At 36.6% G+C, this 121152-nt stretch overlaps 16 protein-coding genes and 1 pseudogene across 22 annotated transcripts; 6 read left to right on the top strand and 11 right to left on the bottom strand.

Annotated features, from left to right (window-relative positions):
- Window positions 1-11243: 11243 nt before the first annotated feature.
- Window positions 11244-13502, top strand: LOC147296842 (Dof-type zinc finger DNA-binding family protein). The gene is made up of 2 exons (XM_086257198.1): window positions 11244-11398; window positions 11563-13502. The coding sequence occupies exons 1-2, from the start codon at window positions 11297-11299 to the stop codon at window positions 12631-12633; spliced, it is 1173 nt and encodes a 390-aa protein (XP_086113324.1). The 5' UTR covers window positions 11244-11296; the 3' UTR covers window positions 12634-13502.
- Window positions 13503-20215: 6713 nt separating this feature from the next.
- LOC147296841 (uncharacterized) lies at window positions 20216-21118 on the bottom strand. Its single transcript, XM_086229761.1, has one exon. The coding sequence runs from the start codon at window positions 21116-21118 to the stop codon at window positions 20216-20218; it is 903 nt and encodes a 300-aa protein (XP_086085887.1).
- Window positions 21119-23810: 2692 nt separating this feature from the next.
- LOC147296840 (uncharacterized) lies at window positions 23811-24722 on the bottom strand. The gene is made up of 2 exons (XM_086228907.1): window positions 24536-24722; window positions 23811-24446 (listed from the first exon to the last, which is right to left on the bottom strand). The coding sequence occupies exons 1-2, from the start codon at window positions 24674-24676 to the stop codon at window positions 23967-23969; spliced, it is 621 nt and encodes a 206-aa protein (XP_086085033.1). The 5' UTR covers window positions 24677-24722; the 3' UTR covers window positions 23811-23966.
- Window positions 24723-31178: 6456 nt separating this feature from the next.
- Window positions 31179-34151, top strand: LEC2 (AP2/B3-like transcriptional factor family protein). Its single transcript, XM_086229426.1, has 6 exons — window positions 31179-31869; window positions 31978-32052; window positions 32383-32483; window positions 32587-32633; window positions 32733-32806; window positions 33420-34151. The coding sequence occupies exons 1-6, from the start codon at window positions 31318-31320 to the stop codon at window positions 33993-33995; spliced, it is 1425 nt and encodes a 474-aa protein (XP_086085552.1). The 5' UTR covers window positions 31179-31317; the 3' UTR covers window positions 33996-34151.
- Window positions 34152-35534: 1383 nt separating this feature from the next.
- EMB3113 (Ribosomal protein S5 family protein) lies at window positions 35535-37396 on the top strand. Its single transcript, XM_086249180.1, has 2 exons — window positions 35535-36297; window positions 36944-37396. Exons 1-2 carry the CDS (start codon window positions 35606-35608, stop codon window positions 37191-37193), a joined length of 942 nt encoding a protein of 313 aa, XP_086105306.1. The 5' UTR covers window positions 35535-35605; the 3' UTR covers window positions 37194-37396.
- Window positions 37397-37774: 378 nt separating this feature from the next.
- On the bottom strand, window positions 37775-43796 carry LOC147296837 (transcriptional corepressor LEUNIG_HOMOLOG-like). Its single transcript, XM_086229619.1, has 17 exons — window positions 43671-43796; window positions 43455-43552; window positions 42921-43036; window positions 42640-42818; window positions 42323-42362; window positions 42113-42231; window positions 41632-41671; window positions 41447-41530; window positions 40990-41064; window positions 40785-40838; window positions 40444-40588; window positions 39745-39854; window positions 39491-39640; window positions 39226-39381; window positions 38719-38835; window positions 38419-38625; window positions 37775-38040 (listed from the first exon to the last, which is right to left on the bottom strand). The coding sequence occupies exons 1-17, from the start codon at window positions 43703-43705 to the stop codon at window positions 37894-37896; spliced, it is 1872 nt and encodes a 623-aa protein (XP_086085745.1). The 5' UTR covers window positions 43706-43796; the 3' UTR covers window positions 37775-37893.
- A 1971-nt stretch (window positions 43797-45767) lies between these two features.
- On the bottom strand, window positions 45768-48093 carry LOC147296836 (uncharacterized). Its single transcript, XM_086228875.1, is given in 4 exon segments — window positions 45768-46353; window positions 46356-46429; window positions 47542-47699; window positions 47791-48093. Coding segments are annotated over 4 exon segments (558 nt in total). The 5' UTR covers window positions 48073-48093; the 3' UTR covers window positions 45768-46309.
- Window positions 48094-48426: 333 nt separating this feature from the next.
- On the bottom strand, window positions 48427-53526 carry LOC147296835 (Telomerase activating protein Est1). 5 transcript variants are annotated; one of them, XM_086229918.1, is made up of 8 exons: window positions 53379-53526; window positions 52343-52482; window positions 51873-52248; window positions 51628-51830; window positions 51363-51485; window positions 51234-51264; window positions 51068-51119; window positions 48427-50668 (listed from the first exon to the last, which is right to left on the bottom strand). In XM_086229918.1, the coding sequence occupies exons 2-8, from the start codon at window positions 52403-52405 to the stop codon at window positions 48580-48582; spliced, it is 2937 nt and encodes a 978-aa protein (XP_086086044.1). In that variant the 5' UTR covers window positions 52406-52482; window positions 53379-53526; the 3' UTR covers window positions 48427-48579. The 5 variants fall into 5 exon arrangements, with proteins under 5 accessions (XP_086086044.1, XP_086086043.1, XP_086086040.1 ...); XM_086229917.1 differs by having other exon boundaries at window positions 51068-51264; XM_086229914.1 differs by having other exon boundaries at window positions 51068-51264; window positions 51628-52248.
- Window positions 53527-59420: 5894 nt separating this feature from the next.
- On the bottom strand, window positions 59421-60556 carry LOC147296834 (VQ motif-containing protein). The gene has a single exon (XM_086249731.1). The coding sequence runs from the start codon at window positions 60440-60442 to the stop codon at window positions 59669-59671; it is 774 nt and encodes a 257-aa protein (XP_086105857.1). The 5' UTR covers window positions 60443-60556; the 3' UTR covers window positions 59421-59668.
- Window positions 60557-70572: 10016 nt separating this feature from the next.
- On the top strand, window positions 70573-71699 carry LOC147296833 (non-classical arabinogalactan protein 30-like). Its single transcript, XM_086228810.1, has 2 exons — window positions 70573-71085; window positions 71191-71699. The coding sequence occupies exons 1-2, from the start codon at window positions 70617-70619 to the stop codon at window positions 71490-71492; spliced, it is 771 nt and encodes a 256-aa protein (XP_086084936.1). The 5' UTR covers window positions 70573-70616; the 3' UTR covers window positions 71493-71699.
- Window positions 71700-75344: 3645 nt separating this feature from the next.
- Window positions 75345-76904, top strand: LOC147296832 (aspartic proteinase NANA, chloroplast pseudogene; annotated as a pseudogene).
- A 284-nt stretch (window positions 76905-77188) lies between these two features.
- On the bottom strand, window positions 77189-80011 carry LOC147296831 (Eukaryotic translation initiation factor 3 subunit 7 (eIF-3)). Its single transcript, XM_086230091.1, has 2 exons — window positions 78229-80011; window positions 77189-77543 (listed from the first exon to the last, which is right to left on the bottom strand). The coding sequence occupies exon 1, from the start codon at window positions 79927-79929 to the stop codon at window positions 78232-78234; it is 1698 nt and encodes a 565-aa protein (XP_086086217.1). The 5' UTR covers window positions 79930-80011; the 3' UTR covers window positions 77189-77543; window positions 78229-78231.
- Window positions 80012-82708: 2697 nt separating this feature from the next.
- LOC147296830 (basic helix-loop-helix (bHLH) DNA-binding superfamily protein) lies at window positions 82709-83782 on the bottom strand. 2 transcript variants are annotated; one of them, XM_086229702.1, is made up of 3 exons: window positions 83617-83782; window positions 83079-83450; window positions 82709-82955 (listed from the first exon to the last, which is right to left on the bottom strand). In XM_086229702.1, the coding sequence occupies exons 1-3, from the start codon at window positions 83749-83751 to the stop codon at window positions 82866-82868; spliced, it is 597 nt and encodes a 198-aa protein (XP_086085828.1). In that variant the 5' UTR covers window positions 83752-83782; the 3' UTR covers window positions 82709-82865. The 2 variants fall into 2 exon arrangements, with proteins under 2 accessions (XP_086085828.1, XP_086085829.1); XM_086229703.1 differs by having other exon boundaries at window positions 82829-82958.
- A 7501-nt stretch (window positions 83783-91283) lies between these two features.
- LOC147296829 (Protein kinase superfamily protein) lies at window positions 91284-94647 on the bottom strand. Its single transcript, XM_086228956.1, has 4 exons — window positions 94385-94647; window positions 92875-94103; window positions 92174-92629; window positions 91284-91774 (listed from the first exon to the last, which is right to left on the bottom strand). Exons 2-4 carry the CDS (start codon window positions 93631-93633, stop codon window positions 91502-91504), a joined length of 1488 nt encoding a protein of 495 aa, XP_086085082.1. The 5' UTR covers window positions 93634-94103; window positions 94385-94647; the 3' UTR covers window positions 91284-91501.
- A 3511-nt stretch (window positions 94648-98158) lies between these two features.
- LOC147296828 (uncharacterized) lies at window positions 98159-102791 on the top strand. Its single transcript, XM_086229745.1, has 6 exons — window positions 98159-98266; window positions 100923-101026; window positions 101137-101221; window positions 101352-101427; window positions 101885-101943; window positions 102528-102791. Exons 2-6 carry the CDS (start codon window positions 100965-100967, stop codon window positions 102789-102791), a joined length of 546 nt encoding a protein of 181 aa, XP_086085871.1. The 5' UTR covers window positions 98159-98266; window positions 100923-100964.
- Window positions 102792-103712: 921 nt separating this feature from the next.
- Window positions 103713-105081, bottom strand: LOC147296827 (uncharacterized). The gene is made up of 3 exons (XM_086228996.1): window positions 104850-105081; window positions 104478-104703; window positions 103713-104350 (listed from the first exon to the last, which is right to left on the bottom strand). The coding sequence occupies exons 1-3, from the start codon at window positions 105066-105068 to the stop codon at window positions 103923-103925; spliced, it is 873 nt and encodes a 290-aa protein (XP_086085122.1). The 5' UTR covers window positions 105069-105081; the 3' UTR covers window positions 103713-103922.
- A 6903-nt stretch (window positions 105082-111984) lies between these two features.
- Window positions 111985-114350, bottom strand: LOC147296826 (Concanavalin A-like lectin protein kinase family protein). 2 transcript variants are annotated; one of them, XM_086244221.1, is made up of 2 exons: window positions 112241-114350; window positions 112002-112107 (listed from the first exon to the last, which is right to left on the bottom strand). In XM_086244221.1, exons 1-2 carry the CDS (start codon window positions 114238-114240, stop codon window positions 112050-112052), a joined length of 2058 nt encoding a protein of 685 aa, XP_086100347.1. In that variant the 5' UTR covers window positions 114241-114350; the 3' UTR covers window positions 112002-112049. The 2 variants fall into 2 exon arrangements, with proteins under 2 accessions (XP_086100339.1, XP_086100347.1); XM_086244213.1 differs by having other exon boundaries at window positions 111985-114350.
- Between the last annotated feature and the right edge of the window lie 6802 nt (window positions 114351-121152).

Here is a 121152-nt window from a genome sequence, read left to right as displayed (position 1 = left end):
GCTGAAAAGGAAAAAAAAAAAAGGCCTCATTGTGCGACGTGGCTGAGCGACTTGCTGTGAGACGCGACTGTGCGACGCGGCTGGGCGACCTGCTGTGAGACGCGACTGGGCGTGGCTGCGATCGTTGCGACTGTGCGACGACCGGCGCAGCTCCTCTTGCTGGGCGACGACCGGTGCGGCTGTGCGACAACACTGGGCTTCCTGCTGTGCGACGACCGGCGCAGCCCCTCTTGCTGTGCGCCGACCGGCGCGGCTGTGCGACGACGCAGATCTCTTGCTGGCTCTGTGCGACGCTGCCTGGCAGCAGCTCTGATCAGCTGGGTGTGTGCAATCGATGGTGCAGCTGATCAGTGACCGGAGCTGTGCGACGACCAGCGGTGTGCGGGTGCACCTCTTTGTGCTGAACAGAAAAAGGCCTCTCTGTGTTGAGAAAAAAAAAAAAGGCCTCATTGTGCTGAAAAGGAAAAAAAAAAGGGTGCTGCACACCATGTTTGAAACGCCTCCCTCTGGTTCCTCAGCTACGGATTTGAATGGAATCAATAATATGGTTGGTCTGCAGCCTCCTCCTCCTCTTCCTATGTTGCATTCCAGGGTGAACTCTGTTAGTTCCTCCAGCTTTGTTGTCAAGTCAGGTATCTCTAAATCTGCTTTGAGTACTTCTGCTTGTACTAGTAATGGTGCATGGATAATTGATACAGGTGCTACGGATCATATGACTTCTGATCGTTATGTTTTTAGTCATCTTTCATCTGTCTGTCCTAAACCATTTATTGTTAATGCCAATGGTGTGTCATCTCCTGTTCTCGGGGGCGGTACGGTATCCTTCTCATCTGATTTGTCTTTACATAATGTGTTGTTTGTTCCTTCCTTAAATTGTAACCTTATTTCTGTTAGTCAGCTAACCAAAACTCATAATTGTGTGGCTACATTTTTTCCTACCCATTGTGTTTTCCAGGACATTCATACCAAGGAGAGGATTGGCAGTGGTAGAAAGAGTGGTGGATTGTACTATCTGGATAGTGGAGTTTCCGCTTCAGATGGTCGTGGCATTGTGAGTCTAGTTAGTGATGGTTTCTCTGAAAATAAGAAGAAGATCTGGTTGTGGCATCGCCGACTTGGTCATCCTTCCTTTAGTTATCTTCGGCGTTTATTTCCCTCTTTATTTATTGGATTGAACATTTCCAATTTTACTTGTGAAGTTTGTGTGTTGGCCAAAAGTCATCGTTCAATGTTTTCTTCTAGTGCTGCACGTATGGATGTTCCTTTTGCTTTGGTACACTCGGATGTTTGGGGTCCGGCCCCGTGTGGTACACATAAAGGAATGAAATGGTTTGTGACATTTATTGATGATTGTACTAGAATGACTTGGGTTTATCTTCTGAAACATAAAAGTGATGTGTGTGCTGTTTTTCGCCTTTTTCATCACATGGTCCTCACCCAGTTTGCCTGTCCTATTAAAGTTTTGCGCTCTGATAATGGCGGTGAGTTCGTTAATACAGAGTTGACTCAGTACTTTGCTTCTGCGGGGATCCTTCATCCGACTTCTTGCGCTCATTCTCCACAATAGAATGGGGTTGCTGAACGCAAAAATCGACATTTGTTGGAAGTCACTCGATCCCTTCTTCTGGGGGGTCACGTGCCATCTTTGTTCTGGGGTGATGCCTTGAGTTCTGCCGTCTATCTGATTAATCGGACCCCATCTAGTGTCCTTGACTTTCGGCGACCTTTGGATGTTCTCTCGGATTTTGTCTCTTTACCAGGTATCTTGCATTTGGAACCCCGGGTTTTTGGGTGTGTTGTTTTTGTGCATTTACATTCTTATCAGCGATCCAAACTCGCATCTCGGGCATTAAAGTGTGTATTTGTTGGTTATGGTCCATCTCAGAAAGGGTATCGGTGCTATCATCCTTCTACTCAGCGCTTCTATGTTTCTATGGATGTCACTTTTCATGAATATCAACTTTTTTATTCTCCACGTCCACTGGATTCTACCCTTCAGGGGGAGGTTTCTATTGAAGTGCAGAATAGTGAAGTGCAGAATCGAGATGATATGTTGTTCTTTGATCAGTTTGGTTATGGGAGTAGTGAGGAAGGGTCAGAACAGACTACTGATCACCCAGTGTCTGAGTCTGCGAATGAGACTGAGACTGCAGAAATTACTGCGGATGATATTGAGGATGCGGAAGTTACTGAGGATATGGTAGGACAAGAACCCACGAATTATGAGCCTGAGGAATCACCACTCCATGATAGTACCGCCATCTCTCCTACTCCATTGAATCAATCTTCTTCGTCCATTGAGGTAACCAACAATACTCTTGATTCACATTCTGGTTCAAATCTTATTTCTAATGCTTCTAAATTTACACTTCCTCCTCAGTCTAACCGAGGACAACCACCAGCTAAATATGAGCCAGATCCAAATGCCAAAGTTAGGTACTCAATTAATAATCATGTGTCATCTGTTAGGCTTTCAAAGTCATATGAATCGTAGGTTCTGCAATTATCTTCTGTTTCTATTCCTAGTAGATTGCAGGATGCTCTTACAGATTCTAGATGGACCAAAGCTATGGCTGAAGAAATGGCGGCATTACAGAAGAATTCAACCTGGGAGTTGGTTTCTCTACCTAAGGGGAAGAAGAAAGTTGGATGCAGATGGGTGTTTGCAGTCAAACACAAAGCTGATGGATCAGTTGAAAGGTATAAGGCAAGGTTGGTAGCAAAGGGTTATACACAGTCCTATGGCATAGACTACTTGGAGACGTTTGCTCCAGTGGCCAAGTTAAACACAGTACGGGTTCTGTTATCTTTGGCTGCTAACAAAGATTGGCCACTCCTTCAGTTTGATGTAAAGAATGTCTTTCTGCATGGTGATTTGACTGAAGAAGTATACATGGATCCTCCTCCGGGTATACCAGAGTTTGAGAATACGAGATTAGTATGCAGACTAAGGAAGTCTTTGTAGGTCTTAAACAATCTCCGAGAGCCTGGTTTGGGAGATTCACCCGTGCAATGAAGAACTATGGTTATCGGCAGAGTAATTTTGATCATACTTTGTTCCTAAAGAAAAGGGGGAAGAAGATTACTGCTCTTATCATTTATGTTGATGATATGGTTTTGACCGGAGATGATTATGAGGAAATCTCTAATTTGCAGAGGTACTTGTCTAGAGAGTTTGAAATGAAACAGCTGGGGGACTTGAAGTTCTTTCTTGGGATAGAAGTTGCTCGGTCTAAACATGGCATATTCCTATCGCAAAGGAAATATGTTTTAGACTTGTTGTCTGAAACTGGTATGCTTGGGTGTAAGCCAGCTGTCACTCCTATGGAACAAAACCATAGACTTTTCGAGTGTTTGGGGGCCTTGCCTGCAGATAAGGGGCGATATTAGAGACTTGTTGGAAGATTGATATATTTGTCTCACACTAGACCTGACATTGCTTATGCGGTTAGTGTAGTAAGTCAGTTTATGCATGCCCCGTGTAAACCTCATATGGATGTTGTGGAGCGAATTTTGCAGTATTTAAAATCTGCACCTGGTAAAGGATTGTTGTTTGCTAATCATGGTCATGTGAATGTTGACGGTTTTTCTGATGCAGACTGGGGTGGTTCAGCAGATGATAGAAGGTCTACCTCAGGCTACTTTACCTTTGTAGGAGGAAATTTGGTGACCTGGAGGAGTAAGAAACAATCAGTTGTATCTAGATCAAGTGCAGAGGCTGAATACAGAGGTATGGCACTTGGAGTAGTCGAACTTTTATGGTTGAGACATTTATTGACTGATTTAGGGTGTCCACCTACCAAACCTATGGACTTGTTTTGTGATAACAAATCTGCTATTAATATAGCACATAATCCTGTTCAGCATGATAGAACAAAACACATTGAGATTGATCGACACTTCATTAAAGAGAAACTTGAAGCTAAGATTATTAACTTCTCATTTGTGAAGTCTGAAGATCAGCTTGCAGATGTGTTAACCAAGGCCGTAGCAAACAGGGTGTTTTTGGACTCACTAGACAAGTTGGGCATGTGCGATATATATGCACCAACTTGAGGGGAACTGTTGGTGTGAGTCAACCCATGTGATTATTGTGTAATTATTAGGATTGATTAGGTGATTTATTAATTCCTGTATTTTAGTTATAGGCCCATGTATATAAACCACATTTTGTGGTCTTAATCAATTAAGCAAGATTATATTTGAAAACCCTAAACCATTCTCTGTTCAAAATTAATATTATCGATGATACCCTACTATATACCCTAGTTTAGGCTATCTTATAATTAAGTTTTTACCAATTAATATATGGTTGGAGTCTAGTCCACCCATCTATTCATCTAATTTTAGAATAGGGTCTTCTAGCTCTGTCTAATCCAATCCTGCATTAATTTGCCTAGAAGCTAGCCTAAAACCCTATAATATGCAGGGTTAGGTTTAACTATGTAGTATATACGTACGTACATAGATATATATATTTTTCCAAGCGAAGAAGTAGATGTAGGTGAGGGTTTGTCTTTATAATAGTTGACAGTCCTTTTCTTGAGAGGTGGACGATTCCTTGATTCAAAATGTATTATTGAAAAGTGAAAGGTGAAAACCTATATGCATGGTCCAGTACTATACTGATCGATAATGTAACAAGATTGGCCTATCATGCTTTGACACATATGGTACTATTGTCTACTATTTAGTCTATTCCCATGTCCTTGAGTTTCATTGTTTGGCACTTTGGCCCCCCTTTATTCCTACTTTGTTTTCACACTACACATATGCATTATGGTGTTAGCCAACTGGTTTGCAGCAAATGGATCGAGTGGCCAACCATATATCTTTGCCAGTACATATGTTACCATTTCTTGTCAATCACTGCCTCAGCTTGGACCACAATATTCATGCATTATCACTTGTATATATTATAGTATGGTCCCCAGTTGTACGATCGAGACACAGAGAGAGCATGAACTGGGGTGGGTTTCAGCTGAAGATCCAATCCGTTGATTTAAGTCCACATTAGAATGGAAATATGGAATATTGTTGCTCATTTTTAGTGAATTGTACGTGAAACAAGTGATGCACTAATGTGTTGCTTGCAACTTAATGCTAGAACAGGCCGGGGCTAACTTGTATTTTAGTCTGCAATATATGCTTGTAGGATAAGGTGGAGGTTATCCTAAAAATGTGATGAAGATTACGGAAAAGTTTTGGGTGTGACCGTAACACCACGTGGTGTTATAATATGTTGATGTTATAACACCAACTTAATGACGGTATTGCGGTTTCACATGTTATAATATGGATGGACGACAAGTTTATAAATTTAGGATTTATCATTTTAAATATTAATAATTATACAGTACTTGTCATATTTTTAATGCATTGGCCGGTCACATGCACCGCCATGTATTACATGAAAAAATTTCTCCAAGATTACATTAGGCAGAGAAAATGTGAGGTATGTAGAACAAAAGTGGATAGGTTGAGAGAATTTTCCTAATTAACAGTCACTTGAACTTAATTGTAGACCTAAATAATTGAATGGAATTAAAGTTGGGAAAGAGCCCATTGAAGGACCGCATGGATGCATCATGAATCACGCATCCCATCAGGAGGGCACAGCTTTCCCCGAGTTTGAGCAATTCATCCATCCATGAAATTTGAGCACTCCTGCAATAGAAAAAACTTGAGGCCCTAATCTGGCCCACATAAGCCCAATAGATACATTGAGTAAATTAAGCCTTGTAATAATACTATCAAAAATTGCTTTTCTGATGTATACAGCTTGCATAGATTTATGATATGCTGCAAAAGCATTCAAAACATTTGTAATGCTTTATAGTCATGCAGTGAATCGCTTAGAATTAACCATGAAGATTTTAATTTCAATTGCCTATATACTTTGGAAGAGGAACGGCTCATGTTGGTCATCCACAAAGTCAAAGAACCTTAAAGCCTAAGTACAATCTTGGGTCTTGGCCCAATTTTATTATGGTTTGAATCTAGCACACTTTTAGCAGTCCAGATATAGCTCACTAATCTTACAGATTGGCCCAAGTCATCGAGTTATTAGGCAAAAGTTGAGTCGATGGTCCAGCCCAAATTACAAATTTTTTTTTTTTTTAAAGGAAACCTTATCATTAGGGGCCTTGTAGGAACACATCTACTGCACCGACTTAGTACTTTTTTTGGTTTTTTGAGAAGACACCGACTTAGTACTTAATTAGGGGTTGGGGGCCACCATATGGACCACTATCTATATAGTAGAGGTACAACTAATTGCAAGGCTTGATTAATGGCTTTTCTTAGACTTACTGGAGTTTAGTTATTAAGATAACATTATTTGACCTTATACAATCATGATTTTACAGCTGATAAATTAATCAATATACCAGACTAAAGGTGCAACCTTGCATGTCATCAAGAGAGAGTTAATCAGTAGATCAATCACACCTAATATGCCCAGCTGGGTTTGGCACCTCTCTTTGGTCATAATTACTTCTCACAACCATGCAATATATATATGTGTGTGTCCACTTACATTAATCACACCACATTAGTTAATTAAATATGATTATAATGATAATTAGATGCCCATCAATTTAGGGAAAGATGATTAGGGGTTTGGGGGTGAGACACCTTGAAGTGGAATAGTACCACCCTCACTATCACTATCACATGGTCACCAATTATTTGCCCATTTGGAGAGAAAATCAAGCACAATTCTACTTGTGCAGATGGTCATGAACATGGGACCCATGTGTGAGAGGAATTTACTTATTCTTTATTGTATACAACATGTGAGACACAAATATGGTCATGTGATAGTCACGTGACCATATATGTGTGTATCTCACATATTGTATACAACAAATGATAGGTAAGTTTTAGCCTCCATATGTTGCAATCACAATCACATACTAGAATCCGGCCATCATTTGGGCCGGATAAATTCTAAACAACACTATCCGTTATCATATTGGGCCTAACCCAATATGTATATGGACTTAAGTCCAGCTGTGACCAAAGTACATTAAAAAATAAAAATGAAGTAATTATGAAACCATGATATTTGTGATTTACAAATCCCCTGATGATCAATTATATGCATGCTCGTATAAATTAAATTAATTAAAATGAGATGAACCTACTAATTATGACCTGTTGACAACTTGTTATAGAATGAGTGAATGACCCAGCTCCTCACTACCATTATGCTCTTAATTAAATTAATATTTTTTTCTCCTTCCAAACAATACTATAATCAGTTAATCATCACCTAAATTATGTTTTCACAATTAAAGACTTAAAGTGGAGGGAAGAACCTCCATTAACATCACTCCCCTAATCTATGTCCATTACATGGATTTGAGTCCACCAACATGCAACTTGTGGTATTATGGTCTCTCTCTCTAATAAAATAGTAAATAAATTGCATGTGTTTAGGGCACACCCAATTAGATAATTGTCCTTATTAATCCCCAACATTCTCACGGCCCCACAGGACCAGGCGGCACTTGAAACTTCCATAACAAGCCCTCCCTGAGCTTAATTAATTCTATCAATATATTATATTATAATTAATAAGGTATTAGATTCTCTAATCTCTAATGAAAAGACCATTTACCTCACTCAAAATTTTCTTGTCATGCCTATCTGCATGCTTTTGTGGGTCCTGTTATATCGTTTGTTTAAAATAATTTTAGATATAAACACAATATACATAATATAAAAAAAATTATCAATAGATGATCGAAACTCAATACTCAAAATCAATGTCTTAATCTGAATATAGTTATATATCCCATAATGACGGACTTTTCTAGGGTGAGTAGTTTGACTGGACCTTTATTGTGGTATAGAATTAATATAGAATCACATGCTGCATGAGTAGCATGCCAGTTATTAATTTGGCAGTGATCGATTATCAGTTAGTGGAATGGAATTGTGATTAGGTCATGTCAATCAGAATTGAATATATATGCATGCTCGCCCACTTTAATTCTTATGATGATGAATTGATGATCGATCATATGCATATCAACTATGCCTACCCACCCACCCCATCATGTGATAATCTTAACTCCGAGTTTGATCGAGCACGTAAAAACAGTCTACACATATATTTTTCATTACACTAGACATTATTAGTACAGCAGGTACGTACACATATGATGGATAAGTCACCATATGACATATGTATGGAATATTATCTACTTCTAGAAAGACTCCATTCGCATTCTTTCTGCAGCCACATATCATAATCTATAATCATTCTATATATGAACGATATTTTTCAAGCTACAAAAATTATATTCCAAAAGTGGAATGCGGATTCCAGCACCCTTTTTAATATATTGTTTGGACAGAACAAAATCCGACCCAAAAGTCAAATTTGCCCATAAGATGTTATGAGTTTGGACCATACAGTTAATTAGTGATTCAAATTCATGGTATGAAAAATAAAACATTTGTACATGTAAGTCTAAAATGGCTTCAAGCCCAAATGGGTGGCTCATGTATATGTATAAGTGGGATAATTAAGAAATTAAAAGTTAAGAAAAAGTAAAATGAATATATAGAGGCGAAAATAGAGAAATCCAAGAAGAAATGGGGAGTGAGATCTTTGTCTGCACATTGTATGGGGTGTGATGATGCTCTGGTCCCCTCCCTAAACCCCAATCTCTCTCTCTCTCTCTCAAATTACTCAGAGGGAAGGCTTCCTTTAACGTGCGCGTTGGGTTTCTTTCATGTTTGCCAAATTGGAATCTCTTAATTGACCCTTGTCCAGTGGTGGGGTGGGGTGGGGTGGTCACGCGCGTACTGCATGCCTCATCTATATCACTGGTCTCTACTGGTCAGTGACTGGGAGTGGGTGAGTAGGACCCACCATTCCAACACCCTCCAAATCCACGTCTATCCCTAGCTAGCTACTTTGACTAGCACTACTTCTTCTACTACTCAAAGTCTCAAATCCAACCACCACTCTCTATTCTCTCCCTCCTTCACAGTTTGTAATTTTGTTTACTATATATATATATATGATCATTTTCCGTACATATACAACTGACCTATATGGGTCCCCACCAAGTCCATCATGTTACCACTATCAAAATTCAAACCCATAACAATCAACAAACACCAACATATTAACTAAGAAGATCCTCCATTAAGATATATAATGTCCTGTTTTGGATACACTTTGGGTTGGGTCAGAGGGGTTCAAATTTGGCTAATTAATTAGCTACTACTTACACATCTTTGATCTTAATTTCCCTCCCTTATTGGGAAGTTTAATTATTTGCCTTAATCAATTAATTAAGCCCTAGCTACTAGTACTTGGCCGGTAGTATTTGAATCAATTAACCCAGCTAGATAAGCTCCCTAACATGCCAATGTATGTATAACACTAAAACTATACTTTAACTTGTTTAATTCCAAGAAACTTTAATTCTGCAGTAGTGTTATTTTATATGTACACCAGCTAGCTAGCTGCTGATAGAATATTATCTCAATCTATATTGTAAAAGAGGAAGCAACATGCATATATATTATATGAAAGTAATATTTAAATTACCAAAGTGAATGTAACAGAGTAACAGAGAGAGAGAGAGAGAGAGAGAGAGAGAGAGAGAGAGAGAGAGAGAGAGAGAGAGAGAGGGAGGGAGGACTAGTAGTGACTACCAAAGTGTAGAAGAATAATGATGGGTTGTAGGGAAGGAGGAGAAGATCCCTTGGGAGACTACAAAATCCATTTGTTCCCCGGACCTTGCTTTTTACTACTTTAATTTATTTTAATATTTTAATTTAATTTCCCCTCCTTTCTTTTTCTCTTGAGCAGCTGATCCATGAGCTGCCCACCACATGCTTCTGTTCTATCCTCTATCTGCAGTACATATATATGCACCAATCACCATTAACGGTTTTAATTTCTTTTCCTTTTTTCTTAATTATTTTTGTGTGTGTAATTGATGCCAAACTGGCCAGGGTGAGAGTCTGGAGTTTAACAACAATAACAACTGCAAGAGAAGAGGAGCCCTCGAGAATAAAGCGTGGTCTTTATTACCAAAAAAAAAGCGTGGTCTTACTTTCTTCTGTGTTTGTGTTTGAGTCTGCAGGCTGCAGGAAGATGTAGACCGCCACATGGTGTCCTCTTGTCTCTTCCTCTTGGACTTTTCACCATTCCCTATTTCAAAATTATACTTACCTAGCTACTATCAATTAATTACCAATTATACATACCAATTATATATGCAAGACGTACCTAGCTAGCTAGCTAAAAATTGCAAAGCATTTATATGCTAGTACCACTTTTCTCTTACAAGATGTTAAAGCTCGATCGATCCTTTTCACATATGACATATTATGTCCCATCAATTCAAATAATTACGTGATTAGTTTTGGATTATTAGATTGTTTTGTTGAAATGGATATGTAACATGTTGATGATATGTGGGAGGAGTATCGAGGGCCATACATAGGAAATTATAAAAAAATAAAAATAATTTAATTTGGTGCCACACAACACAATCCAACATGACGAATAAATAAATAAATGAGCAAAAGAAAGAAAGAAAGAAAAAAAAAAAAAAAGGAAGTGGGATTTGGTGTTAGACTACTAGCATTAGTGCATCGAATATTGGGCAAGCAAGGATCTAGGGATTCCCTCTACTTATCTGTTCTCTCTATCTCTATGCAAACAAACTGCAAAGCAATGGAGAATGTTTATACGTAGTGATGCGCGCGCCAAGGAATTAATGTCAGCTCGTCAACACTCTCAAAGACTCATCAAATCGTGTAATTAATTGACTAACAAAATATTATGTTGTTAAATCTTGGCTTTGCTTCCTTCTCTCTCTCTCTTTCTTGAACCTCTCAAAGATTCATCTGTAATGCCACATTACCTCCCTGTCCGCTTCTTGGATTTCGAATGTCCTACTTATTCTTTTTCATTTTTTATTTCTATTAAAATAATCTCCCCCTCCAATTCTCATCAAAATCCATTTTGGAGCAGACCCCGTCACGTGAAATTAATTAGATTCAAAGTAAGTACTCCGTTACTATTATTAACCACAGTGTTAGTACGTTTTTGTTTTAATTTTAATTTAATTTCTACTGATGGAATCAGAGACACACACGGATCGAGTCATTCTCTCTCTCTCTCTCTCTCTCTCTCTCTCATAGTCATAATATTTCAACCCCATCAGGAAAAAAAGAAAGACTCACGTCGCCACCTGCTCTTTGTCTTCTTACTCTTTGTTTCCAACGATTCCTTTTGAGAATTCAGTTAAGAGAGAAAATGTTAGGCAACTCTGATCCTCATGAGATGATGGCAGGCTTGGCAGCAGCTGCTGCTGCTCCAGCAGTCATCTCTCCTTCAACTACTAACGAATGGCCACAGGTACTTCACCCCTCTCTCTCTCTCTCAAATTATTAGACAAAACATGACACCATTTTTGTTGCTTTGCTTTTGGAAGAGAATATTTCTCCTGTGCTGTTATTTCACCCTAGCTAATACATACAGCTTCCTTTTGTGGCCTCTTTCACTTTTATTTCAATCTGTAGATGCATCAAATTCATCATCATCAGCATCACATCGATGATGATGATCCGAAGGGCAGCATGATGCCATCATCATCAGCAGCAGCAGGAGGTGCAATAAGGACAATGGAGAAACCAGGGCAAGAACAGCTCCAACAGCAGCAGCAAGCCCTCAAGTGCCCTCGCTGCGATTCCTCCAACACCAAGTTCTGTTACTACAACAACTACAGCCTGACCCAGCCGCGCCACTTCTGCAAGGCCTGCAAGCGCTACTGGACCAGGGGTGGGACCCTCCGCAACGTTCCCGTTGGCGGTGGCTGCCGAAAGAACAAGCGCGTCAGGAGGCCCGGCTCTGCATCTGCCATGGACGGAGGAGGAGGAGGCGCGTCCTCGTCGACCTCTTCTTCAGCCAACAATTCAAACCCTCCTTCTTCACAACCCCAGATCGATTTGTCTTCTCCCTCCAATCATCACATCAATCCGCTGTTTTTCCCATCGGATCCCATGGGCTTTCCGTTCCCCAGGTTTAATTCCCATGTGGACAACACCGCAACTTCCGGGTTCGACCATCATCTTCATCAGCCTCAGTTGAGTGCTCTCGGATTAGGGTTTGGAGCTGATCATGCTGATTATCGATCAAACAGGTTTAATCTCGTCAACTCGAATTCGCTTCCTCCTAACTTCTCCATTTTCAGTACTTCCCCATCTTCCACTACGACTCCAACCATGGCTTCCGTGCTGGCTTCCAAATTCATCAATGGAGGGTTCAAAGATCACGGGAGAGGAGGGCCTAATAACAACCAATATTTCCAGACCTTGCTACCCTTTGAAGATCTTCACATAGCGGGCAGTAACGGCGAGGCATCTGGTGGTAACACGAAACAAGTGAAATCAGAAGACGGTGGGCAAAATAGGATGGACTGGGATAATAACACCAACAATAATGTTGCTAACAATTGTCAGAATCAGACCGACCAAATTGGGATATCATCATCAGATCCTACGACTCTTTACTGGAGCTCAACCACTTTGGGTGGTACTAACAATTGGCACGATCCAACAAACCTTGGCTCCTCAGTCTCTTCTATCATCTAGCCAAAACCAAGTTAAACATCGATCGTGCTTAATTTTCATCATTTTTCAATTTGTCATCTCTAGCTTCCTTTTTTGGTCAAAGTCATTTTCTTTAATTTGGTCCTTAGGTTTTTTTAGTTGGTTTTACTTATTACTTGGTAAAGTTGATCTTCAAACTTGGTGTGGGTTTCAAAAAGAAGGAAAAAAAAAAAAAAAATCACGGGTACACTTGCATTGTATTGAAGGGATTAAGAAGGCAGGAGCTGGGATCGGAGTGATCATGTCAGCAGCATTAATGGAAGATGAATCATCATCAGCCTCTTGTTTTATTAATGAAGGCTGAGAATCCCCAAATTGCGCTGAGAGGAACCTCGGATCTTCATCGTCTCATTGCCTCCAGTATCAACTACTATATATATCATCATCATCAACACAGAGAGCTGATCAAGTCTTTGATTTGGTGCATTGGAAATGCAGAAAGCTTCCTCGTTGATGAGTAAGTTGGTGTGTTTAATTATTTTGGATGTATATATATGCATGACATTGTTCTTCCTTCTCATATGTATTTGATATTATTAGCTAGCTATCTATAGGTTGGGGTTGGTGGGTTTACTGTCAATGATGGATATGAATATGTCATCATCAGAAGGAACTAATAATTTTTTTATTTATTTTTTTCTTCTTGGGGATGATATATGGGAGTGTTTAGAGAGGGGAATTCAAATGAGGTTAATTGGATACAATGGTATAGAAGAGAGGGAGACTTTGTTATGAATGCAATGTGGGTTATATATATGTTGGTTTTAATTTGTTCATCTGTTGTTTTAATTATTAACTTAATTTGTACTTTGTAGTTGATGAATGATGGAATGTTATTGTTAAGACCAGCAGTGGTTTTGAATTTGGGATATACAAAAATGCTGATATATAATTTTCAAACTATTCATATATAGACTTACCGAAATAATAGAACTGTCAAGTACTGTATTGCTATTGCATGATATGATGTAGACGTACAATAGATTGTGGCTAGCATTTTATACCCAACCATTGAGAGATTGAGGTGTGTGGGGAAACTAATGTGAACCTCAAGAAATAAAGTGATAGTGCTTAATGAAGATGGTTGGAGTTGCAACCATATAGAGTTTTTCATTTCTCGAGACAAATTAATATATATATATATATATGTGGATTTGAAGGTGCGTGGTACGTAATTTATGCTTGGACTATAGTGTGGTGGCTGTAGTGCAACTCTTTATTCTCCTTATATAGTACGTACTTCTAGACAGAGAGAATGGAGACGCTTGGATAATATATATATATATATATATATATAGTATGTGTTTGCTAGTTCATTCTTTAGCTACAAAATCTCTGTGTGTACGTCAGACAGAGAGAGAGAGAGGGAGAGAGAAAGAGAGAGAGATAGAGAGAGTTCATGTATGCAAACTATTGATAAGCTCGCTAGCTATTTGATTCAATGTTGTTATCACTGTAATATTTACTATATATGGGGGATATTACACTTAATTAAGTTGTAGGGCATTCCTTCAAAAGCTATCAATTCTGCTCCTAATCGCTCCATTTAATTCTCACTATGGGATATATAGCTGAGCTCGATCTACACCCTAATTAATTTTATGCTTTGTGTCCTTGTGTTAGATAGACTTGAATAAATATATAAATGGTGCTTAATTAGGATGAAATTTCTTAATTACCTTCTTATAGTTCAACTTTTCACCAAGTTGTGTGTGCTTGTGTTCCTAGCTTAATTGGTCCTTTTTTTATTGCAAGTATATATTCTTGACTTAGTCTTGAGAAGAAAACTTTGAATATTATGAATCTTTTTACCTTTTTGTATGTCTAACCTAGCTTATTGAGTGCAATTGTCAATTCTTAGATATATAGATAAGACATAGGAAGAATTAATATTGCTTTAATTTGCTCAACAATATATACTTAGTAGTTAGTTCATAGTTGTAAATGAAATATTCTACGCTTTATTAAGAAATAATGCTACCACAAGCTAGCTAGGTTAATTATTTCCTCCCCAATCACGCTTTAGGAACAAGTGGTTTTCTGTGGTGGTAGTGCTGGTGGTCCCAATTGCTGAGGAACTTAAGTACTGATCGATCACCATCGAGGCTTGCCTCCAAGGATGTACTATATATGAAGCCTCATCTGCTTAAAAAGTAGCAAGTGAAGGCAATATGGTACATGGTACGTACGTAGTATATAACGATATGTATATGAGGCAATATGGCAATATAGTGGAGCTGTTGTTTGGATTGATCGAAAATTTATATATATTTGGTTGCGGAGCGCGCATGGGTTTAATGGTACTAAGCTTAATGGTCAGTGTATATCATGTAGTAGGAAAAATTTGTAGCAGTGTGGCAGAGTACGTACCCATCCTTGATATGGACACAGCAGACCTATTGCCAAACAAGAGGATAGTAAGAGATCGATGAGTGAGAAGTGAGAACGTACTAGTTCATATATATTGGGTTGCCATGCATGACTTGCGAGGAACTTTATATTTTAGACTTAATACTAGCAATTGTGCCCGGGCGATGTCTCTCGGGTGTTAAAAGCCTATAAAATGTATAGAAGGTTAATAAAGTTATGATGGCAAGCTTAAAAAAAATTAATGAAAAGATAAGACTTTATACATATACATGGAAATCTAAATAAGTTTATAAATAGTGACATCAGTGTTTCTTTATCAAGTTGAAGTTATAAAATGTGGATTCATGGTATGTTTTATGTGTTGGTTGTTATGTTAAGATATGCATCACAATGCATGTGGACCTTTAACACAATTGTGATAACCTGAGGCTGCAACAACATAACAAAATAATAATGTATTGTGTAATAGTAATAAGAAATGAAGCTAATAGTGGTACATGTAATCTAGCAAACTATAAAAATAATGATTGTTATATACTTATAAACAATCAAAATAGGTCATAAAAATAATAAAAGTAATGTTTCAAATCACTACTTACTCTTTAAAAAAAAAAAAAAATTGTTCCTACAGGTCAAGCCCTCTTATTCATATTGTCAAAACCAACACTTACCTCATTGATCCTTTTTTTTTTTTTTTCACTTGCCGACTTTCTATTTGGCCTCTTATATGTGATTCAAATTTCAACTATATATCCATGTATTTTTTAAGTTTTTAAGAACTTTTGAAAATCAATTTTTTATGCAAGTTTACTTTAATTTGGTGAGGATTATTTCTTTGTGTTAAATTTTTGTAAAAGAATCTAATATCTATAAAGGATCACTACTAATATAGTCCTTATTAAAAATCAATGAAAAAAATAACACAGCACCCTTGTATAAATTTGTATATTTATTTGATTAAAATTTCTCATGTGGATAATCAAGAAAAATTGGGAAAGAGAGTTTTCTGGAGAGCGATATTGTGAGAATAGTGGGTGAAAGACCAAAAAGGGCACACTCAACCCCACTATTCTTGCAATGGCAGGCAGATAAAAAAAAAAAGCCCAAGGGGAAACAGAGGAGGACAAAAGCCCTAAAAAAAGGGAAAGGGCATGGGCAAAAAGAAAAAGGGAGTGAAATGACCAAAATGGGCCCAACTTACCCCACTAATTACACAGCCGAACAACTTAAAAAACACAAAGGTCGAAAGAGCACTATTCTTAAGCTACAATAATGAACAGTACTCCACCCTCCCGCCTTTTAGTATATATATAATTTAATTGGCAATCCTACATATATCTTTTGGAGAAGAAATAGACTATGGAGAGTTATTCTGGGTCTCTGTCCCCACTCATTATTTATGGGATTTTATTGCCCAAGTAGTCCAATGGGCTTGGGCCTCAGGTTCAGTCTCTTTTGTCCAGTACTGTCCACTGCCTATGGCCAACAAAAATCTGGGGGCCCAAATTCACGGAGGATTATTCAATGAATTAATGGCACTGAATATGAATTTTCATGTTCGTTAACTAATAATCAAGTCGAAGATCGATCATATCATTCAAATTACAAATTTAGAAAGGATGAATTAACAAATGATTTTATTTATAAAAATTGTTAAAATTATATGAAAGGAAGGAACAGAAGAAGCTGGAGTCGTGATGTTACAAATCCAAGTATTTTTAATTAATTAATTAATTAATTTCCTACCAAATACATTATGGATTGTTTAAACATTGTGTTAGAGGCCTTACTGAAGGAGCCAACTAGAAGAAGACAAGTAGGACCAATACGAGGAAATACAGGTCCAGACATGGGCAGTTGTGACTTGTTAGAAATTAGTAATTACATTGTTGATGAGTACTGATGACAAGTCCTTCACAAGCAAGCACAGTGCCCCTTCTCCACCGCAATCTTCTGTGCTTTGATTATGGCAAGCGTCGAAGCACTCAAACCTTTGCTCTAAAGCAACCCCAATTGCCCAAGAAAGAATTATTTGCAACTTCCTTTCTTGGCAGTCAACTCCATCTTTAGTTTTGGTCCTCTTCTCTCTTTCTGTCTTTCCCACTAAAGAGGAAAAATAAATTCCTATTTCAACTTTGTATCTACGTCTGTACACGTAAGACTAATTTTACTATAATGGACATACGTTTGTGTATCTTGAAACGGTGTTTAGATCATTAAAAATGTAAGGCCCGTTTGGTATCCAATTCAAATTTTTTTTTCAAAAATTAAGATTTTTTTTTTTAACATGTGAGTTTTCAAAATCAATTTTTAAAATTTGAAAACGTGTTTGGTATGAAATTTTAAAAATAATGACATCTAATAAAAAATGAAGTGTAAAAAAAAAAAAAAAAAAAAACGATGTTTTATCATTTTTAAAAAGAGGCATATTTTTGAATTTTTTTTCTAAAAATTATTTTTAAAAATGGTCAACCAAACACATTTTCTTGACTAAAACTTGTTTTTTTGTTTTTGAAAACAAAAAATAATTTTTGAATAGAATACCAAACAGGCCCTAAATAGTTTGCGCCAAATCTCAATGTTAATTAATACCAACCCTTATTATAACTCTTTACACGTAAGAGTTTAAATGTTTAAACTGTGAGTAGACTGTAGATATAACTAAATTCCGATGTTATTAATATCATTTGTTATTATAAAATAACACTTTATAAGTAAAAGTAATAAAATTGATAATTAAATAATGTCGGTGTTGTTTTGTGTTTTAGAATAATAAATGAACTGATGAGAAAACCGATTCAACTTTTTAAATTTAATTTAGTTTTAGATAGTAATTAGTATTGGGATATTGGCACCCTATAATTGTCTAAAGAGATCATATATCATGGTTTAGGCTAAGTGGCTAAGTCCACACAAAACCTTCCAAGGTAGACCCTGCATGCTGACCAAATGATGGTGCATAGGGGCCAAGAGTCCCACATCGATGGGATGTTAATTTGATGGAAAGTCCACTTCTTCTGGGTTATTTTTGGCCAAGTGGGTCCACCACTTCTGCATGCTTCAATATTATTAGAAATAATATAAAAATATAGGTCCCACACACATCAAAATCATGTAAATATACATATAGTCTGATATATATAGATGCATGTGGTGCTAAAGCTAGACACTGGATTGTTCCTCCATGCATTTGTCACCAACAGCTTTCAGCTTTGAAAGGACTGCAAGGAAAAGGCATTCAAAGGATGGGGAAGGTTCCCGCTAGACTCATTATACTTTTTCTTGAATTTCAAATTACCTCCATCTAGCTAGTAGCATTTACCTCCATATAGCCTCTTTCAAGGTTCAAGTGAATTATTGACCCAAAAAAGAAGTTTCAAGTGAATTTTGCCTCTCCAACTTGAGCTTGTAATAGTACCGTAGTACTCCGGTACTATTCCCATTATTTAAAAAAACTTTCTTGGGGCACAAGCAAGTGAAGATGGAGACCCCAAATATATTTGCTAGCTAGCTACCATTCAATTAAGAATAGGGAAGTGGGGACTTGACTTTTTTACTTAATTCAATGGAATGTGCGGTTGGGGAAGGATGATAGTGATGGATTTCAATGGAGAATTCATCCTTATATATATATACACATATACATTGCATTGATCCTACAGAGCATATATATTCTTCTCGTGATATTAATTCCCTTTCACATGCATATTTAATTAATTTCTCCTACAATATTGGGTACTTGAGTTTAGTTTTCTTGTTTGGTAAATGGGTACTTGCGTTTAGCTACATCCATTAAATTATTCATTCATTACTAAGTGGTACTGCAGTACCACACCATTATTCATAATTTACTGGTACCACTCTAACACCTAGCTATAAGCAACAAAAGATAGCAAGTACAAGCATAATAATGCATGCACCTAAGATTTTACTGGTTAATTAAACCCACTAATTCTTCAATTAAAAAGTCAAATTTTCAATGGCTAAATTAAACAAGAAATTAATTGAAAATCCACATCCAATTGAATGGTATGCAAGTAAATTTTCTTTTTTGTTTTCTTTTGGGGGTATATGTGTATCCCGAGAGGTGTCACACTGCTTTTGTTGTGTGCGACAGAGATCTCTCTATGACCGACCAAAGATTTGCTTTTACTCGGAAACCACAGTACCCACCTGGGCCACCTTCACGCCCTCCCACCTTTATATGCTAATCCATCTTAATTCCTCCAATCCTTATGTATAGTTATAGACTTATAGTCTATAGATTGTTGTTTAATTAGTACAATAATTAATTTAATTAATTAAATGTACTGCTAATTTACTGTACCACTAGTCCTTGCTGAGTAGGATTAATCTCTGCTGGACTGTCCTACGGAACGTTTAAGTGTTTTTTCAAATGGGATCACCCATCCTGTGGCCATGCAGGTTTATTTTCCCTTCTATCATTTATTAGATATTATTGTATACCAATCATTTAATTGATATCGTACGGTACTACGGTCACTTTTGTAGCTATAAATGCATACAATTCGAGCATTTAATTCAAAATTAATTAACAATAAACATAAAAACACAAGTTGATCGTCATATAATATATATTATATGTAAGACTTCAAATATCCGATACAAGGGATGCATTGAAGCGCAGTCACCCACACATGCACAAAACCTAACCATCATTCATCTTCTTTGTCCATGCACATTGCACATAGCTTACTGTCTTTTCTTTTAGACCTTGCTGATCAAAAAGCCCTAATCAACTATAGAAGCATCACTTTGAAGTATTTAAATAAGCTATATGAATCGGTAATGAAACAATTAAAGCAACGAAAATACAAAACAAAAGAACATAAGCATTTACCTCATAATTAAATTTTCATCAAATTTAAGTTCAAAACAACACAACCTAATACATATCACCCAACCCTTGGAACAAAAGGCTATATATGATTATGACCGCTATACTCTCCTTTTTCATTTACAATGATCAATATACCCACATCACCAAATTCTCTCTAATCTATGCCCCATGGAAAACAAGCTAGGTCATACCCTAACCACCAAGTAATTAACCCAATTTAAATAGTACAGAAGAAGAACTGAAAATGGTAATTGAGACCATCCAATATATGGTTCTTTTTGTATAGATCGAATAGCGAATAGCATTGTGCGGTCTCTATGGAGCTTGAGGGAGTCACAGTCCACCTAGATCAGGCCACTGGTTTGGGTTCAGAGAAGGGCCAGCGCTGGTGGTGTTGGTGTTGAAGTTACCAGGAGAGTTGGGGTTGGCCATGCTCCACATAGCGCTTTGATGATCAGAGGCTGAAGCATTAGATTTGTTGATCATGAAGCTCTGAGGCCAGTCATGGTCTGCAGAAGTATTAGCAGGCCTGTTTGATTGAATCAATAAGTTTTGCTCAGATGGGTATAGAGGTACTTCCATGCTCTTATGACTACTGGGGTCGCCCATGTGATAAAATTGACCACCAGCAGCTTGCATTTGACGGTGCTGAGAGACATTGAAACCCTGCAGAAGGTTCAAATTTGAAGAACCAGCTCCCAGTTCAGTAATCCCAACATTCAGAGGTTGAGTACTGAAGGGTTGTGGTTGGTTCAGAGAATGAATTGTTTGCAAAGATGAAAAAAACCCAGAATTACCAGAATAGTACTGAGAAGCCAAAGCACTGGTCTCTGTGGTCGTCCCTAAAGCTGGGCTTGTGGACATGATCACTGGAGTACTGGAAGAGATCGCACCTGTGCTTGCCAAATTTTTTTGTAACTGTTGGGCTTGTGGTGGCTGCAGCTGAGATCGAGAGTTGCCGTCCCCGCCGGAGGAGGTTTTGGCACGCTTCCCCTTTCGACAACCTCCGCCGACGGGGACGTTCCTGAGGGTGCCACCTTGGGTCCAATACCTTCTACAAGTCTTGCAGAAGTAGCGCGGCTGAGAGAGACTGTAATTGTTGTAATAACAAAACTTGGTGTTAAGGGACTCACAGCGAGGGCATTTCTGAGGTGGTTGCTGCTGTTGATTTTGCTGCTGCTGATTCATTTCTGCACTAGTATTACTACCTCCTCTATGATCTCCCTCTGGTTGCATATTTCTTGTATATGGTTTTTGGTTATTGGGTTTGTGTGTATGTGAAAGAGGTATCATGCAGGTTATAAGGAGGCATAATTGAAGGGTTTTCAGATTATAGGCTCAACGTGTCTATCATCAGGGTTTGATAATCTACTGACCCATTGCAAAACAAAGGGCGAAATTATTATCCTTTGTGCATGCTTCTTCTCGTTTTCCCTACCTACCCAGTGTCACAAAAACCAAAGCCCGTTTCATATTTCACCATTAATACTATTCAAAACCAAAACACAAATGAGATTGTGAATGTGAATGTGAAGGTAAGAGAGAGAGAGTAAACAATATCCACCAAGATTTTTCACCCCTCCTAATCCGCTACTAATTATCTGATCTTAAGAGAGATATCAGATTGACCTGCTTTTGAATTTCTGCAATTTGGACAGAAGGCGGAGTCCGAGTGTCGGATGTGCAGAAATCTCATTAAGGAGAGAGAGGTTTATGGATATAATCTGTGGGAGCTAGACTAATACCAGAGCTGGTAAATGAAAATTATTGTTAGATTCATTAGAATTACTCACTCCAACATGTCTCACCATGCCAGCTCAAAAACATCCTAGCCATCACTCCATGAATTAATTGCTTCTAATCATAATACTTGGAACCCTAGACATGAAACAGCCAGCTACCCAATGAGAATGAATATGAAACACAACATACAGAAACCAAGAAGATCTATGAAAAATATGAGATGATAGCTGGTAGATAATTAAGTGTATGGATTTAATCAAAGAGTAGTAGTAGGGGGTTGGACCACAAACAAGAGAATAATAGAGCAGCTCAGTAGAGGCGGCGGGTCAGAGCAGGCCCGAGAAGAAGGGTGGCTTGGTTGGCGGTCGTGAATGGGTTTTGGCTCTCTGTCAGAGTCAGATCCTCAACAACTCACTGTTTCTTTCTCTTTTCTCTTTCTCTCTCCATTCCACTTTCATCTCTGTATACAAATCATACATACTCCTGAGTCTTCTATTCACTTCTTTTTTTCTTTTCTTTTTTAAAATTTGTTTCTCTTGGGTGGGTTTCGTTCTCTCTGACATCATTGATGCCATTTGGCTGGCCGTTTTTGGTAATTTCGACACCCATTTTTACTTGAAAGACAATCGTGTCCCCGTTCCTCAGAACATTTCCATTCCATGGAGACTTTTTTTGACTTTTCCCGGTTATATCTCTATGTATGCATGTACGACCCAGTTGTTTAATTAATTCAAGTTCATTGTCATTCAGCAAAACTATATATGTTTGTCCAGCCAATCTCAAACTTGTGTTGACATTCCAAAAGGCAAGAGGAAAGTAAAGGGAAGTAATATTCTTTGTGAGGTTTAAACGTATAAAGTGTGAGCGGCACTCTCTTCTTTTTTTTTTTTTTGTGGTCGACGAGCGGCACTCTATTGAGAGTATATATCATATTGGAAATGTACATAAAACCCTATATATGTTACAAAATATTATATCTTTATCTTGAATCTCTTCTTCCATTGTTTAGTTGATTTTGAATTGCATACTACTTCCCATATGAAATCTCTAATTGAATGAAAAAGATATGTGTCACTAGTATATTGGGTGGTGCATATGGTTTATTAAGTTAGCTAGATTGGGATTTAAATAGCTATGAGGAAGTAAGCTATGCTATTAATTATCAATCTGAGCACTGTAAAAGCAGAATCCATGAGGTTTTTATATTGTTTTTAGCTTTATGTTTGGTAATTAAAAGTAAATAAATTATTCAATAGAATCATTTGGAGAATTGAAGCTATTGAAGTGGGTGCTGGCATGGAGTGCTGAGATTGATTCCCATTTGCTAAGATTTGAATTAATGTGAGTCACGTTGTGTGTGAAAACAGTGAAATGGCATGAGGGGCACGTGCCCCGACCCACGTAACCGAAGAAGATGAAGCGGAGTTAGCAGAGAAGAGATGGACAATGACGCTGGCGTCCGTTTAGGGGTTACAACTGCTCCTCACACCCGCCACCAATTCTACACAAATGCTAGCGTTTTTCTGTTCACCACTGGTGGGGACCACACTACTTGTATTTATGGCATGCAATCCGTAGTGTGTGTATATTGAGCAAGATATCCGAGGTCCTCACTCTTTAGATTCTGAATTCAAATTTCATTAAAAAATTAGATATCTCTCCCTCTTAATTAATAATTTAATACCATACATAAACTCCAACCAAAAAACAAAAGAAAGAAAAGAAAACAGCATCTCTACAAGTTGTTAAGGTCAAATTGAAAACGTGTAGTGGTGGTGGGAATTGGGTCATATGGGCCCAACAGCGTCGTCATATAGAGCTTCAAAACGTAATATGCGGGCCATGCCTAATTCCTATACGTCTTCAAGTGGTTGAAACAAGATGGGTCTCAAAGAGGCAGGCTTGTGGCTTTTGGTGCGTCGTTGACCTTGTCCCTCATTGGATCTAGACATGATGGGCTTATCAATCTGGGCCTAGCAGTCTTAGATCCAATTCTACAAGGCACTAAGACTTGGGCTACTTAATTTTCTTGGGCTTCAATAGTTATAAAAGACCGGTAAGAAGTGAAATCCTAACAAATGCAAAGTTTTGAAAGTCGGTCATCTTTCTCCAAGAACATGGATGGCAAAAGCTCATGCAAACCGAAAGCAAGATTAAAATGCCAATTACAAACACATGGAGCAACTAAATATAAAGAAAATTCCAATTGCAACTTCTTTTCCCTTTTTTGTCATATAACTTTCACATAAGAGTTGCAACATATAAACCAAAGAAAACCCAAAATGAAACTTGATGTTCTGAAGATTTATTAATTAATTACAACTATATATTAAGCAGAATATCAATACTTGTCATCAGTCTTTTTACCAGCACGCCTCCTCAACTCCACAACATCATCATCCACATCCTCATCCTCATGCCCCACCACCGTCTCTTTAATCTTCTGGCCGGTCTCCTTGGCCGCCCCCCACGCGCTCTTCACCGTCTGCTTGGCCTTCTCCGTCACAGTCTCCGCCGTATCCTCAGTCTTCTCTGACGCCTTGTAAGCTCCGTGTTTGGCCTTCTCCGCCACCGAACCCGCGGCGTCCTTGGTCTTCTCCTTGGCACTTTCGGCGTACTCCTTTGCCGTCCCCGCTGCTCTGTTGGTTCCTTCCTTGGCCTCCTCCTTTGCTTCGTATGCGGTTTCTTTGGACCTCTCGAGGCCTTCTTTCATGGACTCTTTTGTTCCTTGGTCCATGTCAACGGTGCCGTACTCGCGTTCCTTGTTCCTCCAGTCCCTGTCAGCCCTTGAATCCCTGTTCTCCTCCGCTGCATTTCGACCCTGCAATTGAATTCAAACAGTAATTAATGTGAATATATACAAATTCCATTCAAGAAAATACTAGTGGTACCACTGAGTTGATTAGTTACCTCGGAGTATTTCGAGGCCGAGGTGAAGCAGACTCTGGAGACTTTCACAGAACGGAGAGAGAGTGATGATGAGGTTTGATGAGGAAAAGACTTGGAGAAGCTGAAGATGGCATTTTTTGCTAAGGCAGATATTGCTGCCATGGTTGCTAAGTGTGTTCTGTTTTTGAGTTTCTGACTCTGTTTAGTGTTTTTTGGTTTGCTCACCGCTTTGCATGTTATAAGGAGTATGGGGAGAGTAAGGTGGCAGCCTTGTTGGTCGACACGCGTCATAGTCAATTGCTGGGTGGTTTACGTAGTTACACATGTTCTTCATCACGTACTAGTCACCAACTTACAAAAATAATTCAATTCTTCTTGTCTTTTTTATCACATCTAGATAAGCATAAGCTCAGTGATAAGCATAAGGCCAACACCTAGAGCACGTGGAGTTATCTGAAATATCTTTTATATAAGTCCTATTTGGACTCTTGTACTGAATATACTTATAAATACAATGAATCACCTCACTACTTTTAGAGGTCTTCAATTATAATCTATAAGTGCTTTATGGTATCAGAGCCACCATAAAGTCTTACGACTAAAAACTGATCTCTAACGTCTAGTCGCCTTTTTCTTTCCTTTCCTTTCCATCATGAGTACTTCCCCTCCCCATGACTTCTAACCCCAAAAATATAAAATCCTTACTTTTTTTTTTTTGGGTTAAAATCCCATTCTTTTAGGGTGAGAACCCCAAAGTTTTATTAAAGGAAAATACCCTACAATGCCAAATAATTCAAAGTTTGATTCAAGGTAAAAAAACTGGTTTAGTATACCGTATTTGATTATCTAAATTGCATTTTCCTATACTATTCGGACACACAAATCTAACTCGTATCATGCCTGAGAACCCCATAGAATCTGTCCCTTTCCGATAAAATTGGAACGATACATAGAAGAACCCATAGAATCAACGCATCGCGAATCATATTCAATTGGCTAGCTTGATCCCTGGATTTGGGCTGGGCCTTTATTGTATTTCTTATCACCCTCCCTCTATTGTCCCTTTGATTGGGGCCAAGGCTGTGTCCTTGTATTCTTTCTTATATGGGCTTAGACTCGGCCATCTATTTGTACTTTTAAAGCAAAGGAAAAAGCCCACCTTATGTCTTGAAGCTGTTTGGGCTTTTAGTCCATGTAGAATTAAAGCAAACTCATCAGATTCATACTACTCTAGCTTAGTACAATGGTCCAACATTACCCCAAACCCACCGAACCAGTCAAGGTACTTTTTTGGTCATTGCTCGACTCGAGTGATCCTCGTGTGAATGTGTGATGCTCCAATCCCTTTACGTAGTGCTCCAACAGTCCAACCATGTTAAATAATCGAGTGTTTTGTTCTTAAAACTTTAAAGAAAATGAACTAAATGCCATTAAACGTCACTATTGTTAACTTCGAATCAACATTGATTAAATTCATTTCAATAGTTAAATAAGAAGATAAACAAGCATATCAAAGAGTTGATGGAGTATTTTACCAAAAAAAAGAGTTGATGGAGTAAGTAAAAAAATAAAGAAAAATATTTTTTTTTGGGTAATTGAAGAAAAGATTTCATTAAACCAACCAACGGAACCACAAAAGAAAACAGCAAGAGCAAGCTTAGCCCAGAGTCCAGCCGCAATAAAGAGAGCTAGAAAAAGACAACGGCTAAGCATTAAGCTGACTGAGAAGAATCAACCAAATTTGTCAAAAGGCCAAAAGGGGGTCACGTTTTGAAGAGGGTGGGTTGTTGTCCGGTTGCACCCGCATCGACGGTTACAGTCAAGCCAAAAAGCCAATTTGGATGGGAATATTCCCTGTGCAGCTTTCTCGAGTTCATAGTGTCTGCTTGCGAGGTTAGTTTCAGTCTTACAGAAGTGGACATTGTTTTTTCTGAATCATCCCATTCATTGGTTTACGGGTCTTTATCTCATTAACAAACCTGCACTCAAAAGTGAAAACTTCATGGTTCAAATCTGTTTGCTTGAGGAAACTAGGAAAGTAGCAGAAACTTTAAAATTAAGCCTCAGTCAAAAAAATTGGGAAATCTTGTTGACATTGAGTTCAATAGGGCACTGCCCTTCTAAATTGACAAACAAGTATCCTTGTTAATCTTTCAATAGTTCCAATTGTATTGTCATTAAAAAATTGAAAATTTATGAAACAAGTGCTTCCTGCTGGAAATTGTGCATATATTTGCATATGCAAGGATTGCATCTAAGAAAAGTCAAAATTTATCTTCAGCCAATAAAATTGTTCATATTGTTTGCTACTTTGAACTTGGTGCTTACCCCTGACTTATTTATATATTCATTAATTTCAGCATTAGTTTTGCTTAGCATTCATGTAAAGTCCTGCCACGATTCTGTCTATCTATGTATCACTATGACTACCTTAGTTACTGTAAAGGGAACTTATATCTGTGAAGCATCCCTTGCCCTTGTGTTTGAATTAAATTTGATATTTAATAGTGCTAACCAGAATGCCCAATTGTCGACCAATGCTGTTTTATTTAGTTACCAGTTGCTTAAATTAAAGTGGATTGATTGCTAATGGCATTTTTAGGTTGTCATATAGTTGTGTCATAAAAGATTTATAGTTTTATGTATTGTTGGGACCCTTTCAAATTTCCAAGAAAATTGACCAACAAAAGCTTCATTGCTTCAGAATCCTACAAAATCCATCACTTTAGGGACATCTTGTTCTAAATATCTTTTCTATCTAGACACACTAGAGAATTAGTGATACGTTTATACCTTGTCCTGGTTGGGTTATCATAAGTTGTTCAGTGAATGTGATAGAACTACATTGTATCTAGTTGTAGGAGGAAGACTAATAGGTAGTCTTGTAATGAACTTTAATCTCTAAATATATGCCTCCTTTTGCCCTGCTGGGGTTTCCGATTCTCCTATGCCTGGAGATATTTTTAAATAGCCATGTTGGTCTAGATCTTTGTCTTTTGAAGATTTCATAGGCTTATAGTTGAACAGTGAGTAGTGCTTGAAATTCAATACCTAACACCAACAAATGTACCATTGTACCCAATTAGCATCACTCACCAAAGTCATTGCAAGTTCTGATGTGTGTAAATTTACTCGCTGTTCTGACTAAAAACAAGATGTTTGTATTTATTTGTGGTAATTTACGGTATTGGATTTCTTTGCATCAAAACAAGTGTGTTGCATGAGTAAGTTATTCAGGGTGTTGGACAGATACTAAAGATTGTTATTTGGGATGCAGAGTGGATTATTCATGTAACCTTTGTTTCGTCTGTCTTCTCTTAGTCTTAGTACAGTTCTAATTTATGTAGATTGGTCAGTTTTGGTATTCCAAACTGAGACAAGATTTTGATAGATTACACAGAATTATCTATGCTTAGATAACTTCATTTTGTATCTTTTATAAGTAAATAGAAATAGAATTCAGATTTGAAGATCAATACTTAGAGGGCATATTCTCATCTTTATTTTCTTATTCTTTAACTACCTTTTTAACAACATTGTTATTATCATCGTCTGGTTCATTTTAATGTTTGTGTAATCATTTTTTGTCTTAAAATTTTTTTTGTCTTACAACTATTTTACTACTCAAACACCCCTAACAAACTCAAATTAAAAGTTTTAAAACCCTCAAGCTGAGTTCTAGAACTAGTCTACATCAACCCTTTTTCTGCTATAATGCTGAACTTTTCATTTACTCTGCATCGACTATTTTGTTTGTAACTTAAAACGATATTATAAAAATAAATAAACCCTTATGAAAGAACATAAGTCTCGTCAATTCCAATTTTGTGTAAAAAGTATTTGGATATTTCCATACAACATGAAGGATGATGTTGTGTTTTCCTTCTTTATTCCCCCCCTCTATGCAAGGAATTAAACCTCACTTCATATTCATAATTATAACATCTAATCTCCAAAGATAGTCTAAAATCTAGTATCTATAAAGGCTTTCTGAGTACAAATCTAGTATCTTTAACAACTTCTGAATACAAACCTATGCTGCCATTTATCATAAATGTCCTTACTCATGTTGTTAGCTGTGTTGAGTATATAGCATAACTAAAACTATATATCCAGATCTTGTTTTACTATTTGGAAGAAGTTAAACTCAAATTCATATTCTCAAAAAAGTGAAAAATAAGTAGAAGCTCAAATATTAGTTTCTAACCAAGTAAGAAGTCCTATTCTATTGTTCAGCTAACAACCCTTATTAAATTTGATAACTCTCCCCAAGCATATGTTACATAGTCTTAGGATGTTAGGTGGATCTTTGGTTAGCCAATGCACTTATTCTGTAGCTGTTGAATGCTTTTCCATCTCTGAACTCTGAATTTCAGGTAACTGAAAGTAGGATAAGCCTTGTGCATGTGCATCTTTTTTCGCAACGCTTCGTAATTTCAATTTGAAAAATAAAATGATATATTTAAAGAGGAACGGACATAAAGACAAATTGATCTACTTACCAATTTGTCGTTTTGAGAAAAAGTTCTCAACAGATCGAGCATTTTCCTCCATTATTGACATCTATTATAACCGTGGGGGCAGGTGTAATCACCTAGGCGTGCTTGGTTGCATGCAGCTTTGTCGAAACTCTCTTTTTCACCTCTATATAAAGCAAACTTTTCCCAGGGTCCCTTCACAATTCAGTACTCACATTTTTCTTCACTGTTAGTGCTATCAAATTATCTTTTCATTTCTTCCTAGAAGATCTATGAAGCAGTTGAGGTTTTCACTGTGGTGATGAATATAAGAGATATTCGTTGCCATGGAAAAATTTCCTAGTCAATCTGCATACGACCGTGATTGTGTGGTCAACTCTGTAAGTACTAGGCACCAACACTGCATCATATGGTTTTCATCTGATGAGGTTAATTGTTTTTCCTATTCAAATATCCTTCTTTTTACTGATGAGAAAGTCCGGTTGATTTGTTAATCTTCAGCGTTGTTATTATGATATATACACGATTTCTTTGTTCAGCAGGTAGCGTGTTTGGATTTTGTATAATGACCGAGTTATCATGCCCTCTATTAAGATCTCCAGCTTGTCTTTTGTGTTGTTGGATTAGCTTATATGGACAAATTATTATCTATAGATTATGTTTTCAGTCAGCTGTGTGCTCTTGTTCTTCATTGACCATGGCTTCTTAGCTTGCTTTCAAAGCATGTATATATATATATATATATATATATATATATATGTAGTACATACATTCATATATGTTGTATGAAAATTATCTTATCAAGCATATCTAGAAATTGCCTTTTCCCATCTCCATGAAATTTTTTTCCTTCCTTAGATGGTATTTAATGCTGATAGTGTAATAGAGATGACAAAAGCTTTAATTTTTTTCCTTCACTAAATATTGAAAAAGTAGCAAACTTTTCATTATCTCCTAACTATAGTTTTCTTTCAATATTGTCTTATGGCAAAGATGGTAGTCTCTTCATTATGCTGCAGGGAACATAATTTCTTTTTTGTATAACCTCTAGGTTATCTTTTTTCCATGTTAAGTATTAAAATATCAAGGGGCAACCATGTTAATGAAGAAATTTATTTGATGCAGGATGGACTCAAAGGTGGCTTCGATTCATGCTTTGTTGTCAAACAAATGACAAACAAGCAAGACATGGCATCAAACCTTGAAGCATTTCAAATCACAGCGAAGATGAAAGCACAAATTTCACTCAGTTCATCAAGGGTTGATGCCCCTCTTTTACTCACATTCCAAACATTATCACAATTGTTTACTCACATTCCTAACATTACCTAACTTTAAAAATATATATTATATTATAATATCTAAGAACGAGCCCTAACTCCCCAAATATAAAAATATTATTTGTTAAAAACTAAAACATAAAACTAAAACAACCTTTAGAGGTCTAGGTGGGTGGTGTGCTATTTTTTGGGAGACTTAATTTGCATTGTTGGGTTTTGGTTCTCTTGATGCGACATTGGTCACATCTGTCATAAGGGACACTTTAAGGCCTCGTTGCAAAGTGAGGAAATCAATCCTGGAAATAGCACTTAACTAACCTTTCCTCTTATAAAAGATAAACCCTGAAACCCACCCAACCCACCCCAGCCCACATTGTCCATGTTTGCCTCCTTGGGATGCTGGATTTAGAGAGAGAAAAGAGTGTGCGTAAGAGTGAGAGTGTGAATGAGATCTTTGGAAGAGCAGCGATGACAGGGAGAGAAGCAGAGTGGTGTGGTTTTTTGACATAAGGCAGTGAATGATTGGACTAGCCATGGTTTTTCATGGTCTTCTGTGCAAGATGAGCCCAAGTCTGCCACATTTGAACCACAAAGGGCTCCAACTTTGGGTCCTCTCTACTGGTAACTCTCTCTCTCTCTCTCATCTCTCTGATTCTGATCTCTCTTTACGCGCAAATAGTGGTCAGTTGGGTGAACCAAACCCAGTTGCCTCCGGCCACTTGTCACTCACTCCACCCCATCGGACCACAACTCTTCCATACTCCCCCTCCCACATGAATTCTCTCACTCTCAATTCCTGCCTCTTTTTTTTTTCTTTTTTTTTATTTCTCTTCTCCTTCCACGCCAACCCCTCTGCCACACTTGTGCTCTCTCCACTGGCAGCATCCCAAGCTCCCTCACCCCCCATGGCCTTCTTATACCACCCCAACCCAACACCAGCCACCCCATCCCAATCTAGCCGAGCAGCCCTTCCCCTCTTCTCTGATCATCATCAACCACCCCCCAAAGACCCTCCCTCACTATCACTTTCTTGGCTCATTTTGAAATGGAGAATTTCCGTCCACCTTTCTTCCCCACCACCACCTCCACAACCACCCCCATAAACTCCACCCTGCAGGGGCAACCAAACTTGGTTCCTCCTCAGAACCATCCACAGTTTTCCATTACCCATGAACCAGCAGAGAGCTTCGCTTCAGCTCCTTCTACCTCTTCAGCCTCTCAGTACTATTGTTATCCAGGTCAGTACCTAGCACCAGTCTACACATACCCTCATTACCCCACCATATATCCTCTCAACAACGTGCCAGTAATTGGTGTGCCCTGTTGTCCGCAGCCACCAACTTTGGTGGCCTCCGGAGAGCAAGACCAAGCAGCACTTGCGTCCAAGGCCGCAAGAAAAGAAAGAAAGCTGGCACGCCAAAGGAGAATCATGTTGAGCAGAGCCAATGCTGCTTCCGGGGATTCTTCTTCCTCCAGTGGCTCTGCTTCAACTCAGGGGGAGGATAGAAAGGTTATGGTGGCCACATCATCTGGTGCTGGTTCTGATATGCAGAACCCCAATAAGGACCTTTACACGTTCTGCACTCCGGATAATAAGGTGGGTTTGTCTCAAATCTCAATTTGCATGGTTTTATCTTAATTTACATAATAATTCTGTGTATGTTTCTTAATTTTTTTTTTTTTTTCTGTATCTTCTGTTGGACAGAAACTAAAATTGTTGCTAAAGAAGGAGTTGAAGAATAGTGATGTTGGATCTTTGAGCAGGATTGTCCTTCCAAAGGTGAGGTTTTTGTTTGCCTCTGTAAAATCTTTCTTGCTTGGCTTTCATTCCCTTTCTACTCTTTTTTCTAAGAAATGATGATGGAAAAAATGGAAGTAATTAAAGGGACAACCAAAATCCCCACTTTGATTTGTTTTACTCTTCTGGACTACGCAAGTCTGTGACATGATTCTGATCTAGACTGCCCAAAAACTAATTCCTTTCATCATAACTTTTTTATTTTTGCACCCAAAAATTTACTCTAATTTATTTCCCTCATCTTTTTAAGTACATTATATTAAAATTTATAAAAGTCTCTGACCTACTGTGTTATGTACTTCATTTTCACAGAAGGAGGCAGAGGAAAACCTTCCAGTCCTCTCTGACAAGGAAGGCATCCCATTGATGATCAGAGATGTCTATTCTAACCAAGAGTGGGGATTCAGATACAAGTGTGTATGGGTACCATATGTTATTATTTAAACCCCATGTATACAGAAAGAGTTTTTGCCAATTAAAGCCATTTTTTTTTCTCTACTTGTTGAATTAACACAGGTACTGGTCAAATAACAAGAGCAGGATGTATATACTTGAATATACAGGTAAAACCATCAATCAAGTTCATTTTGGGTCTCTCTCTTTGACAATTACACATGCATTGATATTTTGTTCACTCACTCTATCTATTTTCAATGTAACAGGAGACTTCGTCCAGCAAAACAAGCTGGGAGTGGGAGATTGCATTTGTCTGTACGAAGACGAATGCAAGAACCTTGTGAGTTTCTCTCTCTCTCTCTCTCTCTCTCTCTCTCTCTCTCTCTCTCTCTATACAAAATTTGTTACAGATTAAAGGAAAGTTTGTTTGAGTTGCATGCATGGTGACCATATTGCCCTTGACCTTTTCCTATTATGATGACGATATCCTTGGGAGAGGAGAGTGCAGGGGGCCAGGGGCAAATTAATTAATTAAGACAAAATGGGAAGGTGCAGATATGGACAAAATAGGAAGGCCATTGATGGACGCCTAGTAGATGATGTGTTGGTAACATTGACTATACAGCTAGGACTAAACAGGTGCATTGCACGAGTACTTGACACCCTGTGAGAGTTTTGAAACGCTTCCAAGTTTTCAACTAGTTGGCAGGACTTGCGTTACATAAAGACAGCCTGAAAAACTGAAAAAAAGAATCTTCCACACACATACAGAGTAGAAGAGTAAAAACTGGTGCTTAGACTTGTCTTATATAATATAGCATTCAGTTACGTGGGCCATACATTAAATATTAATTTGAACTTTAATTCAATATTTGCTATAGAATTTTGCATGTTATAATTTCTTTAGCTTATAAAGCTTCTTTTCCTTCTTTCTTTTTCATGCGAGGGAACAGTACCTCTCCATAAAAAGCGGCTCAAGACCAGGAACTGATGTAGCTGAGCCCTCCTCCTCTAACCTACCACAACACACAACAATGACTAACCCTACAAACCAAAATTCCAACAACAATACCAGCCAAATCCCAAACCATAACACCAACACCAACTTCCCCAACCCTAAGACCCCTTCATACCCAAACTATGTAGCTAGGGACGAAGAAGATGAATCGTCCCTAGCTCTACTAATCGAACAACTACAACCCAAGGATAAACTAGAAACAAATACTCTGGTGGCAGTGTATATGGATCATGCTTCCTCTTCACATAGACAGCGGGAGGAAGCTACTACTACAAAATCCAACAATGTCACTAGAGTAGAAACAATAACACATACACAACCAGCTATGGCAGTGGATATCGGGGCTCCATCATCATCGGCATCATCTTCATCGCACAGAATAGAGAGGATGGTGGAGGATCACTTCGATGAGGACTGCTATCAAGGCCTTGGGGCGCTACCAGAAGTCGATCGTTACAATTATAGTCTTTTGGATTATAATGACATAATAATGAATGATGATAACACCTAGTTGGTGGTGCTGGTGGCTTCCCAAGGGCCGAAGACCGTAGTATATCTTTAGTATTTTGACTTTTACTGACCTACACATGATGATATTCATCATTAATTTATGTTTCTCATGTTTCATGAGAAGATATACACAGGAAATGAGAGTCTCCTATGAGAGTAATTTGCAAGTATGGGAAAAACAAATTCTTTTTGTAATGTAAACTTCTTTAATTTGTGATGTAAATTGTATATTCAATGGAATAAAAGTGATATACTATACATTATTTTCATTTCAATTAGTCTCTTTTACAACAGCAATTGTTGTATGCTAACACATCTCTCACCTTCAAAATCTCAAATAGTAATCACATGTGACGAGTTCTATGAGAAAAATGTCATGGGCAACATTTGTATGAAAACATATTAGTATTGACAAATGCCACGCTTTAACTCTTACCAAATATTTATTCCCTAATTAAAATTTGAAACTCAAGGTAATGTCTTCATTTATGTGAGAAATTCTCTCTATGCATGCAATTTGTCTTTTACAATAAATGATAACGTGACTAACTCGTGAAGGTTGATTGTAATTGTAAACTATAATATTTTCAGTAGTAGAGAGCATTTAATTCCTCACCAATTTTATATCCCAATGCTAATGGCTCCAGCGGTGTGAGAATGTAAAAAACCAGTTATATAAAATGAATTTAATAAAGAATTTTTCTGGTGGTAAAAATACTTTATCCCCTATAGCAAGCCATTTAACCTCCTTTATACGAGAAAATTAAAACTCCATATCCATACATTTTAGTCTCATGGTTATTCTTTCAACTCTTCAAATAACAATTTTCAAATCTCTTTTTAAGCAACATGCTATACTACAAAATTTTATTAAATGGGGAATTCTAACTCCAATAATAAAGCACATTAATTCTTTACCAAATATAACTCAAATTTGAAACTCAGGAAAATGGCTCCGAAGTGTGCGAGAAATTATAATCTACAATTGTTTCATGTAATTGCTTTGCCATAAGTGATAATTTGAATAGCACAGGAAAATTTGATGTGATTGTAAAAAATTATATTTCTATAGTAAAGAGCATTTAATTTTTCAAAAGCGTTATATCTTAATGCTAATGACTCCAGTAATGTGAGAAGTGATTCTCAAAAACCGTTTTGCACAAGTCTTTCGCAGTCAATAATCATGTGACTAATGTGTGAGAGGTTGAATTTAAGAGACTACTTTAACCTCCATATAAGAAAAAAACTCCATGAACCATATCTATACATTTTGGTCTCATCGTTGTTCTTTCCACTCTCTTCAAATAACAATTTTCAAACCTCTTTCTAAATTCTAAGCAACATGCTATACTCTACAGACAATTTATGCAATGGGGAGTAGGTAACTTACTCCACTAATAGAGCACTTACTCTTTCATCACCTGAATCAACAAAAAAAAAAAAAAAGAACCTTCTCCATGTAACGATAAGTCGTATGAAGGAAAACGACTAGCCGTATTTTGTAGCACAGATAATTGCAACATCACATTTACACATCATCATCGTCTTGGTGATGACTGATGAGTGATGGGATAAGATACCCACTGAACCCAATCTCTCACACCCTCCACCATGGCCATGACCACAACCTCTTCAACCCTCTCTTCTCTCTCCTCTCTCTCTCTCCACACCTCTCCACGCCTCTCTCTCCTCCCTTTCACCGCCGCCACCACCTCCATAACCAAACCCAGAAAACCCCTTTCTCTCTTCCTTTCTCTTACCTCCTCTTCTTCACGCCCCACCACCACCATCTTCAATGCCGCAGCAGCCGACGTCGAAACCTCCTTCTTCGACAACGAAGACCCCGAATACGACGGCGTATTCGAGCCCCCGGAGGCCCCCGAGGGCTTCGTCCCCCCGCCTTCCTTCGACGACGACTCCATTGAGGACGAGGATGAGATAGCCGCAGCTTACGAGGAGCTGTACGGCCCAGCCTATAGCGGAGTGAGCGTTCTGGGCAATGATATACATGTGATGGACTCCAAGGTGAAAAAGTTGGGTGCTTTTGGGAAATTGAAGAAAGAGAAAATTAGAGATGGGTTTGAGGAGAGGGTGGTTCAGGTGAGGAGGGTCACCAAGGTGGTTAAAGGAGGCAAGCAGTTGCATTTTAGAGCTATTGTGGTGGTGGGTGACAAGCAGGGCAATGTGGGTGTTGGTGTTGGCAAGGCCAAGGAGGTTATTGGGGCAGTTCAAAAGTCTGCTGTGAATGCTCGAAGGAACATTATCACTGTGCCCATGACCAAGTACTTGACTTTTCCTCATAGGTATGGTCATTTCTACTCCTGGGTTTGGTCTTTTTTGGTTGAAATTGTGTGTGTTTGATCGTTTGGTGGTGTGGAAAATACTGCATTTAAGGTCTTGTAGAATGTGGAATTGAGTGTGATTGCATTTTTTCTGGTACGCCCTGCTTATTTGCATAGACTGCTTATCAGAATTTGAAATGTTTGAGACACTATGGGGATCGGTTGAATTTGGAGTCTAAGGTCTGAGACAAAATGAGAATTGAATTTTGTTAAAATTTAGTTGGTACCTTTGTAGTTTTGTTCACATTGCATAATAGGTCTACTTGAACTAGTGTGCATGCATTGGAGTAGTCTTGTGTATGCATTGGAGTATCACATACAATGGTTATAGGGCTGTCGAACATACATTTCCTCATGGAAAAGTGTCTGCTAATCTTAATTATCCCAATTTGGGCAGAAGCAAGTGCATTACCATTCTTCCAATTTCTTATTACAAATAACACAATAGAGACATGACATGAGATGGTCCTAAACTTGGAGCTACTAAATTCCTTTTATAGACATCATAGAACTTGTAATTTATAATGTCGATACCCTTTAGGGATGCAGCATCTCCTCATCTCATGTCAATTTGCATTTACTATTTTGTTGACCTAATGGAATGCAGATCTGAGGGAGATTATGGAGCAGCAAAGGTGATGCTTAGACCTGCTTCCCCTGGTACTGGAGTTATTGCTGGTGGGTCTGTGAGAATTGTTCTAGAAATGGCAGGTGTTGAAAATGCTCTAGGTAAGCAACTTGGAAGTAAGAATGCTCTTAACAATGCCAGGGCCACTGTAGTTGCAGTACAGAAAATGAGGCAGTTCCGTGATGTTGCTCGTGAGCGCGGGATCCCAATGGAAGAGCTTTGGAAGTGAGAGAACAGAACTAGCAAAAACTGCATTGTAGATTTAATACATCAGAATTCTTGTAGTGCAGGCTTCTTGTATTGGAAGGGCAGCCCCCTCTTTTTTGTTGATTTGTTTTCCACCACAAGCTTGATGTATCTAAACTGGGCGTAGATTTGTCCTCTTTCTATGGGGTTTGATTGCAAGAATCCAATTTTTTTTTCCCTCTGCCATTCAGCTTCATCAGAATTCTGTGGCATCATCGTTTCTCATGCTTGATGTCTTTTTTAAAGGCACATCTAGATTCTGATAATGTGGGCACTAATTACTTCTCCTGCTTCATGGTAAAATCCTAGTCTCACCAAAGAGATAAGATGGTGGAGCTTTGCGGCAACCATTATCCCAACTTTTCATTATCAATCAGACAATTTGTTATAATCAAAATTTACCACATGAATTGAGTGTAGTATCCTATCCAATGGAAATAATTTATTTAAATTTCTAACAGTTTCCGGATCAGGCGGATTTAAAACACCCATTGCTAAAAAGCAACCATAGGTTATGTACATTGGATTGTTTGGTGTGTCAATATCGAAGATTGGGGTACAATTGACATGTTATCTCCTATTATAAGGCTATTAGGAGAAACTGTAATTTTCATTCCCAAATTACATGTTCTCCATATTTTCTCATGCAGGCGCTTGCGCTGTCTGCTGTCACATTGAAGGGCTTATTTCCATAGCTTCACGCACTGATCATGGCTCGCTGAGGCAACCATTTGAGTCGTCGGGGATTCCACTAGAGCAGCCACTAGACCCTTGTGCGCTGGAACTGTCAATGCTTTACTGCTCTCACTTGGATTCCACAACTCAAGAGACTACCAAACACAAATGAATAATTAGCATGAAGTTGAGGCTGACTCGAATTGCACAGATAAACGAACTTTAGCCTTTATCGAAAAAATCCAGAAACATTTTCATCGTTGCAACCAAAATATCTATATTTCAAGATAAGTTCTCATGTTAAAAAATGAAATCTCACTGTTCTCATGTTTAAAATGAAATCTCAATGAATGCTACTTTCATGTTTCCATTTTTCTTGAATGTACCATAAGGAAACATATAAAGCTTGCATCAACTGTTAAGGAACCCACTAATAATGAAGGTGCAGAACCTCATTTTCATATACAGACACAAGGTACAAACAACCACACAAAATCACCAGCAACAATTAATATTAAGAATGAATAAGTTACCTGGTAACCACCAATGATCAAGAGCAGTGAGTATCCAGGATGAAATGTGCATGATTGAAATTTGTTGCCATTTGATTTCAATTCATATATGCATTTTCCACCTGTTGCAGTTGACCAAACCCGTGCACTGTCTTCACTAACAGAGGCAAGATACTTCCCACTTGTATCCCAGCAAATTGAGACGACCTCTTTGGCATGTCCTGATCCCTGAAACAAGTTTTCTTTCTGTCAAGTAAAATTAATGAGCAAGAACTTTTAACCTACTTGCATGAACTCATTTTCAGGTGTTCTAAGGCTTACCTCCAAGTACAACTCGGGACTGCCAGTCTCAACATCAAATACATTGATACCATTTCCTGAGGTAGTAGCCAAAAGTTTTCCAACTCGAGGCTGGAATCTGACTTGTTTAGTTGCTCCCTGCAGTTACCCCACAGGAAGATTTTGGTAAGGCTTTGATGGATGCAAGTGCAAGAGGAATTTGTCTACCACTTCATCTTCAAATTAACCATTAGAATACTAAAAGGTTGTGACCTCAAATCACCTGACACCATCTAATTGATGTTGTTTGAATAGACAAACAAAGCTGCCGAATGCTATACAACAATATATGATCATGTTACTGCATTTGAGTGCATACTTATACAAATCATGAAGAACAATTTCTAGAATTATTTCTTGCATCTATCTATTAATTTGTGCATGGTTTATTATATAAAAATTACATAGAACTCCCTTAAGGCAGTATTTCAAATATTAGCATAATATGATGCTACCACTAAACTACAAATGAAACGATCAAGATATTACCTTAAACACCCGTGTGCAAGTACTTTGGTTGATGTTCCACAGTCGAATTTCATCATTACTATCACATGAGCAAAGGAGATTGACCTGCCTTGGGTGGAAATCCAATGACATTGCTTGTTCAGTGTGTCCTTCAAGCTTGGATAATGGTTTGTTTGACTACAAAGACACAAGAATGAAACAAATATTATATATCTATGGCAAAGGATTTTTTGTTAATCATAGTTATGAAGATCAAGATAAAAGTGAGAATGAAAAAAAAACTCACTCTTGCTACATCCCATATCTTCACAGTTCTATCAAACGACGATGTTGCAAAAATTGTTGAATTTGGTCGAAACCTTACATCTGTAATGAGAAGAGAATGCCCTTCTGAAGTTTTAACATACCCAAAAGTTTCCATGTTCCAAATCAGAACCTGCCATCAGATGATGCAATCAGTGACAAACTCATAGAAAGATCACTAGAACTGACTAAAGAAGACGATAAACTGAATATTATAGATGGTTTTCATCAAGTGACCTTTTTTTCATGCCCTGCACTAGCTAACAACTTCCCGTCTGATGAAAAATGGCAGCATACTATCTTGGACTTGCTTGAGTGCAGGGAACCAACTTCTTCAAAAGTGAAGCCTACCAGTTGGTAACAAAAGTAATGTTAATGAAAACTTCCCAGACTATTTCTTTTCAGTTGACAGACAGAACTATTTGTGTTTTTTGGTATCACCTTCCAATAAGTTGTGTATAGTGAGTTAAACCAATGTTTCTTTCTTCTGGATTAAAAAAAAAAAAAAAAAAACCAATGTTTCTTTCTCCTTAATTTTTGTAACGCCCCCCACCATTTAAAAATAATAATCTTGTTAATTTTAATAGAAGCAGCAGCAGCAATAGATGACAACTAAAAAGAGTTCCAATTTGATAGGTGATGTATGAAGAAATGAACTAAGAGAACTCATGAAAATGCAGTAGTGTGAGAAGCTAAAAGAGATATGGGGGAACCAAGAAACAGAGCAAGTATGGACTAGAAAGGGTGGTTGAGGATTTCTAATTCACTCGGGGGCACTGGTTTTATGCAATAATGAGAAAAACTTAGGGCTTGAGACTTAGAATAACAAATATAGAGGTCCTAAGCCTCACCTCACAAAATTTATTCATTACAAAAATAGCATTTGATAGTACAAAGCAAAAGGCATTATTTTTTTTGATAATCCAAAAGAATTACCTTTTTGTTCATTTTTCTTGCAAGCTGTAGAACCACGTTTAAAAACACTGAAAGTGCTTGTACCATCAGCAGTATCGTCATCATAGGACAAGAAAGATTCAGTATCTTCTTCCACAGTTATATCCTCACTAGCATTCATATTGTCCTATGGTTGGGATTCCATGAAGAAAATACGGAAAAGGTTAGATGATAAAAGCCCAAAGAAACACTGCACTTTCAGGAAAAGTATCCAACACACATGAAGAAGAGTCCTCAAATCAAAAAATTCATTAAAATTCCACACATATTGATGCCAGGTGATAAAGGGAAGGCCTTCATGCATTGTAAAGTGTATGGCCTACCAAAGGACTGCCTCCAAGTCTCAAATATGGTGTTCTCGTCCTCTTTCTTCCATCCTAATTTTGAAAGGATAATATTAGAAAAACATAATTCATAGGAATATGCATGTGAACCATCATCACCTTCAACCAAGTCAATAAAGTATTAATCATCAAATTTTCTAATCAAGCAAGTGCCTTAATCAGGGTTACTGCCCAATATATTAACCTCTAGTAACTGCTGCTGCTGAAGCCAATCATGTTGGTGTTGGTGGTCAGCAGTGTGTCTCATTTGTCCAATCATCTGAGTCATCACCAATCAGTTTCAACAGGAAAAGGGTTATAAACATTTTAGTTATGTCTCTAATGAAAAGCATTCTCAGGATATCTGACAATTAGCTTGCTCATTAGTTATGTGAGTGTTCCTTTTCATCACTTTGAGTTAATAATAACATCGATTGACAGAAAGAATTGGGAAGTGAAAAGACAAGAATGTTAAGGTTTTGGTGATGGTACGGCATACTTATTGCATGCAGTTTCACATAAAAAATCACACTGTTTCACATGCAATACAAACCTGGAAGTTAAAAGTCACTGTTTCCAGTAACCTTTCCAACCTTCCCCATAATTCTCTTTAACATAACTTCCAGGAACAATGTCAGTTTTTTAGGTATACAAGGCAGTACCTGACCCAAAAGTGGATGCTGTTGTTCTCCTGTCATCTGAATCTGTTGCTGATGGTTTGGAGCCTGCAAAGCTGAGTTTAATACCTGGTGACCCAGACCAGGGGAAATTTTATCAGCTTCAGATAATTAGCCTAAGAATGATGCTAAAAGAGTTCGCATGGACAAGTACTTAATACACCACTCACTTTTAAAGGCCTTATAGTCAGTGGTCCATGATTGACTGCACTCGTAGGAGTCGTAGCTGAAAACATAAACAGAACGAAATCATGCACCTACATGATGTAATTAAATCAAAGAACACACTTCTCTTTCTATGACTATGTTTCCTCTTTCAAACTTCTACAACCATCATGCCCAGTTTAAGAAAGCAAAAGTGCCATATAACCGAATAACCGAATTGAAACACAAGTGTGACCTGTACCATATAACCGAATTGAATTATAGGATCAAATAATTACTTCAGGACAGAGTGTGCAGCTTTGGTGCCAGATAAAAATAGCAGGAGCTAGTAGATACATGTAGAAAGAAATCAAGGTGTTGTACAGAACAATGAAAATCCTCTAACTTTATCTCCTTAATTCTCAGTGTAATAACAGCATGTATATTATCTGATATGTGCAATTTCACAGCGCTGAGCACTATAATTCCTAATGTGATCCTAACAACATAAACAAACCTGCACCCTGAGCTCCAGTTACTGAGAGTATGGCATTTTGCATTCCATAAAGCATAGGATCCACAGTGACAGTCCTGCCCAAGCTAATGCCATTTATGTTGTCCTGCACCTGAATATTTAAATTTTCAATGTAACTAGCAATTTGGGGTTCTTATTAGAGCGACTTGATAAGTTGATAGATTAGACAATATTCTCACAACCTGCTGTTGAGCATGCTTGGGAAGTTGTTGATGCCGATGGCTGACACAGGAATGGAAAATGTTAACAAAAGGGAAACACTGCTCTGCATTTTAGGCAAATTTCCTAGCCACCATTGTGTTATCTTCTTTCCTTCTCTATTTTCTTTCAAGTATTTAATTAAAAATGAAAAATAAGAAATTAAACCACTATCACACAGGCCTTAGTAACCACATGGACATGGGTCTGGAGGATCCAAATGACCTGTATGAATGAGTTCAAATTAAATGACACTGGTCTCTGAAATAATGCAGAGCTACAAAAACAATTTAAGGAATACCTTGAAAGGGTTGCAACTGACTTAGAGATATTCAATTTATTGACATTTCCAGATGGTTGCCCCAGCATCTTATTAGAGTTAGTACCCTTAAGACATTTTCGAGGCCTCTGTTGGTTGTTTGGTGAAGGTGGCATTCTTGGACGTTTCTTTTGTTGTTCATTCTCTCTCATTGGGATAGCCTGAAAATTGAATGAAAAATAGTTGTATAGGATGCACCATCTTACAACCAAAACCTGGCAAAACAAGTACTTCAAAATAGTTCTCAGCAAATTATCAGGTACCTTAGGTACAGATGCTTCTGCCTTGGCCTCATCTTGATGCTTCAACTGACGGGAGGCATATACATCGTAAAATAAAGACCACCATTCATGTATGAATCCCTCGGTTGTATCAATGACTGAAAAGAAAAGGAGCCTCACAATTATAATAATATATAGGTAACAGTACTAATCAATCAACTTAGGGGAGAACTATAAAGTTGACCCATAAGTATCATATGGTTATCATGAAGGAATAATGAGAAATTGAGCAGTAATATTTATATATTCCTCAAGTGATCTATATGGGGGCAAAATAGAGAAAGTTCACTTACGGAAAAGCATAATTTAATAACATACATTCAGTTCAGCAACAAAGAATTCTTAATTGACTCGATATATGGAACAATTTTTCCTCCATTTTTTCTTTCTTAAAAGAATATATAGTACTCATCAATATATATAACCAACAAAATTGAGATAGAAACCATCAAGCTATACGCCTATACACAGCAAGATTTTACTTCTATTACTACTTGAAAATTGCAAAGTACTAACCAACAGAAGTGTCAAAAACATCAGCCTCCTTCTTAAAAATTGCAGCAGCCTGGTGCATGTTGTTTTTCACCATATAATCATGCAAATATAGATCAAGCCTACAACCCTCAAATCAAATACACACAGATTACGAATTAAAATAAAAAAGAAAGAAGTAGCTAGAAATTATTTATATATCTTATTTCGAAGTCAGCCATTGAAAGCAAATACACTCACATCTTTTCAGCATCCCAGCCAGAACCCAAAGCCATGATCACCTTCCAAAACAACCTTCACTATTTACGACCCTTCAAAGAATTAAAGAACTACACAAACATGAAAAGCTTAAAAAGGTGTGAACACGAAGCGAAGATAGAATCAAAAGAACGAATACCCAGATGGAAATTAAAGAGCAGGAGCAATTGAAATAAGAAACCCAGTTGGGTTTATCAGAAAAAGAAAAAGAAAAATAGAAGAAACGGCCAGAGAGAGAGCGCTCGAGTGAGCTAAGAAAGGTGTAACAGTGCCATGCAAAAAGAGAAGCTAAAAGAAAAGGGACAAACTACAAATTTGGTTTTTTCTAAAGAGAAAAAGAGAGAGAGAGAGCGCGCTTGTGAGTAGTTGTGACTGACTTTGTGAGGTGTATACAGGAAAGGCTCCGGGTTTTCCACTCTGTGTTGTCACCTGACCAATAGTCTCACGCCACGTCATTCCCCCCACTCAATAATTTCACACCTCTTTAAAACGAAGAAAAAAGGGTTGATTGCCCTAAAAATTTGGGATGAAGTAGTATTTACTTGTTTGTTTGTAGATTGCAATTTTGGAGGATCCTATTAGATTGTAGAGCAATTCTATTTGCACTCTCTTTTTTAATTGTAGTAATGTTCATTGTTTAGGTTTTAACATTCGATCCTCAACAAATTAATTGACTTAGAGGTTTCTCAATTTAATTTGAGCCCTGAACCCGGCCATCACAAGAGTTCAATTATCACCTTTCCTTTATTTGAATCAAATAAGAACAAGTTTTCTTCTCATCCGTTTTCTCTTTTAAAAAAAGTAACCGATAATTAATAATAATGTGAAAATAATAACTCTTTCAGTTATGTAAAAAAGAACTCAATCCAAACACGACATGTTAAACTAACGGGTGAAAAAATATTAATACAACACGACACGGAAAATAATAAGGATGCTATTAGATTGTAAAGCAATTCTATTTGCACTCCATTTTTTTAGTAATGTTCATTGTTTAGGTTCTATTCGCCCCTCAATCTACAAATTAATTGCCGTAGAGGTTTCTTGGTATGTGAAGGGATGAGAGGTGTTCTCGAAAATGGAAGTGGATGTGGAGTTATAACTTAAAAGGGTAAAGGACATAATTTATTGGGAACATTCTTAGGATTGTGGGAGTTTGTGCCATTTAAGATTTTTAATTTTCAATGGAGATTCTTTTGCAATTACACATTTTTCTAACACAAAAAATAAAAAGGATATGCGAAGAAAAAATAGGTCTATTGACATTAAGTAGGTGTGAAAAAAAAAGCTCCATAGTTATTTGAGTATCTCTTTTACTCGAATGTTTTGCCAACCCAATTCATTGCTAAACGAATCCGAATTAAACATGGTTACCATAATTGTCAATGGTGTTAGAGAAATAAATGAAAGTCTAATTATGGGAACTGCATCTTACACAATTAAGTTTGGCTCTCTTATACACTGAACATAGTTCATGCTTGTCTAGCTATAGTTATTGATAGCAGTTGTCAGGTTCGGTGTTATTAATGCCATTGTCCCATAATACTTATCAAGACTCTCAAAGTTACGTCACTATTTGGACCATCTCAACTGATCATTTTGTGTATCATCTCTAATATAAGTATGATTCACTTATGTGAAACGCAATTATGTGAATCTCACTTTTATTAGATAAACCATCTCAACTGATCATTTTGTGTATCATCTCTAATATAAGTATGATTCACTTATGTGAAACGCAATTATGTGGATCTCACTTTTATTAGATAAACGATTCACAAGATAGTTGAGATTATCCAAATGGCAGTACTCAACATGTAAATAGAAATTTAAGCAACGGCTTTGAGTCGGTATTAAGACCGGTGATATTATGCATTCATGATAAATTGAACCAAAAAACCCCCAACAATTTGGCACATAAAAGAAGCTTCTTGATTAAGCTATGCTGGGTTTAACTCATTTACTAATATGTTGTTAAATTTTTTGATTGCGATAGAGAGGTCACTTTTTGAGATGCTTTTGCAATGAGGTGTAAATAACCCACTAAGGCCTCATGTCATGAGACACAAGAACACCAGGTCGATCAATCTAGTTAATTAAATCATTAAAAATTTTGTTCCCATTGGGTTGCTTATCAGCCCACAAATCCCTTCCTCTATGAAAGGAATAGAACCACAGCAATACAAAAGAAGCATAATACAGCCAATGACAATGATGACAGAAAGGGAGAAGCTACGCTAGGCATCTTTCTTAAAAAAAAAAAGTAAGAGGAAAAGCATCCTAATAGAGAGGAATAAAGGAATACCAATGCTGGAGCACTATATATATAATGATCTCTAGACTATTTGATCACCACAACATCAAAGAGATGAAGTTCTTGCTTCAGTTCCCTTGCTGCTCATGCTTCTGTTTCATCAAGTCCAAAAAGAGCAAACACAAGGAGAAGGAAGCCAAGAGTGACTGAAACATGCAATTTCTCTGGCCAATTATTCTCATGAAACAGTGGACGATCTACTGCAAACTGCTTGCTGTTTTGACATCCTTATCTTCTCATGCCTCTCACGAGGATTGTACCACATTCACAAATGTAATTGTCTTTACCTGAACTATAAATTATCCCTTCAAAGGAATTTATCCTCAAACTTCATGATGCCTTCTTGCTTATCTCTTGATCATTTGGCACTAAGCCCATTTCGCGGATTTGATGTTCCACAGAAACCAAACCAGTCTGCGCAAGAAACCTGCAGCATAAAATCAATCCACAATTCATCAAGGATCTTTGAAGTAATAAATTCCAGCTAGTCCTGCAAACTTTATCCTCTAAACTATGATTTTCAAATAAAATGACAAAATCAAATATGCCTCAGAAAACTTAGTTTGAACTATAGTCACACTGAAATGAATTACAGACTTGGCTTTTTTTTTTTTTTTTTTTTTGTGTTCGTCTATCTTTCTTTAATCCCACAAATGAGAAGAACAATAAGGCACCCCAGTGTCTACCAAACATTAGCACCAAAGAAACACAACTTGAAAAAGTTTAACACTCATCAGCTATCTAAAACATTGTAATTAGAGGCTTGCCATCCACAGCTAAATTGCTCGAATGGTTTAAGTTGGCTCATAAACAGAATGAACCATGCCAAATTTCCGTATGTAACTCCAGCACTTCAACAAGCTTCTTGCAAAGAGTATAAAGATTACAACACGTACAGTGCAACTCCTCATACCTTATTTGAACAACTAATACAATATGGCTGCCTTTCAAAGCTTAAAAAATCTACATCTTCAAGATTATATAGTCAAATATATAATCCTTCTTAGGTCATAGAATAGGTAACATAATGCCTGCAAGATTTATCTGTGTGCTGACTCGTATGGGGATCCACTATTGTACCAACAAATCAACAATAACATGAGTACATAATTCACTTCAGCACATGCTCCTAAAACCTTTATTCAGTCATCTTTAAGTGCTCCCCCTTGGTGTACTGTAATCAAATTACTGTTATCTACTGTTATTCACATCACACCTGAAAAACTACCATATACATTTTTGGGGTATTCACAAATTAAATTGATTTGTTCAAACATCAGCATAGCAGCACAAGTCATGAAACATAAAGAATAAGTTGCAAGATGAGCCATTTGCATACTCAAATTTCCATTTTACAAATAGTTATCAACACTTCAATAACACAAAGGAAGAAAGTACCAAAAAGAACACTATGATACAGAACAAAAGAAGTAATTTCAATTCTCAGACCACCCACAGTAACCCATATCCAAATTTGACCAAACTGCAAACCTAGAAGGGAAAATAAATTGTGGGTATTAGAGAGAAGAATGAACCTACCAGCTAAGAAGCAAGAAGAGGGTCATGGTGATAAGAACAAGGAATGCAACATGAAGTATCAACCAGGAGTCACTGGAAGAGAATGCCAAGCCCAGCATCACGGCGAGACACAGACCCAGCATCACAAACGATAATCTTAGCGTGGTCCATGTGGGACCCTGAAATTTAGTCAGCCAAAATATCAAATACCCTTTTTTGCACAAGATATATATACACAAGCAGACATAAAGAATTAACAACTGTACTCACGTTAACACCAGGAGCTAGAGCTCCGAGAAAGACTGCTTGAGCAGGTGATATTTCTTCTCCTTGTGATTGTTTTTTGGCCATTTTGTGTCGTTTTGGATCTGGGATTACAGAGAGAAGGGGATCCAGGGAGGCGTGCTTGGAAGTTGGAACAGTGATTTTGAGTGCCAATTCTAGTGACCCAGTAAGAGGTTCGGTCTGGAGGGAAAGAGAAAAGAGGAAGAAGAGGAAGACGAGGAGAGTGATTGCTGTTAATTTGTTTTGTTTTTTCTTTTTTGTTGGCATGTTAATAGAAAAAAGGCAAAAACAAATGAAAAAATCAAATTATGCCCACAACATATATCTGATTGGGCCAACCCAATTGGGCTCAATTTGCCAGACTCGATCCAGCCCATTAATCAGTTAAAGATTTGACGGGCCAAGCCCAGGTATGAACCAAAAACTTGGAATCCTGATTTGACACTCAAAACTTGGTTACTTTTTAAAATTTTATTATCATATGATATATGATTCAGTTTCTGCAATGAACCTTTCCGTGCATTGCCAGCATCTCCACTAGCATATGTTGGTGATTTTCCATTACACCCAAAAATCATGATTCATATGTTCAACGTCCAATTGGTGATACGACATATTGCATTATGCATTTTTCACAAATTCATTTATAAGATTGTGGCAGCAGGATTCACAAATTTTTCTGCTTACATACATAAACAAATGCAGACATGCATATTTTAAGACTTTGACATTTGAGGGTTATGGTTGTTTCACTGTCAACTACATGAGAAAATCTCAATTGCCCATATAAGTAGGACCTCTCACAGTAGGGTCCCTCTGGAGTTGCCTTTCTCTCTCCTTAAGGTACTGCAGAAGTGGCTGCTGCTCATTTCTTACGTCTGTCACAGCACCACAACCGTAGGGGCTTGTTCTTTGGTAACCGGGGAAAAGCCTCTCCCTTCTTTGTCCATCTGCACCACCATAATCTAGAGGAAATGCTGGATGCGATTTTGGGTTATCCATAGGTATTGCCGGATTAGAAGCCACATGATTTCCCCATCGATTCAAATGATGAAATCTTGAACTAGGCTCACTAGCATAGTCATAATCATACAAGTTTCCAATGTTGTTCCTGGGAGGATAAAGAGAATTTGGCCATGCAGGATGATATTGATGCTCAAGGTTGAGATTTGCTCTGTACTGACGAAGCCATTCTGATGAAGTCATTTGATGCCAAGGAGGGTATTTATCCATGAAATTAGCAATGCTGGGACCATAATCAGGTGCCCCCTGAGTAGCAGTCCAATTTGAATAGCTGCTTACGTGTGAATATGATGCATCACAGACATGATCTGTCATGCTGATCCCCCCAGAGCTTCTGCAGTCAATAAAATCAGATTGGATTCCACCATTAAACCAATCAGCATCATCTGGCAATAAAGGGGCAGAAGGCACAGGAGGTGTATAAGAAGAAGGAAAAGAGGATTGGGTGCTTGCTAATTCATGACTGTTGACAGAATCTTCATTTTCACTGATAGATAGACCATCCAAAGATCCTGAAGCTATTTCCTCAATAGGGCTCAACCTCAAGCCATGTTTACTAATACCACTTGTGCTTTTCTCCCTATTATTGCTCAAACTTCCTCTGTCAAGGACCCAAGCACTAAGTGAGGGAGGCCCAGCAGTGATTGGAGTTTCCAAAAATGTCTGTGCCACTGTATCCTTCACAACAGGCTCTGGCTGCTTAAATGACATGTGGCGCCTAAAATTAGTGATGTCAGCATGGAAAGAAAAAGTATCACTCTGGGACTGGTTTTGTGCTATAAGAAGTGATGTAGCACGGCGCAAGCATTCATCAGAAGGTACACTTTGATCCCCCATATCTTTTTGAGAGGCTGGATCATTTAAAGTAGAGGAAATATTGAGTGGTGCTGAATTATGTCTAGCAAGAGGCCTGAAGACGATAACTTCTTCCTCTTCCACGGCAACAGACTTGCCATTACAACTTTGATTTTCCCCAGCAATCATCTGTTTCTCACATTCTTCCAGTGCTTCATGAATATTCTGAATAGGCACTTTCAATTTAACATCAGAATTGTTGGACTCCACTCTTCCTGATTCTTTCCTGTCTGCATATTCATTTGACTCTGCCTTGTAGAATTTGCAAACTGTTCTTCCAGATTTGTCATAGACAATCCACTTTTGAGAATCAGTTGATCTGTTTGTGATTTTTATTGCAGCATTGATGATACGCTGAGCACGACAATCAATTCCACTTTCATAATTGTCTATGTGTTCCCAATTAGACATGAAATCTAGTGATGCCTGTGCACAAGCTACCGGTACAAAACTCCTCAGCTCATAGTCTTCCCACAGTGGAATACTTTCTGTATACTTGGCCTCGCCCTCATTGACATTGAATCGCTTTAGAAGATCAACAAATGCACCAAAAAAGTAAGACATGGCACTTCTGCTTTTTTCATTGACCCCATACATTTCTGCTTCATCAAGCATGACAACCAACCACTCCACAAAAACAAGCACAGCTGGTAGAAGGGGGCAAGTATCTATTGCACTAGCCTTCAAACATCTTTCAACAAAGCGTCCCATGAAAATGAATGTGGCAGTCAATGCCAATTGTGTCAGCTCTCTCTGCTGCATATCATTTTTGTCTTTTGATTCTTTTATTTCTGGGCTCTTGATTAGATTCTGTACGATAAAGATTAGTACAGAAACAACTTGCAGTGCTCGAAAAGGACCTCTTCTAACTGAATCCATACGCTGATATGACTCCAATGTGGCCTTTAGTTTTGTATCATCTAGTGCCATCAATGCATCCAACTCTCTCATAGTAGATGCAAAAGCACAAGGGAAGTCATCCACACTGCCTCGCATAACAAAAGCAGCAGTCAGAACTTAAACAACACAGAATTTGAAATTTAAATAAGGAATTGGAAACACAAGCATACATCAAATGCAAAGAAGTTCAACGAAACAGCATTAGATGGCCTGTTTACATTCTTCGCCATAACACCAGTTCCATCATGCAATGTGAAGCAAGTTAATAACATAACTACTATAACAGTCTCAGCTCAAGTTAAAATCTAATGAATTAAAGATACTTCAAATTTAGAACAACCATTACATACTGTCCCAGAACATCAAGAAATGAGAACAATCACAATCGCACATCAGGATGCATCACCAGAAATCAACAGTTAAATGTAGCATTATTACATCAGTGGTTAAGTAAAATTGAACACAGTCCAATACAAGTGAGTACCTCGATTTCATGTGAAAGAGACTTAATGTTCTGATAATAAGAGACCATAACTCTGTATCCATGCAGAAATTATGTTCAGGTTTCAGCAAATTATCATTGCTTGACAGTGGAACAGTCAGAACACTGCTTCTTTCAGAGGGATTTAAGAAATTAAAGTGGGCCTCACTTGAAAGAGAATGTAAATGTGATGACCTGCTCTGTAAGATCATAAGAAGCAAATGAGAATTGCAAAAATATGAATATTGATAGGCGATATAAAATCAATGAATAAAACCAATAAAGGTTCAAGTTTTACCCTTTCAAACAGTAGGATAAGGTTATCCTCGGCATCAGGGAAAGGTTCTTTAACAGCTAAACTTCTTATACAGTGGTACAAAGCGAGGAATTCATCACCAATATATATTGCCAATACAGCTAACTGCAAACAAACATGATTATACATGTAGGTTCCTACTTAGGATTTTTAAAATCAACACATGAAAATGCCAATAAGATAGTACTGAAGAGAAAGCAAAATCTTCTGAGAAATGGTTTAATGAGGAAAAAAAATGTGAATGTACCTGATTTTGGGGGTTTCCACTATCTGGCCAAATTTTTGTAGCTTCCAAGTAGTGGGTGGCTGCAACTGACCAATTTCGGTTTTGAACATCAGGTTGTTCATATTGTTCTCTGTATCTAGCAAGATCCCCAAGACATACCAAAAAGCGGTGGCACAAAAATTGGAATTTCTGCATCTTCTTTTGTTCAACAAAAGTAAACTTGCCTCCCTTTCTATAGAACATGGACTCTTCTAAAGTAAACTTGCCTCCCTTTCTATAGAACATGGACTCTTCTGGCAGCCCACATTTTCTTATTTTCACAATCAAATTCTGGTAGAATTCAATTGCTTCAGATAGAAAGAGTTTAAACCCTTCTATATGACTATCATTTTGTGACACTGCCAAATTTTTGCTTTCTGCATTAGCAGAACTTCTCTTTATTCTTTTGCGAAACTCATCAATATGCTTATAGTAAAGCTTCCACAAAGAATACTCAATGTCTTGAAGTTCCAACTGTTCATGATCTTTTAGGATGAGATTCTCATAACCAGATCGCACTTTGCGGTACAAGTCCTTAACATCAGAGTGCAATGGACCTTTGGAATGGATCAGTGCCCACAACTGATTTTCTTTGTTTGCAATCTGAAAAGACCACAGTTTCAAGAGTCACATAGTTTAACAACAGTATTCAGCATAAAGTGAATAAGAATTAGCAGATGTGGCTGCAGAAAATTACCTCAATTAGATACTTTTGTTTTTCTCTCTGATCTTCGAGGGGAAGAGGTGAATTCCCCGTCATGTCTAAAGGCGAAAAATTTCTTCAAGTTTCCTTTATCTTCTTTACACAGGCTGCAATATGCTTATGGCATAACTCACCTGTTTGTGAAAACCACAAATTAATCCACCTTGCAGTTGCAAAGAACAAAAACAAACAAAGAAAATGGAGTCACCAAAGTGATTCCATGAATTGTAATTGTAGCACATCCTGGATAATTAGGAAAGGATTTACTTAAGTGAATAATGGAGTCACCAAACTGGCTGGTGAGAGCAAATGGACTCACTCAAATACGTGCAGTATACAAGCAAATGAACCATTTTGGGACTATCTTGAGCATACTTGTACCAATTGAGATGGGAAAAAATCTGAAGTTGAATATCACAAACCAATTGAAAAGAATTTAGGGACGGATATATTCCTAATTTGATGAACAGACAAAGTTCAAACTGAAATCTACTAAATTTCCAAAAGGTCCTTTCAAAGAAAAAAAAGGAAAGAAAGTAGACCAGCTATTGACTTTTAGGCACCCAGAAGAAGATAATGATCTTCATCGCACCAATGAATGTAAAAATATGAAAGTCCAAGAGGAAGACTAAAATGGCCCAAAAGCAAGAACTGTTCAACCTAAACTCTACCCTCAAGTTCTTTAACTCTGTAATTGGTCAATCAAACACTGAACATGTTCAGTAAACTCTACCCAAATGAAAATCAAAACGAAAGCAAAAGCAAATGATTATCTCAGATAATTAGAGAAAACAACAATAGGGAACACTCAAGTAGAGAACAGCAAATGTGAACAAAACAACAATAATTGAAGTAACCCATATCAAGTTCAGTAAAACAAACATCAAGAAACAAGTTTTTCATCTTCAAATATTGATAAGACAGAGAACTGCACCAGAAAACGGAAAGCAAAGTCCTTTTGAGAAGCTACAATTGACAAAGAGTACCCATTAAAGTTAGTAACTCAGCAGCAGCCAATTAATGTATGAACCTGAAAGACTGGAGAAACTGATGCCAAAACAACCAGTGCTTCTAGCAGAAGCACACACATGGAAGGAAGAGTTTGGCCACCTGTGGAGGCTACAGCTTCAGTTGTGAAACAGACAAAGTAAAAGGTGGCTGATGATGAGACTCGGAGCAAGGCTGCTATCTGCTATCTTACATATTTTCATTATTTTATATTTTTCAATTCTTTTAGTCTTTGTTTATAGGGTTAAATACAAAAATAGTTCACGAATTTTATATTAAATCTCAATTTAGTCCACTAACTATAAAAAATGTCAATTTGGTCCACGAACTTTCCAAGATGTATCTAAGCAGTATAAACGTTAAGTTTCATCCGAAAATTAACGGAATTGGTCACATGAAAATGTAATGAACGGACTAAAATGCCTCTGAAAATGTGGTCACTTGCTGTGCACATGACCAGTTTTCGTTAAATTTTTCGATGGAAGTTAACGTTTGTACTGCTTTGGTACAACTTGAAAAGTTTATGGACCAAATTGACATTTTTTATAGTTACGGGACCAAATTGAGATTCAGTGTAAAATTCGTGGACCATTTTTGTATTTAACCTTTGTTTCTAATAAGATAATATAATAAAATCTTAGAGAAAAAAAGGAATAAATTAAAGTGCCTTATCATCATATTCATCGTCAATTTAATCTGACAAAAATTAGAGAGGATCGCTTGTCGTCCAAGCTAAGGAGGTAAATCCCCAACTTTATTCTAAGATTAATACGGTACATTATAGCCTTATAGGACACCATTGGAAGTTGCATAACATGTATTAATCAAGCTTGAGATTGTGATTATTATTTTATGATTTAATCTGGAGCAATTGGTACACACACGTGTGCATTAGGAAATGGCTGTGGTGGCCTTGGTGGGTGGTTGAACTTGGCCTGTATTGTGTTGTGTCACTAGATTTGTGACCATCAAATGCTTGAAACGTGTAATTGTCATAAAAGGATAACACACATGAATATAATACACAAATTCTATTTAATTAAGCAAACCCATGGTATATATAATATATGTATAGTTGAGAATTCTCCTGCTAGCTTAGTTTGATATTTATGTTCTCGTATTGTTAATTTCAAATATCAATAATGTAAAATTTTATTTAAATTCAAATATATAGTCTCAAATGACATTCTGATATATATTATCATGTCTAACTGATAAAAAACATACTACAATATGTATAGTCCATCTCAACATTTCAACGATATTTAAGGGGTTTAAGTTGAAAAGCCTTTGTTATATATTTTATAAATATTTTGTTAGTTTCACAATTCACGTCTTGTGCTTTTAATCCTTCAACTGGCACTTGTTGAGCAACAATGAGTAGACTGTAGAGAAGCTTCTACGCAGAGTGTCGTATACGCATGAAGGAGAACACAAGGTGAATGCCTCTCGGGTCCCACAAGAAAGACCAACTTACGACATTAATGATCAGAGTGATGGGGAAATCTTAGCCGTCAGTTTAACAATATCAGTCTCTCTCTCAATTGACTATTTGACTCTTGAGAAATAAAGACAAAGAAGAGTTGAGAGAAACCACAAAAATCAAAAGCCTAATTAATTAAAAGTGTGGAGTTGTGGACCATGACCACATCACAGATGGGTCTACCGTCTACGTAGTTGTTTGTTAGGTAGCTGATATCAACCCATGTAATCAAAGATCCAAAGTTTAATCAATTGAAATTGCACTATGTAGTATATATGAATTGGGTGACATGCTAAAAGTAGAAGAACTAATTACCTACGTAAAGATTATCAAAATAATTTAGGCCCCGTTTGGGAATATTGTGGAGGACCCAAAAATTTCTGTGGATGACAATTCTCTATCACCTACAGCAGTTTTGGTATTTGATAAAAAAATGAAAAAGTGTTTTGCTCTACAATTCTTAACTCTCCACAGCAAAAATAGAAAGCAAGTTTGTAGGTGCTTTTGAAAGCTACAGTGAATCACAACAATAATGAAAATTTTATTTTACCCATAATATCCTTATTTTAGTAATTATAAATAGCCACAGTAGTTTTACATTACAATTTATCAAACACCTTCATACTGCTTTTTGTACTCACAACACTTTTGAAAATATAATTTATCAAACACTCAACTGCTTTACTTCACAGCTGACTTTACTTCACAACTATTTTACTTCATAGCTGTTTTTTCTCGGAACAATTCCAAACTAAGTCTTAGTGCATCTAGACATAATTAATATATACATTTGTAATATGAAAAGGAAAATTTACTTTCGTAAGAGTGGGTGCAAATAAGTCCACGGTCGACCCCACTTATTATCTGCAAATCTTATATAAATCTTAGCCATGAATGATAGTGATTTGATGGAAAAAAAACATATTGGAAAGCTCATGCCTTGGGTGCAGGGCATGCTTATATAATAAACATGTCTACATCAGTGAGCTCGAAATGTGAGTTCTAAAGTTTTCTGATAAGTTCTGGTTGTCCAATTTTGATTTGCACTTCTGGGTCCAGACTCCACCCCCAGAATAAATTTAACTTTCAGGCCTCGGTTGGAAAACTTTGAACTGAACACTTTACAGGATGTGCATACTGAAAGGGCAAGCACTGCATGTTAAACAATTTTGATGGATCTTAATAAATTATCATCATTAATTTACCCTCAAAATTATTCCAGATTTATTAAATCCAACCCACTGAATGTTAAGTGGTCTTCTCAATTTGTATAGGACGGAGAGGATTGATAGGTGCCTATCTTGGGCTAAGCCTAGTAGGACAAGAGTGAAAACCCAAGTTCTAACTTTCAAAGTAAGATATGATGGGCTACAATAAATAAAGCCCATTCTGATCTCAAAGCCCCAAACCCACCAATACCATACGGTCCATACCATGCCATGCATTCGACCAAAAAGCCATTTGCTCGATCGAGAGGGAATTCAAGCTCTGCCTGATTGAGCTCCTCCTGGGCATGGCCATGGTGGCTGGGTCCTCATTTGGCAGCTCTCATCTCAGCTGCTATAGACATAACCATGATGGCTAAATAATCAACAAGGCCAATGTGGGTCACTCTCATTGGCGTTGTTCATTAATGAGCCATCATAGTTATGGCTATAGCCTATGTGGGTGATGTGATGGAGATAATGATGGGGTTGAGTCTGCCCGCCATGCGTCTTAAGCTTCCAAGTCCTTAGGTAATAATAATAATTCATTGATGGGTAATTTCATTCTCTATTCATTATCAATATCATATTTGAAACATCTAATTCCTCCTTTGAATGAATTTCAAGCTTAATTTTAAGATGAACTAAATGTGTTTAATTGTTTATTGGTTACATGTGTGAGGTTACTCTTAAGATAAATGATATGGGGTTTTTTTTTTTAGTTTAATTTTCTAATGTGCTGCGACTAGTCATGTATACTTTTTAGTAACGGTGTATACACTTAATATTTATATGAAAAAAAAAATATTCATGCACGCAAATTACGTACAAATAATAATAATAAGGCCAGAAATTAGATACCAATTGCCTTTGTGGTTGCACATAGTAATAAAACTTATCCAATAATATCATTGGGATCATGACATTAATTTATGCATCACATAGTATACCACATCTTTAAATGCCGAAGGTCCAAACAGGCACAGTGCACATGAAAGTTTCAAATTTGCAATCAATCGCCCACCAACCATATACTACCATAAGGTGCAAAGTCTACAAAAATGTCGCCCACAAAAGCAAACAAAGAAACAAAGCACAACAGGCCACACTACATCCCTGACCTCACCTTGTTTTGTGGCTTTTCCTATTTTGATTTTCATCTCTCTCATATCATCACAAGTCCCACTGCCCCCTCCACTTTCACTTTCTCTCATGTCCCCATTGAACAATGAACACAGTTTGAGTCAAAAAGGCAGACTTAAAACAATGTTAGATATTTAAACCAAAAAAACAATGTTAGATATTTCAAGTTTTCAACAAAGGAGAACTGAATTACCTATCGTATTAAACATCCCTGGCCCAACAGGAAGAAACTCAACAAGTAGAAGTAGAAGACTAGAACAACAAGTAGGTCCCAAAATTTCATGGGACCCCAATATAAAAATATCCTCAGTAAGTCCTAAGATTAAATTAATCTGCTCGATCATCAAAGTTCAATTTAATTAATTAATTTATTAATTTATTTTCCTTCTTCTACACAGACTACACCCCATCCTCACACAACCAAGAAGAAAAAGGAAAAAGGAAAAAGGAAAAAGGCAAAAGGAAAAGATGGGGCAAACATGACATTTAGCACTTTGCTCTGTGGATCAGTTTAAGTTAGATTGACACAAGAATGCAGCTTGGGACAATTTTAAATGGGGCCCATCACATATCTAAAGGTCACTTTCTCTCCTATCATGACCTACAATTATAGGTCTAGGTCTAACATGCCGAGCAAGACTTTTTACACTGTTACAGGCTTACAGCAAAAACGATTCTTGCCCTATGTATAATTCTACTGCGAATATCAAATATATATGGACATGTGTTTTGTTATCTCTCTTTTCAAAAAAATAAAATGAAAATTTAATATGACTATACACACCAAAATAAAGTTTATAGAATTCTTCATTAATTACGACAGTGACTCCATAAAATGAATTATGAAACGAAGCATAGAAAGGAGAAATGAACATAACTACAATTAATAGTAACTGACATTAAATTTATTTTGGACTTTGGCCTGCCCTTTTACCAAAATAAAAATAAAAATGTAACTGACATTAAATGATGATGGTAAGAAGAAAGAACAAATTTTAGTTTTTTAAGACGGATTAGGATCCTCTATCCATTTTCTTACCATGTTTTTAATTTTGGTCATCAATCCTCCCACCACTTCTCCTTTCATTCTCTCTCTTTGATGGCTAAAAACTAAAACATGATAGAAAAATAAGTAGGCAAATAGGTAAGGGATCCTGATCCTTTGAAGACAATTCCTCTCTCCATACTCTCTCTCTATTTTGTCTTCAAAGTTTTAAATTTGAGCCTAATATCAGCCTTGTAGAGAAGCAAAACAGGATCTCGCTAACTGATAACTAAAGTTTTTGTATTAGATATGCTAGTTATTTAACGTGATATCAAAATATAATTTCAGTTAGTTACTTAATTATCTACATCTTAAGCCCCCAACTCTTGTTGACTCTTGAAGCATTCTAGACCTACTAATCATTCATACTTATTCATCGATAACTGATAAGATGGATATAATTCTAATACGATGATGTCACATTAAATATCATATGAAGCTTAAGCTTTTGAGTTAAGACAAAACTTTTTGAATCGAATTTATTAACCATATCTCCCGCTCTCATTTGGCACATATTAATGTAAATAGGTTCTACCTCTATAAGAAGCACATATTAATAAAAGGTGTTTCACCTCTATAAGAGATGCGTTTGGTACATAATAATAAATGTAGTATTACTCTTTCACTTATTTAATCATAATAAGTTAATAACCAAATATAAAAACTAATTTTCGGGGCGGACGATTCCACTGCTTGTATTGCAAACAGAAATTGACTATATATATAATATATAAAATGCTGGCTGGGTTCTCTGTCTCTGGCATCTCTATCTGACTAAGAAAAAGAACCGAAGGGTGAAGATTCCTTGCCCATTCTTCTACTCTTTCTTTGACAGCTAGCCAGCCCAATTGCCCAAAGCTCCTTTTCAATTTACATAAAAGACAAGCCACTTGTTACATGCTTCATGCTTCTAATTAATGCCTAAAAGTTGTGAGTTGAATTAGATCTTACTATTTACTTCTCTATTTATTGAAAAGTAAGAGGGTTAGACACACCGTATCAGAAGAGTAAGTCAGAAGAGTAAGTGACTCACTCTCTCATAGTCTCATCATGCAATTTATGGTGATCCATAATTCTATTGAAAATTCACCCTCCCTATTTTGACTTGTCCCTACTTAAAGAATTCACATTTTTTAGATTTTTCACACTGTCAATTACAATTTCCAGTCAATTAAAGCTTCATACGACCAATTTGTTTCTTTTTCTATTGGACCTCAACTTTCTCAGCAACCAAACATAGGAAATAAGTTGTAAGAGAAATTAAAAAGGACATACATACAAATAATTTTACAATTGATGCAATTAAGATTCTCTCATTCGCTGCAAATATTCCATTACAATTTTATCTTCCTCCTCATCATGATCATCATCGTCAATGTCAACAATAACATAATTAAATTACACAAAATTAAAATTAATTTGAGCATTCGCTTCATTCAAGAAGAAGATGAACCTGAAGCTCTAGGCGACGTCGTAGGGAACAGAGGCAAGAGTCGGGGCTCCGAATCCCTCGGGGTCGTACTCGGCGATGGGTGCAAGTAGAACCCCTTTTCTTTAATGGCTTTCTCTTCAGCCTCCCTGTTTAAATGAGCGGCACACCCATTGGCAGACGACGACGACGACAACCCGTAATTCGCCGACCCGGAGCGGTCAAACGGGTCGGGTATGAGCGGCGTGACCGGGCTGAGAACCAAAGCCGGAAAGTCAAGAATGCTCGGAGATAATATCTCGGGGTTGCGAGGGGAGAAGCCGGAAGCGTTCGACGAGGAGAAGACGGGGATTAGAGGGTTAATCCGGAGGTTATTCTTGAGGGAGTTTCGGCGCTCGTAGAGCTTAAACCCGGATCCGGATTGTTGCTTTTTGGGCATGGATTTGATAGGTGGGATGTGTGTTTTGGTATGCGGGTCAGGTTTTGAAGAGGAGGAGGAGGCTTGCTTGGCAGTTTCGGAGGATCCGGTTAACATTTGGACGACTTGTTTGAAGGAGGAGGTGTCGGCTTGGACGAAGGTGGTGGGATACGGGTTGGCGGATTCGGATCTGGTGGCGATGGGTTTAGGGGGTTGGGGTGTTGGGGTTGTTGGTGGTGGAGCTTGGGCTCCTCCTCCATTGCTGCTGATGCTACTTGCGCTGCTGTTGGAGCTGTGGCTGTTCGGAGAAGGCAGCATAGAACAAGGGTTTGGGTTCTCTTGCTGCCTTTGAGAGGTTTCCATTGATGGGTGGGTCTGAGTTTTCTGTGATTTCGTTGAGAGAAAGAGAGAGAGAGAGAGAGTTAAAGAGACGAAAAGAAGGAAATAAGAGGAGGACGAAGAAGAGACTTTGATGAGATGAGACTTTGTTACTTTCTTTGGTTTGGTTTGGTAAGAAATGTTTTGGTGGGGACTTTTCACTTTTGGGTCTACTGTTCTTGTGCCAGACCCCACGCGCTCTATCACCACTGTGCTACTACACCTTACATACCATCAAATTTATAGGGTTCATTTTTCATTCTCTCACATTTTTTGGTAAATATTTTAATTCATCCTCATTAGCTCTTTACACAGTGCTAAATATTTTAATATTTTATAATCTTCTTTATTGTTTAAGGAGAGCACTATTCGCGCTTCTGAAAAAGTTTTCTGCATTCGTGCGAAAGAGTGCAAATAACAACATTATATAATAATGCAAGTGAATGCATAAAACTTCTTTTTGTGGCATGCGAATAGCACTACTTTTTTTTTTTTTTTATTAGCAGGTAACTATTATTCATGCACCACTATGGACAAAACTTTGTATTAAAATGGTAGTATCATATTGAATGGAGATCTAATGAGAACAAAATGTTGATACACAATAAAATGTTTTCCTTATAATTGGAACAATCTATTTTTAAATGACTAAAGTGATTCCTCATTTGACTTTTTTTAGAATGATCTTCCATGTTACATTGTAAGGCTTATACATAAATATTTAACTCAAATTCTCATTATAGTGTTATTCTTTCTTAAATACGAAGCTAATAAGAAGACTAATTGGGCTTGAACTCAATCCAACATACCAAAACAATAAAATTATAAACTTACAAATACAAGCTAACAGTTGTTGGAATATCTCAGTTGAAAGGATTATAGAATTACTCTCATGTATTTAAAGTTCAATCCCTCTCCTATATAAAAAAAAAAATCCATTTATTTTTAAACCTTATCTCTGTTGGTAAACATTTGGAAGAGCGTCGTATCGATAGCTTCCAAAATTAAATAAAATAAAGATATTTTATCAAGGATTATTAAATTTGATTATATTAAGAAGAATAAAAAGTAGTATTCCACAACATGATACAAATCAACATTTTCCTTATCCGCACGTAAATTGCGAAGTACTGAAGTCTATGTGAGACAGGTTTGTATGTTTTAAACTTTTTTTTTTTTAATCTGGTCCAAGTTTTAAAGTTTTAACCATGATGAGATTTTTTTTTTTTTTTTTTTTTTGGGTTCGAAGTTCAACATATACGTACTAAGAGAAAAAAGTCAAAAAGCAAAGCACACATGAGTCAACAAGCAAATCTAGGAAGGGGAACTGCAAACACGCGCTGGGACAGCGGGTGCGCGTGGGTTAAGGAGACGTCCAAGTGGTATAATGTCATTGGTAGTGTTTGGAATTCTGGACAAACATAGGTGGGGCCGTGGGGGGGAGTGAGAGAGAGATTGAGAAATCGTCAAAAAGAGGTTCCAAATCCATTTGACTTGCAGAGAGGCCTCAAGGCTAACTACGGTAGTAACATTAACATAATAGCTAAGTATATACAGTACCATATGGTCCATATCTATAATATGCTTTGTTTGGGAGGTAGTGCTGGTCCATTCAATCTCCCAAACGATTTACATCGTTAACAAAATTATTAAAATTTAGAAAGGGATTAATGTTGTTTTATTACATTTAATGATTCAAATTCACCATACGATAAAGATAAAATTTTCATTAATTATTCAGTCCAAACTCTCTTTTATTTTAGAGTTTTACTAGTTTACCATAAAAATAAAAAATTTGTTGCATGGTTCCAACTTAGGGTCCTGGCTGGTCCATGACCATTACACAATGTCAACATCTGCAGTCTGCACAATGCCACAATGTGTTTGTCATATGTCCATTATTAAGTACATGACAGTACAACCAGTACCTTGACCCATTGATTTTCTTGGGCATGTCTTCTAATTCATGGTTTCTTACACTGTTTAAGCTTTAACAATAATAACCCTTGATGTTCTTATGGCCATTTGGTTAATCACCAAATCCTGTTAAACCCAAACTCTCCCCCTTTTGTCCTGCTGGAAGTAAAAGTGAAAATTGACTTTTTTGATGTCTTGTTCTTGCTGGGAATAACAAGGAACCTGAAGGAGATTAAATTTTTGGATAGTTTCTAAGATTAAATTATCAGCAGAACTTGAAATTCAGTTTCGGACTCTTCCGTCCATTAATCTCAAATAAAGATGATAAAGTGTTGGATGAAATGCCTAAAAAACATTTCATAAGCTAATAGAAGATGCTAATCAAAGTGACTGAAGTTGGTAGTCAAAGTGTTTGGAATCCGAATTTGAAACTTCCTACAAATCTGGGCGGAGGAGAGTTTTCAATGTGTTTGTAAGCTGGGTGATGCCCACATTGAAGTTGATTCTTAATGACAGGATCCTAAGAGGGTAAAGTGAAAATGAGAGGTGAATTCTGATTTATTTATATGAACACTAAAAGCTAGTGCTGCTGCTGTAAAAAGGTGCCAAGAAAACAAGGGACCACAGTTTATTAGATCAGACACTTCTACCAAGAGCCTTATCTTGGTCTCAAAGTGCTGCAGGTTGTCAGAGAGAGACAGAGAGACAGAGAGATTTTCTTTAGGCCCTTGGGTCTATATAACATATTTTGAAAATTTTAAGGGAAAATGTTAGAAAAGGACTATAAATATACCCCTATTTTCAGTTGAGGATCCCGATTTCACTTTGATTCAATTAAGGACTATAATTTTTCAAATGGCTCAATCAAGTACATTCCGTCATGTCTGTCACATTTACCGTTAAAAACTGGTCACGTGACCAATTTATAGGGGCAAAAAAGTCTTTTCTCATAAAAAAATGAAACTAAATAAATTTAAACAAATTTAAAAACAAAAAAAAAAATTCCCTCCATCTCCCCCATCTCCCACCTTCGCCACCCCCTGCACCATACCCAGCCCAGCCCCTCCCCTCCCCTCCCCTCCCTTCCCTTCCCTTCCCTTCCCTTCCCCTCTCTTTTCTCTCATATCTTTCTCTTTCTCTCTGCCCCCTAGCCAGCTCCCCCTCCCCGTCACCCATCCCCGCCCCCTCCTCCCCCTATACCATCGTCATCCACTAACACACCGCCAAAAACGGCGATTCAGACGGTGGCAGTGGCGACGGAGGCTGTGGGTAACTTGAAAATCAACAAATCAAGTCTCAATCAACTTCAATTTCATTTTAGACACTCCAATTTGATGCAAAACTATTCAAATTGATCCAATTTAAACAAATTCCGAAATGGGCATAGACCCTAAAATTTCAACTTCAACTTTCTCAAAATTGACAAGCTAGATCAAGGGGGAAATAAAGGCCATACCAAGAGGATCAATTTTCACAACTAAATCAACGGCCAAAACTCACCGGAAATGGCAAAAATCGGCGGCGGAAGCCTCTGACCTTCATAGCTCTGATTGGCTCCCAGCGGTGGTCCGATGAACGATCGGGAACCATGGTTAGACTCACTGCGACGAGAAGAAGACGTCTGGGCCAGAGTTGGGTCACGAAACTACCGAAAATAACGAGTCAACACAAGAGCTCCAACCGGCCGAACTGGGTCTCGAGTTCGTGGTGTTTCTGGGTTGAACCGACACCAAGGAGAGGGAGAAGGAGAAGTGGCGACCTCATCTGGGCTGGGGGGCAGAAAGAACGAGAAAGATATGAGAGAAAAAAAAGGGGAGGGGAGGGGAGGGGAAGGGCTGGGCTGGGTATGGTGCAGGGGGTGGCGAAGGTGGGAGATGGGGGAGATGGAGGGAATTTTTTTTTTTTGTTTTTAAATTTGTTTAAATTTATTTAGTTTCATTTTTTTATGAGAAAAGACTTTTTGGCCCTTATAAATTGGTCACGTGAGGGTCACGTGACCAGTTTTTAACGGTAAATGTGACAGACATGACGGAATGTACTTGATTGAGCCATTTGAAAAATTATAGTCCTTAATTGAATCAAAATGAAATCGGGATCCTCAACTGAAAATAGAGGTATATTTATAGTCCTTTTGCTAACATTTTCCCAAATTTTAATATTACAAATAAGGTTAGAATTTAGAAAACAAATTTTGGTTTTTTTTTTGTCCAATTTTTTTGTTAATTATTCGAATTTTGGTTGGTAAAAAAATAAAAAAACTTTGGTATTAAACAAACAAAATATCTCTATATTTTAACAATGAGTCTTATTTTTATTTTTAAAAAATAATACACAATATAATACTAAAATGTGATTTCCATACTTCATTTCAAAACCCATTTCTTCTACTTTCTTTGAAAGTGTTTGAATTTCCCAATAATTTCATTGATTGAGCTGATGAGTACATATTCATTTATTATACACATTGCGAGCTTATCTGTAATATAACTTCAAACTTATCTTTATAAGATAATAATTTAAATTTATGATTTGCCCTATATATATATAAAATAATCTACCCATCTCTATCTATGAGCAAGAGTTCTTGATGCATCCACTGTGCACGTTTAGAAAACTTGCAAATTAAGTCAATTGAGACGCAGACATTTTCAAGAACACAAAATTGTCTGCATACAAACACGGTTGAGATTTGAGTAGCGAGTAGCATTGCATTACAGTCCACAATTTGATTGTGACAGAAGCTGAAAAATCTAGTGCTTATACACATGCATGAAAAGGCTACTCTGGAAACTTGCTTGTCTTGGAACTACCCTTACCCTGCATAACTTAAAAGCTTGTTGGTGGTTAGATCTATCTTCATATTTCAATTATTAGGGAGCAGAGATTGAAGGGGATTACAATATTTTGGTTAGCTTCGACATGCATGATATCGTGTAAAAATTAGAACATTTAATCCAAAACTGATTGAATATTATATAACGTAACACAATATTTTACATTCACCATAGGAGATATATTCTCAATACATACAAACATCTTCCTTTTATACAGAGCAGTACTATTGTTTTTCTTTTCTTTTTTGTGAAATGGGGGCTTAGGCCCAAACAACAAACAAAAAATTAGAGCAGTACTATTTTCTCTTCTCCATTTGAGTGTAAGAATACAATTAGGAAGTGCAAATTGCTCTTTCAACTGATATGGGCTGCTGCTGGGCAGATGGATATGGGCTGGGCTAGTTAATTGTAGGCCTGCTGGTTTACAGGCTTAACATTGTTTTGGGATCTCACTCTCTTGTGCTAGATTTTGAACTCTCTTTTGTAAGTGCCAGGTCTGCCAGAGATTCCAATATGCCATTGCCAACCACCACTGAACCACATCAGTTTTGGGCTTCATGCACATGGCTTGAGAAGGCCTGGTCTAGGGTCGGCTTAACACATGTCATGCTTTTGGGCTTTTGATCTTCTAAGAGTTTTCAAGATCCTTTAGAAGTATAATGACTAATGAGAAGTTGAGAACCTCTGAATTTAAAACCCTTGTTTTTTGGTTTCTGAACTATTTGATCCACTTTTCGGATCAAGCATACTATAGATAAACTTCTTTATTTAATTATGTTTCAATTCCTTTATTAGAACAAAACTTCGATAAAAAAAAAATATATATATATATATATGAGCAAAGCAATGATGAATTCAAGATCCAAATGAAGTAAATCATGAATCTAGATTACAGAATGCATTGGTCACAGTTCAGCGTGTAGGAAGCAGAATTCCTAGAATCAAGAGGGTTGTGTGAAGTGTGAACTAATTTTCTTACTTTATTTTATATGCATTAACAAAACAAAGCATTGACTTGTGCATAGAGGCTATAACCATATATTATATATACACAGTTTTACACATGAGTCTATTATATGCCAAATATATAAATAATAGCTCAATTTTATACAATATATGATAAAAATATTAGGTATTTTTAATCTCATTATATCAAATATAATCGATCATTCTCTCTCCATCATATTGAAGGACAGCCATTTGATTGAGTAAATAGGACAGTTAGTAAATGCCGCACTGGACGGTATAGGCAGCTCAAACTATTGGCCCATGGAGTCACTGAATTATTATTTTTTTTGGTCAAATGGAGTCACTGAATTTAAAGATTCGAATTCCCAAAACTCGAGGAAAAATATGGGATACGATTTGCATATATTTCTATTAATTACTATATCACATAATTGAGTACATTTTATATTTTACGCATCCGTTTTTAATGCTTCTTCGCTTCACGGGGCTTGAATTTCGCTTTACATGGATTATTTCCCATACTAATTTTTTAAATAGAAAGATCGGGATACCATACAATTAGGTATTATATAAACTTGGGTTATTCCAAAAGAGTGAAACCTTTTCGTTCTTCATAACCTCGTTATGTTTTTAATTTCAATTTACTACTTTAAGTTTATTTCAAATTTTAATTTAATACTTTATGTATAATATTTTGTAATGTCAAATAAAAAAATAATAATAATAATTAAAACTAAAAATAAAATTGCGTTTTTTTTTCTTTTTTATTTGAATTTTTTTTTGGAGTTCTTTTATTTTCAATTTTAGTTTTTTTTGTCCGTGTGGCAATATGTGTCGGGCCACATGGCATGACATAGCAACGTGTCAGATTCATGTCAATATTTAACAAATTTATGAACATTCAATTTGACAGAGGTATGACATTGCAAGGAATTAAAAACACAATGTATGATATTATAAGATTTTAAACTTGGGATACTAAATTAAAATTGAGATACTAAATTAAAATTTGAGGTAAATTTTAAATACTGAACTGAAATTAACTCCGAATATAATTAGATGTAGACACATGGTGAGAAATTATATGATTAAAAACATCATGTGATTAGATCTTAAAATTGTTTTCTTTCACAATTATACGTTTTTTTCGCTACCATTATACTATATCATTTGATTTTCTTTGATATACAACACTGCAATAACTCTGTAATCGACACACTTCCCAATTATATAAACCCAACACATGGTCATGATCATTAAAAAAAAAAAAAAAAAAAGAGATTATAAGTTTTAAAAGAGAAAAAGATGTGAGAGTAAATAAAGAAATATTTTTTTTTATGGATTAAAAGAAATATATTGATGATCTTTTTTTTTTCCCGCCTGGAAAATATGTTGATGATCTAGAAGTACTCAATGTAATATAATCATGTTGTTCCCTACCATTTAAATATGTGAGAAATTCTAACTATTTTAAATTTGTAATACCCCTACCATTTTTTATTTGCATGCAGCCGCGGAGACTCCAGTAATTATGCAAAAATGGACTGACACACCTTGTAAGTTGTAACGTACAATATTCTCTCATCCATCAAGCTCTAGTCATTATCATTGGCTCACCTTTTCTTTTGGGCTTTGGCCCATCTCCGGGGTCTACCCACCAGTCTACTTTAATTTCCTTCTTTTAAGAAGCACTTTAATAAATTCCTTATTTCTAAGTTTTAATTTTTAACCAAGATTATGTGCTTCATTGGTAAGGACGGATTCAGTATCCCCAACCTGGGGGGTTATGGTTAGGTAGAGCTTGGCGCCGCGAAGCGGCGGCAAAATTTTTTAGTGACCGGCTCCGGTGGTAGGGGCTGGGTGAATCACCAATGAACATAGACCATCCTGTTATAGTTTCTCCAAGATATTTGAGAGATGAGAAGTAGAGTGTTAACTCTCTGGGAAAATGAGGTAGGAGGTGTTGAACAGTGTTGGGCCCTGAAATTGAATTGGGAGGGACAGAGGCCATAATAGAAGGCCCATAAGCAAGGGAATGCATGTGAAGATGGAGACCCCAAGAAAGCAGCCACATCATAGAAAGTGCACGTGGGTGCAGCTTGTACAAAGCCTCAGTCATCACTCTTTTGCAGCCTGCAGGCAGGAGCAGACAGAAACTGGAAGAGGAAAACAGAACCCAAGGCCAAGAAGAAGCAGAAAATGAAGCTATTTCCATAAGATCTGTAAACAAGCTTTTCTTTGGGGGGTCGTCGTTCAGCCTGGGGGGTCGTTGTTCTTCTCTTTGGGGGGTCGCCCGTGTCGCCGTCCAGATGTCGCAGCCATCTTGCTCCGCCGTCCGGGGGGTCGCCTGACCCCCCAACCTTGTATGTGCGTCCGTCCCTGTTCATTGGATTTGGAAAAGTAGTAATAATAACCCAAAAATCAAGTGGTAAATTACAATTTTTAATTATTTATTAGGGTTTTTTTTTAAAGTCTATTATAGAAAATAGGGGTTTTTTTAAAGCCCATTATCAAAAAATGAGTTCCAATGCAGTCCATTTCAATGAAATTACTTGAAAAAATGGGCTAAAAACAGAGCCCAGCCTTTTTTTTTTTTTTTTTTCACTTCGGAAATTGCCACTATCGCCCAATCTTATTTTTTTCACGTCAAGGGGATTGTCATTGTCCAACAGTGGCAATTATAGTCATTGTTGGTCAATGACAATTCTCACTTTGCAACAATACCAAAAACCAAATAATTATTTTTCTTTCATAAATATGTCAAAAAAAACCTAAAACCAACACAAAGGAAAAAAAAAAAAAAAAAAGCTTTTGGAGTTAAAAAAATCTTAATTTTAACAATAACAAATAATTGCAACTGTCCAATACTGTTCGATAGTAACAATCCACATAGCAGCTCCAGATCAACGATTCAACAAAATCCAAATCTGGAGGTCGACGCCTACTCCAGATTGACAGTCCACAAACTTTGATCTAGACCCTCAAGGCTTTAGCAATGCCGCAATGGTTTTATAGTGAAGAAAATAGAGAGAGAGAAAAAAAAAATTAGATGGAATCATCATAGTACCTCCAAATTAACGATTCAACAAATTCGGATTTGGAGGTCGGCGTGTTCTTTCAGATCGGTGGTCAACAAACTCTAATTTGGACCTCAAGGCTCTAACAACGGCTTATAGTTAAGTGAAGAGAAGAAAAGAGAAAGATACAGAAATGGACAGAGATAGAGAGATAAGCAAAGTAGAAAGAGAAAGACTGCCATGTAAGAGAGAGGAGAAAAAGACGATTAGTAGGGCTGTAGTCTGGTCGGACCGTGAGGATTTGATCGGAGAAGGAAGAAAGATAGAAGATGGAAGAAAGAAGAGAGAAAGGGAGGGGATGAAGAGAGAGAACCACCAAGTTTTTTAAAATGTGGGATTAAGGCTAATAATAATGCTAGTTGTCCCACATTTGTATCTCATTTGATGTGTCATTACTTTATTGGAAATGTATTTCCTTTTTCTTTTTTAGGTTTTATTTTTAAATTTGTAGTGTCCAATATATGAATGTCATGTAAGATAGTATGAAATTGTAGTATAAAAATGTAGTAAGTGTATCATTACTGTAAAGCTAATTAAGTGGATTTTTTTATGATAGAGGTAAAATAGATGAGTTTAATTATTATTCAGAGTTTAAAAGTGGATTTTATAATTATTATCTGAATTTATTATTACTAATAAGATGAAAGGGGTTCAACTCTCGAATGCCTCGGAAACTTCTACATTGCCTTGTTGCGTGGTAAGAACTCCAAATATTGGCTAGTAGTGTCTGTGCATGTGACCCTCTACGCCACTTGTCCTACGGTCCTACCCCACTCCTTCATCACCATTTTACTAATTATAAATAATTCCAAGTTCTACCGCTTTTATTATTATTTTTTGGTTAACAGAAAGAAAAAAAAAATGAAGAAAAATTGAAAACCGAACTCTGCTTGCCCTTTTGTAAGGGCGGTAAGGCCAATCCTCCAAAAACCACGAAATAAGTGAAATGTTCCCTCTAATTCTTTCTAAGACTATTAATTTTTGGACACTTGAAGTAAGATATTCTAATTTATCTTAAATAAAGATGTCCTTACTTAAAGCTTTTTAACCATTTTTTTACCCCAAAAAAAAAAACTTTCTAACATTTTACATATTCAAATTTGAACTCATTTATGTATGTAATGAGAAAGATTTTTTATTTGATTTTGTGAATTGGATGGACAAATTTTCTCACCCTAACATTATGGAAATACTTGACCAAATAAAACCATTATGGAAATTTTAAAACCAAGTTTACGAAGAAAAGCCGCAGGGAATCACGGCTTAAACCCCTATAAATTTCAGTCCCTTGAGTCGACCCATAACTCCATATCTCACTCTCTCTCTCTCTCTCTAGAAAAGGTTTTGGGAAAGAAAAAGAAGATGGGTTTCTCTGGTGCCTCTAAAGCTCTAGTGCTTGTGCAGCTCTCAGTGCTTCTACTGAGTTGCTCCACCACTGTGTTTGGTGAACAAACTGAGGCCGTTCCACCCGTTCCTCCACGTCATCACGGTTACTACCACCACCCAGCAGCTGCTCCTGCCCACCCTCCCAGCCACCACCACCACCACCACCACCACCCCCACCCTCACCCTCCCACTGCCTCCCCGGTCCACCCACCGGTTCACTCTCCCGCTCACGCACCGGCTCACCCACCGGGTCACCACCACCACCACGGCCATCCACCGGCTCACGCCCCAAGCCCATCCCACCCACCGGTTCACCCCCCAAAGCCAAGCTACCCTCCCAAGCGCCCCTTCCCAAGAAGCTTTGTAGCGGTTCAAGGCGTTGTTTTCGTCAAGTCCTGCAAGTACCGCGGGGTTGACACCCTCTTGGGCGCCTCACCAGTCCTTGGTACGTAATATTTTCAAACTTGTCTACCCCTCAATTAATTTTTTCATCTTAAAATAAATAAAAATTGGTAATTTGGTTTTGGTTTTGTTTTTGTTTTTGTGGCAGGTGCGAGTGTGAAGCTGCAGTGCAACAACACCAAGTACCCACTAGTGGTGACAACCAAGACGGACAAGAATGGCTACTTCTTCATCACAGCACCAAAGACCATCACCACATTTGGGGCTCACAAGTGCAAGGCCTCACTCGTCTCAGCACCCCCCACTGCCGGCGTGTCCAAGCCGTCGGATTTGCACGGCGGACTCACCGGTTCTCTCTTGAGGCCCGAGAAGCCATTCATGTCCCAGAAGCTCCCCTTCCTTCTCTTCACTGTTGGCCCATTTGCCTTTGAGCCCAAGTGCCCCTATTAATTACTTTCACAGAGGTTTATTAGTTGTAATGTTGTCATTATCACCTTTTGTGTTACCACTTAATTCCACCTAGGATAATGTGCCTTTGATAGGTTTTCTTTCCCCAACTTGGTGTCAAAGTGTAATGCCTGTTCGAAACTAGTGCTTGCTATTTGGGCCACAATAATCAATGAATAGTAATTTAAAGATTTTCAATGTGTGGAAAAAGTTTCTTAATTTTAAATGTTCTACTGCAAAATATTAAATACCTCAATTTTAATTTTGTTTTTATTTGTCTTTGCTCAATCTATATATAGCACATTGTATGAACATGTTTAATCAATATAAGTGGAAACTTATATGAGAAGAGTTAAAAATGTGTGAAATTTTCTACTTATAAAAATGAATAGTTTAATTAGCTATTTTAACTTGTAGTGAGAGTGATTCAACGGTCATAAGCTGTACTGTGCTTGTCCTGTGGCAGACAATGTAGTGTTGTAGGTGTAGCTTTTTCTCTGTTCTAGTGAATAAAGAAAGCATAAAATTTAAATACCGGCATGCATGCATGCAGTGTGATGTAGAGAGGTCCTCTCAGCCATTGGATTCCAAATAAAGTCATTCATCATGTCGTATTAACCCAATACAGTGTTTTGGAACGGTCCCCTTTACCGATATACAGTGATAAGGGATTAATGTCATTTTGCTACATAGATTATTATACATGTATCAGTTTGCTCTCTAGACTTTTAATTTAAAAAATTAAGGACCATAACTTTTTTAATTTTGCCAATTAAGATTATTCTGTCAATTTATACATTTTTCATCTAAAATGTCAAGATAATCAACCATAATTTAGCAAGAAATAAAAGAGGAAAAAATGATAATATCTAAATGGAAGGGACCATTTTGCCCTCAAAGATTTGGATAAAAAATGTGTAAATTGACGGAAGAACCTCAATTGGCAAAATTAAAAAAGTCAGAGTCCTTAATTTTCTAAATTAGAAGTCTGGGGAGCAAATTGATACAAGTGTAATAGTCTGGGGAGCAAAATGTTATTAATACCTAGTGAAAATAAATTGTCCTTTTTTGTTTTTACCATTCAAAAGAAAGATGGGTTCTAAAGGAGAAGGGCAACATTATTGATCAACACTCGAGTTGCATGCTTTGAAGTTTTTGGATATAGAATAGTTTGGAGTTAATTAATTCATGTGGATGGTGGGGCTTCATCAAGAAAAATCATGGTGGAGCCAACATAATGGTGTCAAATTTACACGATATACATGTCAAAAAAAGAGAACGTTAAAGGACAATGTACGTGTTTGGTTCTATTTTCCACATTTATATATATAGATGGGTCACGTATGTGAGTTGGGTGTATGTGGGTTTAATTTGGTGGATTCTCTTCATTGTTTGATAGTGTTTCCTTACTCTCTCTCCATTTTTTTTTTCCTTTGATTTATATGTATATATATATATGTCTTATTAGAATGTAAAGTATATTCGTGTAAAAATTCCAAATCCTTGTTGTAATAGTATTGGCCCTATTGGGCATTAAAGTTCGTTTACTGGCAGAGAGCCTACACATGCTAACTTTGAGAAGTACTAAATTCTAAACTAGACACCATTGATTTATATAAAGATAGAAACCATTCGTTTTTTTTACTTTTCAGATAATAATTTAAAAATTATCTCTACAAAAAATTAAATAAATTCAAAATGTTTCATTATGTAACTTTTTAAGGACAAATTAAGAGGATCTCAAGTTGATACAGCTTTAAGTAGTGTTTGGCTTGTTCTTAACTTGAAACTTGAATGTATGTACACTTTAATCAAGTAGAATATTCAACATATAAATTGTCGGTATCATTGCTGTAACAAATTAATTTCCTGCAGAATATTTAACTGCTACACTTGCAAGTTGCAATTGCAAGTTTGCAACATAATGAAAATACACATGCCAATATCAAATTTTCCACTCATGCCTCAGCTCATACAAATTAATCACTGATTTTCTCACGTTCTGAAGACTATTATTAATACAAGTAGATCAAAAGATGCACTGCGTACAGGGGCAGCATATTCTTAGAGATATGCCATTAGCACAAACGGCGTCGTACTAAGCTAGCTGGTGGGAAGCTCCTAATAATTCATCGGTCCACTCACTACTGGCAAACCTGGAGCTTTTTGTGGGGATATGAACGCTCAGCTTTTCGTCCAAAAAAAAAAAGAACGCTCAGCTTCAGCATACGCACCTCTCCAAGCTACCCTTCGTTTTTCAAACTTATAATAATAATCATAATAATTAATATTTCTCTCTGTTTCAACACTTTTGGTGGTAAATTGGTAATTTAAGTTCAAAGAAGTTGTCACTGGGTATGGACTATGGCCCATGGACCAATGATCGTTTTGGGACACTTTTGCTGCTACCCAAAACCTGAGTGAGTTTCACGAAAAAGTAAATAAATAAAGAAGGCTTATTTTCACTTGTCTCCATAATTTGGACGGAATTCATATTTAAAAAAAACGAACAATATAACCTGTGGAAATTCAAAAATAAGTTTAGCATTTTTGTTTACTAATTTGTTAAATTCGTCATTAAATTACTAATAAATTATAAAATATATGATTAAAAGTGCAACAATTTGTAAAATATATATCTAAAGTACAATAATACTTTAATAAATACAAATGCCAATGAGTCTTTAAATTCAACAATTTACAAAATAGAAGATCATATTTAAACTAGGATAAAAAAATGAATCTGGCTATTAAAGAAATAATCCTGCCTGTATAGTATATTAGTATATGACCTTCAAAGATATTCATAAAGCTGGGCCCCACGGTAGGTTTCCATTTTCCAATGCCAAAATTTAATTCATCCCATAATTCAACGCTAGTGGAAGATTAACTGCATCATGCCGATTCTCCTGCATGTATGTCTGCCGATAAATATAGGCATGTCAAGGCCGGCCGGAGATTATAAAATGAGTCTTCAATTTATGTATATTATTTGAATTTAACATAATAAATATAAATATGTAAAAAATGTATATGAATTTTAGAATCTTCAACATTAAAAGGCTCGATGGGTCGTTTCAGTTTAACACTGTTGGAAAATGAATGCATTGTGTATGCATGCATGTCTAAGACTGATATATGTTGATGCTAACATAACAAATTAACAATGACTCACCTGATAAACAGTTGGGCCGCGACTATAGCATTAGTGTGTCCGATCCAGAAACTTTACCTCAGATGAAGTAAATGCAAGCCAATAATAAGCTATATATATAAATAGGCTAATAAGTCAAGCTATGAGTCTTGTGACATTGTAATCTTACTTGTCTGCCTGCATTAATGTAGGCCTAGTGGCTGGGTCGCTTTGGGCCTCTCTAGACCCAGGCCCATCCTGCTGAAGCTTCTGTTTGGTTTATTTTGTTGGTCTCAAGTCTCAACTTGCACTTTTTCAATAGGCTTCGCAACGGAATGCTACGAGACCACTAATTTCTGACCTCCCATATTTGTTTGGTTTTTTTGGCCAGTGAACATGGCGTGTACAACGAAATTAACTGAAACCGTTGAACATTCTAAAACAAGGCAAAAACAATGGTTTTTCTTTTACTTGGAAACGCCGGTATTTAAGCAAACATTTGTAAACAACCAAATTAATCTATTTAAGGATATTGTAGTAGTGTGATATATTGAGAAGTTGGGTTAGGACGCATAAAAACTTTATATAGCTCCCTAAGGCGGCTGCCTGCATTTAAGTTTGGGTTGGGAGCAAAGCAAACCCTACCCACTTTCTCCTTGTGGGCAATTTCCCAACCCAATCCCTCCATTTAATTAAATTCATTTTGATTGACATATCGATCGATGATGATGAAGTGGAGGGCAGATAATATTTCAGTCTGGTTGTTGATCATCTTTTTGGTTTCAAGCATTAGCATTGAGGAGAATGGGAATGGTTTTGTGTTTGCTGATGATGCACTTGCACTGGGAGAAGGCATGAAGTTTGAGCTAATACACAGGGACTCATTGCCAGAATTGAATGGGAATGGGATAAGGAAGACTCAGCAAGATGTGATCAAAGAGAGGCACCATAGAGATCTAGCTCGCCGCGAAATGGTGTCCCACAGAATGCTAAGTCAGAGGCCCCAAATGGGCGGCCAGAGCGCACCTCCATGCATGGAAATGCCAATGAATTCGGCTTACGACTGGGGGATGGGGGAGTACCTGGTGGAAGTGAAAGTTGGGTCGCCTCCCCAACAATTCAGGTTGATTGCGGACACAGGGAGTGACTTGACGTGGATGCATTGCAGTTGCGGCAGTAAGTGTGGGAAACACAGTGACAGACCAAGCGTGAACAACACCAAGGTGTTTCTTGCAGATCAGTCTTCCACCTTCAGAACTGTGCCATGCTCTTCGAATCTGTGCCGGAGAGAATTTACGCAAAAAATGGCTGCTATCGACGCCTGCCCCTCCCCATTCACCCCTTGCAGCTATAATTACAGGTAAACTACCTACACTTAATATGTTTCTCTATGTGTGTGTAATCATTTACAAATGACCAAAAGTGCTAAATGAATTTTGTTTCCTGATTTGATGCTTATTATCATAAGCTACATACAAGGATCTGCTGCACTTGGGCACTTTGCCCATGAGACAGTAAGTGTATCCCTCACAAATGGCACAAAAACAAGGATGGACAATGTGGTAGTTGGGTGCACAAAGGAGTACAACAAGGCAGGTAAATCAACCATAGGTGAAGGCATATTGGGATTGGGATTTGGAGACTACTCGTTTACAAGAAAAGCTGCTGATACCTTTGGAGGCAAGTTCTCCTATTGCCTAGTTGACCACTTCAGCCACGCCAATGTCTCAAACTACCTCAAAATTGGTCCCACTAAAGAAAATTCATTGCTTAAGAGAATGAAATACACAGACTTGTTTTTGGGTGGTCCATTTTATGGTATCACAATAAAGGGCATGTCAGTTGGGAGCACACTGTTAAAGATACCAAGAAGTGTTTGGGATTCAAATGCAGAAGGTGGAGCCATTCTTGATTCAGGCACAAGCCTCACACATCTGCCCCAACCAGCTTACCAGCCTGTGATGGCTGCACTCACCAAGGCTTTGTCAAAATACCCAAGAGTCACCAAAGATGTGGACCCACTTGAGTTCTGCTTCAATGCCACAACATTTGATGAGTCTTCGGTGCCACCATTGAAATTTCACATGGCAGGTGGAACTCGATTTCAGCCACCAGTCAAGAGCTATATTATTGATTATGCATCTGAGATCAAGTGTATTGGACTTGTCCCCTTACAAGGGACGGGTCTTACTATTATTGGCAACATAATGCAGCAAAACCACTTGTGGGAATTTGATTTTGCTCTAGAGAAATTGGGTTTTGCTCTTTCTACCTGTTTCTAGTTTTCTTTAAATTCCTCATCCACTCTAACATATTCATGTTTCTAATAATTCTCTCCTCCTTCCGTCTCTCTCTTTTCTTCTCATACCTAAAAATTCTGTATTAAATTTATCTTGTATTCGCACTTTCACCATAATTATATTGAAGCTCTTGAAACTGCTTCTCATGCTTTTACTTTACTCTTCTTTTCTTTCTTCTTAAACTTTTAAAGCCCAAAAGCGTCGGTTTTGTAATGTAAATTTTTAAAAAACAATCTGTGGAGAAGAAACTAAACAAGACAGGCCAGTAATCAAAACAACATTTCCTTTGATTAATTAGGCATAATGATTTCTCAAAAGAAAAATTGAAAGTCAGCTACACAATATCAAGACAAAAGTTCTATAAAACAAAGCATAACAAATCAAAAAGCCCACAAAAACCATTCCAATGGCTTTACTAATTTTATCTAACCAGTATAAAAGAAAGCAAGCTGCAAACGCTTACAAATTACTTTATGCCAATGATGCAATAAAAACTTTGCCAACTTCAGATACATGTCTTTGAATGGGCATGCATGCATACTCTCTCCTCTCCCCATTACAACAATTAGAGTTGTAATCAGGTCGTCTCCTTTCTTGTCAAAAGTGAAATCAGTTTTCCATCTGCAGTCACCAACCGATGATGAAGCAATCAACTATAAGGTTTAATAATTATCCAATTCATATTATGATAAAAAGTCACATTAATTCTACCGTATATTAGGCAATGGAAAGAGTGAGGCTGCCGGTTCGCGAGCATCCCAACCAGAAGGATTGATGGTTGCTCTCAAGTTGAACTACAGGCACAGCTAATGTTCAAGGGTGGTAAATAAAATCACTATGTAACACCCATCAGCCAAGATTACGTCGGCCAAAAAAAGAGCCTAGGCAGACAGCGGGTCCACATTAAACATTAACATGTACACAAGCTTCCTTTCAATATCTTCATTATTCTCACATACAGATTTTCAACACCAATACTTTCTCTATCTGTTTGACCTATGATAGAGGAATAACGGATGCATATATTTAAAGATGAAAAGGCCGAGAAGCTACATTGTGCGAAATGATCAATGAACTTGAAAGGTTGTACGATCAAAGCAAACACAATATTATCTAACCCAACATTATTTCCATCTTTAGGGTCCATTCACACATTCAAACTGAAGCCAGCAAGACATAAAATCATTATGCAGGGATGATACTAGTCCATTAATGCTTAAACAATACAGCATAAATTCAAATGACTAAAACGGTAAGCAATATAGAAGAAAACAGTATAGCAGACAATGCAGCTAGAAGCATTTACCCCTTAAGCTTTAGCATCGGCCTCCTTATCATCCAAATCAGTTGCAGCAACATTTGGCTCTGCCCCTTGGCCATCCTCAGTGGGGGGCTGAACTTGCTCGTCCTCCGGCAGTGGTTCCTCCACATAATCATTCTCAAACGCATCCGGCGGCACCTCATAGATCCTTACTTGAGGCTTAGACGGATCCTTAACAAGCACATACTTGCCCTCATTCAACTTCATGCACAAGTCCACAATAGACTTGACAATCCCCCACATGCTGGACGTGTTCAGATTAATCTGGGACGCAAACTCCCTGGGCTTGTATCCAACCACAGCCAGAATGACATGGTTGAAGTGATCACGAGGATGAACCCTCGAAACGTACCCCAACTTCATCAAATCGGCGCTGGCCAAAAGCGCTTGGGCGGTCCATTTGGCCAACTTGTTGGCATTGTTCTTGAGCTCGGTGGCCAAAACCGCACCCCTTTGAGTCTCCAACTTCTGCCTCCAATCGACACCAGAATACTTGGGGTCAAACTCATTAAGCGCATTCAGAGTCAAAAATGACCTCTGATTATTAACCTCCATAACACTCTGAACCTCGCACCGCGCAACCAGAAACATATCATCGTCAAGCTTCCACCTTCTGTAGCGGTAGGCAACGGAGGCAACCTCCTCGCCTTCGTTCGCAAAGGGGTTTGGCTCGTCGAATGTGACTTTATTCCCATCTCGAATCAAAACCTGCTGCGAGAAATTCTGGTTAATGTAAGCGGCCTCAACGCTCAAAGAGTAAGCCGAATTGATATCGTCCTTTGCTTCGGGCAGGGGCTCCTGCGAGGTCTCGTGGACCGAAAGCAAATCGAGCTGCGACCCATCGCGCTTGTCGAAGAACAACTTGTTCCCAACTCGCTGAACCACAATGTCCCAAGAGTAAACCGACCTGGGGGCGCACATGAGCGTGGAGAGGATGGTGTCGGTGGCGAAGACGGTGGCCTTGTCCTCATTGGCGAGGCGGCGTATGACGGGGTCGTCGGTGGTGGTGACCTTGAAGAAGTTGCGGTTCTTGAATCGCTCGAGGCGGCGCTCGTTCTTGGGCGTGATGCGATCGCAGGAGCGGTCGTAGAACTCGAGCGCGCCACAGAGGAGCAGATCCTCGGGCTCCGGGATGGTGAAGGAGAGCTTGGAGAAGGTGGAGAAGGGGATCTGGTCGAGCATGTTCCACTCGGGCTGGATGTCCACGGAGGATTTCATCACGGCGGCCTCGCGCCGGGGCATGTTCACGTTCGATCGGTTCATGTTGTACAGCCGGTCTCGTCGGGCGCGTTCCTTCTCCGCCTCGCGCTTCTTCGCCTCCACCTCCTCGTCGCGCCGGTGGGGGAGTTGCCGCTGCTGCTGGAACCGCCACTTCGGTCCGAACTTCGGCCGAGGTGGGGGCTTCCCGTCCACCAGCCGGAACGACGCGTCGTCGTCGGCGGACGCGGGGAACGAGTCGTCGTTCGAAAAGTCGAAAACGGAGTCCGACGGGTTCTTGGGCCGCGTCTGGTTGTTGAAGGTCCGGGTCCAGTCCGCGATCCGGCCCAGCTTCTCGGACCGGGAGAACGGGGCGAAGGGCACGTTCAGGGGCAGGTTGGAGGTGGTGGTCGCGGCGTTGCTGCTGTCGGGTGGGCCCCAGCCGTCCGGGTTGAATGGGACCCCTCCCACTTCGAAGCCTTCCACCATCGTTTCTTTCTGGATTTGAGAGGAGTGGTGGCTGTGTGTGACACTGCAACTTCTTGCTTCTCCAATCTCACGCTTGGGTTTGGGATTGGGATTAAAACCCTAGTTTCTGCACCTTGTTTATATACTATGGAGTAAACTACATTTATGCCCCTGGGCCGTTATGAAATGTTCATATTTTTTCGGGATCGTTTCTTTTTCTATTGTTTGGGCTTCATTTAGCCCAATGATAATGTATTGGGCCTTTTAACGGTTTTGCTGAATTGGGTCGATCAAAAAACCCCATGATCAACTCCGGGGCCTGGGGGTGTTGTCTACCAGTATTTCCAAAGAGCACAACCATCATGTATTCATGTGTGGTTGATTCGTGAATGGTCGATCATGAGCACAGGGTCTTACTTCTTTGTGTTAATGAATAATATTGCTTGAGAATTGGATGTGATTGTTGATTACTTTGATATGCATGGACTGTGATGATATTCGTTAAAAGTTTATCAAATTTAGTAATTATATAGCCTGGTATCAAAGTTTGAGCTAGTTTTAGGAGTTTTAGGTTCAAAATATTCAACCTTCATGTCCACTCATCACTTTCCATGTTAACAGCTAATATGCATTGTAGGAATGCACTTATAAATTGTCCGACCATATTCACCTGTCTCTCCACCTGAAAAATAAGACGACCCATGTGATGGAAATGAGTGGTTTAGATGGACCTGCAGCAAAACTTTTCCAAGACGTCCAGCTAGCTTACAAATTAAAACCATGTCAGATTAACAGTTGAAGGTAGGGTACATATATATATATACATACTGTATGTTAAAGTCCGACACACTTCAAACAAGCTAGATCTTCCACCACTATCGATTGATCCATCAGTGATATAGTGATTGACCAAGCTCGTCAGTGATCTCACACCATTCATAATTTCATATAGCTAGGCAAGAAAGGTCTATATATATTATATATATATCATTTCCATATATTGGTAACTAGAAAGACTGAAAGACATTTCACCATGCATGGATGCATTTTAAGATATTAATTAATGATCGATGTTGTTGTCAGCTTCGAGACTTAAAGGTGCATGTAGTAGGCAAGAAAACGTACATTTATTAAAAGAGGGAGCAGTACGTACTGGGGATAGAAAGAAAGAGAGAAAAGAGAGAAATAATGAATGAACGACAAGTTCGCAGATGCAGCAGCTAGCTAGCTAGCTAGCGCTAGAGCGCGCTTCTCAGATATATCAGCACAACAACATATGCACTTTTCTCTCCATTTCTTGTTGGTATATGAATGTATTATGTATATTAATCTACACATTTAGGATTAACAAGATAATGTTTTGGGATGGACATTTTTTTCCTACTATAATTAATCTTAGGGATCTTATAGCTAATTAAGCTAAAGTTGTTGTGTTAGAGCATTACATGTATATAATGATCAATATTGTACACTACCTATACATCTGATAAGATTGTGTACATTTGCCTCAAAACAAACAATTTTAACTCTGGACATATCATTTTCTTTTTTATAGTAGGAAAAACTTCATATTTATCTTTTTCTGTGTTGACCTATATGGTCACTTTAAATATATATATGAATCGTCTTCCTTCTTTCAGTTTTTATTCAAATATTTTCTTCAGTTATTTAAATTAATTAGTCAGAACTCAGAAGCCTGCACCCTGATTCTTCATTCCTAACTTGCTCTTTTTTTTTCTTTTCTGAAAACCATGATTCAATTGTTAATTGATTGCATGCCTTCAATATTTTGTCCGGCTCTTGAATCTATTTAGAAGCAATACATATATATATATAGACGCCTTCTGATCCCTTAAATAATTTTATTTAAAAAATCTTTCATGGGACTCATCATATATTGTATTTCAATAATTCGAACAATCTATTTTTGTAGCTAGGTCTCTATTAAAATATATATCATTTATGCAAAAAATTATACAATTCAGAAACCATTAAGATATATAATTTTGTTCAAATAAATAATGAACAAAATATTTTCGATAAACATTTGAACGACCATCTAATCAACAATCAAATGTTATCCAATTTATCTAATTTTTTGTAAAAATAATTCTTCAAGGGAGACCTAAAAAATTGACAATTCTGATCAAAAAATATAATGTGTGGTAAACTCCACAAAAGATCCCTTAAATAAGTTTATTGAAGAAATTTCTTAATGAAAGCTCCCTACCTCTATATATATACTACACTCACTCAAAGTAATAGCAGATTAAAATCACCATATAACACATGCAATTAATATCACAAGAAATTGGAACTGTGGAACTTTGGTGCAGATGGGAGATAATTAGTACTCAATTAATGAAATAAGAAGACCAAAACAATATTTTAGGGTCAACGTTCTCCAACCTTTTTATTCCTCCAATTATAACCTATTTGAATCATACTGCAGACTTTTCCTTGTGCTCAGCTCTCATCGCTGGCTATAACGATATCACCATGGACATCCCTTGTTGCGCAAGTTGGGAAAATATACTATATATGTTGATGATCACATTCCCATATCAAGAACCTGACTGATCTCTATCTGACTACATGGAAATTGAATTTCCATATCAGATTTGTTTCATCAAACAGCTCATGTTGATGTAGTATAAAAGAGGAAAACAAAATATATATGCTAGTTCATTTAATGAGAATACTTATGCATGCCTACTGAATTTTAGCTCTACTAAAGCTTCATTCTATAGCATTTAAAGTCCTAATTATATATATAAGAAAAAAAAGCTTCAGATCACCAAGCTAGGCATGTTTGAGACACTAATATAGTCATTCTAAATTAAGGACTTACAAGAAGATCAAATTCAGAGAAATAAAATGCTAGCTTAATTAATTAATCTCCCTTCATCAATTACATATAGCAAGTAGCAGTGATTATATCATTTCATATATATGCTTCAAAATGCACTAGCAACTTCATTCACAAACTTCCTTAGTCTCTTTGATATCCTTGCAGCTGCTGCAGGGCCTGGTGCAGACTCTCCAATCTACTTATGAATTAGAAGAAAATTAATCATACATATATATATACTAATTAATTAAGTTAAAGTGTCTGATCGATTAATTCTTGAATAGAATTATGATCTCATGAATATTTAATATTTGGTTACCTTGGAATGTATTGTGTGAAAAGTGGCATCTTCGACAACTGAGAAACTGGCATTCACAATGTCAGCTCCCTCTTCATGAAGAATGCGAACACACTCATCAAACATAAACTGACAATCCAACCCAGTTATCAGAACAACCTGTAGAGCTGAACCCAGTTCATGAACCTCAATTTGTGGTACTGATTTTAAGCCCCCCATTACTCCACCACCATCACCATTAGTACCACTACTAAAGCTTGCATTGACATTGCTAGTCTTGTGATGAATTCCCATTAGGCTGTCTTTCTTCTCCCTCATTTTCTCCAAGTTGGTCTGCAGCTTCTTAATGTAGTTCACAGCCTCATCTAGTTGATCTGGCAGCGATGTCACTTCCTGCAATATTATCAATATATATTTCCCATTAACAAAATTAACTACCTCTAAAAGGAAAGTTGTAGAGTGAATTCCTATGTCATAGGATTCATTGAATCTGTTTGTATAACATACGAATTCCTACTATTATAAAAAAGAGAGATCGAAACAAAGACAAGAGAGAGACCCTTGAGTGTTGATGGGGAACAAGAGAATTGAGCTTGGAGTAAAGAGCTTTCATTTGATTTCTCCTATTTTTCTCAATGGTTTTCCTATCAGTGGTGGGTCTAGAAGATGAACTAGGGTAGTGCTGTTGATCCATGACGATATCAGTGTGTACCAAACAAACTATTTCCACCTGCAATTTCTTATTCCGCGCCTTTTATTTTATTAATTAAGAGAGACTCGCTCATCAACAAAGACTCAAAGACTAGTGTATTAGAAATTAGAGAATGGCAAAGTTGGAAAGCAATATTATACATCATTATTAGATGCTACTTACTGTAAAAAGTCTGTACATTTCAGAGGCCGGTGGGACCCACATTCATTCATTCATGGGCCTACGAGCGCACCACCGTCCCTCACCCTAGCACATGCGCATCACACATTCACACTTACAATTTTCGGCTTTCACAACGCACACATTAATACATTAATACATTATCAATCAATCGATTAGAAAACATGTTAATATAATTATTTGAAGGAAATATATCAAATTTTTGGCATTTTGGGGATTTCTGTGTGAAACTTTTGATTATCTTCTATAAGTTCAGATTGTATTAAATGAATCAATACAATTATGGCTCCGTTTGGAATTGCGGTGGAGAACTCAAAAGCTGCTGTGAATGATAATTTTCAATCACCTATAATAATTTTTTGTGTTTGGTAAAAAAATTAAAAATAACTTTTTCCCACAATTCTTAATTCTCCACAACAAAAATAAAAAGCAGGTTTCTAGGTACTTTTGAAAGTTGCAGTGAATCACAGTAATAATAAATATTTGATTTTACACTTACATCCCCTAAGGTTTATTGTCTTTTCACATACACCCCCTAAGATTTTAATAATTACACATACACCCCATGAAGTTTCAAAACTGTTGCATATAACCCCTATAGTGAGCAAAAAATGATGAGAAATTATGCAAAAAAACATGTTAAGAGGTTAAATGGCCTAATAAGATTACTCAAGATGTAAAGTCCAACTTCAATACAAATATTTTCTTTTTTGTTTATTTATTTTTTTCTCTTGTAGGGAGTTATATGCAATAATTTTGAAACATCAAATGGTGTATGTGTAATTTTTTAAATCCCAACGGATGTATGTGAAAATACGATAAACCACAGGGGGTGTAAGTGTAATTAACTCCCTATAATACTCTCATTGATTTCTATAATTTTTATTTATTTATTTTAAATTAAAAAATATGTTCATTGTTAGTTATATTTTATATTGTGATAATTAATTATAATATTTTATTTGTACAATTAAAATTATAATATACCTAAAAAATAATATGCATACTTATTTAATAATGTTGTCCTTAGAAAAATGAATGCTAATACAAATTTGTAGCCAAAAATTTCAAAAATAAGTAAAAAAAACATTTTATTTTTACCAAATAAATAAGTGAAAGACACTTTCAGCATCATGTCCATTTTAGTAATTATACACAATCACAACACTTTTACATTAACATTTACCAAACACTTTGATACTGTTTTTTGTACTCACAACACTTTTGAAAACATAGTTTACCAAACACTTCTTTACTTTATAGCTGACTTTACTTCATAACTATTTTTCTTCACAGCAATACTAAACTGGCTCATACAATAGGCTCATTCTCAATTCCTATTTAACATTCCGACACCTATTATTAATAATAACAACCACAAGGAAAAACAACCATCATTTATAGAAACTCCATATACAATGCTAATTTTCTGTTATATATATATATATATTTTTATTAATTTTACACTCACTCAATTTATTTATTAAATTTGGTTACTGAATTATATAAGAGTGGCTAATTCGTTCAAATGCAGAATTATTGAGAATTACATTACATATAATTAATTTGGTTATAACCACAACATTAACGTTATTGTAACTAATTAATTAATTAAGCTTAAAACAATGTCAACTTTCTTTCCTCTTCATTTTCGATCAGTGTTAATCCATATTTAGGCTTATCATGCAAATTAATTATTCTCTTAAAAAACATAAATCCACTCCTTAAAATCTTATCCATTAATTTAGACTTATTTACACCATTGCCCCTTATGAGATACACTTTTTTTCATTTTGCCCTCTCAAACTTAAATTTTCTTAAATTGCCACATGAATTTCACACAGTTGTTGCAAAAGGCCTTATGCCGTCAACTCTGTCAATTTTTTCGTTAAAATAGCTGACATGACATCTATATGGCATGAGTGATACACTTGTTTAGTAAGTAAGATCCATGTGGACAAAAAAAAATTTAAACTAAAAAATAATAAGATCTATGTCAATTTTTTATAATATTTTTTGTCCATATGGATCTTACATAACTAGAAAATGGTCTTATTCATGCCATATAGGTGTCACGTCAGTTTTTTTAACGAAAAAATTGACAGAGTTGATGAAATAGAGTTTTTTTGTAACAATTGTATAAAGTTTAGGTGGTAAATTGAGAAAATTTAAGTTTATGAGGGCAAAGTAAAAAACAGTATATTTTAACAAAGACAATGGTGTGAATAAGCCAAAATATCGAGTCTGTGCATTTATTGGTTGGTTATTTCTACACGTGCTTGAAGAGGCTAGCTAGGATCTCCACCATCAAGCTTCAAACGAAAAGGATTAATTTGTGGCTCTTCTTCATCATATATTACCCTTTTGAATTAGGCATGCAAAACAATAATTAAAGTAAGGATGGAGATATTATTCCTACAACTTTAATCTGCATTTACATACTAATTAAGCATGGTCTTAATTTGTTTGTCCTTTGCAGGACCCATATACAGTACGTCATGCAGAAAACGTCAAGAGCACCATACTGCTGATGAGGACTCTCTTTAAAGTAGCTTTAGATCTCATTACCACAACCACAGATAAATATGCACATGGGGTGTGGTTGTTTGATAGATTTGAACTGACACGTCTCCCTTAAGAGATAAACTAAAGTTGCCCTCGCTATATGCCTGTTCCTTTAAATATTTTTTAGGTCTAATCTTATGGGAACAAATTAGTGAGACACAGTCACTACAAGAAAAGTGGACATACACCACACCTCACCAGCAGTGACATATGCTTACAAATACCACTGACCATCTGTGGTATTTGAGTATACACCACAGCCATTGTCACAGGAAGGGTATCAGTGGCCGTTGCGGGTGTATCGAAAAGTCTACTGCTACTGGATAGGCTTCTGTGGTTTTTGTTTATGCATGTTTGTCTTGTCAGCAACTTAAAATGCCACACCCTTGCCCTGTGGTATATTTCTCTTTATTGTTTTTTAATTATAATTACAAATTTCCAAATTTCACATAATACCCAAAAAGCATTCAATTCAGCAGGTGCATATATCTACATACAATGCATTTGGTCATGCAAATTCCAGGGACTAATCCAATTTCTATCTCTGTCCATCTTCACTTCATCTACACCAAAATTATCTTTTCCAAGTTCCACTATCTGCTGGTTTCCAAACAATGTGGGACTGAGGGGATCTGATGAGATGTCATCTGCAGAAACTACAGAGTTTCAATTGCAAAACCCAATTGCTTAAACCCAATCATTACTGTAAGCTAGTAAAGCTACCATCAATAATAAAAGAAAAATGAAAATCAAACTAGAAATTGCTTGTATTCTTACACTGACTCTGTCGACGTCTCTTGATTTTGACCGTATTTAACTTCTGCGGCGATTTGGGGCAAGGGATATTCTCCTGTTCAATGTAGAAACAAAGAGATTAAAATAATACTGATTAAAAAACATAGCTCAAATTACAACAAGTGTAAAATCCAACCCATAGTACCTTGGTGCAATCCAGACCGTTCAATAAATGTTGATTATCCGGAGTGATATAATCAGGAGTGCTGCAATAACCACATCAAAAAAAAAAAAATCCAATTTTTCACCGATCTTTAGAATTTAAATACTAAAAATTAACATAACTTATAATCTAAATTAAGTATCCGGAAGATTTTACCAGAAGAATTCTTGACTGAGAATGAAATCTCTGTCATCGGAATTGGGGTCGAGGTCGGAAATCCCTTCATTTCCCTCCTATACTTCGTCTTCGTCTTCTTCTTCTTGTTGCTTCAGCTTTTCCCCAAATCCACTCTCTCTCTCTCTCTCTCTCTCTCTCTCTCTCTCTCTCTGCGTTCTTGAATTTTTTGAGATATATGAGGCAGAATTCAAAAGCTCAAAAGCATAATGTGTTTCAAATCGCGCGGGATTGCCGAGGATGGAATAGATTGGGTGGACCAGGGCGCACAGTATGCTCCTGTGATATCTCATCTTAGCCGTACAATAGGAGAGCCAGTGAGCCAACGATGATGGATCAGCGATTTATTTGATGATTTTTGAGAGACGCTATGTCGTATTGGCTTGGTGGGAACGATGGGGCTTATATGTGGTGGGTCGCGTACCATGTAAGCTGTTCTCAATATTCAGCAACTTGCGAACATTGAAGCTCCTAATGAGCAAAATAAAAAAATAATACAATAGTGGGCCTTAATACACTGGCATTATAACAATGGCTAAATAAAATAATAAAAAATAAAAATACTCAAGTGTATTGTCAAGTCAAACGATTATTTAAGTTTCATATGTTACAAGCACTGTGGCAAAAGTGTTGGCCATATTCCCAATGCTCCACAGGCTGAGTAATTAATCATGGGATCTGTGGTTAATACTTTAAACCCCATAGATAAACTGTGGGTTATAAAATAATAACCTATGAATCATCTTTGCTGTGGGTTATGACCTACTAATTACCACAGAGCTGTGGGTTATGACCTATTAAGACCTATTAATTACCACAGAGTTTATGCAGTGGGAAAATCACCTATGGTCTATGTCCAGTTTTCTTGTAGTGAGTCTTTTGTTTTTGGCCACGAGTGAGACACATATTCTTGCTCTCAAATTTTCATGCAACCTGGCCATTGGTTCTTTCTTTCATGCACAAAAGGTGGGGACTGTGGACTATGGTCAATTGCAATCTTATAAGATGCTGTTTCTTGGTGACCATGTTGTTCTACCCTTTTAGAGTCTTCGTGCTCAAATGGTTAATTTTTTGCCACACATTAGGCACATACTAATTGGACAAATTTATTACTCTCAAACAGTCAAGAACTCATTATTCAAAATGATGCAAGTCTGGTTTTTTACTCAAAAGGATATGGACAACTAACTTATGTAACAATAAGAAATTTTTTTGCACGTGTATGATGTGTGCGTCAAGGGATTTGTAGTTGCAATTCTCAATCAATTTTTTTCTTTATTTTCTACTTTATTTCTAATATTTGTAGAGTTGATTAAGATTTTTATAGTATATTTATGTATGTTTAAGGGGATTTTTTAGTTAAATTTAAATTTAGTATTTTTATGAAAAATGTATTGTGCGGCTCCAATGTTGTAGCCACAAATGTAGTTAATTGCAGTTGCCCAAAAAAAAAAAAAAAACACTACCGTGCTGAGTACTCCGCAAGAATTGTAATAAAAAAGTGGCTCTCGTTTAAGTAATTAAATTAATGGTAATGCCATTTATTATTAACGAATCCTTATAGTGCCCATAATCTTTTCCCTTATTGTTACTCATCTTTTAATAATACGAGAATTAGAGTGAATAGAAACAGAGATGCACGGGAAAAACATAGATGTTGCTTAAATTAGAAGGTGGCCTGGACCACCAGAAAGTTAAAAGAGTGGTGAAAACCGGCTAAATACGATGATATGCTACTGGGATGGAATGAATTAGTTGGAATCACAAATGCCAAACATGCTCATTGGGCTATTCTTTGGCGATTCTGTCGTTTGTTTTGGAAAGGGGCTGGCATCTTTGGACTGGACCCTGCCTTTAAAGCTGATTGGATGAGTCAAAGTCTCTGCCACTAATAATGACCAAGACATAGCATGATTTACTACTCTGCTTTCTTCACTCAGCACAAATCGTGCAATGCCTCAAATGCCCATTTAATCCATTCCATAATAAACTAGTATTTTTTGGTAGGTAGACACCAGGCACTTTATTAAAAAATTTAAAACCACAATTTTTAAAGGATTAAAAAACTATAAGGCAAAGTTCCAACCCTCGCTTTTCCAACCAAACTGTCCATTGGGTCAGAAATTGACCATAACTTGGAGAAGTCTTTTTTTTTTTTTGGCCACGAGAGAAGTCAATTAGGTAGGATTGTAGGAATGGTGAAAATTCCTTTCTTCTATAATTCTATTTATAGTTTTTACTGGGTCCATCTTAGACTACCTGTTGGGAAATGTCATTTGACATTTGCATTCCAAAATAAGTCTTGTTTGCATTCTTCATGTGAGAGTGCATGGAGGAATGTGGAAAGCTTATTTTGAAGTGTATGTATCATTTTTCATTTTACTTCTTCTTCCATAGTTCCATGTTTCCTATTTGCTTTAAGACCTAAGTGAGTATGGAAGGTGGGTTCGTTTTCCTGATGGTAAGAAATATTCTTAATCTGATTTTGTGGGCTTCCCTATCAACCAGAGACCCATACAAGCCCTTTTTTTTTGGTTTGGTCTGAACAAACAAACCAGACAAACAAGAGTCCAGCCAAGCCCAGTCCAAGCTGCTATATATATATTATTTGGTAAACAATTCCACAGATGAATGAACCATCGGCGTCCATGACTCTTTTAAAAAGAGTGTGGAATTGGTCACGGATTAGTCTAGTTAAAAAGAAAATAAGTATCTAATTAAGTCACTTAATATATGGACCACAATCTGCACCACGTTTATTTATTTGGTAGCGTAGAGGACACAGCAAGCAGGCCTTGTCAAAACAAATGTTGACAATTAAAATAAGCAAGTTTGACTAACTTCTGTTTGGGATATTTTGGTCATGGATCATCCTTGTGTCAAAAGAAAAATGTGGCATGGAAAAGCCCATATTCCATGCAGTGCATCTAAATTAATGCTGTATACATGACGGACAGGACAGGACATTGTGAGAATTAATGTGTACATGGATCTCAGTTATGGCCTGGGCAATAAAACACACAAGAACATTGTGAGAATTAATGTGTACATGTCCTTCACCTACTCTTTCTAAAGATCACGGATTTATTTTTGCACCCATATTTCGATACAACGAACCAAACCTTGTTGGGCCACGCATGCACGTGCCTTGTGTGCTTCACAGATGAACATTCATGTTTGTCTCAGAGCCTTGCTCTGCTACACTCTCCAAACCGTGTATGGCAAGGCAGGAGGAGACAATTAGACAAATGGGTGGGTGACAAGAATTGGCATTAAAACTAACTTCAATGACCCCCAATATCTTGGCTTTCTTTCTCTCACCAAAATAATGAAAACGTTCGATTTTTTTTATTAAAAAAAAAAAAAAAGAGGGAATAAGGTAATTTCCTGGTATGATATAAAGAAAATGAAACAGAGCACTAATTAATCATTCTAGTTGTGAAAACGAAATCCGCCCTTGATTGCATGAAGTCATGAACAGAACAATAATTAAGAATATTGAACTTGAAAACGAGACAAAAAGAAATAAAAAGGAGTTATAACTGTTCATCACCATATGCCATTTTCCACCCCTCTCTCCCTCCCTCTCCCCCCCCCCCCCCTATACATATTTTTGTACATTAGAGAGAGTGAGAGAGACGGTTTAAAATATGCTAAATTGAAGATCACTTGTGTGCAAGTATATTCACTGGAAAAGATATTTGCTTCACCCCAATGCATGCCTACCAATCTCTATTAGTTCACTTTCACATGAATGTGACATAGAGGAATACAATTTTAAAGGCTTGGAAAACGAACCTTCTTTTAATTACAATTGACCTGGTGGCACTACAAAAGCCAGGTCATAAGAAAGATTTAAGAGAACTTGGGTTTAGGCAAAGGTGAAGTATGAGGATGCACAGGACCAAGCTTCTGAATCCGGTGAAGGAGCCCCTTCTTATGATCATGGCAAATTGGATTCTGTACAAGAGTCAAGGTTCCATCATGGGCAAACGAAGACTCAAATTGTTCTAATACCTTTACAATCTGCCAAAACTCAGGCCTTTTTTCTGGTTGCAAGGACCAACATTGCTCGATCAAAGCTCGCATGGTAGCTGGACAGTCCTTTGGGATAACAGGCCTCGCATTCTGAAAATATCACACAATTTCTTAGAACGTGTTTGAGTAAGCTTTGACTTGGACATCAATTGTTTTGCTAATTAACTTTCATTTAGAGATATGCATATTGATCTTCACAGGTAAAAGCAAATGGCAATATCAGTTTGCAAAATATTTTCAAAACAGAAAAACAAGAAGATGATGCGATCGCAAATCTTTTGCAAATTTCATTATCACCCTCCTCTGCAGCAACTTCTCAAAGACTAACCCTCATATTGAAGACAGCAGGAAGGGATGCACTTTTATCAGGTTGAGATGAATTTTATGCATAAAGAACCTAAAGGTAGAATGGACTTAAGAAAAGCATAGAGATGAAGGAGCCAAACACCCTTCTAATTCTAAACATAGGAATATAGGTCAGGAACATACCTTATTCACTACAGCAAAAGCAGCTTGAATGGGATTCATATCCTCATAGGGGATTGTTCCGGCCACCAGTTCCCACAAGACAAGTCCAAAACTGTACACATCAACCTTTCGCCCATAGGATTTACGCTTGATCATCTCAGGGGCCATCCAACGGTAAGTCCCAGGATCATCAGCCAAAGAATCACAATACACCTCCTCGCATGCTATGCCGAAATCAGCAATTTTCAGCTGGAAGTCTTGATCAATAAGAACATTTTCTGGCTTAAGGTCCCGATGAATGACTCCTTGCGAGTGTATGTATTCCATTCCCCGAGCAATGTCCAAGGCAATGGCAATTAGTTTTCCTAGAGGAAGAGTTTTATACTCAAGTTTGTGCAAATATGCCCTCAAGGAACCCTCTGATAAATATTCTGTGACTACACAATAAACGGGTGGCTTTCTGCACGCTGCAATGAACTGTTTTATTGGATCAAAATATCAGTAAACAAGAATACGCCATTGCTGCAACCTCAAAATCATCTTAAATGATGATAGTCCTAAACATGGTTAGATCATATCTAATGTCTAAAAACTTAAAGCTGTAGTAGATTATTTGTTGACCGGTATACGAAAATTGAATAAGCCAAAAGCATAATTCTTGTAAGGGACAATTGCATAACAAAATAACGTATGAAAGGTGGAGAAAGGAAGAATCTAATCACCTTTATGACATTTGAATGGTGGAGACGAGATAGAAGAGTGACTTCTCTGTTAAACTGTTTCTCCAATCGAGCTGCCAAGACTCCAGTTTCGTCATCATCTGGCACCCTGATAATCTTAACTGCAACAGCTTCATCATTGTAAATCCCATGGTAAAGCCTGCTATGTGCCCCGTGAGCAAATTTAAGCCCAAGAAATAACTTTGACAAATCAACACAATATTCATCCGCAGCTTCCACAGCAGTAACTCTCCCACCACCATGATCAAAATACTTGGCCCAGGACGACTCCTTCCGGGTCTTCGACCTGTCATTGACTTTCATTGAAGAAAAGTGCTGGAGGGGGCTCATATTCGGATTGGATGCCTTAGCTTGTGAATCCTTGCTGAAAAACTTTCCCATAAATCCCTTGTCTGAGTCCTTTCTCCTAGGACGTGGTGTTGAAAACCTCTTCCTTTCAGACTTAGCTTCCTTAAACGTATCAGAGAGGGTGGTCTCAGGCAGGGGGGACAAAGATCTCTGCTTTTTGGTAATGGGATTTCGCTGAATCGGAGAAGAAATGAAATCAATCTGCATCTCTGAATTACTGGGACTTGACATCTGCCTAGAAGGAGCTGCTCCAGGCCTTGCCTTTAATCCTGCAATCTGGTCTGTTCTCAAGGTGAAAGAAGGAATGGAGGCCAATCTTGCAGAGTCAAACCGATGGCAAATTGTGTGTGAAAATTTTGTTCTCCTGACCCAAGAAGTAGCCTCTTCCTCCATCTATTCCCAGTAATTCTCTGAAACCCCAGACAGCTTTATACCCACAAAACCTCTCTCAATCTTCTCCTTCTTCGTCTCACCTGGAGAAGAAGACTTAAAACCTAGTGGGTATTCCCCAAACAGTCTAAATCCTATAACACAGTTCCAGAAACCAAAGTTCTCCAAGCCCATCAACAAGCTCTAGTATCTCAGCTAATAAAACAAAGATTCAAACTTTTTTTCACCACTGAAATCAGAAGAGCATTCAGAGTAGTGCATCAAATCCTAATCTCATCTCCATGAGAACCAAAATTCCCTGAAACCCACCATAGCCCATCAAAATGCCAAACAAGCAGACCTTCCCCAAAAAAAAACAATATGGACCCTCCCTCCTCCTGAGCACCACCAAACCCTCTAACCTTTAAAAAATCAAACTTGTTTTGGTTTCAAAGTCAAATACCACCTTCCGTAAAAGCCTGGAAAATCCTACACTGATAAATCCAATAAACAAATCAATTAAACAAAAAACAAAATAGCGTACTCAATTATATTGAAAACAAAGGAGAGACACCCATGATTACAACCCCATCAACCACGGGAGCAAAAAACTAATCATTGTGTCAAAAACAATCATAAATCCATTACAATAATACAGAATAAAAAATACCCAGATACAAAAACCAAATAAAATAAAAAATAAGTCAAAAATTGATATTTAAGAAAGGCGGTTGTAGCAAAAACAAAGTAAAGGTCTGAGCTGAGATAAGCTTACCACAAGGGGATATGGCTTTTCTCCATCATGGCGACAAAATCACCATGATTTTGGAGGCTTTTCCATCATCTCGGCATTAGATATGTGAAGAAGGCTAATGATCTTTTGTATAGGGGAAGGGGATTTAAGGAAGGGGGGGACCAAAAAAAAAAAACCCAATAATTAAATCCTAGAGATAATTAATTTTTTTGCTGAGAAATGTATCGTATCGTATAAGTTGGGGCGTAGATTCCACGGACCCCGATTTTTTTGGTGAGGTCTTCTTCTTTAATGGTGCGGTGAGAGAGAGAGAGAGAGAGGTTGTGGGGTTCAAGGAGGTGGAGGTGGTGGTGGTGGGTGGGGACCACCAGAGCGCAAGTCAGAAAAGACGGATTGAGAGAGAGAGAGAGAGAGAAAAGATATAAGAAGAATTGTTTGATTAAAATAAGGCAGAGTGTGGGATTGCATGTGTCGTTATCGTAGAGAATATGAGGGTACGGATGACTTTTAAAACCCAAACGCCAAACGACAACGATTAAAGGCCCCAAACAAAGGCCCAAACGCCCAAGCCAACCAAGCTACGGTTTCTGGTACATACGGTTCGCACGGACATATCTCTGTGTATGTGGGCGAAGCTTGTAACTTTTTTTTTTTTTTGGGTTAAATATTAAAATGGTGCACAAACTTTACAATAAATCTTAATTTGGTCCATTATCTATAAAAAGTGTCAATTTGGTCCACAAACTTTGTAAGTTATATCAAAGCAGTACAAACGTTAATTTGAATCGAAAAATTTAACGAAAACTGGTCATGTGTACAGCAAGTGACCATATTTTCAAAGACATTTTCGTCCGTTTATTACATTTTCATGCGATCAATTTTGTTAATTTTCTGATAAAAGTTAGTGTTTGTACTGTATTGGTACAACTTAAAAAGTTTGTGGACCAAATTAATACTTTTTATAGTTAGTGAATTAAATTAAGACTCATTGTAAAGTTTGTGGACCGTTTTTGTATTTAATGCATTTTTTTTGTGTCACAACTCACAATTCTTTGCGTCTGGGATACATATATGCCTTTTCTTATTTCTTTAAATTTAAGAAGAAATATGAGATTGAATTCGTTTCTTTTCTTTTTCTTTTTTGTAATTTGAAGGGGACGAAGAAAAATAAAACTAGACTAATAGTTAGTTGATCAATTAAATTCTTGTTAGTGTAAAATGCTCTACCGTTGATTTGTGAAAAGAAAATATATGGTAATTTTTTGTGAATAGTTATTGAGTTACGTAAATGAATTGTTATTCAATTGAACTATTGGTTGAGTTTTAAATTTCTTTTGACTATCTTACTTTGATTCTTTGTTTCTCATTCTTGGTCCACATTCCTAGTTAGACCATTCCATTCTCAACCATTTTCCAACTTAAATAAAAACTGTTAATTTTCCAAATATAAGACCAGAGTGTTTTTTTTTTCTTTTTCTGAGTGATTGGAATGGAAATGACAATAAATATATGCATATATATTCTTATTTACTAGGACAGTGTATCTATAGGCATGCACTAAAAGGAGGATAGGTTATGGATGTCATGACAAGGATACATTTACTTTAGGGTGGGCAAAGTGTGTGTCAAAACTGCTTTTATACTAAAACAAGGCTCTTTGCAAGGTAGCATCTTACCTGTTTATTAAATATTATATAATACAGGGCCCTTCCAATAAGGGATTCCTCATTTAGTGTTAAATGAGGGATCACCTTGTGGGGCCCACACGGGTCGTTTTGTGTTAATCTGAACCGTCCATTTTTTACATTTCCATTGATAGATCATCCCTGCAAAAAATCAGCCAAATCGGAAATCGTTTACCCATTTGTTTAAGCGGTCAAAGTTTAAAACAAATGGACGAACAATAAATTCCTCTATAAACACCTAAACTTTGACCGCTTAACCGAACGAGTAAACGATTTCCGATTTGGCTGATTTTTTGCAGGGATGATCTATCAATAAAAATGTAAAAAATGAACGGTTCGGATTAACACAAAACGACCCGTGTGGGCCCCACAAGGTGATCCCTCATTTAACACTAAATGAGGGATCCCTTATTGGAAGGGCCCTCTTATATAATATATATATATATAGTTCTTGTTCAGGTGTATACACATGAGATGGGGCAAGCTCCTTTCCTTGTGTGGTTGTATTTGGATTGGTTGGACTCACACTTGTCTTTCACTTGATTCTCTTTGTTAGAAATATGGCTTTGGGAGTGTTTTGGTTAGATAAAAAAATGAGTAATAGAACTAATGGTCACAAGTGAAATGTAAATTTTGTTATAGTTGAAAGGTGAAAGGGTAGTTTTAATAATATGGGCCAACCTTTTACCATGATATGATAGTAAATTAGTAATGGTACTTATATTTAAAATAATGTCATTTTAGAAATATAGGAGAAATAAGTCACTAGCATGAATCTTTGTGTGTATATAAATTGAGTCAATCAATTATTAAAGTAAGTTGTTGATATAAAATTATAAATAGAAAGGATAAATGCCAGTTAAGGTAATAAAATAGCATTACCTGAAATTGGTTCATAAAATGGGCTATAAAAATATTAATGTGAAGCCCACAATATTGGAATTATATTAGTCATAGTGGTCGGCGATTGGTTTCTTAGATTGCTTTCAGCTCTAGGCCTTTTACTAGTTAGTTTCGGTAAATTTCCTAGACAACGTATTTTAAAAAAATGAGATCCTTTGTAATGTGATATAGAGACTCTTTATTTTTTACGAAATTTTATAAATTAAAATTAAAATTAAAACTAAACTAAAATATAATAAATGAATTACTGAAGTATTGTATTACAAATAATAATTAGAGAAATTGTATTAATATCCGGACCTTAATTGTATATAAATAATTGTATTTTGTATTAACCTCTACAGTTGACTAATGAATCTTTTAGATCTTACTTTGTTAGTATCAATGCATTAAGTACATATATTATACAATTACACTTTAAATAGAGAACAAGGATTCAAGCTCAGAGAATGCGCACATGCCTTGCATGTGCCACCAATTGGTAGCTTGCTTGTAGCTAAAAGGAAAAGAAAGGAAACACGGTTTTTCTTCCTTTAACGAAAAGAAAGGGAAAAGAGTGAGGCCATGCAGACGACATTTAGCTGCTGAGTTGACCACCCTAACATATTTTGTTTAATTTTTTTTCTATTTTACCCTTTATTGCAAAAATATGATGAAATCACCTAGATTCATTCGGTGGTCATCTACCGAAACATTCACTAATGTTCGGCAAATAAGTATCGAATAAATATAAATATTTCGGAAAATAACTGCCGAATGCCTTTTTCATTTCCATTTGGTGATTATCCACCGAATAACCCACCAATGTTCAACAAATAACTGTCGAATAATCATAAATATTTCGATAGATAACTGTCGAATGATCAGACGAAAAAAATGGAAATTTTTTGTTTTAAGGGTGAAGTTGAAATTTTGAAATAAGGTGGTCAACTCCACAGTTTAGGGTGGTCGGAATAGCACTAGTCAAAGAAAAAGTATAAATAAAGAGAATAAGAAGGTCCAAAATCAATGTCCTCCACTACACTCGGACAAGGCCCAGATGATTTAACTAATCGAACCCAAAGCAGCCCAACTCAGTTGGATGAGTATTGGGCCAATTGGGTATTAACCCAATCAACAGCCCAACATATTAACATAATTTTGATTTTTTATTTATTTAGGATGAGCACATAGCTACAATTTAATGGGCGCGTGAGATAGAGAAGTTCTCCTACTACGCTCAGTCAATATGAGATCGATTCTCTGTGTACTTCAAACGAAGCAGTGCTTCCTGTCTGGCTCTCTTTTGAACGCGAATTAATTAATCTATTCACAGGTGTGCACCTTGTTAGCCTTGATTTTTAATCTTGTTCGCAATTTATTTCATTTTTTGTATGTATAATTTGGTCCAGGCTTTAGAAGGTTGCATTGTTATTGTCGTATATCCCCCTCTAATTTGGCTTTGTGAGTAGTGGTGTTTCCTTGGAAGGTGCTTTATTTCTGAACTGAAGCCTCAATTTTCCAGACACCGGCCACGTAGGACTGCATGGCTTAGCTGTGACAGTGCAAGAGACTAATATTGGGCTCCATGTTATGTTAAAATGTTCACCGTTCACATATTGAGTTTCCAATTTGCAATAATACAATTTTCATCTTAAAAAAATTGGTTATATGATTGGCCGGGTAATTTAATTCAATAATTCTTTTTATTATGAAATAAGCTTTTTTACCATCCTCTCAAAATACCCCTTATATATATATATATATATATCATATGTACCTACTGTTGGTGGTAGAGGTAGTGTGTTGGGGTTGGCAGTGGCAGGTAGGCTCATTGTGTCTTTGGTGGTGGTGGATAGAGAGGCTTCAAACATGAGTAATTTTTCATGAAGTTCTTCAAAGGATATTGAAGAGTCACGAGCTTGAACTGCTCAAGCAAGTTCCTTGTAATCATCCCCCAATTCGGTCAAGATTTTGTCTGTCAGATCTTGGGGATCAACAGGTGCTCCTAATATGGCCAATTCATCAGCACGGGCCTTTATGGATTGGAGATAGTCAGTTATGGACAGAGAGCCTTTGGTGAGGTTTTTGAGATGTTGTTTGACCTGTTTAATGTGGCCACGAGTGGGCTTGGCATATGTGTTGGCTAGTGTGTTCCAAGCTTCTTGTGAGGGGTGGGCTTGGCATATGTGTTGGCTAGTGTGTTCCAAGCTTCTTGCGAGGTCTTGGCTTGAGCCACAAATGGGATGATTGAAGGAGAAAGAGACCCAATGAGGGCATTAAAGATAAGTTGGTTCTGACGGACCCAGAGGGTGTGGACTGGATTGGGTGTGGTGACGTTGTTTTCTGTAAGGGTGGGAGGTGGACATTGTTTTGAGCCATCTATGTATCCAAAGAGATCATACCCAATGAAAAGGGTGTGAAATTGGAGTTTCCAAGAGAGATAGTTGGTACTGGTGAGTTTGAGTGGAGCTTGGGCAGAAATGTTAATGGAAATAAGTTGAGATGCATTGGAGGGGTTGAGAGTTATGGTGGCCATTTGGTTTAGAAAAGAAAAATAATAGAGATAGTAGGACCGTGAGGCTCTGATACCATGTAAAAGGTATTGAAATGTTGTGGAATAAACTCACTCAGTATTCATTGATTGAACCAAGTTTAAATACAAAAGCAGCCAGGAAACCAATTAACTAAAGTTAGCTGGAAGACCAAAGATAAGGCAAAGACTTATCACCTATCCTAAGACTTGGTCAAACACAAAGCTACAACAACAGAAATTCAAAAACACAACCGAATGACTAACAGAACTTGATAGCATTGAGTAACTTTCGCCTATACCTACACCATAAATTTGACCATCTGCAAAGAGCAAAGGCCTCTCTCTCTCCCGCTAATCTAATTGAACTTGAGGCAAGGCGGAGCTCCGTCAATCGTTGTTCGAGGAAAGGGGAATAGTAGCTGCGAGTTTCTCGTCGTCTACTCTTTTTTTTTTTCCCAGATCTGGGTGTTTGCTCTAAGTGGGTTGGGAAGGAAGGGGAGAGAGAGAGAGAGAGAGAGAGAGAGAGAGAGAGAGAGAGAGAGAGAGAGAGAGAGAGAGAGAGAGGTAGGGGAGGTGCAGGACGGTGGTGGGTTGAATATGCTAGGATGGTGGTGGTGAGTTGTTTTGCCATGAAAAAAGATTGTCGTCCAGATTCGAAAACCCAGAACCCCTTTAAACTTGAACAACCTATTCTTGCTCTTCCTCATCTTATTCAGCCTTTTATATTCTTCTTCATTTTCTGATCAGCTGTCCAATTGTCAAATATTGAAATCCATGGTCGCTGAAAGAGAAGAAGCATATAGTCGAATTTTTGGTCTAAGTGTCGAATGCGCGGTCTACATATGATATATATATATAAGGAGTATTTTGTTATGAAAAAATGTAAAAGGGTTGAAAATGTAAAAAGGTTGGAAATGTAAGTTTTGGGAAGGGAGGGTCAAAAAAGCTTATTGCATATTAAAAGAGGTTATTGAATTAAATTACTCTATATGATTGGTATGGACTTAGAATGTGAATTAAGAATAGTTATATACCATGATTCTATACAAGATCTTTTACTGTCTTCTAGTGTTGTTTCTGCAATTCTACATATAGGTATGGTATTTATATGGGTGAGACTAGAATTTGTTTTTGAAGTTTCAGTCTTTCAGACCCATACAGTCCGCATAAGCTGGTTGATTTTCATTTTGAGAAAAATTTATTTTCTTAATAATTACTAATATGAAGTTTTTTAGTAATTTTGGGACTTTCTATTAAAGTCTAGTTTCCAGTTTTCAATAGATCATTTAGTTAGGTTTCTTAGTCAAGAAGGATTTTATTCTAGGCTTTAGATATTATTAGTATTCTTGTTGGCCAAGTATTCTTGGTGCTCAAGTAGTGATTCACATCTTATATATGGTCTTCTTGACTCAGTAGCTAGTTAAGGCTTTATTAATTGGCATATTTTTCCTGACAGATTGAGTGTATACATATATAGTTGACGCTTCATATATAACATATGCTGTGGTGTGAGCATTGTGGAGGTCATATTCCCACAAGACGTGATGATAATTGCTTCATGTATGTAATTAATCAACGTCTTTGCTCCATGATTAAGGTTCTGTTTCTTTTTTGCTTGTTTATCTTCTTAAGTTTTATGCAAATTATTACTGCTTTTGCTTTTTCTTCAGATCTTGTAGTAATTGTGGAAAAATACTTCTCTGTCAAGATTCCATTACTCGTGAACCTACTTTTTTAAAAGTCCCCGGAAGAAAGGCAAGATATGATCTTCTCTAATTTCCATTTGATGTCTATTTTGGGTAAACATAATTGTAGAGTACTTGCACATATTAAGTTAATTTTTTTAAAAAAATTATATTTTACAATCCTTTTAATTTGTTTGCAGAGCAGGAGGACAAGTTCTTTTATAAAATCCATTTCAAGTGACTATTCACAGCCATTTAAAAGGAATTTAAACAAAGGTTTGCAATTCTGTTTTTTAGTTTTTGTCAGATTCATTTGATGAGTTGGGTTAATCATATTAACATTGTTCCTTTATAAGAATTTGGAGTGTCGATTATGTTAATGTAGAAAATTGTCACAGAATTTAATCAAATAATGGTTAATTAGGTGGTAAGATGTTGAAGCAAGAAAGCTTGCATCACTCTTCAAGTGAATGATATGATAAATAAGATGAATCTCGATCAAATTGGAAGTAGTTGCCATTCCTTCAGATTTTTGGGTGCATGAAGTTATGGTTGTGGCCCAGTTCCATCATTTAGGTCATGGTTGCCTTAAAATTGAGTACATTAATTTGCTTATCTTACCATTACAATTATGATATTTTCTCCATTCTTTGACAATGTTGGTTTTCCAATTTTTCCAAACTATTCTCAACTTTTCATTTCTCTCTATCTGATCCTGTTTTTCTGAAACTAGGTAATCCCACTTCTGCTGAAACTTCTCAAGAATCAACCCACCAGATGCTACTTAAGAAGGTCAGTCTGAGAAAAAATTTCTCAACGCTGTAAGTCTTGTATACATACCACTCTGGCATTTTGTGCTCTAATCACATGATTATAAACAATTATACCAATTACCAACTTGCTTTCTCACATCTGGACTATAGTGGGCCTGTATAGTAGACCTCATACCTCATACAGGTAGGCCTGTACGTTGGGTCTCATGGCCTCATACAGTGATACAGGTCCCATCTGATTATAGTCTTATGGCCCTCATTTGACAAAACCCGTCATATATAGCAAGTATTTTTGATTTACCCTTATATGGTTTATTAAAGGAATGCCCGGAACAGACCCTTCTCGCCATTAATTAGGCTTCTATGGGTGGTCCTCATAGCCTCATATAGGTTGTACTTGCACATCTGGACTATACTGAGCCTCTGTCCTAGCACAACTCTTTTTACCAAGATAGCTGCAATAAGGGTCTTTCTATACTTTGCAGTTCTGTTCTTTCAAATTCACAATAGAGATAATATTAAATTGAACACTTGAATTTCCTATTTGAAACCAAATTTCATTTGCCTTTATCAAACATATATTGCTTTCTCATCTGTTGGCAGCATGCTCCTGTTTCAAATTATAAAAACCCCAAAGAATTAAATCATAATGGTGATGCCACTGGTCAGAAGAACCCTGGTACTATAGAGCATGAATCAGAAATCATGGACAATGACTTTAAACTGAGGCAGCTGGGTTATGAAAATGTTAAAGAGGGGAGTGATAATGAAGGAACAGCAAGTTATATTAAATTGCACTATGAGAAGCAAGATAATGTTTGTGACTATAGCTATGATGGTGATGATGATGATGATGATGATTACTGATGTTGAATGCTTTATGTCTCTTATATATATATGCAACTTAATTAGGTAGGCTCATCTGTCCATCTAACTTGCTTAATTAGTAATGAGATTATGGGTCTAATGACAAACACATTAATGAGAATTTGTTAATTGGCATGTTACAGGGGTATTAATTCCACATGCTGTGAAGGTGCATAGGAAGTCAGTTCACGTAACTTGTATATATATATATGCACCTGCACAAGATTGAATCCAGATTTTTCTTATGCTAACACTGATCTTGGAAATTCTGGACCCTTCACTTAATTTTGACAAATTTTAAGATTTTAAGTGAAGCCGTGAGTTGGCACAATTTTGCCCATATATATATACTAAGAAATTTGAAGATATATATATATAAAGTTTTTTTAGAAATTTAGATGACTCCAATTGTCTCCAACCCCTTTGTTTTTTATGAGTCATGAGCTCATATATAACATAATGAACATGTGCGCGCAGATGCCAGAAGCTTACAAGCATATCCTATTCAGAGGCCTAACAACAATTGGATGAGAATAATAATTAATTAATCAGTAGTGCTACATATACCACATTTTTATACTATAATTTCATACCACTTTATGTGGCAACTTACATGGCATTCATACATTGGATACTAAAAAATAAAAATAAAAACCCAAAAAGAAAAAGAAAAACATTGTCCAATAAAGTAATGACACGTCAGATGGTATAAATATGTGGTATAAGAATGTGGTAAGTATAGCATTATTCTTAATTATAATACCGAAAATGTACCAAGAAACCATTGCCATCATCATCGATCTTATGTATGAAAAAACTATTAAAAAAGAAAAGAAAAAAGAGAGAGAGAGAATATCATAGTAGCAAAAAGAAGTCTAAAAGGGCAAAAGCAAATTGCACGACAATTGTTGTTTTAACAAATTAAAGCTTAAAATGGGAAACATATTTGATCATATCCATTACTTTTTCTTTTCTTTTTTATCAAAGATCATATCCATTACTTAAACGATCTTTTTCCCTTACATATATACACATACACTAAGTTTACAAGTATTTGATGAAATTTGACTCTTTCTTAGGATCAAAGCAAGAAACATTACCACAAAAACTTGCTTAATCAAATGAAATATATCACACAACTTCAACTGCTGTGCAATGCATATTAGGCAGCATGTCTAGCAAATCTACAGTTAGCATCGACTCCTTAGGCTTTGGCCGCAACCGGGCGGAGTATCCCACTGCCAAAAGTGGCGGCGACGTCGTTCTTTCACAAGCGCTGAGCCACTTAGCCTGCATGTACTTGTGCTTCCTCCATGGTCCCATGTGCATTTTCTTTTCCTTCATACATTTCTTGGCAGCCGAGCATAAAATTTTGATCAGGCTCTGCAGTCTTTCAACTTTGCCAACAAAGACTTCAGGGAGTTGCTGCACCAACCTGTTGTACTCTTCGCTTGCTCTAGCCATCTCGAATTCGGCTCTGAAGTTGAGTTCTATGATCACCCTCACCTCTCCCTTCTTGTGCCTTGAACTGTCCACCACGTCCAAAAATGTGTGCTCCCCTAAACAACATATATAGAAAACAAAGGCCTAATAAGCACCCCCACACACAAGTGCTCAAATAACGTGAAATATATGTTCGTTTTATGCATTATGTTGTCAGACTGGAATCAAATTCATTGCTGTTACCTGAAGGGATGTCCGGCGAACTCCTCCACTTGGACTTGCAGATGGCACTGTTGTAACCGGCATTGCAAAGCCGGCCGGAAACTTCTCTCATGAGGCAGCTCCGGCAACCACTAGCCGGAGCCTTCCCACAACCACAGACTGTCCCTGACCTCTGTACCTCCTTCACTGTCTCCTTTGTAATACTTCTAATCCCCTTTTCGAGAGAACTAGTCCTGCATAAGGTGGCCTGCGGTAACATAAAGTTTTACACAACAATTAATATCATTTTCATTTTCAATTGTGAGACTGTCAATCTGAATCAAATTCATGTATATATATATATATATATATATATATACATATGAACGCGTATATACGTATGTAATCAATTACTTGTAAAATCTGGTGCTGGTTTTCCCAAAACCTCTTGTCCTTCTCTTCCTCTCCGGCCTGATCCTCTTCATCTATGGCGGCGTCTTCATTTCCTTGACTCCCATTATCGCTGCTGCTATAGCTTTCCGGGAACTCTTGGAAATCCTCAAGAAACCCGAAAACCATGTCGGAAAAGCTGGCGGCCAATAATTGTTGAGCAGTGGCCGGAATTCGAGCCATGGAGCTCTCACGTTGATCACTTACAAGGTGTGAGTAAATTGGCATGAACCATGTGAGTTGGGTTTTAAATACCGAAACCCAAGTTTGGATCAATGTGGGGCCCAGTAGGCCAACGTGGACTCACCTCACAAGCCGCCGCGCACATGAGCGGAGTTTTGTTTCGCCGACGTGGCGTGAAATCATTGGACGCTGTAAATCGAACCGGTCTAATAGTTTTTCTTGATGTTGGGCCGGACAGCACGGATCCACGTAAGTAAGTCCAATAATTGGAGCGAACACTGCACCAGCCTATCTGGATATACTCGAATATCCAGCTTCCGGTTTTTTTTTTTTTTTAAATAATTTAATAAAGTATTGAAAAATTAATAATAAATAAAATAAACCCAAAAGCGATGCATCTCTATAATGATCTTGTGAGTGGTGGGGCATGCATCTCTATCGTGATTAAGATGATATGGTTGAGCGTCTCAAATGTTGAAATTTGGCTCAATCTCAGCCGTTGACGCTTGAGGTTTATCCGATTGTGGGGCCCACCTGTCGCTCACCCAACAAGTTATTGTATTTTTACGGTTATATTGTGAGTTATATGATTATGAAGGTGTAGTGTAGCGGATTGAGATTAGATTGCGAATGTCGCAAATACGCGGCGTCCTGGCCTCACCAATCAGTTTCCTATAAATTTCCTTTTTTCTGTTTTCGCATAACAAGTTTGGCGACGGTGCGAGAAAGAATTCGAGGGCATTTTCGTCATTCGATGGTGCAATAATTTGAAACATGCCATGAATGCGTCCACGTGCATCCACTTTTTCTGTATCACACATTCACACATCTCTTAAAAAACAAATTTCAAAAACTTTCCATTTATTTTCATTGTTTCTAATTTCTCGATAATAACCATGGCTTGAGGCCATCGCATAGTACACAGATGATAGATCTAACTCGAATAATGCTATATTTACCACATTCTTATACCATATTTTTATACCATCTTACGTGTCATTATTTTACTGGACAAAGTTTTTATTTTTATTTTGTGAATTTTTTTTTTATTTTTTAGTGTCCAATGCATGAATGCCATGTAAGTTGCCACATAAGGTGGTATGAAATTATGGTATAAAAATGTGGGATGTCTAGCACTACTGATCTAACTCACATGCGAGTGTGAAAGCTCTAAAGTCAAAATATACTAGTTTAGTATTACTTTAAGAAAAAATTATTGTGAAGTATATTCAGCTGTAAAATAAAACAGTCGAGTGTTTTGTAAATTATGTTTTCAAAAATGTAAAAAATAGTATAAATGTACTTGATAAATTTTAATGTAAAACTATTAAAACTATTTATAATTACTAAAATAAATATGATGTTGAAAGTTCTTTTGATTTATTGATTTAGTAAAAAATAAGTCTTTTACTTGTTTATATTTTTTGTCTACAATTTTGAAAAGCATGTAGATAGTTACTTTTCAAAATTATAGTGAGTGATCTAAAATAGTGAGGCATTACAATTTTTAGTTTTTTTACTAAACACCAAAATTGTTATAAGTGACTTAAAATTATCATTTATAATAGTTTTTAGATGTTTAACAACAATCTCAAACTGGCCTAAATATTTTCCACCTAGTAAATTGTCCACATCTATTAGGCTATTAGCTGGGCATAGTTTTCTTTTTTTCTGGTAACTATTAGCTAGACATAGTTGTGTGCATGCATGTAGGTTTAGGTCTTTTCACTAGTATTGTCTTTATCCTCACCACCTTGACTAGTTAGACACATATACATTGAGAAATGTTACCTACTCTTTCCATTTTATTTACTATTTTTGTCTTATTTCTTCTTTAACCTAATTTGCAGGGTAATTTTAGGATCAGAATTGTTCATACTCTACATTACTTTGTAAAGATTATCTCTATAAAAAATCAAATTTTAAAAAAAAAACGGTTAATCATCAAACTGTTATCAAATAAGTAAATATTTTTTGTAGTAGTTAAAATCATCGTTTATTTATTTGATAATACTTATATGATTATAATGATTTCGATTTGGTTGATATTTTTTTTTAAATATGACATTCACATGACGATTTTAAAAATAAACGATTTCCATCATAAAATTACACTGCAAATTAGGAGAAATAAGAAAGAAAATAAAAAGAACAGGTGAAAATGAGAAGATAGCTAACATTCATCATATATATATATATTTGCCACTTTTGAGTCTTTTGTTTTTTATCTTTACTAAAAGGACCCGAATGAAATTTCTCTTCTTTATTGGCATGTGGTCATTGTTTATTAATTGCCATCTTAAATTAAGTAAACCTAATACACACCCATCGTACTTACAGTTGGCTAACCATAAAGGCATAATAAAGAAACAAAATTGGGAATCAACTTTCACTAAGAATGCAGATACTGGCATATATTGTTTCAATAAATAATGCAGTACTACTACTACCACTATGCCACGTTGCCGATAATGGCATTGCCATGCTTTCATGATTATAAGATAGAGATATGTAGGTCACCATTTGCCGGAAAGTCTCAAATCCAGCTTTTAAAATATTATACCTACCCTCATCATTTTAATTATTTCCCCACTGGTTTAATTTCTTCAATATTAAATCGTTGTTACTTTGTTTTCAGACATTCGCGCACACTTATTTTACCCTCAATTTGATCCATCTCTTCCTTGATCTATCCCATTAATTAGTCTTTTTTTTTTTTTATCATATATTATTCCATTAATTAATTGATCATGGCAAGTTTGACCACTTCAAAATGAGATGAGATATAAATTAATCCAAGTTGTTTTTAATTAATGGCCAACGCGTCATGCTTCTATAAGTTATTACAAGGTAAAATTGATCCTGATTAATTTACAACCAATATATCCCAAGCAAAAAAGATAAAAGTGATTCATAAAATCTGACAAAATATCTCGCATAAGTGAGAAAGATGTAATTAATCAGCAATGCAGTTGATTGGTACAACAATTAGGATAATATATCATGTTCTGGATGTTAACCTAATCATGAATCTATCAACTGTGGTGATGATCGAGTACTTTAACATATCAAATTACTTCATCTCATATTTGTTTAGTGCGTACGAATGAAAGCTATACATTTTTTTTTATTATTATTATTATTATCTATAATTCTATACTAATAATGACAGCTACAAAAAGATGTAAGTCCATTAGTTCTTTACAAGACATTCCAAAAATTCCAGTAGCTAGCTAAAGAAAAGAAAATGACTAGCTAGGATAAGCATTCATAAAGAACCGATCGATGTTAATTTAAGATATTTTTCTCTTGCCTATTCTTAATGTCAATATCGTATATTTAGTTAAAAATTAACTTAATCAATAAATTATCCAGATTTACGATATAACAAGAGAACCTATTGGTGTATATGGATTAAACCATCTAGCTAGGCATCGATCTCTTGAGGTTGGATATATATAGATTTGGAAAATAATTAATTGAACATGAAGCATCTAGATAAAATCGTACTCTAAAAGGGATAAGAACGATAGATCTAGAAGATGACAGAAAGGAAAGAGATATTTTGGTAACCCTATTTTGGAAATAATATGTATGTTAGTAATTAAATTGATCATTAACATATATATATATATATATATATATATACGTGTTCAACGTGCTGTTTGTTAATTAACTTGTCCACTATGATCTGTACCGATTATCCAAAACATGATATGCCAGTGTTTATCTGAATTTTTTACGATCATGATTAATTGTTTGTATGCATTGATGATAAGACCATTTTCCAATCTGATCAAGGATTACAGCTGCTAGCTAGGATCCTTATCAAATATATCAGCTGGCCTTCTTCAAATTAAATACGGTGGTATGCATGCACCAAAATAATTGGTCCAATTTGGTCTGCAGCTTAAATAGAGGTCCAATGATTTTGGTCTAATTTGGTCTTGTTCAAATTAGCATACTTAAAACGATGATGATGGTTCATAATCTCTTATATATAAGTTCACCTTGGTCTAAGTTGGCCTAATTTTTTATCAGATTGGCTCAATATAAGATGTTTATGTTATGAATTTAGAAATATGAATTATATTTAGGCAACAATTAATATACAATGATTTGTATTTATGATTTGAAAATATAACATAAGAACGGCAGAATCCATCTTGTCAAAAGAATATTTTTATATACACCTTGCCAATGCCAATTATGCCAGTAGTGGAGAAAGACAATTCTGAGGCAATGAGTAAGATGATGGAGCTAGTGTCAGAAAAATAAATGGAAGACCCTGAGTTGAGTTCAGTTCAGACTATACATGACAAATTACCAGAGAAAATTTGTGGTGCACGTAAGGCTATATATCCCAAAATGATATGATCATATGATACCAGCTAGCTACATTCAGATATAAAGTGTGGACATATATATATTTTAATAAAAAATAACGAATCTGTCCGTATTTTTGTTTTTGCGGATAACAATCATTGAGCACTCGGCAAACGTGTTGATAACAGTGGAGCGCTGCAACAAACTGCTACTTTTACCGTTCTGTTTTTCAGTGTACAGTGTATGAGTTTACTTAATACCTTTTTAAAGTGTAGACCGAAGCCTGTGAAGATTGTATAAAATTTTATAGTTAAAATCTAATATAAAATTGATAAATCAGTATTGAGTACTTTAGGAAGAAGTAAAAATGTACTATTGAGCGCTCTGTAATGACTACCAGATGCTTGACGCTTGACGTTTGTAAAAATAAAAATTACAGATGTCCTATTGAGAGAATTTCTCTATATATAGAAATAATCACTCGCTCACCATAGAGTGAAAAATTTCACGCTCACCTAATTACCCAACAATCACAGAGCAGAGAATTCAGTTATTGAGACCGTTTATTTCTTAGATCCCTTCTTAAGGGTCATCTCTATAAAAAATCAACCACATTCGTAATTTTTTATATTTCTCAAACATTGCTAACGACACCTTCCCCAAGCAAACCCCAATAACTTAATTAATTCAATCCAACAGTGGCAACTCTTAAAGTTGTTTGTTACAACTTACAAGTAATTAAAGCCGATGTAACAAGTTATCAATGAATTATTAGGAGAGCAAATTTGCTCTCAATTATTAGAATTAAAATTAGGTAGAGAGAAATTAAAGTAATGCAGATAAGAATGAAATTGAAATTAGAGAAACGAACGGCACAAAAAATGCAGAGACAAAATACAGAAGATATCAAGAGCTTAATTTGGCAACAACAAAACTGACATGGACATGACTGTAACCAATCAACATGAATGTTTTTCTCCAAAAATCCCCCATCCCTTGTGAAAAGCAAGTTTCAGAATATCCACGTCTCAGTGTGACTCAGTCCCACACTCCCACATGCACTGTCTATTCTAAATAATGCAATCATATTAAATATATATTTATATACAATAATGTTTTAAAATTAATTAGTTAGTAAGTAAATACAAAATTAACTACCATGTTGGGTCAATATATATACAATGTAATCTCAAAATCCGAACCGTCTATTTTTTAGGTCCTACTTCAAAGACCATCCCTGTAAAAAATCTTCAAATTCGGAAATCATTTAGTCATTTGATTATAATAACAACTATTTATATGTTTTTATCGAAAACACTGATCGTCTATTTATTTGATCTCAATTAAATGACTAAATGATTTCCAATTTAGTTGATTTTTTGTAATGATGATCTTTAAAGTATGACCTAAATAATTGATGGTTTTGATTATAAGATTAGTTATGTGGTGGTCCCAAAAGCATGGTTAGTTTTGTATTAACTTGCTAAAGTTAGTTTTAAAACACTCCTCTATATATAAATAGTAGACAAACAAAACTGTTCTCTTACAAAACAATCTAATAATATAAAATGTTCATATCCTTAGAATGTGAGTCTAGATTATTAATTTACTCATTATCTAAATGTGTGATTAAATTTATAAATAGAGCATTTCGATTCATTGTTGATTACATATCAAGTGCATGCAATAACTTTATCAATTGCCAGGTAATAAAATGCAAGAGATTTCTAATATGGGTCTCAAATGCGTTATCAGTAGTTGGCTTATCAACATTCTCCAAAAGCTTAAATTTTCAAGGAATGAGCTACCAATATATATATATATATATAATCAAATCAAATAGAATTTCTTTTTCTTTTTTTCAAATTAAACAGGACCAAACGACCTAGACATTGGAAATCTGGAAGCCAGGGCCAATAGAACTATAACCCTGGACTATAAAACGAACTGGACCAAATTGGATTAGCCAATTAGTGGCCCAGCCCAATTCCTTGCCCATTAACTAAAACATAATCTGGGTAATAGGATGGGCCTGCATTTGCACTTTTCTTTTTGGGCTGAGAATTGTAGTAAAAGAGCTTTGAACCCAACAGAAGTAGGGCCGGCCCAACTTCGGCCGACATTTTTTTAAAAATAAAATAATATATTTGATTGATTTTGAAGATCATTGTCCTACCAACATTCCGACCTAACGATTACAATCATTTTAGAGCATCATTAGCTTTGAGAGGCAGAGCCTCGTAGCAACGTGGATAGCCCACGATAATGGAAGAGACAGGATGACTCCCATGATGCTCAAGTTTTAACACCAATACAACAATTTTACTCATAGGCCATATTTACTCACTAGCCATCTAATTTGGTGTCTTGAGGTTGAAGATTATAAAAAGACAATGAAATTTAATGAGGACTCACATGGTGTGCATCTTTAGCTACAACTCACTCACATTTATATGGGTTATTATAAAATATCGTGAACTGGGTTATTATACATATATGTACACTGCTTCTAATTTGCACAGAAAACAAAATTCTACAACACCCAAATCAATGAAAATGAATGAATATATGAAAAAAAAAAAAAAAAAAAAAAAAAAAGGTGCAAAAGAAAACCACAAACCCAAAGTCCCTCCCATTCTCCACAATATATGCTCCCTAGTCACCAGCCTTGACATCTAAATCTTCATGTTCAAGCTCAAGCATGGATGATTGCCTGACAAGGAAAAAATACAAGGCATCAAATTCACCTGCCGTCCACTATACTAGTGTTAGACCAAGAGAGGGACATTGAAGTGGATATGGACTGCTTAATATCTTCAAAAGTTGGGTGTGAATTAGATCCATACCCAAAAGTCTCTGAGAACTCAGACCACATGTCCTTGGATTGCAACTTGTTCAGCAAATATGCATCCATATCCTCACTTTCAGACTCATTATCAGAAGCCTCATTCTTCCCCTCCAACACTTTCACTACTTGCCTCATGGATGGTCTTGCATTTGGGTCTGGGTATGCACACAACAATCCCAAATGTAGCACCCTCAACACTTCCTCTTCATTGTACCCTCCTTTAGCCCTTAACCTCTCATCAAACCCATGTAACAATTGCCCTTGAACCATAAGCTTCCACACCCATTCCACCAAAGGTGGCTTCCCTTCCTCTATAGGCCTCCTCCCACACATTACTTCTAGAGTCAAGATCCCGAACCCAAACACGTCGGTCTCAGTCGATGCTCGCCCTATCCGGACCACTTCCGGGGCCAAGTACCCCACAGTTCCAACCACCCTAGTGGTGCCAAGCACTTCACCATGCCCATGCATCCTTGCCAACCCAAAATCCCCTAGCCTTCCATTCATTTCCTTATCAAGTAACACATTGCTGGCCTTAATGTCCCTATGTAGGACTTTGGATTCCCACCCCTCATGTAAGTACAAGACCCCTGAAGCCACATCCCTCAAAACCCTTATTCTGTCTTCAAAGCTCAACATCTTACTCTCATCACAATCATCAAAGACTCTCTTGTCCAAACTCCCATTTTCCATATAATCATACACCAACATGAAGCTCCCCTTCTCTCTCTTACACCAACCTCTCAACCCCACCAAGTTCCTGTGCTTCAACCTCCCAATGCTTGAAATCTCAGCCAAGAACTCTCTCATTCCATCATTTTCATGTGAAATCCGCTTCACTGCAATCTCTGCCCCACCTGCTAAAGCACCCTTATACACCTTCCCATTCCCTCCAATCCCAATCACATTTTCTTCTGCAAAACCCTTTGTAGCCGCCTCAATTTCCTGGTAAGTAATCCGGTGTGGCCAGTACTCCAATTCCCACTCTTCCATTTCCTCTCTCTCCCTTGCAATCCTCCTTTGCCTCTTAATCAAAAACAGAGCAAACAGAGCACACAGACCAATCACAAACAAACCACCCACAGTGACTCCTGCAATAAACCCTTTTGACCTGAAAACTGAACTCTTTGGCAGCACAAAAGAAGGCAAACCCGCAGTGACCAAACTCTCACTCAACGAAAAGTTATTGTTGCTGAAGCTCCAAGCCAAAATCTTGTGGCTCTCAACCAACTTCCCTGTGGCACTTGTGAACCCAACAAACATTTCATCCTCAAAAACATCAGAGAGATTCAACCTAACACTCAAAATTGGTGTTCGAGGCCTTTTCGTGCCGGCTCGAGCCATAGTAACATTAATCAAGAAATCCTTGTAGTCGATCCAGACTTGGTAATTTTCACCATTGTTAAGGTCCAATTTCTTGAAATCCTTCTCATCACTACCGTCACTCCCTTCTGGCCAATACCCTGCCTCATTTGCTTCTATAGATTCAAGTGAATTCACATCGATCCCAACATGGTTGTCGCTGATGTCCTTGAATTCTTCATTCTTGAACACATCGAATTCGACCCCGAAGACATGGTTATTGGGGAGTCTATCGTTGGTGAGGTTGAAGAGGCCCAGATGCTGACTCGAGCTCGTGCCATTGATGCCAGAAAATGGGGAAAAAATGAAGACCATGCCATGGCCAGCAAGAATGTTCTTGTAAGGAGCTATGGAAAAAATGAAGGAAGTTGAAAAGGGATAGACGTACGAAGAGTTGGGTCGCTTTGTGGGGATCTTGGACTTGTAGAGAGCGCGACCGATTGAGAATTGTGTGTTGTTTGTGAGTGTGAGGACGCCAGATGAAACGGTGGCGTTGCTGTGGAGGAGCAACATGTCTGAGGAGTTGAAGCCATTGAACACAAAGTCCACGTCCAAAACTGGTTGGGAAGATAGGATTGTGGGTATTATTAGAATTAGCAGGAGGAGAAGATGGGGTTGTGGGTTGGTTTTGTTCATTGCAGAAAAGCAGAGGAAGCTGAAGAAGAAGATGATAAGGGAAATGAATGAATGAATGAATGAAACAGAGGAAGGGTCGCGTTTGCAGAGAAGAGTTGAATTAGATGATAAGGTGGTGTTTTTAAATTTTTTGGGTAGTCAAAGACTCAAGGTTTTAAGACTAATAAATGGACAGAGATGTCTTTCTGCCCTTTAAGTGGGGATTAATTGCTGTCTTGCTGAAAGCCGACTTGCCGACTCAAAAGGCATGTGTGTGGGCACATGCAAAGAGATTACAGACTAATTTAAAACTTTTTTTTTTTTTTTTTCTGGTGAAATAGTGTTTTTACTTTTTCTTTCCTTTTTTGGTAAAGTTAATCCATAGATTCATCATTCATCGTTCATGTAGGTTCAAGTGGATGCCGCCTATATAAGAATTTTATTATTTTCTTAAGATTCTTCTAGGAGTATATGCATTTTGATGTGTTATATTATATGCATTCAGTGTATACAAATATACTTTGATTAGTTTTCTACTGAAATTGTACGGTAGTGTATACAACTCCTTTTGTCATAAAAAGCTTTAGGCAAAACAACATGCTTTTTGTTGATGTCTATGTAAACTAAAGTAGAAGCCTATCTGTTGGAAAAAAAACATTCACACTTTTGGTTTTAACACAGGTGTGATTTATAGTTCTAATTTCTATATAGAAAATTTATATTTATACTATATTGCTAGTTAAAAATGATGAAAACAAATTTACTTTTAAAATCACAGTTAGGTTTTGCATGTTTATTGCGTAATACTTGGATGAAATTAAGTAACTCATTCTCGATCAATCAATTTTAGTGAAATCATTAACTAATTATTTATCAATTAAATTTATCTTCACGTTATTTAAAAATCACAACTTAGATTCATCATTTCTCACATTAATATTTCTAAAGAACAATAAAAAATAAACCTTTGCTATGAAATCATACAATGGCATATTGGTTATTTTGAGAGAAAGCTAGCCCAATTTATAGATTTCTGGTTGAAGAGTCAACGAGTACCTGGTTCATATAAATGCGATCCATCTATTAGATTTTTGTTTCCTTTATTGGGGTAACACCTTACCATAATCAATGAAGTAAAACCCACATATTCAAATGGTGGCTCTTGCCAAGTTATTGGACTCTCTCTATCTACAAAGGACAATACACATGGTTGGCTGCTGCACTTGGCGTCTCCCCCATTCGAGAAAATTCTCTGTACGTACGTTGTTTTTTGTTTCATAGTTTGACTCTCAGATTAATGGTTCACCCAACTAATTAATATTGGATTATAATTTATTATAAGGTTTAAGACTTTGACAATTGATCCATCATAGCAACTTTTTTATTAATATTTTACTGCACATTAACTATTCAACGTGGGCTGTGATTGAATGGTGTGCTAAAAGTCAAAATTTCTTTTCAGATTTGAGGATAATCAAATATGAGTACATTATACAATTTTACACATTTAGACAAAACAAGAATAATTGTAATGCAATTTAATTTGGATTATTAATGTTTGACCCTTCTAATAACCATTGTAAAACAATTTTTTTGTTTTTATTACTTGTTCCCTTATCATTTGAGTTTAATGGACTGTTGTAATAACTATTGTAATCCAGAGGTTTCTAGTGGAGACGTTTTACGGAGCAAACATATGTTTGGAGTATTAGTGATACGATTAGGCATAGCAAACATATAAAAAAGCCGTCGATCACATTATGAAGAAGAAAGTTTGTAAAAGTTTGGAAGTAGATTGACATGTCCTTTCTACGAATAAATTATCCTTTTTTCAAAATAAATTAGTTCAGATGGTGATTTTACAGGTGGGTGACCAATCATAATCAATGATCGATTAAATAATTAAAAGGGTTGATTTTGCAGAAACGGTTTCATGGGCATCCAGACAATAATTGTGTTATTTAAGAGGGTTTTGTTATTCTTATATAGTTATATATATTAATTAATTAATTAAAGGATATATATATATATAATATATTAATATTCTCTTATCAAATTGTTAGATAATTTATCAATATTATGGTATTGGACTATAAATTTGGATTATTATTCTTATAAGTGGTTCATATCTGAAGTATAGTAGAATAACATTATTTTATATTGTTTGTTAATCATTTTGACAATAGAATATTATTGTACTTTTATTAAGTAGGCATTTACTTGATTAAAATACACATTAATTTGGTGAGACCGTCATCAAATGTAATTGGTTGTCATAATTGGTCTGTTTTCTTCTTTTGGCCGGTTGATTCGATGGGTCACTCTTTGAACATTAAACACAATTGAACTCAAATTGTTTACATTTTAAGTTTTACAACAATCTCTTATGGGTATAAATATAAAATCAATACTAAAAAGATTAACTGATGATTGGTAATCATAATTATAATATATATGATATAATATACATGAATTGATGATAAACTGATATATTATATACATGGTTGAATTTACTTAACTCTATATTTGTTTTATAATTATGCTAAAACCAATTCTTGAATGTGTAATTCTCATAATTTTCATATTTTATCCATTATATTAGTCGACCATTAATAATTTTAATAAATATAATATAGAGCAAGTAGAAATAGTGATGCATATCTCATTAACGTTGTGAACTGAGACTGTTCCGCATGACTATAAAAACAACGGCGCGCACACGGGGTTTGACCGCTTGACAAGGGATAGCAATAGACTAGTGGCTGGAGGGCGGCCGGCTTTGATGCAGAGGTTCGTTTTTTAATTACCAAATTATAGCAAAATTCATATATAGAGACTATTGAGTGGCAAAGTCTTTTACTCATTTTAAGACTAATTACTGAAGATAATATATTAAAATTTTGTGGATATTAATATATAGAATTTGTATTATAAAACTTTTTTTAATGTTATATTCAACATGAAAAATGCTAAAAGGTTGAACTTTTTTTTCTCAACATTTGTTTCTCACCTTACGTATTTTTTTATATTTTTTTTTCAATATTCAATATATGAATATCATATAAATTGAGAAAAAAAAAAAAAATTCTTAACACTACTTATTTAACATATGCGACATGGCAATATGACAATGAGAAAATTATTAGAGGAATTAATTAGATGACGTCACCTGAAAGTCTAATAGACCCTATCAGTGGTAGTTGGTTGAGTATGTTGCATAGCCACCAAAAAAATTTTGAGCAAGTAGAAAGATATGTAATTTCACTAAACTTAAGGATATAATAGACGGTCAATCTTTTAAAATTAATCAAACCCACAAGTAATAGACTTTGGAGAGAAAGAGAAGGAGAAATAGAGCCAAAACTTGGAAGAGGAATGCTATGTGCATTCTCGCTTGTGTTTTTTTTTTATTTTTTTTTATTTATTATACAGTGTAGTTTTATAATAGACATCCTTTATCTCTATTTTAAAGTAACAATATAAAAAATTATTTAGTTTTATAATTATTATCAAATAAATAAATAATAAATTTAATTATTATCTATATTGTCTATTTATTTAATAATAGTAACATTACTAAAAAAAAATTTGAATGATGTTAATCGTTTGCAGAAATGATTATTAGAGAATGATTTAGAAATTGAATAATTTTAATTATGAAACTACAGTATGAAATAAAAAAATAAAAAAAAGAAAGCAGAAAAGAAAATACCGGTAGCATTCCTCAAACTTAAAGTAGCGCAGCCAATTAGGTGAATCAAGACTATTCAAGAGTAAAGAGCCTGCAGATTTTCCCCTCTTGTGCACGTATGTATCTAAAGTCAAATGGGTCAGTCCGTACATGTTTTAATTGACCATTTTGTCTTTCTCATCTCTAATCTCGAAACACACACTTGGATCGGGCTAAAATGATCCACATATATATTTTTTTTTTTTTGTGGTCAAAATGATTCCTAAGTCCTAACAAGTTCAAGAAAGGAAAAATTGCACCAATGCATGCATCTCATCATTGACTGCCATCAACATAAATGCTTGACAAGTTAACTTTTTTTGTTTGTTTTTTATAATCTAAAGAAATGTAATTTTGAGCAAAGTGAAAATAAATTCACTGCACCAATAATTAGTTAGTCATAGTTTAGCTTCACCAATATATAATACAGACATTTTGGCCATGCCCTTGGCCTTGATTATGATCCAGTTAAACTCTATAACTTTGAATTAAACATGCAAGAACCTTAGCTATATATGAATAGGTGGGCTGTTGGTGGGCCAATGGCTAATTAACAAGAATAATTGGGTCGTCTAATGAGGAGACAAAACTCCTAACCTTTGGGCCTTATGGGCTTTATGGGCTTACAGTGCCTACATGCCAGTCGATCCACCAGGCCCAAGTTGACTGACCGATCTGCAAAGTTTTCCGGCCCAACCATCTATATTTAGTCAAAGATCTAAAAACTAAAAAATAAAAATATCTGGGTTGAATCTTATTTGCAAGGTTAGGGACCACATATGCACCTTGATCCAAGAAAATAATAGGACCAGCTATAGGCTATATAGCCATGAGTGTGACAATCTATGGCAGCTATATATGCATGCTCGCACCAGTCACCCCCGAAACACCGAACCCATCAAAGCATGGTCCATTACATTCCAAAGCCATCTGATTATGTGGTTGTTGAGCCCACGTTTATGAGCAAGGTGGTGAAGTCGTGGTCTAGCATTGCTGGTCCCCCTTGGACGCTGACCTGGTTATTATTCCAAATTAAGTTTTGGCACATGATTTTTATATTTTTAATTAACAATGCAATTAAGCCATGACAATTGGCGTAGAGGGATTGAAAGGCCACTCCGACATGGTTTTAATTTAACCAAACCCCACCATTTGCATCTAATTAATGGTGGGCTTTTCTACATTAAATTTAGAAAAGTTTGGACCGATGAATTAGACGAATGTTTTAAACCCACCGTCAATCATCAGTCATTTGTTTAGCATGATTTCCTTTCCTTCCTCGTTAACTTGTATCTTTATTTGTCCTCTAAGATTGAGATTTGTATAGAACTAGGAAAGCTTTGTACTCTATATATATTGATGTACCATTAGGTTCTTTTTCTCTCGCACCCAAAACCCTAATTTTTCTTTTCTACCTCTTGCTTGCCGCAGCCTTCCATCACCACCAAAGCTAGCCTTGGCAATTAATTGTGCTTCATTATCCATTTGATTCAATCCATCCATCCATCCATTATTCAATTGGCAACTTGGGCATCAATTTTCCATTGATTTTCAATATAGCTAGCTTAGTTCGCATGCATTGAAAACTTTCAAAATCTGACAAAATGATGATAATGATAGAGGTCCCATTAGAGGAGTTTGAGTCAAATTATTGTATGCTACATGCACCTTTGAGTAGTAGCATGGCAAGCCACCTGAAAGCTGAACCAAATTTTGACAAATATGCAAGCATGTTTGTGTGTATTGTGACTTTTTTAATATTAATGGGAACTAGAAACGGGTTTATGTAACTTTTTTTTCTTGGTAGCTGTAACTTTTTATTTTTATGAAAAGGGTACCACATAATATAAAGGCTCATGCCATATTAAAACCTCTGCTCTCCATGAAAACAAACATGGAGAGCTTCTTCCATCCAAACAAGAGTGTTTACAACAGATTGAGAAAATCGCAATGAGCCGCTCAATTACAATAACGATAACGATATTGAAAAGAAATAAAATAAACAAAAGTGCAACAAACAACAAATGTCTTGAACCATAGCACACACCTAATGGGTACATGATATGTGTTTAAAACCTTAAATTTTAAATGCTAAAAAATATAAACTTAACCATGTAATTTAAATACAAGAGTTTATGTAACTATACAACAAATATGAATCCAAATTGTATATACATACATATGCTGCTTCAATGGTAAGAAATAAATTTATATATGACCATCACAGTAAGGCCCCGTTTGGGATTGCGGTGGAGGACCCAAAAGCTGCTGTGGATGACAATTCTCAATCACCTACAGCAGTTTTGGTGTTTGGTAAAAAAATAAAAAACTGTTTTTTCTCACAATTCTCAACTCCCCACAACAAAAACAAAAAGCATGTTTCTAGGTGCTTTTGAAAGCTGCAGTGATTCACAGCAACAATGAATATTTTATTTTACCCATAATACCCTCATTGATTTCTATGATTTTTATTTGTTTATTTTAAATTAAAAAATATGTCCATTGTTAGTTATATTTTATATTGTGATAATTAATTATGATATTTTATTTATAGAATTAAAATTATAATATACCTAAAAAAATAATAGGCATACTTATTTAATAATGTTGTTCTTAGAAAAATTAATGCTAATAAAAATTTGTAGTCAAAAATTTCAAAAACAAGTAAAAAAACATATTATTTTTACCAAACAAATAAGTGAAATGCATTTTTAGCATCATGTCCATTTTAGTAATTATACATAGTCACAACATTTTTATATTAACATTTACCGAATACTTTGATACTAGTTTTTGCACTCACAACACTTTTGAAAATATAGTTTACCAAACACTCAACTGCTTTACTTTACAGCTGACTTTACTTCGCAGCTATTTTACTTTATAGCTGTTTTTTCTCACAGCAATACCAAACTGGCCCTAAGTAATATTCACTTATTAAGTTATTATAATATAAATAAACAACAAATTCATATTTTTAAAATATAAAATTAATTAATATACACACATTACAAATTTCCATCCAATACATGCCCTATTTTTTACAAAAATAACTGTCTCCGGTGGAAATATAACACTCATAATGATTCAAATTAATAAAATGTACAAGTACAAGTGTACAACTCAATAATTAACTTTTATTTATTAAAAGTAATCCGCAATTTCGCATTTAAGAGCAAGAAAGGTACATTGTTACCTAACAC

This window comes from Dryas octopetala, chromosome 1 (assembly GCF_963921425.1).
Source record: "Dryas octopetala chromosome 1, drDryOcto1.1, whole genome shotgun sequence".
Lineage (NCBI taxonomy): Eukaryota > Viridiplantae > Streptophyta > Magnoliopsida > Rosales > Rosaceae > Dryas > Dryas octopetala.
Note: the sequence above shows the minus strand (reverse complement) of the source record. Positions and strands in the feature narration are given on the sequence as shown.

Coding starts and splice junctions, on each gene's coding strand:
- LOC147296842 (XM_086257198.1), top strand. CDS start 11,297: ATGTTAGGCAACTCTGATCCTCATGAGATGATGGCAGGCTTGGCAGCA. Junction 11,399..11,562: donor CTACTAACGAATGGCCACAG/GTACTTCACCCC, acceptor TTCAATCTGTAG/ATGCATCAAATTCATCATCA.
- LOC147296834 (XM_086249731.1), bottom strand. CDS start 60,442: ATGGAAACCTCTCAAAGGCAGCAAGAGAACCCAAACCCTTGTTCTATG.
- LOC147296835 (XM_086229914.1), bottom strand. CDS start 52,405: ATGACGGGGAATTCACCTCTTCCCCTCGAAGATCAGAGAGAAAAACAA. Junction 51,486..51,627: donor GTGGAAACCCCCAAAATCAG/GTACATTCACAT, acceptor GTTTGTTTGCAG/TTAGCTGTATTGGCAATATA. Junction 51,265..51,362: donor TTATCCTACTGTTTGAAAGG/GTAAAACTTGAA, acceptor ATGATCTTACAG/AGCAGGTCATCACATTTACA.
- LOC147296830 (XM_086229702.1), bottom strand. CDS start 83,751: ATGGATCAACAGCACTACCCTAGTTCATCTTCTAGACCCACCACTGAT. Junction 83,451..83,616: donor TTCCCCATCAACACTCAAGG/GTCTCTCTCTTG, acceptor ATAATATTGCAG/GAAGTGACATCGCTGCCAGA. Junction 82,956..83,078: donor TTCACACAATACATTCCAAG/GTAACCAAATAT, acceptor ATTCATAAGTAG/ATTGGAGAGTCTGCACCAGG.
- LOC147296841 (XM_086229761.1), bottom strand. CDS start 21,118: ATGCAACCAGAGGGAGATCATAGAGGAGGTAGTAATACTAGTGCAGAA.
- LOC147296826 (XM_086244213.1), bottom strand. CDS start 114,240: ATGAACAAAACCAACCCACAACCCCATCTTCTCCTCCTGCTAATTCTA.
- LOC147296837 (XM_086229619.1), bottom strand. CDS start 43,705: ATGGCTTTGGGTTCTGGCTGGGATGCTGAAAAGAT. Junction 41,065..41,446: donor AGCATCCACTTTTGGGTCAG/GTACTGCCTTGT, acceptor GTGATGACTCAG/ATGATTGGACAAATGAGACA. Junction 40,839..40,989: donor AGCAGCAGCAGTTACTAGAG/GTTAATATATTG, acceptor TTTCAAAATTAG/GATGGAAGAAAGAGGACGAG.
- LOC147296827 (XM_086228996.1), bottom strand. CDS start 105,068: ATGGCTCGAATTCCGGCCACTGCTCAACAATTATTGGCCGCCAGCTTT. Junction 104,704..104,849: donor ACCAGCACCAGATTTTACAA/GTAATTGATTAC, acceptor ATGTTACCGCAG/GCCACCTTATGCAGGACTAG. Junction 104,351..104,477: donor TTCGCCGGACATCCCTTCAG/GTAACAGCAATG, acceptor TATGTTGTTTAG/GGGAGCACACATTTTTGGAC.
- EMB3113 (XM_086249180.1), top strand. CDS start 35,606: ATGGCCATGACCACAACCTCTTCAACCCTCTCTTCTCTCTCCTCTCTC. Junction 36,298..36,943: donor TACTTGACTTTTCCTCATAG/GTATGGTCATTT, acceptor AATGGAATGCAG/ATCTGAGGGAGATTATGGAG.
- LEC2 (XM_086229426.1), top strand. CDS start 31,318: ATGGAGAATTTCCGTCCACCTTTCTTCCCCACCACCACCTCCACAACC. Junction 32,053..32,382: donor GCAGGATTGTCCTTCCAAAG/GTGAGGTTTTTG, acceptor TCATTTTCACAG/AAGGAGGCAGAGGAAAACCT. Junction 32,634..32,732: donor GTATATACTTGAATATACAG/GTAAAACCATCA, acceptor TCAATGTAACAG/GAGACTTCGTCCAGCAAAAC.
- LOC147296828 (XM_086229745.1), top strand. CDS start 100,965: ATGCTGTGGTGTGAGCATTGTGGAGGTCATATTCCCACAAGACGTGAT. Junction 101,222..101,351: donor TAAAAGTCCCCGGAAGAAAG/GCAAGATATGAT, acceptor ATTTGTTTGCAG/AGCAGGAGGACAAGTTCTTT. Junction 101,944..102,527: donor ACCAGATGCTACTTAAGAAG/GTCAGTCTGAGA, acceptor ATCTGTTGGCAG/CATGCTCCTGTTTCAAATTA.
- LOC147296840 (XM_086228907.1), bottom strand. CDS start 24,676: ATGGCAGCAATATCTGCCTTAGCAAAAAATGCCATCTTCAGCTTCTCC. Junction 24,447..24,535: donor CGGCCTCGAAATACTCCGAG/GTAACTAATCAA, acceptor ATTCAATTGCAG/GGTCGAAATGCAGCGGAGGA.
- LOC147296831 (XM_086230091.1), bottom strand. CDS start 79,929: ATGGTGGAAGGCTTCGAAGTGGGAGGGGTCCCATTCAACCCGGACGGC.
- LOC147296833 (XM_086228810.1), top strand. CDS start 70,617: ATGGGTTTCTCTGGTGCCTCTAAAGCTCTAGTGCTTGTGCAGCTCTCA. Junction 71,086..71,190: donor GGGCGCCTCACCAGTCCTTG/GTACGTAATATT, acceptor TTTTTGTGGCAG/GTGCGAGTGTGAAGCTGCAG.
- LOC147296829 (XM_086228956.1), bottom strand. CDS start 93,633: ATGGAGGAAGAGGCTACTTCTTGGGTCAGGAGAACAAAATTTTCACAC. Junction 92,630..92,874: donor ACCATTCAAATGTCATAAAG/GTGATTAGATTC, acceptor CCAATAAAACAG/TTCATTGCAGCGTGCAGAAA. Junction 91,775..92,173: donor CTTTTGCTGTAGTGAATAAG/GTATGTTCCTGA, acceptor TGATATTTTCAG/AATGCGAGGCCTGTTATCCC.